The sequence below is a fragment of the Salarias fasciatus genome, chromosome 14 (assembly GCF_902148845.1).
Source record: "Salarias fasciatus chromosome 14, fSalaFa1.1, whole genome shotgun sequence".
Classification (NCBI taxonomy): Eukaryota; Metazoa; Chordata; class Actinopteri; order Blenniiformes; family Blenniidae; genus Salarias; species Salarias fasciatus.
The window spans coordinates 14614765-14754620 of record NC_043758.1 but is presented as its reverse complement, the minus strand read 5'-3'; the positions used below and the strand labels follow the sequence as shown (position 1 = coordinate 14754620).

Below are 139856 nucleotides of genomic sequence, written 5' to 3'. Positions count from 1 at the left end.
CTTCTGCTTTACGGCGTGTTTGAGATGTGCTTTTCAGCTCCGCCAGGTTTTTTTCTGCACTACACCGTAAATCCACACTGAGTCAAACTTGCGTACACGATGTCAGACCTGTCCTGAGATGTTGTAAGAACGAGGTATCCTAATTGTGCATCCGGACGCAATCGGTCGCGGTAGCAACTCTTTTCTTTTGCATTTTCAAGTGTTGTCATAGTTTGTTTTGATTTCTCTACCACTTCAAAATGGCGCCGTCTTCCCATAATGCATTGCGCGGTGACGTCGGTTCCAAAGCTCAATATGCAAAGTTCCTTGATACTTACCAGGATGCGGGTGAAAAACCATCTGCTTACCTGCAGCGACTCCAAGTGGCCTTGCAGCATGCGGTGAGAAGAGGAGGAGTTTCTGAAAGAGATGTTGACAAGCGGTTGCTAACCCAATTTTGCCGAGGATGTTGACAACAACCTTCTTGTTGAATTGCAGCTGAAGCAGAAAAAGAGTAACCCACCTCCATTTGCCGAACTTTTACTACTCCTTCGCACAGAGGAAGATCAAGACGCCACGAAGAACGTGAGAATGAAGCAGCATCTGGGTGCAACAAAGCGAAAAGTCACCAGTCACTCACAAGTTGTACGAGCCGAAGAGGAACCCAACCTGTGTTCTACAATCATGTCCTTTACGAAACAGTTAACTGAACAGATGACTGCCATTCAGAAACAACTCGCAGGCCTTACTGCAAGTCAGGCCAGAACAGCACCGCACACTATGAAGACCTTTGAGAAGCCAAGGGCCAGCAATCCGAAGTCTACTCCATCAAAGCCAAGTTTCTGTTTCAGCTGTGGAGAAGATGGACACATTAAGCCACAATGTGAAAATCCTCCAAATTCATCCCTCGTGAGTGTCAAAAGGAAACAGTTTAGTGATAAACAAAAGTGGCAAAAACCACACACTTTTGGACATTTAAACTAGTTTCAGCTCCTGCTGAGGGACAATCAGGAGCTGTGTTGGACAAAACCTGTCCCACACCATGAAAACCTGTCCAGTGTGCAGAGATGAAGTCCGATCTGAAAGCGAAGAAGAGGTTGCCGAAGGGATTAGTCGGTTCCCGGTGTATGGCGGAAAATGATGTTGCCGGTCATACTTGCCTGTGTCTTCTTGATACCAGATCACAGATAACCAACATCCCTGTGTCATTCTACAATGAACACCTATCAGATCAACCCATTCATTCACTGAGTGAGCTACTCCATATCGAAGGTGCTGCAGGTCAAAGTGTTCCTTACCTTGGATATGTTGAGACTACAGTAACATTCCCAGAAGATTTTCTTGGGTCCACTCTTGTAATTGACACTCTGGCTCTTGTAGTTCCAGATGTCAGACCCAGTTTGCCTACTTCAATGTTAGTTGGCATAAACACTCTTGAGGTTGCCTATGAGCAGTTCTGCAGCGGTGGTTCTCATGCTTTCCAGCCGAGTTCACATAGCTACAGAGTCGTCCTGCAAACTCTCCAGCTGAGACATCAGAGCAAGGCTGAGGATCATATTGGCCTTGTCACGTTGTGCAGTAAGACACCTGTACTTGTTCCAGCCGGTTGCACTATTGTGGTCAAAGGCTCAGCCAAGGTGTCCGCTCCCACAACCAGTCAGTCTGCAATCATTCAGCACCCGGATTCAGGCTTGCCGGGTGGCTTGTGTGTGAGCAGCTGTTTGGTTGCCATGCCATCCCACTCACCCCACATAGTTCCTGTTGTGGTGACAAATGAGTCGGAACAGGACGTCTTCATTTCTCCATTCTTGGTGATCGCAGAACTCAGCACATATGAATGTACAGTCTCAGATCACCATGTTGTGAGTGAATCATCTCAGATTCCATTGGCTTTCAATTTTGGTGACAGTCCAGCTCCATCAGGGTTGCAAGAGCGACTCACTGCCAAATTGAATGCTATACCAGAAGTGTTTGCATGCCATGCTCTTGACTTTGGATGCACCAGTCATGTTAAACATCACATTAATCTTAGTGACAATACTCCTTTCAAGCATCGTGCACGACCCATCCACCCTCATGACATCGAAGCAGTTCGGAAACATCTTCAAGAGCTTCTTGATGCGGGGGTAATACGGGAGTCTGAATCCTCATTTTCGTCTCCTATTGTGGTTGTGAAAAAGAAGAATGGAGATGTCCGGTTGTGCATTGATTACGGAAAACTGAATTTACAGACGATTAAGGATGCTTACCCATTACCCAATCTGGAAGAGTCTTTTTCCGCACTCAATGGTGCCAAGTGGTTCTCAGTTCTTGACCTCAAATCAGGCTATTATCAGATTGAGATGCATGAAGCAGATAAGGCCAAAACAGCCTTTGTTACTCCCTTGGGTTTCTGGGAATTCAATCGGATGCCCCAAGGCGTTACGAATGCCCCCTCAACATTTCAACGCCTGATGGAGAAGTGCATGGGAAGTCTGCATCTGAAAGAGGTCCTTGTGTTCGATGATCTTATCATCTTTGCTGATACCCTTGAGGAGCATGAACGACGCCTACTGCTCAGTCGGTAGAGCAGGGTCGTCTTATAACCGGAAGGTTGACGGTTCGATCCCCGCTCCTGCAGGCGTAAAACTGGCGTTGTGTCCTTGGGCAAGACACTTCACCCACCTTGCCTAGTATGAAAGTTGTGAGAGTGAATGGTTGGTGGTGGTCGGAGGGGCCGATGGCGCAGATTGGCAGCCTCGCTTCCGTCAGTCTGCCCCAGGGCAGCTGTGGCTACAGTAGTAGCTTACCACCACCCAGTATGGTGTGAAAGGGTTGATGTGATATTGCAGTGTGAAGCGCTTTGGGCTCTGTCAAGCAGGGTAAAAAGTGCTATACAAGTGTAGTCCATTTACCATTTACTGCGAGTACTGGATAAACTCAGAGTATGGGCTGAAACTTTCACCGGACAAGTGCATGTTCTTGCAAACGTCTGTCCGGTATTTAGGGCATGTGGTTTCCGAAAAGGGCATTGACACAGATCCTACCAAGGTCGCTGCCTTGAAATCCTGGCCAATTCCGCATAATCTCAAGACCTTGCGTTCATTCCTGGGCTTCGCGGGTTATCGGCGCTTTATAAAAGATTATGCTGCCATTGTGAAGCCACTCAATGACCTGACTCGAGGTTACCCGCCTACTCGGAAAACCTCAAAAGGGTAAAGGTCCCACACCACTCTTTGATCCAAAGCAATCCTTCGGTGCTTGATGAACTCCCCAATATCAGCAGGCATTTTCCACTCTCATCGACAAGCTCGCCACTGCTCCTGTGTTGGGATTCGCTAATCCTTCCCTGCCGTACATCCTCCATACGGATGCCAGCATGACTGGGCTTGGAGCGGCTCTTTACCAGGAACAGGAGGGAGTCCTGAGGGTAATTGCCCTTGCTAGCCGAGGGTTATCACAGAGCGAGAGCCGTTACCCAGCAAATAAACTGGAATTTCTGGCGCTTAAATGGAGCGTGACAGAAAAGTTCCAAGATTACCTGTATGGGGCAAACTTCACAGTAGTTACTGACAGTAATCCTCTCACTTACCTCTTAACATCTGCGAAGTTAGATGCTACCAGCCATCGTTGGCTGGCTGCCCTGTCAACCTTTTCATTCCATATCCAGTACAGAGCGGGGAAGCAGAATTTGGATGCAGATGCGCTTTCCCGACGGCCACACGACGGTCCCAGTTGTGATATGGCACAAAAAGATCATGAGCTCATTCATCAGTTTGCTGAACATCTCCTGGATTGTGATGAGAAGATTCCACCTGAGGAAGTGGAAGCAGTATGCCAAAGTACTCTTTCCCGTTCTCAGGCTGAAACCATGCTGGTCGAATCTCTTTCCATCACGGCTGACTCGGTTCCTGATGCCTTTGCGGAAGGGACGTACGGACTTCCAGTTGTTCCCCCTTTGTCTCATCTCAACCTTCAAGACAAGCAAAGGACTGCTCCGAGTATCCGGGAGGTGATCCATCAGTTGGAGTCTGGGGAGAGTGTTCCTCTGACAGCCAGAGAAGAGTTGCCGGAGCTCCCATTCCTCTTGAGAGAACTGAACAAGTTAGAAATTGTCGATGGCATCTTGTGTCGCAGGCGTCATGACAATGAACGACCATCTTATCAACTTGTTCTGCCTGAAGAACTCTGTCCCACCGTTCTCCAGAGCCTGCATGACCATATGGACCACATGGGAAAAGAGCATACTCTTGATCTAGCTCGAACCTGGTTTTACTGGCCCAGAATGGCTGCTGATGTTGAACAAAAAGTCAAGACCTGTGGACGCTGTGTGAGGCGAAAGGCGCAACCAGAAAAAGCTGCCCCTCGGGTCAGCATTCAAACATCTCGACCATTAGAACTCCTTTGCATGGATTTCCTCAGTATAGAACCAGACACAGGCAATACAAAGGATGTTCTGGTACTTACTGACCACTTTACAAAGTTTGCTGTGGCAATTCCAACTCCCAATCAGAAGGCTAAGACTGTGGCGAAATGCCTTATGGACAACTTATTTGTCTATTATGGTATCCCAGAAAGGTTACACACTGATCAAGGCCCTGACTTTGAGTCTAAGCTGATTCGTGAACTTTGTTCTCTTGTTAGAATTCAGAAGTGTAGAACAACACCTTACCACCCCAGAGGAAACCTTGTTGAAAGGTTTAATCAGACTTTGTTAAGCATGTTGGGGACTCTGGAGACGAAACAAAAATCAAAGTGGCGTGAATTTGTCAAGCCGTTGGTGCATGCCTACAATTGCACAAAAAATTAAGTCACCGGATTCACACCCTACGAGCTAATGTTCGGGAGGTCCCCTCGCCTTCCTGTGGATCTGGCCTTCAAGTTACCAGTACGTGAAGAAAGACACCAATCACATACCCAGTATGTGCGAGACCTGAAATCAAGACTTCAGGAGAGCTATCAAATTGCCTCAAAGAACACCGCAAAGAGCCAACGACCGGAAAAAGTTCGTTTTGATAGATATGTTTGACCATCTCAGCTCAAAGTTGGTGATAGAGTGCTGGTTCGCAATGTGCGAATTAGAGGCAAGCAGAAGTTGACTGACAGGTGCGAAGCAGATGTCTACATCATTGTGAAGAGAGCTGGAGACTTATCTGTTTACACCGTAAGACCAGAAGGGAAAGATGGTCCAACACGGACTTGACACCGTGATTTGCTGTTGCCGTGTGGGTTTCTTCCTGAAGTGGACATGGATGCAACTTCAGAGGTCCTTCCTGTCGAAGAATCCAGACTGACTCGTCAGCAAAAACGAGCTCAGCTTCAGTCTGAAGACTCTACAGAGGAAGATGAACAGTTTGAGGACATGTCCAACTGCTTTGTTCCTGATGCAGTAAGATTTTCGGTAGAGATGTTTCAAGCTCCAGAGAAATTATCTGTTCAGGATCCTGGAACTTTTCCTGAACCGCACTTGCCTGCAGATCACTTACCTTCCTTGGAACCCGGAGTTCAACCATTAGAGATACCTCTGGAAGCTCACTTACCTGAAATTTCAACTTTGGCAGAAGCTGGCGTGGAAACTGAGCCTATTGAGATACATCTACCTGAGCAGTTATCCGGTTCTGAGAGTCCAGTCTCTGCCAATGCACCTGTGGCAGAAGAGCCTGGAGAAGTAAACAATCCTTGATCCAGTCTCATTGACCCAACAAACTCTGATGCCATAAACACCTTCCCTGCTACTGACAATGACAGCGTAGATGATCAAGCTGCTGAAGTCGGTCTCAGACGATCAAATCGTCTCGGACAATTACCTGACAGATTACATTATGTTTCCCTGGGCAATCCACTGATCTCAGTTGTTCAAACTTGGATAAACAGTCTGTCGGATGCCTTGGGTACATTAATTAATTGAATTATGCAACGGGACGTGCATAGACTAAAGGGGGGAGGGTGTAACCCTGGGTGAAAATATAAAAATTCCCACTTTCTGCAAGTCCCTCGAATGCACCACACACACACACCTCACAGGTCACATGTTTCCCCATGACCAATCCAAGGTTTTGGAGGGAAAGTTACCTGCGACCTCACTTCCTCTCAAGTCAGTTTTGTGGGGAGAGGAGCTGAGGGAGCAGCAGTGCACAGGTTAGTTCCCACATCTACACCTTGATGACAATACCTTCAATTATAGCTAATCCAAATGCACACTTTTAGATCTCTGCCTGTCCGGAGCTTTGGGATTGGGGGACTGTCATGGCATGTGCCTGTGTGATGGGAATTGGTGAGTGTGGATTTGATTGAGCCATGTGGTGGCATTAGCTGCTAATATGCTAACATGCTAGCACTTGTGTTCTCTCGGCCTCATGTGAATCCTCATTTTATTGTTTGCTGCATTGCTACGGAATGCTAATTGTTATCTTAGCATTGGCAATTAGTTTTTCATGTTTGGGGTTTATGGACTGCTGAACAATGTTGAAATGATTATAAACCATGGTGATTGTAAATGTGTGCACAAGATTATGATTTGCCTCGGTGTGAGTTGGATGAATGAATTTTTATTTATGTATGGATGAATTTTTGGTTGGCCTTGTTTATTTATCCAGGCCAGGAGTGCTACTCTGAATTGAGTAGTGGATGGCGAGCCAGTGGTTCAACAGCCAGGAGCCTGAAGAAACCCCCTCAGTTTCCAAACAAATTGTTGGGCAGGAGGCTGGTGCAGCTTGCTCTCTCGCCCCCACCTACTCACTCCTCCATTTCACCACTTTCCCCAATATTCACACTCTTTCTGGACATTTGTGCTCTTGCCAAACCCCACCATTACAATAATTCATACATGGACAATTGGCGGTGAACAATGGACCCCGAGTGAGAAGAAACCCGATACCTGCTGGACTCTGAATTTATTTTCTTGATTTTGAGTTACTTAGTTTGCTCGTTCACTGTAAATATTTTGGGTTGTTTGTTTAATAGTTCTGTTTGGTTTGTTACATTTAATATATTATGCTTGCACTTAAACTTACCTGGTGTGGTGTTTTACTGTCCTCCGCCCTCCGGTAGTCGAACCCAGAATCTTTTGACTAGCCCGCTTAACATACTCACCTCAGTGGTGATAAATTATCATAACGTAATCGAAATATCCATTACATTAGACTAATGGCTATCTGTTTTGAGTCTCTCCTGAGGCTTCTGTGTAAATTGATACCTGGATCCTCAGTTTGGATGTAGCGAGGTGAAGAATGCAACTTGGATGACAACGCCACCCAGTTTTATTGGAGACTGGGAACTCACCAAAATACCAAAAAGGCTCTAAAAACAAGGCAAGCAGTGTAAAACCAACAGGCTGAAATGAATGGCCGGTTAAAAGATTTATTACAATAAATCAAATAAAAGGATAAAAATAAACAAAGCAGCACAAGACTTAAGATGATGCCAGCAATAAAATAGAAATAAAATACTAAAAGGTCCGCTAGTAAAAACCGAGGAGAGGTTCGCCGCTAGCCTGCCGTGTCAGCTGGCTCAACTCCACCGCAGCACAGCTCCCCCGCTGTCCGAGGCTCCGCCGCCGTCCGAGTCGCTGTCCGAGGCTCCGCCGCCGTCCGGGTCGCTGTCCGAGGCTCCGCCGCCGTCCGGGTCGCTCTCCGAGGCTCCGCCGCCGTCCGGGTCGCTCTCCGAGGCTCCGCCGCCGTCCGGGTCGTTCTCCGAGGCTCCGCCGCCGTCCGGGCCGCTCTCCGAGGCTCCGCCGCCGTCCGGGTCGCTGTCCGAGGCTCCGCCGCCGTCCGATTCCCCCGTGGGCTAGGCGACCGGTCCGGACCCTCCTTCAGCGCTGCAGCTGCGGGAGACAGGAACCTGGGGGCACTCACTCGTTCGCGGCCGACCGAGCTGGCTCAGCAGCAGTGGTCTACGTCACGTCGCCAGAGTACAACAGGTGCGGTACTTACACGCAGGGGCAGAGAAACTCTGCCCGCCTGCCGTGATGAGCCTCGCACTCTGGTCCCACTACTGCTCCACGGCCGTAGCCCGCCGTCGCACCGCGCCGTCGTCCCAGGTCCCGTCTCTTCAGCTCCAACTGCACCGAGGTGGCTGCCTTCTCCTCCTGCCGTGCTCGACTCTCCTCCTGCTCCCTCTGCCGCTGATATTAACGCCCCCGCACCTGGGCATCCGCCCCCAGTTCATTTAGCCATAACTAGCCTCAGCTGTGGAGCTGTGGGGGTCAGGTCATTCACAACAGGAAGTAAAGCACGCACCGTCCCATTTCAAATTAAAAGCACCACAAACAAAAGCACACGACAATCCAAAAAGGGCAATACAAAATAAAAAACATGCAAGTGCAAATGTGCAATACTCCCGTTCCGTGACATGGACATCCCAGATCACTATCAGCTGTGTTATCCAACAAAAGTCCAAAGGATATCCTCTGTCATGCTTTTGTGCACGTGCTGTAGCCAGTAGTCTGGAGTGTCGATATTAAGACTGCCGTATCTTTGCACTTTCTTCCTTCTCTCCACTCTTTTTTTTTTTTTTTTTTTGGCTTGTTTGTTCACTTGTTTGTTTCCTTCACTCTCTGTCTTTCTACCTGTCTCTCTGTTCCCCTGTCAGGTCCAGCAAATATCATGCATCAGTATTCAAATAAAATGAAGTGGGAAAGCATGGTATCAAGAGGAGCTTTATAGTTATAAGCTCCTCTTGGAAGAGCAAATCTGTCGGGCTCATAAAAGCAGCCACTCTGCTGCTTCCATGCTGCATAGAACAGGTTAAAAGAAAAAAATCTGCAGCAAGAGTTCTGACATAAACCAGCAGAAGACATCACATCACCCCAATATCAGCTTCTCTTCACTGGCCCCATCATATCTTGAAGAGCTCTTAGTCCCATATTGCCCCAGGGAAATGCTTAATTTTCAGATTACTGGCCAATTAAAGGTTCCGAGGTTCTCTAAAAATGGAACTGGAGGCAGAGCTTTCAGCTCTCAGGCTTCTGGACCTTTATCTTAGACTTTTCTCCTTCTTCATCCATTCCATCTAACTCCATTAGCATTTGACCTCACATCTGAATGACTCCATTTGATCGTCATCCCCTGAAGGCCTTTTCGTTGGAGCCATTTGATCATATCAGCCCGCTTTCCTTAATTAGCCCTTCATAAACTTTAATGAAACTTCAAAACAAAAAGTCCCCAAATTCCTGAGAAAAGCACATTCTTCTACTTTATCTTCACACAAACACAACCCTCCCGACCAAAAAAACCCAAGTTTAACCACTGGCTATCATGCAAGCATTTATGCTTGCAAAGTATTCAACAGTTCCACACAATTCAAGCTAACTCTACATGTGTATTTAATATTTTTAATATTAATCTCAGATAATACAAAACACTGCAATGAGAGACATTTTCTCCTCCAGCTTAAACCTTATAGCGTTTTTTTATAAGACACTGTTGTTGTCAAAAGGATTACACAATAGGCACACACACACACACACACACACACACACACACACACACACACACACACACACACAAACTTTTCTGTCAACGTCACCCAACTCAAGGTAGCGGATCACTGTGTGGTTTTCGTTGTTTGCTTCATCTGATCAACTGTCTCTATAAAACAAATGATACCTCACACGCAGAGGGGATGAGACTTGTGTTGGTGGAGATACTTTCACGCTAATCCTCAGATGTTTTGCTTGCAGTGGCGACATTTTTTTGATTATAGAATTTTTTCTTGTAGCATTAACAAGAAAAGACACACAGTGCTTAGTGTTTTTTAGAAGATTTATGTGAACTGTGTGTTATATTGACTGAATTTGCTTCGCAGTTCACGACAGCCGGTGGTTAATTTTCAGAACTGCAGTGCACATGACTTTCTTTCAGCGACACTCCTCAATCTTAGGCCTGATTCATGCATATGTGGTCACTGCGCAGACATGGGGCGGACGCTGGAGTGGCGTGTTCAGGCGTCCCTTTCTCACCAGCGCGGTCTGCGTGAGCAGGTTGTCCGCGGCAATGGGTTACTAGTGTAATATGTTTGAAGTAATTCCAGAGGCAATTCGGTAGCGAAAGGATGTTTATTCCCAAGAGCAGGCATCCAAAAACGTACATCAGCATTGGCCGCATAGATTGTAAATAAAGGATCGGTAGTGAAAAACACACAACACAATGCAGCTTCCGAAGCTCCGGCTTAGACTGCATAGACCCACAGATATAGATCTCTAGATATATGTATCTAGACACGGCAACTAATCTCAACTACGCCAAGTAGTAAATTCAAACGGAACATATATCTGCATATATGACAACTGGGCCCTGTCTTCATTGTTTTCAATTAGACCCCGCTCCAAGCCGCGTGGAAAAATAGATGGAGCAGAACACTGGCAAAAGCCTCTTGTGTCGAGTTTGTCAGAAAAAAATCTGACAACTGTAGCGGCCAAAGGACAGTAAAAACTCCGACCAATCGTAAGGCGAGGACCGATCTTCAGGAACCAATCAAATCCCTTCGCCGTTCTACCAGCCCTCTGCGCGTGCATTTCAATGGCGTGCACTGGCCCTGGTTCAGTGCGCGCGCGCGCGTTGCCAAGGCGCTCTCGGCGCTCGCATGAAAAATAGAATGAAGTGGAGCGGGCGCACTGCTCTCATATGCGCGTTGTGTGTGGGCAGTCAGAAAGGTTAATAACATTGGAGGCGATCACAAACTCCATGCGAGTGGTGCTCCCACGCATGCAGCGCTTCCGCGTCCAGTGCGTTCGCTGCCAACGGGAGCTACTCCAATGGGGTGAGAGCTGGGCGGAGCCTTGGGAGATGCTACATTCGTGCTAAATGCTAGTTTTCCAAGATGGCCGACCCCAGCTTTAAGTTATGTTTTGATAACAACATTTTCAAGAGAAAATGACAATTCCTTCACAATGGATTGGGTTAGTATTTGTGCATAAAAAATTAAAATGGAAAAAGGGCATTTTTTAATAACGTATATTTGTGTCTGCGATGTTTAGGTGTTGCAGCACTTGAGCAAAGTGAAGGTCACCACCCCACAGGGTGACCTCTTCCATTTCCAAGGAGCTGACTCTCCAGCCAAGTACGACCTGATCAACTGGCAGAAAACACCCGAGGGGCCGCTGAAAATGGTTTTAATTGGACATGTTGACGGGTTTGATTTTCAATTTAATGAATCGGCTGTTCAGTGGAGCGCAGGATCCAGTCAGGTAGACGAATAATTTGCACAAATCCTCCGTCTGCAGGTAGTAAATGTTGTAGTATCACCGGACTTGTTGGTTAGGTGCCTGTTTCAGTGTGCAGTGAAAGCTGTCCTCCAGGGACTCGCAGGGCCAACAGGAAGGGAGAACCTGTCTGCTGCTTTGACTGTATCCCATGTGCTGATGGAGAGATTAGCAATACAACTGGTGAGAAAATGAGAACATTAAATTAGGTTCATTAATCTTCCCAATTAGTGATTCTTTTTTTCCTTTTAATGTTGTTACACTCCCTATTTTTTTCCCCTTATAGGTTCCTTCCAGTGTGAGCAGTGTCCACCTGATTTCTGGTCCAACGATGAAAGAACAGTCTGCATCCGTCAAGAGCTGGACTTTCTTTCCTTTAATGAGACATTGGGCGTTACACTCACCACTGCCGCTGTGTCTGGGGCCATTGTGACCGCAGCTGTGTTTGTGGTTTTTCTGAAGTACCGTCAAACACCTATGGTGAAAAAACAGCATCGGGTAAAATGGTGTGGATTGTGCTTTCTTTGCCTCAAATTGTCAAAGTTCCCCTCCTCAAGGTACAAGCCAACAACTCAGAGCTGAGCTTCCTGCTGCTCCTGTCTCTCAAACTCTGCTTCCTCTGTTCGTTGGTGTTCATCGGCCATCCGTCGGTCTCGTCGTGCCGGTTCCAGCAGGCCGCCTTTGGGATCAGCTTTGTTCTCTGTATATCCTGCCTCCTTGTGAAAACCATGGTGGTTCTGGCTGTTTTCCGCTCAGCTCGTCCCGGTTCTGAAGCTTTGATGAAGTGGTTTGGGCTGAGTCAACAGAGGTGGAGCGTATGCTTCTTTACTGGTGTGCTGCTGTGAGGCTTGGAGGCCGCAAGCTGCTTTGTGCTTCAGTGAAGCCATCTGATGCTGCTTGTGAGGCTTGGAGGCTGTGAGCTGCGACTATGCTTCAGACAGACCATCTGTGCGGACACTGTGACGCCTGCAGACTGTTAGCTGCTACTGTGCTTACTCTGTCCACCTGCTGTTGATGCTGTGAGGCCTGGAGGCTTTGGTCCATCTGCTGCTGCTGCAGCTGCTGCTGCAGCTGCTGCCGCGACGCCACGACGCTTCAGTCCATCTGCTGCTGCCGCTGCCGAAAGGCCAGGAGGCTTCGGTCCATCTTCTGCTGCCGCCGCCACCGCCGTCACCACCGCCGAGAAGCTGGGAGGCTTCAGTCCATCTGCAGCCGCCGCCACGAAGCTGTGAGCTGCTACTGTAGGGCTGCTACATTCCCGTGACTCTCACTTCTCAGTGCCGAGCCGCCCTCAAGCTTCTCAGCAAGAGCTGCTCTCATGATTGGAAGGGAAGCCGTGTCAAGGCTTGGTTTGCCTCTCGCTCCGCCCCTTTGCCAGTCTCTACCTCTGTATTGCTATCCAGTGTGTTAATTGTCGGCATTATTAGATGTGATTGGCTGCTCTGCTAATTTCTGGATCTTCCACTACTGCTTTTGGTGTCATGTGTAGTTGTGCTGGGCACGGATGCCCGTTCCTTCTTTGGGGGGGTCCGCTCTGCCTCCCTCCCTTATGCACCTCCAAGTCGCCACTCGGTGGCAGGAAGGTGTGCTCCCCAGCTGCAGGCCATCTTTTCAGTTAGGCTATGTTCTCCAGCTGCTGCTAACTGCTCATCCATGCGTTCGAGCACCTGGTGCGGTTGTTTGGGGGATTCTTGCTGCTGCTCTCCCTTTTTTGCTCCGTCCGAAGAAGGAACCAGGAAGGGGTGCTCCCCTTGCTGCATGCTTGCTTTGTAGGTAGCTGTTTCAATCTGCTGCTATTCTCGTACATTTGTTCGAGTGCCGGTGTGGTCGTTTTGGGGGGATTCTTGCAGCCGCTCTCCCTCCCTCTTGCTCCAAGTCGGCTCTTGGATGGCGGGGAGGTGTGCACTCCCTGATTCTGTATTTTCCCACAGGCGTGGGGAAGGGGAGGGAGGTCCCAGAACAGAGCCACACCGCCAATGTAAAATTGGTCACGTTAAGCTTGTTATTCTGTTGGTCTTCATTCTCAGGCACGTAATCATCATGTTTTACATCCAAGCTGTTGTAATATATGTTGTCATCATTCAATCATTGTATTCCAATTCTCTTGCTCTGATTGTAATAAAATTTTGACAAAGTGATACTGTCCGAACTGCTGCGCTCTGCGCGCCGGAGACATCAACTGAGCCCGTGAAGAGAAGGAGAGTCCTGGCTCTCTACTTGTTGCTGCACAGGCTCCGACATCAAAGAAGGAGATTGTGGGTTCATCCAATCAATAAAAGAAGGAAGCAGCACGGTGTTTTCCATCATCTTGTTGGTGAACTGCGCCTGGACAGTGCCCACCATCACGCGAATCTCTACCCCTCTCTCTCTCTCTCGCCCCCTCTTCCTGTGTGTGTGTTTATCTGAAAAGGAAAACCGAAAAGCAACATCATTTCTTTAATTTTTACTTTATTTTAATTTGAAAATTGACTGAATTCTCTCGTATTTTCCGTTCCCGACTTCCTGTCTGGTGCGATCTGCTTGATCCAGCTTGACAAATGGCGCTCTCGGGGCTCGCGGAGAAAATAGAGAGGAGCGGAGCGGGTGCGCTGCAGAGCGCAAGCCGCTCCTGTATGAACCATCAGATAGGTTAACAGGGGCGCCGATCTGAAACCCGGTGCGCGACGTTGCCGCTTCCAGGCGCGTCCTGTGTGAACCAGGCGTAAGGGGCACTAAATCTTTAAAAGTGCAAACAGCAAATGCACTAACACCCCCATGGAACAGAGGCAGAAATAAAAGAACAAGTGTGTGTGTCTGTGATGTGAGCATCTCATTCAAGCAAGGTTGATCAACTCTGACCCTGACAAAAAAAAAAAAAAAATGGACTGGGGTGCAACGGTTGAGTTAGCCCACGGTTCGGTTTGTACCTCGGATTACGGTTACGGTTCGGTTTCGGTTCTTACTTTGCATTAAAAAAAAAAGAGGTTTGACTTTCCAAAAGATTCATTTTATTTTGCTTTTAAGAAAATTCAATTATGACAATGCCTCTTAGTCTTAACTATTATTTGGCTTATATATGTTATCAGGGTTAGGTTAGAATATCAAAATAAAACACAATATAATTAATATGGAAACAGTAATACTGGGGTGATTAAAATATAACAATGGCAATAATAGTCATAATAGCAAATAAAAAAATTCAGATAGAAAATATTAATTATACTAATTGTGACAACATGTGACAATAGATATAACGGTACAATATCACAATAATGCTGATCAGAATCACACAACCATATCAACAGAAATCAATAAAAATATCTATGTGGAGTTTATGACTTCATTTCATTCTGTTTATGTCTGTGTCCTCCATGTATGATGTTTATAATAAACTCGATCAGAAGTTGAAAACTGATCGATTTATGGTCACTTCTGTGCGGCACAGCAGCGTCTGCGTGTATCACGTCTGCTCACCCTCAAGCAGACTCACGTGACAACAGTGCTGGTTTTCGTTGGTTGTTCACAGCAGTGGCGTACCAGACAAATTTACCGGTAATTTTTTTTTCTCAGTTACTTGGGACCGAATTGATCGGGAGTTGGGGCTTGGGGTCGGCGAGGTCAGAGACGACTAGGATTAGGGCCGTGGCGACAGTAAACCCTCGTCGCTATAATCCACAGGGAAAACGAAATGAAATACCGAAGATTTGAGGGAAGCCGGTGCTTCTTCAAACTCCGGTCTCTTCGCCCCTCCTCTCTCTATAACTTTTCTTTTGTTTTTCTCCTTCCGTGTCTCAGTGTGTGACACACGAGCCAAGCTTCGCTCCTCAGTGAGAGACTCCACCCACTCGGCCATGTGGTCGGCTCCCATTGCACAGTCGCTGCATATTTACTAGCGGGGCGGGGTTTTGTACAGGGTTGGGTGAGGAGAGGAGGAGGGGTTGTCTGTAGAGCCGGAGAGCAGGCGCTGGGCTGGATGAATGCATCCCGCAGCTGTTAGAAATTAATTGTAAAACTGAAAAAGCGCGCTTCATAAAGGCGAATTGAACCATGCAGGGCGAACTGTACGGTTCGGTTTTAAACCGTAAACCGTTGCACCCCTAATGTGTACACACGCGTTTAATACGATTGTTTACAATCGGATTGAAAAAACACCCATGTAAACTGGGCCAATTCTACTGTTGGCATTGATGTGGAAACACTGCTGTGTAGTGGCGGGGAGCTGTTACCTCATGGGTATCACAGTCGACAAGCATTATGAGAAATGTAGTTTTTGGTCAAAGTACGCTTTTGACCTATTTTTGTAAATACTCAAAAGTTTGATGCTCTCGTAGGCCACATAAAATGGCGTGGCCGGCCACATTTGGCCCGTGGGCCTTGAGTTTGACGCATGAGCTCTCACTCTTCGGGGAGGATCATGCAATGATACACGCCAATATATATTCGCATTTTTAAAACTGTCCACAAACATTTGCAGCACTTCTCTTTTTCTAAATTATAGTCAGCTTGGAAAGCTGCTCTGGTAGATTCTCCTCATATCATGCCCTGGACACGCCCACATTCTACCATATATGGTCAATGCTAAGTCACTCTGAATACTCTGCCTGCTGATCAATGGACTCTATAGCAATCAATCGTGGCAGAGAAGAAAAGAAAAAAATAATGGAGAGAGAAACAGAAGTGCATTTGGGGCAGGTGGAGGCAGAAACATTAATATTTGTAGAAATGAGGCTGTGAGGTGGCAGCTTTTCACTATTCTAGTTGGGGTGAGCGGACAGAAGGAGAGAAAAAGGTACATAGATTCAGGTATGGGACAGGGATCCAGCAGACAGAGTTCCACTCATATTTTAATTTAAGGCTGACAAAAAGATCAGTGTTAGCCCTGACAAAGAGTGTTAAAACTTCACAAAGAAGAACAGCCTTGTGGGGCCCTGAGGTTGATCAAAATGGGTAAAACTCTGATGAGACATGGTGAGTACTCTTGGCTCATCATGAAATGACCACATTGATGGTGAAGAAATACATCATCTTTTCCTTCATTGAAATAGAAGACTGACACACAACAAATAAGCATGTTAGAATGGCGGGGTATCTATAAGGGCTCACAGATTGCATTCAGCCCTCCTGCATGTATGACGATGCTTGATCACCTCTTTTTGAGAAGTTTTGTGCATCAGGACTAAATAAGCAGTGGTTCGTGCTCTCATTTTGCAGTGAGAAGGTTGAAATTCCTGCTGGGCCGTTCCTCTTTGTGGAGTTAGCTTGGTCACCATCAATAGGACATATTGCATGACATCAATAAACTCATTTCATCCAACTGACACAACTGATTTATTCACCTTTCTGAAATTGTGAACAAACATAACCTGTTGCCATGAGAAATGTGTAGTGTGCACATGAGATAGTATCTTGTGCACACAGGATACAGTATCTCTTTTTTTTCCTTCATTTTTTTTTAGAAATGTGCTCATTTGGAAAAGTTAAATCAATTTGGCCTTCTACAATCTTTAATACAGGTAACAAACGTTCACTTTATCCTGCTGAAAATGAGTGGTATAAGGAGTGTTTGTTTGAATCATCCATCAGTCAGAAAAACTGTGGGGCGATAGGCAATCTGCATGCTTATTGCTCAAAACAAAACTCAGTCATGATCTTGTAATATTAAAGGGAAGTGCAACACAATAATTAAACATGGTGCTGTTGCAACCAAGGAAGCAGAAAAAAAAGAAGGCAGAGAGGCAGATGGACAGGTCACAACCTCTGCCATTTGCCCATGCATTCAACCATCTTCTATATCATTTTATCCTGTTCAGGGTGGCGGACTGTTGGAGCCAAACAATAACCGAGGGCATGGTACATATCTTGGTCAGGTCAGCATTTCAGAGTCAAATCTTCATCATTGTCAACAACCAAAGTGATTTCCCAACCTTTGATACAGCTTTGTGTTATGTTTTATTGCAAGACCCTTTGTGACATGCCATTGTGTTTGGTTTTTGAAATTTGAAATGTGCTTGTGTGGGTGTTTTTTTTTTTTTGTATTTTTTTTAGTAAAGTCAAGATCACTATATTTTTAGGCTGAGTTTGAAATTATTTTTTTTCTTCTTCTTTTTTTAAAGTGATGATTGATTTAAAGTGAATTGCTGTTTGTATATAATTGCCGCTCTTTATTTCATTTTTTAAATATGTGTTTGTCTTCATTACAATGAGCAGTGACACTTCTTAAACTTGTGTGCATGTGGGACTATTCTCCACTGAGATTTCCTTCCCACACCCACCATCACACCAGAAACTGCTGGAAACCTTGATCATATAAACATAAGTTATCTTTAACAGTCAGAGGTGAATAGGTGAGGAGTGCTCACACTGGGTGAGTGGCAGGGCAAATAACTATTGTTATACTTTGCGAAATCGCTTACAACTACCACAGTTCTGTATCCTTCCTGTTAAAATTACCACCTGAGAGTAAAGGCAGGGTAGCTTTTCATTTAAATCTCTACCAGGATTTAATTTTTTTTATTCAATTTTCTTTGCTATTTTACTGGATATGACATAATGACATCCAACAATATAACAAATATAAAATACTTTGTCATTACTGGATTTCCTGGACTTCAACCTCAGTATTATGGACCTGTATCAGTTCTTCTTCTCCTTGTGTTTCTTGCTATAATGATTGGAAATGGTTTAACTTTAGCTACAATCACATTTGTACAAACTCTTCACAAACCAACATATTTGATCTTTTGCAACCTTGCAATGACAGACCTGGCGTTTGGCACTGTGACTCTTCCCAGAGTCATTGCCAGGTATTGGTGGAATGATGTAATATCATCTTATATTGCTTGCTTTACACAAATGTACTTTGTTCACGCTTTGGGCGCTATTCACTCTTTAATTTTGCTGATGATGGCTCTGGATCGATTTGTTGCTGTTTGGTTTCCTTTCCAATATCTTGTTTTATTCACAAACAAATCAGTTTCAATTTCTTGTGCCTTGTGTTGGATTCTAACTCTAATTCGCATGGCAGGAATTGTGTTTAATGCTTCGACTTTACCATACTGTGATGTCAACGTTATCATGCAGTGCTACTGTAATCACATATCAATAACTCGGCTGGCGTGTGGTAATCGCCTTGCATTTATTAATGAAGTTGCAATTGCTAATGCAATGGTCACCCTTATGTTTCCTTTATCGTTTATCATTTTTTCCTATTTTTCCATCTTCATAGCCGTTCTCAGAATATCTCAAGTTGAGAGACGCCATAAAGTTTTGTCCACTTGTGCTCCCCAGCTCTTTATTACCGGCCTTTATTATGTGCCTAGAAGTTTTGTCTATATTGCCAACAATGTGGGATTTCATTTCAGTATTCTTGCTCGTGTAGTAATTACAATGATGTACAGCCTCATACCTGCTGCTGTTAACCCACTGATATACTGTTTCAAGACTGCAGACATTAAACAGGCTTTGATACAGAGAGTTAAAAATGCCAAAATAGGCATTACAGGTTAAAACTGACTGAATGTAAAAATAATAATAATAATAATAATAATAATAATAATAACTTCACCTCTCCAACAGTAGAAAAAAAAACCCCAAAAAAGGAAACTGAGTAAAAGTAACAATTACACTGCATAATCATGTAAATTATTATGTATGAAAAATTGGCTGTTTTTCCTGAGTGATCCTTCATGCTTATGTTTGTAGTTATCAAGAAACAATGAATTTGGCTGCAAACCATTTGTTGATGCTTGATGGAGTAAAGACATAAATTATCTACTCACATTCATTTCAAATTAGAATATGAAGCTGCAGTCTATTAATATTATTCTGTTAATTTTGAAAGAGTTGTGAACTTTGTTGTAAATTATAAAAAATCCTTTGTTACTGATTACAATAAACCTCACTAACAGAGTAAATGACATGATTCTATTTCTTTCCATAATTGCATTTTTTTTTCATGTTTAAAAACAGTAATGATTCAGCTATCAGCTTGTTCTGTTTAAGATACGTCTATTTAGGGAAGGTTTTAGCTGACGAAATCTGTGACATATATAAGTAATTTTGACTTTTCTAGCTTGTACTGTACAGCTCGTAGTGATTTTATCTGTAAAATGTGCTTTGTAAGAAACTTTACTTACTTGAGATTTTTTTTTGTATTGTTGTAAAGTTGATTTTTTTTTTTTGGAGTATTTTAGGTCTCTGTTCAAAAGAATGTGTAACATGCAACCAACACAAAATAATGATAATAATATCAAGTTCGTGGCAGTAACTTCTTTTGTTCAGAGTCAATAGTACACAAAATCACAGTCCATCTTACTTTGAAGATCTTGTACCGAAAGATTATTGTCATTAAAGTTCGAAATAACAACAACGGACTGAGTATGACTTTGTTTTCTCTCACGTGTACCATTACTTCTTCATGTGTAACATTCAAATTGACCACAAGATGACGCCAAAACCGATGACATGTTAAAGAGGCAAATCTGAAGAGCTTTCTTCTCACATATGTGAAAGTTTTTCACAGTAATTCCGATGTTTGACTTCTGGTGTCACTGCCCAAATGTGTGTCGTGCTGTGAATGATGTTGTAAAGTCAGCAAGGCCAATCAGCCAGATAGCTCCGAGCCTGAAATCAGTCTGCTGTGATATCAGGAGTAGCTCCCATTAGAGTTCTGGTTTAAACTGGTGCAACATGTCAAAGTGTTAATATGGCTATGATTTTGTGATTGGCTTCTTTATAAGATGCTTTTAAACCTTTGTAAATATAAAAATGTTTCTTTTTTTTCCTTTTCTTTTTTTTTTTCTTTGGATAATTAGAAATGTGAGGGAGGTAGTCAGCCTGGTGTCCTGTTGTGAAGACAACAACATCATCCTGAACATGGATCAGATAAAGAAGCCACTGTATCTTTCACTGACAAATAACTACAGACTTAAAACTTTTAAAATGTTGTTCAAGTAGCTCGTTTCATATTTTAGGGATATCAAATGACAATACTCTACCTCTCCGTCTGGTACAAAATGTTCATACTATCAGGCACAAAATAATTGAAATGAGAAAAAAAGATCAAGAGTTGAGCAGAATGTTACACAGTGATGTGGTATTGAGCCCTCTTGCCTCTTCCCAGTGAGAGGTCAAATTTGTTGGCTGTACCTGCCTCCAGTCTGCAGGCTCGGTATAGTGAGCCTTACGTTGCGAAGAGCGAGACGATGTGATTTCCACCTCGGACCTTGTCCGTGGCACGCGCTTATGCCCTATTAATATGATTAAGCCTCATGGCCCATTCACCCATTCATATTCAGAGCTATCCATTTCAGGTCGTGCTGAATCATCTATGTGCTGATCTGAGAAAACAGTAGGCAGCGTCACCAGGGAAAAACCCTGTGTGTTTTCCTTACAACTGTTTTTGTATATAACTGACATTGACATAATTGTGTTAATGTTTAGATTTAGTGGTGTTTACGTGGCAGACTTGTAAAGCTTTCATCTTGATCACTTTGGCTGAATGTCTTGCATATTGTGCCTTATCATGTCACTGAAAGATGGAGCTCCCACATAGCAACAGCAAAAAAAAAAAAAAGAAAAAAAAACCTGCACATCTTCTTTTAATTCACTTTCACCATGTCAAATTACATTCATTATTTTGCTTTAAAAAATCAGTTTCATATTTCTTAAAGTACATTTTCTATTCTAATAAAAAATAATTTTAAATCATTTTGTATTCAGTGTATTTTGTTATATTATTCCCTGATATTGACTGATATTTTTTGTCCTTGAGTGGTTTGTTTCAGAAGTTGACAAGTTTGACCTACATTAAAAGAAATGCGTGCACTTGCAAATTGCAGCATACACTTGAGGTTCACAAGTATTTAATTGTAAGCCACAAACAGAAAAATCATCATCTTTTCCCAGTGGGAAATCATCTTTTCCCACTTTAAACATGATGGGATGTAATTGATCATGAAATTACTGTATAACCTAATGGAGCAGAATGTCACACCTGCTACTCTGGGAATCCAACACCCAAACCTAACTCCAGTCTTCATTGCCACACTTGGTAACAACGTCATTGTAAATCTAATGAAAAACAAAAACAGCTTTACAACTGTGTTCTTCTTTTACAATACATTTTTTTGCTTATCAATATCTGATAAGGCCAATAACCATGTTGATAACGTAACCAGCATATACAAAAAAAAAAGAAAATTCCATTTGTATGTTTTATTTTCTGCAAATGAACTACAAAATGATATGCAGGATTACAGTCACCCGTTCGATTTTAAAGCGTAATTGAATTATTTCCTGAGCCAGTTATTAAACAAGTGAAAATCAGAAAATCAATGTTTTTTAGTTCAGTTTAAAACTCTTCAGTAATAATCTTTAATCAGCCTTCATATTCTTTTTTTTTTTTTTGCCCTTGTCCTGTTCTGCAAGCTGGGGCGCGCAATACTGTATGATTTTACGATCCGAACAGATTTTAATGTTAGCAGCAGGATCAGACTGAATCTCCTCCTGCTGCTGCCTTTATTTAAAGCCGGCATCCGGCATGGCTGCTGGACAGGACTGGGACGGAAACGCTCAGAAAGCAAGAGAGAAAGAAATAAAGATAAACAGAGGGGGGGGTTGTTGGCACAACCCATGTACACCATCACATTGCAACACAGTGTTGTTGACGCACCACACGCAACCAAGAACAATCCCAAACCCCAATCGAGACAATACCAAAACAGAGCCGACAACCAACACAAAAACTGACAGAACCATATGTATATATAAATATATATGTATATGTATATATATTGTATATATATATATATATATATATATATATATATATATATATATATATTTTTTTTTTTTTTTTTTTTTTTTTTTTTTTTTGAGAATATAGCTAGTAGTAACTAGTAGTAAACTGGGGGTGTGCATCAAGAGAGGGCTACTACAGATCACCATTAGCCTCACCACCACAAGAAGACAAGGTAACCGAGTATGTGAAGAGTGATTAAAGATCAGCGTTTAAAGATCAGCATGATCATGCAAATATGATGGTGATAGTGATCATGCATGTATGACCTCTGAGCCCTGAAAAGGCCAGAAGCAGGCCAGAGAGGCCCTCAGAGCCCAGACAGCTGGCGGTCATCCCAGAGCCTGGATCCAAGCCGCTCCCACAGGCAGACGCCCACGCTCCAGTCCAGAAATGGGGCAGAGGAAAGCCCCAGCCGGGGACCCCGGCGGTCCCGGGGCCCGGGCCCCGCGGAGCCACGAACGGCAGAAGCCGGCAGAGCCGAGAGCCCAAGGGCCAAGAGCCCAAGAGCCAACCACCCACACAGGCGGAGGGCCATGACCCACCCGGGAGAACCAGTCCACACGGGCGGCTACCCACCTCAGGCCAGTACACCCCCCAGCGCTCCAGCCACATACCCCAAGATCCAGTCTTCATATTCTGCATGTGGACTTGGTCACCTTGGTGTCTTGTGGTGGGTTAGACTAATGGCTATCTGTTTTGAGTCTCTCCTGATGCTCTTGTGTAAACTGATACCTGGATCCTCAGTTTGGACATCCCAGATCACTACTAGCTGTGTTCTCCAACAAAAGGCCAAAGGATGTCCTCTGTCATACCTTTGTGCAGGTGCTGTAGCCAGTAGTCTGGAGTGTCGATATTAAGACTGTCGTATCTTTGCACTTTATTCCTTCTCTCCACTCTTTTTTCTTTTTGCTTTTTTTTTTTTTTTTTTTTTTGGCTTGTTTGTTCACTTGTTTGTTTCCTTCACTCTCTGTCTTTCTACCTGTCTTTCTGTTCCCCTGTCAGGTCCAGCAAATATCATGCATCAGTATTCAAATAAAATGAAATAAAATAAAGTAGGAAAGCATGGTATCAAGAGGAGCTTTATAGTTATAAGCTCCTCTTGGAAGAGCAAATCTGTCGGGCTCATAAAAGCAGCCACTCTGCTGCTTCCATGCTGGACATCCATCCATCCATCCATCCATTTTCTACCGCTTATCCGGGGCCGGGTCGCGGGGGCAGCAGTCTCAGCAGGGATGCCCAGACTTCCCTGTCACCAGACACTTCCTCCAGCTCCTCTGGGAGGATCCCAAGGCGTTCCCAGGCCAGCCGAGAGACATAGTCTCTCCAGCGTGTCCTGGGTCTTCCCCGGGGTCTCCTCCCAGTGGGACATGCCCGGAACACCTCCCTAGGGAGGCGTCCAGGAGGCATCCTAAACAGATGTCCGAGCCACCTCAGCTGGTTCCTCTCGATGTGGAGGAGTAGCGGCTGTACTCCGAGCTCCTCCCTGGTGACTGAGCTCCTCACCCTATCTCTAAGGGAGCGCCCAGCCACCCTACGGAGGAAGCTCATTTCGGCCGCTTGTATCCGGGATCTTGTCCTTTCGGTCATGACCCAAAGCTCATGACCATAGGTGAGGGTGGGAACGTAGATTGACCGGTAAATCGAGAGCTTCGCCTTTCGGCTCAGCTCCTTCTTCACCACGACGGACCGATACAACGACTGCATCACTGCAGCCGCTGCACCGATCCGCCTGTCAATCTCACGCTCCATCCGTCCCCCACTCGTGAACAAGACCCCAAGATACTTGAACTCCTCCACTTGGGCTAGGGTCTCTCCACCAACCTGGAGGGGGCAAGCCACCTTCCTCCGGTCGAGGACCATGGCCTCGGATTTGGAGGTGCTGATCCTCATCCCTGCCGCTTCACACTCGGCTGCGAACCGCCCCAGTGCATGCTGTAGGTCCGGGTTCGAAGAAGCCAACAGGACAACATCATCTGCAAAAAGCAGAGATGAAATCCTGTGGTTCCCGAACCGGACCCCCTCCGGCCCCTGGCTGCACCTAGAAATTCTGTCCATGAAGATTATGAACAGAACCGGTGACAAAGGGCAGCCCTGCCGGAGTCCAACATGCACCGGGAACAGGTCCGACTTACTGCCAGCAATGCGGACCAGACTCCTACTCCGGTCATACAAAGACCGGACGGCCCTTAACAAGGGGCCCCGGACTCCGTATTCTCGGAGCACCCCCCACAAGACACCACGAGGGACACGGTCGAATGCCTTCTCCAAATCCACAAAACACATGTGGACTGGTTGGGCAAACTCCCACGAACCCTCGAGCACCCTATGGAGGGTATAGAGCTGGTCCACTGTTCCACGACCAGGACGAAAACCGCATTGTTCCTCCTGGATCCGAGGTTCGACTATCGGTCGGATCCTCCTCTCCAGTACCCTGGAATAGACTTTCCCGGGGAGGCTGAGGAGTGTAATCCCCCTATAGTTGGAGCACACCCTCCGGTCCCCCTTTTTAAACAGGGGGACCACCACCCCGGTCTGCCAATCCAGAGGCACCGTCCCCGACCGCCACGCGATGTTGCAGAGACGTGTCAACTAAGACAGTCCCTGCACATCCAGAGACTTAAGGTACTCAGGCCGAATCTCGTCCACCCCCGGTGCCTTGCCACCGAGGAGCTTGCCAACCACCTCAGTGACTTCAGCTTGGGTGATGGACGAGTCCACCTCTGAGACCTCAGCCTCTGCTTCCTCCACGGAAGACGTGGCGACGGGATTGAGGAGGTCCTCAAAGTATTCCTTCCACCGTCCAACAATATCCCCAGTTGAGGTCAGCAGCTCCCTACCTCCACTGTAAACAGTGTTGGCGGAGACCTGCTTTCCCCTCCTGAGGCGCCGGACGGTTTGCCAGAATTTCTTCGAGGCCGACCGATAGTCCTCCTCCATGGCCTCCCCGAACTCCTCCCAGACCCGAGTTTTTGCCTCCACAACTGCTCGGGCTGCAGTTCGCTTGGCCTGCCGGTACCCGTCAGCTGCTTCGGGAGTCCCATGAGCCAGCAAGGCTCGATAGGACTCCTTCTTCAGCTTGACGGCAGCCCTTACTTCCGGTGTCTACCACCGGGTTCGGGGGTTGCCGCCACGACAGGCACCGGAGATCTTACGACCACAGCTCCGAGCAGCTGCTTCGACAATGGAGGTGGAGAACATGGTCTACTCGGACTCAATGTCCCCAGCCTCCCTCGGGACATGAGAGAAGCTCTCCCGGAGGTGGGAGTTGAAAGCCATGCTGACAGAGGGTTCCGCCAGACGTTCCCAGCAGACCCTCACAACACGTTTGGGTCTGCCAAGTCTGTCCGGTTTCCTCCTCCGCCAGCGAATCCAACTCACCACCAGGTGGTGATCGGTCGACAGCTCTGCCCCTCTCTTCACCCGAGTGTCCAAAACACGCGGCCGGAGGTCAGATGACACGACAACAAAGTCGATCATCGACCTCCGACCTAGGGTGTCCTGGTGCCAAGTGCACTTATGGACACCCCTGTGCTCGAACATGGTGTTCGTTATGGACAAACTGTGACTAGCACAGAAGTCCAATAACAGAACACCACTCGGGTTCAGATCGGGGAGGCCGTGCGATCCAATCACCCCCTTCCAGGTCTCACTGTCGCTGCCCACGTGGGCGTTGAAGTCCCCCAGTAGAACAATGGAGTCCCCAGTCGGAGCACTGTCCAGCACCCCTCCCAGGGACTCCAAGAAGGCCGGGTACTCTGCACTGCTGTTCGGCCCGTAAGCCGAGACAACAGTGAGGCACCTATCCCCGACCCGAAGGCGCAGGGATGCAACCCTCTCGTTCACTGGGGTGAACTCCAACACATGGCGGCTGAGCTGTGGGGCTATAAGCAAACCAACACCAGCCCGCCGCCTCTCACCGCGGGCAACGCCAGAGAAGTGGAGAGTCCAGCCCTTCTCGAGAGGTTGGGTTCCAGAGCCCAGGCTATGTGTGGAGGTGAGCCCGACTATATCTAGCCGGTACCTCTCAACCTCCCTCACAAGCTCAGGCTCCTTCCCCGCCAACGAGGTGACATTCCATGTCCCTAGAGCCAGTCTCTGTGTCCGGGGATCAGGTCGCCGGGCACCCTGCCGTCGGCTGCCACCCAAACCACACTGCACCCGGCCCCTCCGGTTCCCTCGGTGGGTGGTGAGCCCACCGGAGGTCAGGCCCACGTCGTCCCTTCGCGCTGAGCCCGGCCGGGCCCCGTGGGCAAAGACCCGGCCACCAGGCACTCGCTTACGAGCCCCAACCCCAGGCCTGGCTCCAGGGTGGGGCCCCGGCTGCGCCATACCGGGCGACGTAACGACCTTTGTTCTTTTTCTAATCATAGGGGGTTTTGAACTGCTCTCAGTCTGGCCCGTCACCCAGGACCTGTTTGCCATGGGAGACCCTACTAGGGGGCATAAAGCCCCCCGGCAACATAGCTCCTGGGATCATGCGGGCTCTCAAACTCCCCCACCTCCATGCTGGACAGAACAGGTTAAAAAAAAAAAATCTGCAGCAAGAGTTCTGACATAAACCAGCAGAAGACATCACATCACCCCAATATCAGCTTCTCTTCACTGGCCCCATCATATCTTAAAGAGCTCTTAGTCCCATATTGCCCCAGGGAAATGCTTCATTTTCAGATTGCTGGCCGATTAGAGGTTCCAAGGCTCTCTAAAAAAGGAATGGGAGGCAGAGCTTTCAGCTCTCAGGCTTCTGGACCTTTATCTTTGATAAATGAGGGCCTTCGACTTTTCTGCTTCTTCATCCATTCCATCTAACTCCATAAGCAGTGGTCATCTCCTGAAGGCCTTTTCGTTGGAGCCATTTGATCATATCAGCCCGCTTTCCTTAATTAGCCCTTCATGAACTTTAATGCAACTTCAAAACAAAAAGCCCTCAAATTCCTGAGAAAAGCACATTCTTTTACTTTATCTTCACACAAACACAACCCTCCCTACCAAAAAAACCCAAGTTTAACCACTGGCTATCATGCAAGCATTTATGCTTGCAAAGTATTCAACAGTTCCACACGATTCAAGCGAACTTCACATGTGCATTTAATATTTTTAATGTTAACCTCAGATAATACAAAACACTGCAATGAGAGACATTTTCTCCACCAGCTTAAACCTTATAGCATTTTTTAGAAGACACTATTGTTGTCAAAAGGATTACACAAAAGGCACACACACACACACACACACACACACACACACACACACACACACTTTCCGTCAACGTCACCCAACTCAAGGTAGGGGATCACTCTGTGGTTTTTGTTGTTTGATTCATCTGATCAACTGTCTCTATAAAACAAACGACACCTCACATGCAGAGAGGATGAGACTTGTGTTGGTGGAGATACTTTCACGCTAATCCTTCTCACAGATGTTTTGCTTGCAGTGGCGACATTTTTTTGATTATAGAATGGTTTTTTTTTTTTTTGCATTAACAAGAAAAGACACACAGTGCTAAGTGTTTTTTAGAAGATTTATGTGAACTGTGTTTTATATTGACTAAATTTGCTTCGCAGTTCACGACAGCCGGTGGTTAATTTTCAGAACTGCTGTGCACATGACTTTCTTTCAGCGACACTCCTCGATCTTATTCCTGCTGCTCGGTTTGTGGGGCAGAGAGCTGGGGCTCGGATATGTTGAGACGAATGCTTGCTACCGCTGGGGCGCAGCAGGCAACAAGGGTCTCTTCCAAGATGGAGAAGTGATTTTTGGGGGACTTTTTAATCTGTATCACACACCGTCATTTCAAGAGTCCAACTTCACTAGGATGCCAGATTATAAACCTTGCTCTAAGTAATCCAAAGCTACATTTCTATTTTAATGTTTATAGACCATGTTATCATTTCATTTATTATGACTTTGAATGACTGAGCAGTTTTTATCTTTTAATTCTTCATGTCATTGTCTTTCTTTGATTTCAGCTTAGATTTGGAATCACTGAAACACATGTATGCTATGCTGTTTGCGGTGGAGGAAATCAATCTCAACAGCACATTATTACCGGCAGTGAAGCTTGGTTATCAAGTGTTTGATACTTGCGGCCGATACCCCTGGGCTATGAAAAGCGCACTGACACTAGTCGGAGGAGACACACACGACTGCAACTTGGCAGCTCCTTTTGCATCGTATGAAAAAACTGGAGCCATGGCAGGTTTGAATGGTTGTATGGTTATAATGTCCTCATACAGAAAAACAGGTACTTACTGTTGTTTGACCTTCAAGGCATTCCTTTGATTATTGGCCCTGCAACATCAACTGTAAGTATTATGCTATCCAGGATCCTGGGACCTCTCTCTGTACCGGTTGTGAGTATCTTTACCTGTAGATTTTTTTTCTGTTGTTGAAAAAAAAAAAAAAAAAAAAAAAACCTCTGAATTGAATGTTTTTCCATAGATCAGTCACTTGGCGACCTGTCCCTGTCTTAGTGACAGATCCAAGTATCCAAATTTCTTCCGAACTATCCCCAGTGATATTTATCAAGCTCGTGCCATCGCACAGCTGGCTATACGTTTCAAATGGACATGGATAGGAGCTGTGCATATAAACAATGCCTATGGTCAACGAGCCATGCAGGTATGTATTTCTGATTTGGTCATGCTCCATTATTGAGAATCTTTTTTGTGATTGTGTTCAAACGATGAAAGAGAAAGTGCGATCCTTTAAGTGCATAAATTATAGAAAAATCTAATATTGCAAATAGTCATTTACTGCTATAATGTACATGTTGTAATCACTCGCATCTGTCAGGTATTTCAGAAGGAAGTTGAGGGTAAAGGAGTCTGTTTGGAGTTCATCGAAAAAGTCCATAGAGAAACCATTGAGACTGATGCTAAACAAGCTGCACTCACTATTCAAGCTGCAACTGCAAGGGTGATTCTCATCTTTTGCTGGTATACAGATGTCAAGAAGGTGTTTAAGGAACTCGCCAAAATAAATGTGAGTAATTTGCATTCTGCTACCTTCCTAGGGTTGGCACTGATCCATTTTCATTTCCAAATGCATGAGATGTTTTGACTTTACCAGGAACTTCCATTTAGTAAAACAACATTTAAATAAATATATATTTTACTGAACAAGAAAATGCTTTGGTGAAAGTTCAGACCTTTGTGTTTTTAGGTCAGTTTCCACCCAGTTATAATAAAAGAATATGAAACAGTAATAATTGCCAAAACTGAAATCATAATAACACTTTCAGCCAACAGCCCACAGTCAGCTCAGCTTCTAAACTCTTGAGTTGGTGACTTGCAGAGCACATGTTTCCAATTTATAGCATGCCACAATAGTCAATCTATCAATAACTTTACTCCAGTAACCCTCACCCTGATATACTATGACAAAAGAAAGGCCCAGGGAGACGTCAAACACCACTGAACCCATTGTTTTCATGAATAGAGGAATTGGATGATAAATAATTGTTTTTAAGATATTTCATAGATGATTTAACACACTGTAAACAGAAAGCTAAAATGGAATTCTAAAATGGAACACAGACATAAAGATATAACATTGAAGCATTTTTTTCTTCTTTTTTTAATGTCAATGTCCTTTCACCACAGGTGACTGACAGGCAGTTTGTAGCCAGTGAGGCTTGGAGCACTAGTGAAGATATTCTCCAAGATATGACTGTCTCCGAGGTTGCTCGTGGTGTTGTAGGAGTGGCCATTCGGAGTTCAACTATACCTGGATTTGGAAAATATCTCAGAGGGCTACACCCCATTCAGAATCCTGAAGATGTATTTTTGAGAGATTTCTGGGAAAAAGAATTTGGCTGCACTCAAGAGCCCAGATCAGATTCTTTTCAGAAAGCAGCTCTGCCTCCGTGCAGTGGAGCGGAGACTTTGGAGGGAGGGAGGCATCCTTTTACCGACACCTCTCAGCTGAGAGTGGCGTATAATGTTTACCTGGCAGTTTACGCAGCAGCACACGCCCTTCACAGCATCCTGTCCTGCTCACACGAAGACAGTCCTAATGAAAACAACACAACACGCTGCTCCTCCCCAGAGCAAATCAAACCCCGACAGGTAAAAACAATCATCACTGTCATCTCTTCAACAAGAAAAATACATAAATAAAAAGCTTCTAACACTTTTGAATTAAGTCTTGAACACAAAATTCCAGCACATTATCATCTGATTAAATTAGGTTTGAATGTATGATCAAAAAGTCTCAACAAGAGTGACATAAAGAAGAATCACTACTTGATGTTACTGAATGTGTTGTTGATACAACAAAAATGCAGCACTAGTTCCAAATTTTATATCTTGTCACATAACTTTAAATGTTATGTTATGTTTTGATAACAACATTTTCAAGAGAAAATGACAATTCCTTCACAATGGATTGGGTTAGTATTTGTGCATAAAAAATTAAAATGGAAAAAGGGCATTTTTTAATAACGTATATTTGTGTCTGCGATGTTTAGGTGTTGCAGCACTTGAGCAAAGTGAAGGTCACCACCCCACAGGGTGACCTCTTCCATTTCCAAGGAGCTGACTCTCCAGCCAAGTACGACCTGATCAACTGGCAGAAAACACCCGAGGGGCCGCTGAAAATGGTTTTAATTGGACATGTTGACGGGTTTGATTTTCAATTTAATGAATCGGCTGTTCAGTGGAGCGCAGGATCCAGTCAGGTAGACGAATAATTTGCACAAATCCTCCGTCTGCAGGTAGTAAATGTTGTAGTATCACCGGACTTGTTGGTTAGGTGCCTGTTTCAGTGTGCAGTGAAAGCTGTCCTCCAGGGACTCGCAGGGCCAACAGGAAGGGAGAACCTGTCTGCTGCTTTGACTGTATCCCATGTGCTGATGGAGAGATTAGCAATACAACTGGTGAGAAAATGAGAACATTAAATTAGGTCCATTAATCTTCCCAATTAGTGATTCTTTTTTTCCTTTTAATGTTGTTACACTCCCTATTTTTTTCCCCTTATAGGTTCCTTCCAGTGTGAGCAGTGTACACCTGATTTCTGGTCCAACGATGAAAGAACAGTCTGCATCCGTCAAGAGCTGGACTTTCTTTCCTTTAATGAGACATTGGGCGTTACACTCACCACTGCCGCTGTGTCTGGGGCCATTGTGACCGCAGCTGTGTTTGTGGTTTTTCTGAAGTACCGTCAAACACCGATGGTGAGAAAACAGCATCGGGTAAAATGGTGTGGATTGTGCTTTCTTTGCCTCAAATTGTCATCGTTCCCCTCCTCAAGGTACGAGCCAACAACTCAGAGCTGAGCTTCCTGCTGCTCCTGTCTCTCAAACTCTGCTTCCTCTGTTCGTTGGTGTTCATCGGCCATCCGTCGGTCTCCTCGTGCCAGTTCCAGCAGGCCGCCTTTGGGATCAGCTTTGTTCTCTGTATATCCTGCCTCCTTGTGAAAACCATGGTGGTTCTGGCTGTTTTCCGCTCAGCTCGTCCCGGTTCTGAAGCTTTGATGAAGTGGTTTGGGCTGAGTCAACAGAGGTGGAGCGTATTCTTCTTTACTGGTGTGCAGGCATGTGTATTTTCTCACTGGGTAGTGTAAATATCCGGTACTTTCCGGTAATAATCTAAATAAAATTTGAGTAAAATTACAAACTAAAATGAAGACATTAAAAAATTATTTTTAACGATAATATTGTGTATCCCACTTCTAATCTGTACTTATCTAAAATAACTTTTTTTAAGATATTATTTCTGCATTATTTAAATATACACTGAATACCGAAAACACTGAATACTGCATGGAAGTGGTACTTCATCATTTTTATTATTGTATGAGAAACCTCAGTTGATAAGAAGCAGCCAAATAATTTGTAAAAACATATTCACTTTCCTTCAGGTTCTCATCTGTGCTCTATGGCTGTCCCTCAGCCCTCCAATGCCTCAGCGTGATCTGGGTTTCCAAGGGTCAAAGGTCACTTTGGAGTGTGCTATGGACTCTATGGTGGGCTTCTCTCTGGTCCTGGGGTACATCGGCCTCTTGGCCTGCACCTGTCTCCTCTTGGCATTTCTTGCGAGAAAGCTTCCCGACAACTTCAACGAGGCCAAGCTGATCACCTTCAGCATGCTGATTTTCTGCGCCGTCTGGGTGGCCTTTGTTCCCGCTTATGTCAGCTCTCCTGGGAAATATGTTGTTGCTGTTGAAGTCTTTGCAATCCTGGCCTCCAGCTATGGGTTACTTCTCTGTATTTTTGCCCCAAAATGTTTCATAATTCTTCTGAGGCCTGAGAAAAACACAAAGAAATACCTGATGGCCAGGTAGTCTTTCTGATGCCCTGCGAAAAGCAGCATGCAAATATTAGTGCCCAAGTTCTGTGTTGTTTTCTTCTCCTAAAAATTGCAATAATATTGTCACACATAATTGTCTTTTTACCTGAAAAGAAAAAGAAAAACAACTCTTTGCTAGATCTTCTTAAATGCTGGTGTCACATAAACTAGTGATTAAAATGCAAGATTTATGGGAAATGTCATCAAAAGTGTTTTTATCAGTGTAATAGTTAGCCAATGAGTAGCTTTGTTGGTATATGCCATCTTATTCAAATCACATCAGTTTACCGTAGTTATATAAAAATATATGGATTGCATTTTTAATCAAATACTTGCTGTCATAAAAACAATAGGGCATTTTTTGTGGCGTTTCACATGATGGTGTTTTTCTTTCACATAATCAATATTAAATACAAGAATGAAAAGTAAAGATTCTTTTTTTTTCGCATTATGGAGCTTAGAAAGGACACATCGACGCAAATATGGATTTAGGTGGATCATACTGAGATTAGGTCTGAGCTGACAATAATTTAAGTAATTGTTGCTCCCGTCGTCCCCAGCAATGAAGATCCACGGGATGGATATTTTATAGAAGATTTTATTTTCAGTTCCCAACAAGCTTCAATAACGTCTCATCAGCTTCAACTGCTCTCCAACACTCTGTGTCTAGTTCAAGGACAGTCGTTTTTCTGAGAGGCATTCAATGATTTCTGGTGCTTCCAGAAACAATGAAATACAATGAAATAAAAACAACAGGATATGAATTAAACAAATATGGGGTGCCTGTGAACAGCAAAAAAACATTTACAATGGTTCACTCACTCTTGAAATGGCACAAACTGTCCATATGGCTCACACTTTCCCCCACTTTAGAGATGTTGTCCCGACATGTAAATGTACTTTCTACCTCCTCTTGAAATGACCCAAACAATATGAAATGGACAGAGTACCTTGGTCACAACCTGTTTGAGCTACGCAGATTACCGTGCACTGTCGCTGCGTATTCTCCTGAAACATTTCAGTTCCACATTCACCAGTCCAAGTCATAAAATAGGCAAAATTAAAACCATTTGATCATTTCTTCACACACAAGGATATTTTTACACATTTCATTCCCAAAACAACTTATCTCTAAACACATAGTCGGCCAACATTTTATGTGCATTCACAAAATATTATCAGTACATTTTCACTGAACTCATGCATGGGGAAGAAACATATCAATCATATTAAACTTTCTATCAAACTTTCCTCTTTTTTTTTTTCTTTTTTTCTTCTTCTTCTTACCAAGTTCGCCAGAAATCATGAACATTTAAACTTTTGGTTGCAACAACTCTCTCAGTGACACTCGGTTGACCCAGACTGTGATCAGTCAAAGTCTTTGGTTTCTGTCTTTGTCTCTTTGGGTATGAGTGGATCTGTTCTATTTCTCCAACAGATTCAGAATCAGACCCGTCATGCACATCACAAGCCTCCTCTGAGTCCATGTCCTGCCCTGCAGGTTGAGGTTGAATGGGATCTCCCTGATCATTCTCCATTGTTTGAAAAACCTCACTTTGTGCTGGGATGAACTCGGCGGCTGTGGGATCCAGCGTGGGTGTCTCATGAGGCTCAGGCCATGTTACAACAACATCTGGCCACTCTTCATCTGACTCAACATCACTTTCCACCTGCTGCAATTGTGTCATGCGCATTTTTTTCTTTCTGTCCTCGTGTCTGTTCTTTGTTCTGGTTTCCATTACATTTTTGTTCACATCTGATGTGAGAGGAAGGACATCACAGGGCAGTAACATATTTCTGTGCATCACCCTTGTCCTGCCTTTGCCGTTCTCTGGCTCTAGCTCAAACACAGGACTGTCTTCACCCTTTTTACTTTTAATAATGTAAATTTTGTCTTCCCAGTAGGAGTGGATTTTGCCCGGACCTCCTTTCTCAGACACGTTTCTCACAAGTACACGACTACCTATTTGCAGCGGTGGGCCATGAATTTTCTTGTCATATTGTGTTTTACCTCGCTGTGCGGATTTTCCTGCATTTCTGGTAGCGATGTGATATGCCTCAGTCATTCTTTGTCTCCATTTATTCACATAGTCCTGGTAGGGGCCAGGGCTGTCCTCTTGCTGAATGCCAAACATGAGATCCACAGGCAGCCGGGGCAGCCTACCAAACAGAAAGTAAAATGGAGAGTAGCCCGTAGACTCATAAACAGTACAGTTATAAGCATGGATGACTTTAGGAAGGTGGTTTTTCCAGTCTGTTTTCTGTTCCTCCGTTAATGTTCTCAACATAGAAAGAAGAGTTCTGTTAAACCTTTCTGTCTGTCTGTTCCCTTGAGGATGATATGGGGTGGTATGAGATCCCTTAACCCCAGACAGTTCTTTCAGGTGGTGCAACAGTTTGTTTTCAAACTCTCTCCCTAAGTCATGGTGCAGTTTCTCAGGGAAACCAAACCTAAGGCAGAAGTCATTAAACAGTCTGTCTGCTACAGTCTTAGCCGCTTTGTTAGTAGTCGCATAAGCCTGAGCGAAACGAGTATAGTGGTCCATGACAACTAGAATATACTCGTAGCCACCTTTACATTGTTCGAGGTGTAAAAAGTCAATTGACACTATCTGAAATGGGTGAGTAGTTTCAATGTTTTGCATGGGAGCACGTGTTTGTCTGTTTGGCTTCCTTTTCTTTAAACACTCACACACATTCATCACAAAATGCTCAACATCCCTCTGCATTTTTGGTCAATTAAAACGGTTTCAAATGAGGTTTATTGTTCTTTCTGAGCCTAAGTGACGCATTTGCTTGTGCAGTTCATTTAGGACAAGCGGATGGTACACTATGGGGAGATCCAGTTGATTTTTATTCTGAGTTTCTCTGAACAAGATTCCATCCTCTCTGATCTTTAGCCTACTCCACTCTCTGTCGAGTGTCCTGAGTTCAGGGCCCTCATTTTTGAGTTCATGTGCAGCAGGTTTCTTATTTTTCTTTACATAACTGTATATTTTGCCAATTACAGGATCTTGTTGCTGAGCTGCACAGATCTCCTCTCTGGGTAAAGGCTCAATCATGTCCAAAAACCTCTCTGCTCCGGCTTGTTGCTGAAGTGTTTCAATTGAAACAGCACTGAATATGGGAGTCTGCTCAGTTTGCTGCACAAGGATACTTTGCTGTGTGGCTGCTATGGCCCAACTGACTGACTCTGTACAGTGGCTCATATAGTCTTCAAAACTGATGGGCATCCTAGATAACACATCTGCGTCTGCATTTGTCTTGCCTGGTCTGTATTTTATGACAAAATTCAAGTCTGCCAGTTCTGCTACCCAACGTTGACCGGATACATTTAATTTTGCTGTTGTTAAGACATATGTGAGCGGGTTGTTGTCTGTATAAACCACAAAGGATGGTGCATGAAACAGATAATCTCTGAAACGCTCGCAGACCGCCCACTTTAGTGCTAAGAACTCTAATTTACCTGCATGCATGTGATAATTTTTCTCAGGTGGAGTTAATGTTATCTAACCATAGGCGATTACTTTCAGCTTTCCATTGCTACGCTGATAAAGCACAGCTCCCAGTCCTGCCTGAGAAGCATCGGTATGTAGCACAAAAGGCTGGTTCAGATCTGGGTGTCCTAGAATAGGAGGATTAGACAGTTTATCAACCAGACATTCCAAAACTTGGTGATGAGTCTCAGTCCATTTGACAGGGGCGGATAAGGGCAGCTGTCCTTGAGCCTGTTTGTTTTTACTTTTCTTATTCTTTTTCTGATATTTTGTCTCTTTTGAGTCTGAAACTGAAGGAGCAGCCAGCAGTTCATATAAGGGTTTGGCTATTCGTGAAAAATCTTGAATGTATGTCCTATAGTAGGACAGGAAGCCCAGTATTTGTCTCACCTCACTCACTGTACAAGGTCGCTTTTCTTTCAGTGCCAGTACTGGAGCAATCTCTGCTGGATCCATACTATGACCCTCTTTTGACACAATCCTGCCCAAGAATCGAACTTTTGGCTTGAACAGTTCACACTTTTTTGCAGTAAGTTTGATGCCATGTTTTTGGTATCGCTGTAACACTGCTCTCACATGTTCAATATGGTCCTGAAATGAATTACTGTGCACCAAGTTGTCATCAAGGTAGGGCAGACAAATATCATCTCTCAAGCCCCACAGACATTCCTCCATACTTCTCTGAAATTCAGCTGGGGCGGAGCTTAGTCCAAACAGGACTCTGACCCACTGATATAAATCCCAGGGTGTAATGAATGCTGTGAGAGGCCGGCTTTCTTCGTCTAAAAACCCCTGATGATACGCCTTCCCCTGGTCCAGTACTGTAAACCAGGAGCTACCAGTCAGGCTACCAAGCATGTTTTGTATCCTAGGAATAGGATGTCTGTCTGGCACGGATTTGCGATTTAATTCACGATAATCCACACAGAGTCTGAGTTCCCCTGACTTCTTTCTGACACAAACTATGGGTGAAGAATAAGGCGATTTAGATTTTGTGACCCATCCCCTGTTGATCAAGTCCTCTAAGTATGCTTTCACCTCCTGGTGCAGAGGCTTCGGCACATTGATGTAAGTCTTTTGAACTGGCGTCTTGTCATTGAAAGTGATATGCATGCGGAGGGAGGGAATACAGCCTACGTCATTTTCATCTCGAGCAAAAGCTCTACATTCCTCTCTGAGCATCTCCCTCACTGTGCTCTGCTCTTCATCACTTAGGTGATTTAAGGATACAGGAGGATCCCATGTGTCATTTAAGGCACTTTTTGGAGATGATGAGACTTTAACATCTGCATCACTCAGCACTTTGTCAGTTTGTGTTTTGATGGGCTGGAGGGCAGCCGAATGAATCGCTTTAACCCCCTCAATGTGTCCCAAAATAACATGTGGTCCAAATGTGATGCTATGGCCTGTTGTGTTCGTGACAGACACTGGGACTACAGTTGAGTTACCCCGTTTTGCTTTAAACAGTACCTCCTGAATACGAAGTCCTTCCGGCAACGTTTGATCTACATTCGGGCAGAACAGCATTGCTGTGTCCTCCTCTGCAGGCATGCGTGTTCGGCAACAAAGGATGGCAACTTCACCTGGACTAAGGTCAACTTTCCCTCGTCCCGTTTTAACACAAGTCTCTACATTGGCGGTTTGACTGGCGTGCATCAGCTGGACAAAAGTTTTAGCAGAGACAATGTCATTATCAAAAGCATGGCTCACGATATTCATAGCACAAGCATTATCTTTTCCATTCTGTTTCTCATTAAGGAGTGCCTCTATCACATTATATCCTATAATAGGATCTTGAGCTACATGAGGGTCACTTGACACCAATACAGGCACTAAAAGACTGGAGCTGGACACATCCGCACCTGCCAATTTAAACTGGACTGAGACCCAACCAATTAAAGGTATCTCTGTGTTGTCAGCAGCTAGCCCATTTAAAGGTTCTGGTCCTAAGAGTTCCTCTATCCCTCTAAGAGTTGTATAGGGTAAGTGCTCAGCTCTCCATTTGTCATTTATTACAGTTGCCTGTGCACCTGTGTCCCACAGTCGTGTCACTGGAATCTGATCAAAAGTACATCTGACCATCTTACGCTAACCAATGAGTCTGATAAGTTTTCTCCCTTGCTTTTTCACCGGCGTATTGACACTCCCAATATGTGATGACCACCTGTTTTGCTCTTTCTCATCCAAATACTGTTCAACTACCTTCACTGCTTTGCATATGTGTTTATGTTCCTGCCAATGATGTGTCTGACATGTTTTGGAACAGTATCTTGCTGTAGAGCACCCTTTACAAGTCCGAAGCGGCGTCTCACGTTGCTCCTCCTGTCGACAGTTGCAGCAATGACGGGACTCCTGATGAGGTGATTGGGTCACTGCTGGTCCCGTGACAGTGGCCCTCTGTCGTTTCCCTGTGGTGGATGTGGAGCTCTGCATCCTCTGGAGATGTGACCAGATTGGCCACACTTGAAGCAGTGGGTGCAGTTGTCCCCTTCCCCGTTGCTCTGGCAGGTCTTGCAGCCTCTCCTCCTCCTGGCACACACATCTTCTGGCAGATTCTTTGTGGACTGGAACTTGCTTGGATTAAGGGAAGCCTGGACCATCTGCTTCACCTCAGCCACCTCTGCTTTGAGTTCAGCAACTAGGGCAGTTACTTCTGTGGAGGCCCGGTCCATCTTTGTGTTCTCCTAGGTTGGGGCTGCACTGTTTTTTTGGTTGCTGCATGGTTCATCGGGCGTCAGCAGTTCTTTGATCTTGGGTGCTTTATTATTGTTCCTTCTTAACTTCATCAGCCTTTCTGTTTTGAGGTTGGCCGCTTCATTCAGTCTCTCAATTAAAGCTTCATCAGTCACATCCAGGTTGTCGAGAAGTGATTTAAGCTGGAACTTGATGTTGTTATTCAAAAGACCAGTTCCCACTGACCTCAAGAACTTCTTTTTGACCAGGTCTGCACCAAAGTGGTCAACTTATTTTCCCTTTGAGGCGTACAGCAGCCTGTCTTTCAGTTCAATGGCCCTGAAGAGTAAGTCCTGAGGGGACTCTTTGGGATCCTGAGAGATGTTCATCAGCTTTTGGAATAAGTCTGAAACATCATCTTCTCTGTAATGTCCTTTCAATATTGTCTTCAGCTGAGTGAGGGTCAAATCCGTTTTAAGTTCAAGCATGTCTCTGATTTTGAGTCCAGGGCTGATGGCTCTGATCACGGCTTCAATTACTTCTGACTCACAGTGGCCCTTGCGAAGTCCGCTTTCCATCTGATGGAGCAGGTTGGTGTATGACAGCTTATCACGCTGTCCGCCTTTACCTATTTGCCCGTTGATGCGGAATTCTCAGCGGATGGTCACTTCTGGGACTCTCCCAGCTGAGGTGCTCTGGCTCTCGAACGGCGTGGCAGGCGCCATTTTATGCTTCTCTCCCGCCTGGCAGTCCCTCAGAGGCTCTCTGGACCTGCTAGCTTGGTAGCCAGGGCAGGAAAAAAAACGCCATTTGCCAGAATCACCTTTTTGCCCAGTTTCAGAAGCACTCATAGCTGATAAAAGTTCATTGACATATTGGACGGCCTCATCTAGTTTGTAGCTGTTCTCAACTTCGTCCAGTTTATGTTCAATCACTTTCATTACATCTCTGCGGTTTGATTTCTTCAGTGACTCCTCTATCTTCTCATCCGTAATACATTTCAACAAGTTACAGACCTCCACAAGCTGATCCTTGGTTCTGTGACACAGTGCGACGGTAACTTGATCCCTCAGAGTTTCCATATCCATTTTGGTACTCACAGTTTATCTTCAGAAAGTCCAAATCTAGGTTCGTTTAAGGAGAAAGGTTTTCCAGCGCGGCAGCGAGTCGACGTTAGCCGCTAATGTTACTAGCTTGCTCTCCTCCACTCACGCTCCAAGTCCGTTTGAAAACCAATCTCCTGGCTGGCTCGCCAAGATGTTGCTCCCGTAGTCCCCGGCAATGAAGATCCACGGGATGGATATTTTGTAGAAGATTTTATTGTCAGTTCCCAACAAGCTTCAATAGTCTCATCAGCTTCAACTGCTCTCCGACACTCTGTGTCTAGTTCAAGGACAGTCGTTTTTCTGAGAGGCATTCAATGACATCCGGTGCTTCCAGAAACAATGAAATAAAATGAAATAAAAACACAGGATATGAATTAAACAAATATGGGGTGCCTGTGAACAGCAAAAAAAACATTTACAATGGTTCACTCACTCTTGAAATGGCACAAACTGTCCATATCTCTCACATAATGCGCTATAATCTCATTTACGCGTATGTAACCTCTCAGTTAAATGGCATTAAGCTATTGTGTACTGCCACTATTTTACCACCACCAGCTCAACTTTCCTCTCAAACTTTTTTGTTTTGAATGATCTGCACTCTGCAAAAACAGCCACCTTCTCCCATCGGGACTAAATTGCTGTAACTGGATGTAATTGCTTGTGAAAATAGCAATAATTTAGGTGAATGATGACACAGCTGTGGTTTCTTCCCTCCCGAGTGCCTCCTCAATTCAATTTTACCTGGTTAAAAGAAAAAAGCATATCTTCAGCTGTTTAAGTTTAGCATGGTCAAGTGTTTTTCAGGTAATCTGTAGAGGCTGGTGAAAGTTAAGTTTAGTAAACAATGTTTATGTTTAACAATAGATCAAAACCATACTACATGATTAGACAATGTTTGACATGTGTGGTCATATTAATTAAAGGTAAGTTCAGATAGCGGGCAACAATCAATGGTCAAATCTGTCGGGCACATAAAAGCAGCCACTCTGCTGCTTCCATGCTGGACAGAACAGGTTAAAAGAAAAAAATCTGCAGCAAGAGTTCTGACATAAACCAGCAGAAGACATCACATCACCCCAATATCAGCTTCTCTTCACTGGCCCCATCATATCTCAAAGAGCTCTTAGTCCCATATTGCCCGAGGGAAATGCTTCATTTTCAGATTGCTGGCCGATTAGAGGTTCCAAGGTTCTCTAAAAATGGAACGGGAGGCAGAGCTTTCAGCTCTCAGACTTCTGGACCTTTATCTTTGATAAATGAGGGCCTTCGACTTTTCTGCTTCTTCATCCATTCCATCCAACTCCATTAGCAGTTGTCATCTCCTGAAGGCCTTTTCGTTGGAACCATTTGATCATATCAGCCCGCTTTCCTTAATTAGCCCTTCATAAACTTTAATGCAACTTCAAAACAAACAGCCCTCAAATTCCTGAGAAAAGCACATTCTTCTACTTGATCTTCACACAAACACGACCCTCCCAATCAAAAAAACCCAAGTTTAACCACTAGCTATCATGCAAGCATTTATGCTTGCAAAGTATTCAACAGTTCCACACGATTCAAGCTAACTCCACATGTGCATTTAATATTTTTAATGTTAACCTCAGATAATACAAAACACTGCAATGAGAGACATTTTCTCCACCAGCTTAAACCTTATAGCGTTTTTTATAAGACACTGTTGTTGTCAAAAGGATTACACAGTAGGCACACACACACACACACACACACACACACACACACACAAACTTTCTGTCAACGTCACCCAACTCAAGGTAGGGGATCACTCTGTGGTTTTCGTTGTTTGATTCATCTGATCAACTGTCTCTATAAAACAAACAACACCTCACATGCAGAGAGGATGAGACTTGTGTTGGTGGAGATACTTTCACGCTAATCCTTCTCACAGATGTTTTGCTTGCAGTGGCAACATTTTTTTGATTATAGAATGTTTTTTTTTTAGCATTAACAAGAAAAGTGTTTTTTAGAAGATTTATGTGAACTGTGTTTTATATTGACTAAATTTGCTTCGCAGTTCACGACAGCCGGTGGTTAATTTTCAGAACTGCTGTGCACATGACTTTCTTTCAGCGACACTCCTCGATCTTATTCCTGCTGCTCGGTTTGTGGGGCAGAGAGCTGGGGCTCGGATATGTTGAGACGAATGCTTGCTACCGCTGGGGCGCAGCAGGCAACAAGGGTCTCTTCCAAGATGGAGAAGTGATTTTTGGGGGACTTTTTAATCTGTATCACACACCGTCATTTCAAGAGTCCAACTTCACTAGGATGCCAGATTACAAACCTTGCTCTAAGTAATCCACAGCTACATTTCTATTTTAATGTTTATAGACCATGTTATCATTTCATTTATTATGACTTTGAATGACTGAGCAGTTTTTATCTTTTAATTCTTCATGTCATTGTCTTTCTTTGATTTCAGCTTAGATTTGGAATCACTGAAACACATTTATGCTATGCTGTTTGCGGTGGAGGAAATCAATCTCAACAGCACATTATTACCGGGAGTGAAGCTTGGTTATCAAGTGTTTGATACTTGCGGCCGATACCCCTGGGCTATGAAAAGCGCACTGACACTAGTCGGAGGAGACACACACGACTGCAACTTGGCAGCTCCTTTTGGATCATATGAAAAAACTGGAGCCATGGCAGGTTTGAATGGTTGTATGGTTATAATGTCCTCATACAGAAAAACAGTTACTTACTGTCGTTTGACCTTCAAGGCATTCCTTTGATTATTGGTCCAACAACATCAACTGTAAGTATTATGCTATCCAGGATCCTTGGACCTCTCTCTGTACCGGTTGTGAGTATCTTTACCTGTAGATTTTTTTTCTGTTGTTGGAAAAAAAAACCAAAATAAAACACTGAAGTGAATGTTTTTCCATAGATCAGTCACTTGGCGACCTGTCCCTGTCTTAGTGACAGATCCAAGTATCCAAATTTCTTCCGAACTATTCCCAGTGATATTTATCAAGCTCGTGCCATCGCACAGCTGGCTATACGTTTCAAATGGACATGGATAGGAGCTGTGCATATGAACAACGCCTATGGTCAACTGGCCATGCAGGTATGTATTTCTGATTTGGTCATGCTGCATTATTGAGAATCTTTATTGTGATTGTGTTCAAACAATGAAAGAGAAAGCGCGATCCTTCAAGTGCTTAAATTATAGAAAAATCTAATATTGCAAATAGTCATTTACTACTATAATATACATGTTGTAATCACTCACATCTGTCAGGTATTTCAGAAGGAAGTTGAGGGTAAAGGAGTCTGTTTGGAGTTCATCGAAAAAGTCCACAGAGAAACCATTGAGACTGATGCTAAACAAGCTGCACTCACTATTCAAGCTGCAACTGCAAGGGTGATTCTCATCTTTTGCTGGTATACAGATGTCAAGAAGGTGTTTAAGGAACTCGCCAAAATAAATGTGAGTAATTTGCATTCTGCTACCTTCCTAGGGTTGGCACTGATCCATTTTCATTTCCAAATGCATGAGATGTTTTGACTTTACCAGGAACTTCCATTTAGTAAAACAACGTTTAAATAAATATATATTTTACTGAACAAGAAAATGCTTTGGTGAAAGTTCAGACCTTTGTGTTTTTAGGTCAGTTTCCACCCAGTTATAATAAAAGAATATGAAACAGTAATAATTGCCAAAACTGAAATCATAATAACACTTTCAGCCAACAGCCCACAGTCAGCTCAGCTTCTAAACTCTTGAGTTGGTGACTTGCAGAGCACACGTTTCCAATTTATAGCATGCCACAACAGTCAATCTATCAATAACTTGACTCCATTAACCCTCACCCTGATATACTATGACAAAAGAAAGGCCCAGGGAGACGTCTAACACCACTGAACCCATTGTTTTCATGAAAAGAGGAACTGGATGATAAATAATTGTTTTTAAGATATTTCATAGATGATTTAACACACTGTTTACACAGAAAGCTAAAATGGAATTCTAAAATGGAACACAGACATAAAGATATAACATTGAAGTATTTTTTTCTTCTTTTTTTAATGTCAATGTCCTTTCACCACAGGTGACTGACAGGCAGTTTGTAGCCAGTGAGGCTTGGAGCACTAGTGAAGATATTCTCCAAGATATGACTGTCTCCGAGGTTGCTCGTGGTGTTGTAGGAGTGGCCATTCGGAGTTCAACTATACCTGGATTTGGAAAATATCTCAGAGGGCTACACCCCATTCAGAATCCTGAAGATGTATTTTTGAGAGATTTCTGGGAAAAAGAATTTGGCTGCACTCAAGAGCCCAGATCAGATTCTTTTCAGAAAGCAGCTCTGCCTCCGTGCAGTGGAGCGGAGACTTTGGAGGGAGGGTGGCATCCTTTTACCGACACCTCTCAGCTGAGAGTGGCGTATAATGTTTACCTGGCAGTTTACGCAGCAGCACACGCCCTTCACAGCATCCTCTCCTGCTCAAACGAAGACAGTCCTAATGAAAACAACACAACACGCTGCTCCTCGCCAGAGCAAATCAAACCCCGACAAGTAAAAACAATCATCACTGTCATCTCTTCAACAAGAAAAATACATAAATAAAAAGCTTCTAACACTTTTGAATTAAGTCTTGAACACAAAATTCCAGCACATTATCATCTGATTAAATTAGGTTTGAATGTATGATCAAAATGTCTCAACAAGAGTGACATAAAGAAGAATCACTACTTGATGTTACTGAATGTGTTGTTGGTACAACAAAAATGCAGCACGAGTTCCAAATTTTATATCTTGTCACATAACTTTAAATGTTATGTTATGTTTTGACAACAACATTTTCAAGAGAAAATGACAATTCCTTCACAATGGATTGGGTTAGTATTTGTGCATAAAAAATTAAAATGGAAAAAGGGCATTTTTTAATAACGTATATTTGTGTCTGCGATGTTTAGGTGTTGCAGCACTTGAGCAAAGTGAAGGTCACCACCCCACAGGGTGACCTCTTCCATTTCCAAGGAGCTGACTCTCCAGCCAAGTACGACCTGATCAACTGGCAGAAAACACCCGAGGGGCCGCTGAAAATGGTTTTAATTGGACATGTTGACGGGTTTGATTTTCAATTTAATGAATCGGCTGTTCAGTGGAGCGCAGGATCCAGTCAGGTAGATGAATAATTTGCACAAATCCTCCGTCTGCAGGTAGTAAATGTTGTAGTATCACCGGACTTGTTGGTTAGGTGCCTGTTTCAGTGTGCAGTGAAAGCTGTCCTCCAGGGACTCGCAGGGCCAACAGGAAGGGAGAACCTGTCTGCTGCTTTGACTGTATCCCATGTGCTGATGGAGAGATTAGCAATACAACTGGTGAGAAAATGAGAACATTAAATTAGGTCCATTAATCTTCCCAATTAGTGATTCTTTTTTTCCTTTTAATGTTGTTACACTCCCTATTTTTTTCCCCTTATAGGTTCCTTCCAGTGTGAGCAGTGTCCACCTGATTTCTGGTCCAACGATGAAAGAACAGTCTGCATCCGTCAAGAGCTGGACTTTCTTTCCTTTAATGAGACATTGGGCGTTACACTCACCACTGCCGCTGTGTCTGGGGCCATTGTGACCGCAGCTGTGTTTGTGGTTTTTCTGAAGTACCGTCAAACACCGATGGTGAGAAAACAGCATCGGGTAAAATGGTGTGGATTGTGCTTTCTTTGCCTCAAATTGTCATCGTTCCCCTCCTCAAGGTACGAGCCAACAACTCAGAGCTGAGCTTCCTGCTGCTCCTGTCTCTCAAACTCTGCTTGCTCTGTTCGTTGGTGTTCATCGGCCATCCGTCGGTCTCGTCGTGCCGGTTCCAGCAGGCCGCCTTTGGGATCAGCTTTGTTCTCTGTATATCCTGCCTCCTTGTGAAAACCATGGTGGTTCTGGCTGTTTTCCGCTCAGCTCGTCCCGGTTCTGAAGCTTTGATGAAGTGGTTTGGGCTGAGTCAACAGAGGTGGAGCGTATGCTTCTTTACTGGTGTGCAGGCATGTGTATTTTCTCATTGGGTAGTGTAAATATCCGGTAATTTCCGGTAATAATCTAAATAAAATTTGAGTAAAATTACAAACTAAAATGAAGACATTAAAAAATTATTTTTAACGATAATATTGTGTATCCCACTTCTAATCTGTACTTATCTAAAATAACTTTTTTTAAGATATTATTTCTGCATTATTTAAATATACACTGAATACCGAAAACACTGAATACTGCATGGAAGTGGTACTTCATCATTTTTATTATTGTATGAGAAACCTCAGTTGATAAGAAGCAGCCAAATAATTTGTAAAAACATATTCACTTTCCTTCAGGTTCTCATCTGTGCTCTATGGCTGTCCCTCAGCCCTCCAATGCCTCAGCGTGATCTGGGTTTCCAAGGGTCAAAGGTCACTCTGGAGTGTGCTATGGACTCTGTGGTGGGCTTCTCTCTGGTCCTGGGGTACATCGGCCTCTTGGCCTGCACCTGTCTCCTCTTGGCATTTCTTGCGAGAAAGCTTCCCGACAACTTCAACGAGGCCAAGCTGATCACCTTCAGCATGCTGATTTTCTGCGCCGTCTGGGTGGCCTTTGTTCCCGCTTATGTCAGCTCTCCTGGGAAATATGTTGTTGCTGTTGAAGTCTTTGCAATCCTGGCCTCCAGCTATGGGTTACTTCTCTGTATTTTTGCCCCAAAATGTTTCATAATTCTTCTGAGGCCTGAGAAAAACACAAAGAAATACCTGATGGCCAGGTAGTCTTTCTGATGCCCTGCGAAAAGCAGCATGCAAATATTAGTGCCCAAGTTCTGTGTTGTTTTCTTCTCCTAAAAATTGCAATAATATTGTCACACATAATTGTCTTTTTACCTGAAAAGAAAAAAAAAACAACAACTCTTTTCTAGATCTTCTTAAATGCTGGTGTCACATAAACTAGTGATTAAAATGCAAGATTTATGGGAAATGTCATCAAAAGTGTTTTTAACAGTGTAATAGTTAGCCAATGAGTAGCTTTGTTGGTATATGCCATCTTATTCAAATCACATCAGTTTACCGTAGTTATATAAAAATATATGGATTGCATTTTTAATCAAATATTTGCTGTCATAAAAACAATAGGGCATTTTTTGTGGCGTTTCACATGATGGTGTTTTTCTTTCACACAATCAATATTAAATACAAGAATGAAAAGTAAAGATTCTTTTTTTTTTTCGCATTATGGAGCTTAGAAAGGACACATCGCAGCAAATATGGATTTAGGTGGATCATACTGAGATTAGGTCTGAGCTGACAATAGTTTAAGTAATGCTCTATAATCTCATATGTAATGCTCTATAATCGCGTATGTAACTTCTCAATTAAATTGTATTAACCTATTGTGTACTGCCACTATTTTACCACCAGCAGTTCAACTTTCAAGCTTTTTTGTTTTGAATGATCTGCACTCTGCAAAAACAGCCACCTTCTCCCATCGGGACTAAATTGCTGTAATTGGATGTAATTGCTTGTGAAATTAACAACAATGTAGGTGAGTGATTACACAGCTGTGGTTTCTTCCCTCCCGAGTGCCTCCTCAATTCAATTTTACCTGATTGAAAGGAAAAAGCATATCTTCAGCTTTTTAAGTTTAGCATGGTCAAGTGTTTTTCAGGTAATCTGTGGAAGCTGGTGAAAGTTAAGTTTAGTAAACAATGTTTATGTTTAACAATAGATCAAAACCAAACTATATAATTAAACAATGTTTTACATGTGTGGTCATATTAATCAAAGGTAAGTTCAGATAGCGGGCAACAATCAATGCCCTCATAGTTTGGGCATACCTCCATCAGAATGAATTTAAAATATGATTGAATATTCTATTCATATGTTCCCCTTCAAATTGAGGGAAAAAAGGTATGCGTGCTCCAAAGCATTGGAGCATGCTCCAGGAGCATACTCAAAGAACACCGAGTATAGCTGATCACACTGATTCTATTAAAAATATGAATAATATGAGCACATAGCAAGGCAGTCGTCTCTATTGGTGTGTGAGAGTGTGTGTGAATGGCTGAAAGTGTATTATAAACACATCAATAGTTGACTGTGAAAAGGTGGGGATAGAAAGCCAAGGCCTAGGCTGTGGAATATAGCATGGTTTCTGCTTCAGACTTTACTGTGAGAGGAATCGTTGACTATAAACCACAGGTGTCAAACTCCTTTCCTGGAGGGCCGCAGCCCTGTATGTTTTTCTCCCTGCTTCAACACAGCTGATTGCAATGAGGCACGTAATCACATTTTCTGCTGGACTTGGCCATGAATCTTAATGAGATTCAGGTGTGTTGAAGCAGGGAGACATGGAAAACATGCAGGGCTGTGGCCCTCCAGGACTGAGTTTGGACACTCCTGCTATAGACACTCACTGCTATCATGATGCATCACAAATAGCCACGTCAACTGCCAGTGTAATGGGAAAATGGTAATAAGACGGTGTGAAGTTGACCCCAGCATGACTAAAGAGAGACAGCTTACTACATCAGGGCAGCTTCCTTCGTCTCACCTCATGAGTAAAACTGATATCTGTCTCTGCCCGGTTCCTTTTGCTGGTGTTTTCTCTTGTCTACCTACTTCAGGGTTGCAGCTGGGCTCAAACCTGACATAGAACTTGGTCCTTCGAGTCGCATATCAACATACCCGTGATTCTGAGGACTGAAACAGGGAGAGCTAAAAACTGTGCACAGCCGGACTGGGTCCGGAATAAAAGACCGTAAGGGATAAGTTTCCCCGTGGCCGGCGAGTCCTGTTTTGGTCCACAGAACCGGATTGACGACATCCAGCATAAAAGAGTAACCAGCAGAGGATCGTATGTCAGAGAATGGAATGTGGGCCTCAAGAGAATTAAATGGTTTCATGGCACTGAAACCTCGAGGAAGTTATTTGTCCTAGAACAGTCAAATAACTAGGTTTCTAAACTAACGGTTAGAGGCCTCGGAAGAACTAAACAACTAAAAGGCGTGCATGAGAACTGTGAGTGAAGTGGGTCAAGATCAAAACAGCAGACAAACTGAAACCTAATGGTACTAAGGTACGGTTGTTGAACAGTTTAAGTAGATTGTGAGATTACTTATTAAGGCTTAGGTGAGTCTGACAGTGCATCTAAAACAGTTTGTGTTAGAACACCGAGTGGGTACTCGGAACTGGACTTTGGCTCAACAAAGCATTTGCATTTGTCATTCCACAACCTTGTATTTATCTACAAAACAATTTCATTAAGCTAATTGCAACAGATAATTGAAAATAAAGTAAAAGATAAAATGGGAAATTGTTGCTGGAAAAAGAAAGCAATTGGAAGGAGATGCAAAATATATGGAATAGCATCCTGAGTCGACCCATAAACTTCAAAAAAAAATCTGCAGGACGATTCCATGTGGAGGAGTGCACTCAACTTACTGCAAAAGTTAAACTCGAGTAAAAACGGAAAAAACGGAAGAAAAAGGAGGAAGAATTGAAAAATACTTCAAACCCTGGTTCTCACAGAGCATCATATATTCAGGCCGGTCAGTCCAACATGAGTAAAACTTTCATCCCATTTATGTATGAGAGAGTAAGGGCACAAATATTTCTCCCCTCATTGCCACTGATTTATCATTCATATGTGTTCAAATAATACTGTGGATATTTTGATTGGAGCTAGAATTATTGCATCATAGTTGTATGTCTATTTACCACTGAAGCTGTTATAGATTGTAATGCAATTTACCAGATGCATTGTATGTCATAGACTTTTAGGGACCTGATAGGATTAGGCATTGGCCCTCCTTGCAAATGCAGGAGTTTGACGCACACAAGGCTTGACTTTAATATTCACCCACTGAGAGTGAAAGCATCTTAAAAGCTGAAAAAAAAAACCAAAAGAAAACAAAACAATTTAATCCTTTCCTAAGGTCCAATACATAAAACCACCTCGAACTTTCAGTCTGGGAGGAAACCAAAGGAGTTGAATAACCTGAAGAAAACTGAACCTGGACTCTCACTGAGCAGCCTGACAAAAAAAAAAAATAAAAAAACAGTCAATCTAAAGAGGAAGTTAATACATAAACATGTAGTTTTAGAATTTGTACAACAAATGTGTTACTCTTGATGTTTTTTTTTTTTTTTTATTAACCTAAATCAAATTTGAATTTTCTTTTCTTTTGTTTTTCGAATGAAAAATGTCTCACTGCTTCTTCAGTGAGGAGGGCTGATGGGGCCATTTAGCTTTGTTTTGGTAATTCAGCCAAATTCTATATTTTTTGGGGGGATCTTTAGAATTTCACTAAATGTTGTAATGAAATTTTGTCTGCTTGTAGAAACCAGCCATCTTTGGTGAGTATTGTGGTTTCTGTGACAAGAACCAATCATCTTCATTGTTTCTGTCTGTGCCCACCTTCCAGGGAGATAATTTGATGCTTTGTCATCTGGTTTACCATGAGCCTATCAGAAGCTTTGGGGCTGTTATAAATACTCAAACCAATGTTGGTGGTGTAGAGTGGGAGGAGGTATGTAGTTTATTTACATACTTTTCTACTTTGACTGAAACTTTTGTCTGTCAGTAATTTATGTTGTTCTGTTTGAGGATATCTTAAATGTTTAATGTTCAATTTATCCAATCTGATCTTTGAATTCAGAAAACTGCTATGTTTACTGATATTTCTTCATTTTGCAATACTGCATGTTGTTTTCAGAAGTTGTTTTGTTTTTGTGCACGTTTTTCAGTGTCTGAGGCGTTCCACCCATGTCTTGGTTCTCCTGTCTCTTCACCCTGTGGCCATACCATGCTCCATCCCTGCTCCTCATGGGGTTTGCGGTCAGACAGCCGGGGCTCTGGGTGGGACTGCAGGGTGGCCAGGCATTGGTTTGTTCTCAGTGGAATAATCCAGGGGACAATGGATTGTTCCAGGATGGAGATGTAATAATCGGTGGACTCTTTAATCTCCGTTTCCGTCCTCCAGCTCTGAATCAAGACTTCACTCTGCGATCAGACTACAAACCGTGCACTGGGTAACACTGAAGTCCTCTGTATATGTTTGATGAAAACAAGACCCACAATTTGCTGTCCTTTGTTTTATTGTTTTTATTTATTTTTGTGTGCGTGTGTGTGTGTGTGTGTGTGTGTGTGTGTGTGTGTGTGTGTGTGTGTGTGTGTGTGTGTGTGTTTTGTTTTGTTTTTTACAGTATTTCAGTAGTTTTGATGTGATTACAAAATTGCCTCTTTATTCAATATTGATAAAGATTTCTCTTGTTCCCTCTCTTTCAAGTTTGGAAAATCTCCCATTGCAATACATTTATGCGATGGTGTTTGCAGTGGAGGAAATCAATCGCAGTAAAACTTTGCTGCCTGGTGTAAAGCTGGGTTACCATATCCGTGACAGCTGTGCTCTCCCTCCGTGGGCTATTCAGGCAGCTCTGTCTCTGGTTGGAGGAGACAGCATCAGCTGTGATGCAGCAGCTCTGCCCAGCAACATTGAGGAGCATTTTGAAAAAAGAGGTGGTAAATGTAGCTGTGCAATGACCTGATTTACGTGCTTCTTGTAAATATGTCGAAAGCTTTGTGTTAATTTGAAGACTTTCCTTTCTGTGTGTCAGCAGGACACCAGTCTGTTCCTCTGATCATTGGAGGCTCCTCATCCAAAAATGCTCAGATACTCTCAAGAATCCTGGCACCGCTCTCTGTACCATTAGTGAGTTTCTTTGAAGTCCAAAGAGAAATCATGAAGCCTTTAACCCTCAATGTAAAATTTATTTTAAATTGTTTAAGCTATACACTTTTTTCTCTCCATTACTGATTGTAGTGGACTTGAAGTGAAATGTGGGGAGAAAAAAGTTGTATTTCATTATTAACTTTATTATTTGGTCACTAAAATTTGATCTGATTTATATGTATGAACATACGCAATGCATATCCATCACAATTAGACACTGTTTATATTTATGACTTAATGCAGAATACTTGATCAGGGGCACTCTCTGACAGTCTATTGGCATTTCTATGCATTGTTCATATGCGTAGTTTTCTTATCTTTTAGATGAGCTACACGGCCAGCTGTCCCTGTCTGAGTGACAGACTCCAGTTTCCTAACTTCTTCAGAACAATGGCCAGTGACATTTATCAGGCACGGGCTATTGCCCAACTTGCTATTCGCTTTAAGTGGACCTGGATTGGAGCTGTGATAGCAAACAATGACTATGGCTACATGGCAGTTAAGGTGGGCCCAATGTATTTGTGTCAATGGAAATTACTCAAGATGATATCTGACTACATGAATATTTCAATTGTATGTATTCCAGGTATTTCAGGAGGAGATTCAGGGAGCAGAGGTGTGTCTTGCATTTGTCGCAACTCTTGAAAGAGAAAACATTGGGAGAAATGCCAGACGAGCCGCACTTGCTATTCAAGCTTCCACTGCCAGAGTGATTTTAGTATTTTCCTGGTATACAGACGTGAGAGAACTGTTTCTGCAGCTGGACAAGCTAAATGTGAGCAGCTAAGATAAAAACTTGTAACTGCACAATGATTGCACTGCAGACCTGTGGCATTTAAACCTTGTTGTGATTGTGAACGTGTCCTCTCATTACCACAAGGTCACTGACAGACTGTTTCTGGCCAGTGAGGCCTGGAGCACCAGTGGAAACCTTCTCCAAAACCCAGTCTCCAGAAAAGTAGCAGGCGGAGTTCTTGGTGTTGCAATTCGGAGCGCACCTGTACCTGGATTTGAACATTTTCTCAGAAGTCTGAACCCATCTCATCGTCCCCACGACGAGTTTTTGCATGAATTCTGGGAGAAGGAGTTTGGTTGCAGTCCATCCATAAATGCTTCTTCAAATGAATTCCCTGCAAACAGTTCACCAGAGAAAACTTCTCTGCCACCATGCAGCGGCACTGAGTCCCTGGAGGAAGTGCAGAATCTCTTCACAGACACCTCTCAGTTGAGGGTGACCTATAATGTGTATCTTGCCGTTTACGCTGCGGCTCATGCACTTCACAGCCTTCTCTCATGCTCCAATGGAGAGAGCTCTTCTGGACAAAACATCTCTGCCTGTTACTCTCCAAAACACATCAAGCCTAGAAAGGTAAACATGCTTTTGTTTAGTCAAAGTAAGCGTACTTTCTATTCCCAGAATTCTAAAAAATAATGATTTACTTTCAGCTCATGGAGCACCTGAACAGAGTAAACTTCACCACACCACAAGGGGAAGTGTTTTACTTCCAAGGGGCGGACGTTCCCGCAAAGTACGACCTTGTCAATTGGCAGAAAACTGCTGATGGGAAATTGAAAATGGTTTTGATTGGACGTGTGGATGGATTTGACCTTCACCTCAATGAGTCAGCGATTCAGTGGAACACAGGATCCAATCAGGTTAATAAAGACAGAAAGAAGCTGCCTCAAACAAACACAAAGTTTTCTGCTAAATTATTTTTTCACAACACAAATTATGCTTTGGTCATTTTTCATTATTTTTTTCACTACAGGTTCCTGTTTCGGTGTGCAGTGAAAGCTGTCCTCCAGGCACTCGGAAGGCAAACAGGAAAGGAGAACCCATCTGCTGCTTTGACTGCATCCCATGTGCTGATGGAGAAATTAGCAATACAACCGGTAAACAAAATACGGTGACCCATATTTGGAAATGTTTCTGACACTTCAATAGTCTGTAGTATTCACTGAGTGCACCTTCACTTCAGATTATACTTTCAGTTTATACACACCTTCCTTTCCAATCTGCTTCCCGCAGGCTCCCTCCACTGTGAGCGGTGTCCACCTGAGTTCTGGTCGAATGCTGAACGAACGACCTGCATCCCACGTCAGCTGGATTTCCTCTCCTTTGAGGAAACCCTGGGCATCACCCTCACTGCTCTGGCTGTTTCTGGTGTCACAGTCACAACTGCTGTGTTTATGGTGTTCATTCATTTCCGTCAAACTCCGATGGTGAGACTTTCAGTCTGCAACATGCGCTTCTGAGGCAACGTGCGGCTTTGCAATCTCTGTGTATTGGATTTAGCTTTCGCAAAATTACTTAATACAAAGTTTCCATTCATCAATCTTTCATAACACTTTTATTCTGTACAGGGAGCCAATCTGAACTAGCAGTGAAGGCAGGGTTCACCCTGCACAAGCCACCAGTCCATCACTACATTTAATTTCTATTTTATTTTATTTACAAAGACAGCATGATCTCGAGCTTTCTAAATATACATATTTGTCATGGCTTGCTCATGTTTGTTTAAGACACCTCGTCTAATTTAGCATAATTCTTTGTTTTTTTATGGCTCTAAATTAATATCTCAAATTTTATGTTTAGGTACGAGCCAACAACTCAGAGCTGAGCTTCCTGCTGCTCGTGTCGCTCAAACTCTGCTTCCTCTGCTCGCTGATGTTCATCGGTCGTCCGTCTGTCTGGTCCTGTCGGTTCCAGCAGGCCGCCTTTGGGATCAGCTTTGTTCTTTGTGTATCTTGCCTCCAAGTGAAGACCATCGTGGTTCTGGCTGCTTTCCGCTCAGCTCGTCCCGGCGCTGAAGCTTTGATGAAGTGGTTTGGGCCAAGTCAGCAGCGGGGGAGTGTATGCTTTTTCAGTTGTATACAGGTCAGACATTTGTGCTTATAACATGATTTATAGATTATGTTGAGTGATTAACAGTAATAAAATGTTTTTTTTTTTCCTTCATCAAGATTATCATCTGTATTATTTGGCTTTCGCTCAGCCCCCCGGTTCCTCAGCCTGACTTGGACATCCCAGGCTTAAAGGTAACCCTGAAGTGTAACATGTCCTCTGTGGTGGGTTTCTCACTGGTCCTGGGCTACATTGGTCTTCTGGGTTGCATCAGTCTCCTTTTGGCTTTTCTTGCCCGGAAACTTCCCGACAACTTCAACGAGGCCAAGCTCATCACCTTCAGCATGCTGATTTTCTGCGCCGTTTGGGTGGCCTTTGTTCCCGCTTACATCAGCTCTCCTGGGAAGTATGCAGTGGCGGTGGAGATTTTTGCCATCTTGGCTTCCAGCTATGGATTACTGCTCTGTATTTTTGCTCCCAAGTGTTTCATCATCCTATTGAGGCCTGAAAAAAACACTAAGAAACATTTGATGGCCAGGTAGCAAACACATATCAGAGCACAATATTCCTTTTGGAAATACTTTACATTACAATGAATTCTTTATGGTTTGTTGGCCTGAAAAATATGGATTTTCTTTTTTTTTTTTAATTTAGCATAACCTAGAATTAGGCATACTTTCATGTTTCATGTCACTTGTGATTTCTGCTCTCCCATGTCAGGCAGTTAGTACATTTGTGTATTATGTGCTCGGAAAAGTGAAAAAAATACAGAAAATAAGTCAGATATCCAGAATGTCCACTCATGTTTTAAAAATAATTAATGGAGTGAAACTTAAACCCAATAAAACAAGATTTTACATGATAAAAGCACTTTTCAATGTTGTCGACTGTTTTTATTTCTTCAGCATGATGTAAAAAAAACTGCATTTGCATTTGCCTTGATGTTGGGAAAACTGTATTTATCTTGGTCGGAATTAAACCAGATGACTTTTGAGCAATTCATCAAATGAGACATTTCTGAAGAACATTGCAGTCACTAAAGTGACACTGTTTGAATTCCTGATTATAAAATATAATTCAAATGGATAAAATTACATAAATGCTTTGTTAGTTATTGTGAGTTACATTTTAATCGTCTAATGACAAGCAAATGCTGAAGTTAAAGATAGCAGAAAACTAAAGGGAACTTTTGAGGAGGTAGTTTATACAGTGATTTTAGGACAGCAAGGTCAGTGTTTGAATCCCACAGAGGGCTTTGTGTGAGGAGGGCTGTAAAATCAGCAGTAAAAGTTGAACTAAATCAACATGTGGTTCACAGCCTACTGCAATTGTAAGGAAGCATACGTAAGAGATAATCATACTTATTAATGTCACGCCCTGTGCCCCTCCGGCCATGTGGTCGCGCTCTGGGCCGGTTTTGGTTTTGTTTTCCCATTTTTTCCCAGAACTTAGAATTAATCCTAATTACAGTAATTGCATCCATTTTTCACACTGCTTTTACACTGGGTTATGATGTGGCTATCCCATCATGTGTGTGTGTGTGTGTGTGTGTGTGTGTGTGTGTGTGTGTGTGTGTGTGTGTGTGTGTGTGTGTGTGTGTGTGTGTGTGTGGAGAGAGAGAGAGAGAGAGAGAGAGAGAGAGAGAGAGAGAGAGAGAGAGAGAGAGAGTTGTTCATCTACTGGCAATTTGGTCTCAAATGGAACTCTAACACGTGTTTTTGCATTTTGGGAGGAAGTACTGAAAAACCCACACCATACCACATACACACACATGGAGTACATGCATCTGGCCCTCCCAGCCCAAGCTGTACTCATACAGGATATTTTCTTTCTCTGAAATGAGAATGTTGATCCTTTCACCATTGCCCAGCTTTATGTTATGCAAAGCTTTCAGTTTAAACTTCAGTGGATTTAAGACAGGGTTGCTCATTAGCGTAATAGTTTACATTGTGGTTCTACTTCATGTGGTGCTCAGCCAACCTACGGGCTTCACTATTGGTACTCTTCCTGGCACCAGCCAGAAACTGAGACTGATCAAAAAAGCTGACACGCCAATCCCGCTCACGCGCTGGCACACTGCCCCGCCCCTCACCAAAGGGATATAAGCAGCTTGAGTGCGCACAACTTCCTTCTTCTTTCTCAGCCTCGAAACTGATCTTAGAAGCTCAAGACTCAAGACTCAAGATTTCAAGAATTAAGGAAAGTTCATGGACAAGCCGGCCCGAGAATCATCGCCATCCGGACCACTCACCCCTCAGACCACTGCCATCCTGATCCACAGCCTCGTCACCTCCCGCCTCGACTACTGCAACTCACTCCTCTTTGGTGTCCCCCACAAATCCCTCCATAAGCTCCAACTGGTCCAGAACTCAGCAGCTCGCATTGTCACCAAAACCCCTTCCTTTGACCACATCACCCCCATCCTCCAGCAGCTCCATTGACTCCCTGTCAAATTCCAGATCATCTTCAAGATGCTTCTGTTTACATTTAAAGCCATCCACAACCTCGCCCCCCCATCTGTCTGAATCTCATTCACGTTGCCACTCCCTCACATTCCCTCAGATCTTCCTCCTCTCTCCATCTCTCTGTACCCTCCGCCCGCCTCAGCACTATGGAGAGCAGAACTTTCAGCCGCTCTGCTCCTTGACTCTGGAACTCTCTCCCACCTGACAACCGCAACATCGACTCTATGCCTCAATTTAAATCCAGACTCAAAACTCATCTGTTTGAATCTGCCTATCATCTGTAACTTCATTCTTTCTTTTTAATTTTTGTGTTTTGTCTGTTGTTTCCTTTTTGTATTTTGTTTCCAAGTCATTGTAAAGCGTCCTTGCGTGTTTAGAAAGGCGCTGTAAAATTAAATGTATTATTATTATTATTATTATTATTATTATTGCATCTCTAAAGAGCAGCAATTCCTCCTTCCTCGCTGCGCTCGCATGGCAGACCCATGTCAAGCCTGGCTGAGCTCTCGTCTTCCCTCACCGGCCTCCCTCCGCTGTCAGATAAAGTGGAGTGTCGAGGCGAGTGATGAGGTTGTGGCGGCACCCGGAGATTCTGGCGTCTCTAAAGAGCAGCAATCCTTTATCACACTCGTGCCGCAGGGCCGTGCAGAGTGTGGCCGCGGCATCTTCTCCACTGATGTGCCCGCTCCGTCGGAGGTTTCCTGCCACTGTTCGGCATTGTAGCTCCCAGGCCGCCGGCGTTGTTGTGACAACAGTCACACATCCCACCATTTCTAAAGAGCACAACCGTTCGCTTCATGCGGCGTCCTCACGCCAGGAGCGTGTCGGACCCAGCGTTAGTTCCCCCACCTCCACGACGGCCTGGGAGGCCCCAGGCCATCATGGACTGAGGGACACCGGGGCCGTGAGGGCCGCAGCAGCGGTCTCATGCCCTGCGTCCTCTCAAGAGCGTAGTTCCTGCCCACACGCCACTCCCTAACGAGAGGGGCGCATTGCGCCCAGCACCGGCACCCCCTCTTCCACGCTGGCCTTCAATCCTGTGGGAGCCCCTCGCCGCCTTGTGTCAGGGGGGTATCAGGGCGGCCAGTGCCGCTGTGTGTGCGGCCAGACGCCCCGACTGCATTGACGAATATCAACAGGCACACTGCATCACGCCCGCCTCGCTGGGGTGAGCGGAGCGTGACGGTGAATCGGGCCCGCCTGCCTCAATGACTGCCGGCCCACCTGCGGCGGACCCCTGCCGCCAGGAGTCTCGTGACGGTTGAGCAGCCCAGGTTGCGTCAACCGCGACCGGGCGCCCCCGGCATTCCACCGAGCCGCATCCTCCGCGTCACGCTGCGCCAACACCGCCAGGCCGGGTGGACGGCAGCAGCAACCCCCTCCCACCGGCATCAGTCGACGAGGGTCTTCTCACACTTGCCCGGGCCGCCGGCGCCCTAATGATGTACAAGAGGGATGCCTCTAGTGATGTGGCATCGGTCCCTAAGCGTCCCAGGCTGTCCTCCTGGGGAGGGTCTGATGCCCCCCCGCTTATGTTGTCTCCCCACTGCTCAGTGGCGAGTGCAGAGCGTGCCCTTCCGGTGCCTTTTTCTTGGTGCCTCTGGCCTTGCTTTCCTGAGGGAGCAAAGCAGGGTTTTATGGTGCCAGGGCCATGTTGGCTGGCGTCCCCGCTGTCAAGCGCTCGGACGCCAGGATCACCAGTGGGGCGGGCGGTCCGAGGTGCCTTGGATCCACACCCCCTTCACTGGCTTCGACGACTGTTGAGCACCGGAGAGCGGCCCCGAGGTCGCCTTCTTCGCTGCCCCTTGAGCCACACCGTCCACAGCCCTTTCGTAAGGGGCCCCCCACCTCCCATTGCTGGGAGCACGGGCGGGCCATCACCTTCAGACGTGAATGTGGTTCAACCACTGACGCTTCATTTCCTGCCATGGTGTGAGATGCTGGGTCCGCTCTCACCCTGGCTCTCCAGGACGCTGAGATGCGGTTAAGCTCTGCAGTTTGCATGTTGCCCGCCTCCCTTCAATGGAATCCTCTGCATGTGGCTCTCATTCCCCTGGGGGGCTGCCGCTTCTCGAGGGGGAGGTGGCCTCACTCCTATGCCGGGGCGCAGTAACGGAGTTGAGCGCGGAGGAGGCACACTTGGGCTTTTACTCCCCTTATTTCCTGTTCCCCAAGAAAAGGAGAAGAGTGAGACCCATTCTGGACCTGAGGGTCCTGAACACCCACATGGCCACCAGGAGGTTCCGCATGCTGACGGTCAGACACCTCCTGGAGTGCATCCGCCCCGGGTATTGCTATGACGTCTGTCAATCTCTCGGACGCCTATTTTCACATCCCCATTCTGAAGAGGCACAGGAAGTTCCTCAAATTCGCCGTGGGGGATCGGTGCTTCCAGTACAACCGTCTCCCCTTCGGCTACTCTCTCGCTCCACGCACCTTCACCAAGTGTGTCAAGGCCACGCTGGAGCCTCTCCGTCATCGGGGTCTGAGGATCCTCACCTACATTGACGACTGGCTGATGCAAGGGCCCTCTCGTCGGGAGGCCGTGGAGCACATGGCCCTGGTCCTGCACCACATCGAGCTTCTGGGGTTCGTGGTGAACAGGGACAAGTGCACTTATTCCAGCTCAGCAGATGGCTTATCTGGGCTTTGAGCTGGATGCTCTCAACATGACGCCTCGCCTTTCCGAAGAGAGGCAGCCTCTCTCCTGTCACTCCTAAGGTTCCTGACAGCGTCACCCGCGGTTCAGGTCCACCTGGTCAGGACCATTCTGGGGATGATGGCTGCAGCCCACCCCATGGTTCGCTTGGGCCTTCTGCACATGTGCAGGCTCCAACGATGTTTCAGTCGCATCCGCCTTTCGGGGATGTGGGACAGACTCAGGAGGGTCTCGGTCCCGCTCAAGGCGCGAGAGGAACTCCTGTTCTGGCTGGATCTGATTCTTCTCCAGCAGGGAGTCCCGATTAGCTGTGTCTCGCATCACATCGAGGTGTTCACAGATGCGTCTCTCGCAGGTTGGGGAGGCACTCTAGGCCACCTCGCAGTGGGCGGTGCCTTGGACTCCACACCCATTCACATCAATGTACTGGAAATGACTACGGTGCAGCGGGTGTTGCTCCATTTCCAGCCCAGACTGCAGGGCAGTCATGCATTGGTCAGGTCAGACAACACCGCGGTGGTAGCTGACCTGAACAGACAGGGAGGGACAAGATCTCCCTCTTTGCATCGCATGGCGGCGGAGATCCTGTTCTGGAGGGACCGGCACCTGTCCTCTCTGAGAGCTCGACACGTGCCCGGGGTTCTCAACGTCAGCACGGACAGAATGTCTCGGGGAGGTCCACTCCCCGACGAGTGGAGCCTGTCGCCCCGAGTAGCAGTCAGACTTTGGCACAGGTTCGGCCACCCGGTGGCAGACCTTTTCGCCAGTACAGACAACGCACAGTACCCACTCTGGTTCTCGCTCAGGTCGTCAGACGAACCCCCTCTTGGGGTAGACGTCTTGGCTCACAGGGTCTGGCCTTCGTGCCTCCTGTACACCTTCCCTCCGACCCGCCTCTTGACCCCTTTGCTGCGCAGGGTGAGGGTGTAGGGCCTCCACGTTCTAGTGTTGACCCCGGACACCCCGAGCGCCAGGTGGTTCCCGGACCTGGTTCAGTTGGCAGTTGAGGATCCTTGGCCGATCCCCGATGAACCCGATGCCCTACTACAGGCAGGGGGCGCCCTTTGGTCCCACCCCATACTGGGCAGGAGCCTCCTGGCCTGGATGATGAGAGGGTGAGACTAGTTGGAATAGATCTCCCCCCGGCTGTGGTGTCCACCATCCAGAGTGCCAGGGCTCCCTCTACTTTCAAGGCTTGCAGGTCTCGGTGGCGCCTTTTCGCGTCGTGGTGTTCGAAGCGGGGTCTGGACCCTGGCTCCTGCACCGTCAGTGGGGTGCTGGAATTTCTGCAGGCTTTGCTGGATAGCAGTCGCGCTGCATCCACCCTCGCGGTGTTTGCATCGGCCATCATGATGGGCCACAAAGGTTTTAGGGGTTTTTCAGAGCACAGTCACCCGCTGGTGAAGTGGTTTCTGCGAGGGGCGTGTTGACTGAGGCCTCCCCCCAGGCATGTAGTTCCCCCGTGGGACCGTGGTACTGGAAGTACAGCCTACCTGCTTCCTTTCTGTGTTAATCTTGTCAGCCTGTCCAGCTGGGGGTACATTTATCCCTACGGCCTCTGCCTTGGTAGTGTACCAATAGCGAAGCCTATAGGTGGGCTAAGCACCACACGAAGTAGAAATTACAGTTACTAAACGTAACTACAGTTCAAAGAGTGTGTGCGTGCCCACCTACCTGCAATCCCAGCTGGCCTGCTTCCGTTTTTCCTGGGCTGTTCAGAAGAAGAAAGTTGTGTGCACTCGAGCTGCTTATATCCCCTTGGTGAGGGGCGGGGCAGTGTGCCAGCGAGTGAGCGGGATTGGCGCATCAGCTATTTTGATCTGTCTCAGTGTCTGACTGGCGCCAGGGAGAGTACCAATAGTGAAGCCCGTAGGTGGGCACGCACACACTCGTAGAACTGTAGTTAAGTTTAGTAACTATAATTTTCACACATCCATGCTGCTCTGATTTCTCCTGGTTCATTTGTACATAAAGGCTTTGGAAGAGATGTAATGACCAATGTGATTGTTACAATAAAGTTAATTAAAAACCAACCTCCTACCACACAACTGCTAATAACAACTCAGTTTCTTTCCAATTTGTGTGCTTTTCAGTGGGAATAACTTCAGGACACACAACTGAATGTATATACAATTCAAAAGCAGAAGACAGACAAAACATGCCCATGTGAGAGCATTTTTTGTAAAATGACTATGTTTTTCTATTCTGGACAACCAGGTGTTACACAAATTTGAGTGGAACTGGGTTGTTTATATTCAGGTTTTGTGTGTGGGTTTTTTAAACTCTCTTCCAGAGTGCTGGTTGTGTTTTAAAAGCTTTTTTTGCACTTTTTTTTTTTTGTTTTGACAAATCTTGAAAGCACTGAGTGTTGAAAAAGTGTAACACATGGTGAACCTTCAATCTTTTAACTGTTGTCATTTACTGAGACTTAATTTGTGCTGTTCAATATTAAAGGGACTTAAGGCAAGATTTGTGAAAAACTACACATGCATTTCCACTTTATTCAATGCTAATGGGTCGTGAAGCATTAAAAACCTAAAATAACAGGCCAATCCGCGTATATGTCCGTTGCCTTATACAGGCTGTGTGCCAAATAATTTGTTGCTGTTCGGGGTCTGAATTTCCCGTGCAATCGTGGGGATGTGACGTAAATTGACGCTGTATGCGCGCTGCCGAACAGGAAGAACATGGCTGCCGTGGACACGGACTCAAACACTGCTGGGATCAGGGGCGGGCAGTGTTGCCAACTTGGTGACTTTCTCGCTAAATATGGCAACTTTCCAAAGCCTCTTTTCGACTTTTGTTGTCAAAAGTAACTAGCGACAAATATAGCGGCTCTTGAGACGTGACAGGATGTCTCTGCTGTCCTCAGCAAGCAGCGGGTGATGCGTGAGCCCCTTCCCCGTCCCAAAGCACTCACAGGCGGCCAGTCTCAGCAGCGCTCCCTGCTGAGTTGGGGCCGATTGGGGAAACGGCCCGGAGCTGCTCCACGGCGGCGACGGGAGAGCTCCAGCAGCCGCGGCCTGCTTCACGCGCCTCCGTGGTTATGCGGCGGGTCCCCGCGCGCTCCGCAGCCGGCACAGAGCGCGTCTCCGCCCGGGAGCGGAGATCCGGAGCTGCCGCGCCGCGGCTTGCTCCACGGAGGCGCGTGAAGCAGGCCGCGGCTTCCACGGGCCGAGTGGAGCTGCCCCACGGAGGCTGACGGGAGAGCTCCGGATCTCTGCTACCGGGCGGAGACGTGCTCTGTGCTGGCCGCGGAGCGTGCAGGGACCCGCCGCATAACCACGGAGGTGGAGAGGAGCTCCGCGACGGATTTAAAAATGAATCATTAGATTAATCAATGCATCGAATAACTATTTCCTAGATTAATCGATTACAAAAGTAATCGTTTAACGCAGCCCTATTGTCAGCGTTATCTCGTGAGTCAAAAAAATAAATGATAAAAATGACCGAAGCCGGGCAGGCACCCGAATAAATATTGGATATGCGTTTGATTCATGGAGGGAACTTCAGCTGCATTTGGGAGTGAAAATGGATGCTTACAAAAATCACATAATATGCGCTGTGGTCCTGCAGTAATCCGCGATGTAGTAAACAGCAGGAGCATCCCTGGTGCAGTGCTGTGAAGCCGGACATTCTGTAAAATGTTTGTGCGCGCTCCCGTGCCGCCTTGGCTGGTGGCTGCAGTTATCCGCAGCACCTATCGCGGCAGCACTGAGGTAAATTTTGAAAAGTTGCCTTAAGTCCCTTTAAATAATATTAAACGTGAGATACTATAAATACTATAAAGACATATTAAACTTGCCGTTTCAGTGTCAAACATTTAGCAAAGGGAAATCCAACAAAATTTAAATGAAGAAATTTGTTTTTTAAAATCAGTTCATGTTTACTTTTATCATTTTAATACTTTGTTATTTAGTTATCTTTAGATGTGTTTATATAATTTAGTTTCGTTGATTTTTCTTTCTCCTTCTTATTGTTATATGTCTCAATCTCCTTCTGAAATTTGAACTTCAAGAAAAGATTAGGGCTGTCAAAAATAACGTGTTAATTGCATTCATTAATTTATGTAAATAATCTGATTAAAATTTTTAACGCAATTTGATGCATGCGCATCATGACAAGCCTTGCCTCTACCAGCGGCTGGCGGGAGTGCACCAGCATGGAATGCAAGCTGCCTGCAAGCTGCCAGCAACAGAAGAAGAAAAAGAAGCCTCACCTCAGCCTCAGCTCGTCCATGCTTCACATGTACGCGTTTCTGCGTCTGCTTTGGAGTGTCCGCGCACCACCGATGCGCATGCGCTTTCTCCCATACTACAATCTGGCTGCTGCGCGGATCGGTCCGCACGGACCCTAGCGGACAGGAATTCATGACGATTTTTACGTCACGCGGACCAACGCGCAATGCACACCCACACGGACATGTGAAGCATGGACGGGCAGCAGACAGGAGGCAAAGGAGGCCTGGTGTCAACTCATTTGTCAAAACATTAGAAGAAAGCAATATGGAGGGAGATAAGCCGGCTGGCCCCATGGATTCTACTTGTTTGATTAAAAAAATGTTGAAGCAGTTTTCTGTTTTCCACACTAAAAGGAACACTGACTAAGAATGCCCTGTTTAATTGTGCAGGAAAAAAGTGTGCTATCTCTTAGTTTTACTTTTCTTGTGATACTACATTTGTTACAGACCTTAAAATGTAGCTCCTGCCAAAAGCCAACTTTAGAGGGACTGCAGAGAGAGCGCTGCACACGCACAGAGACATTATGTTATGTTGTGCATGTTTTAGTTTTTTGAATATTTATTTTATTTGGAGCCTTAAATATAAAACACATCTCGTGTTAAATATATATGATCATGTCCTGTCATTTTTCTGTTAATGCAATACAGGAGAAAAGGGTGTATTTCAGACATAGTTGGAAATTGTGATTATTTAAATTGTGATTGATCGTGATTAATTAATTTGTAAGCTGTGATTAATCTGATTAAAAATTTGAATCATTTGACAGCCCAAATATACACATATATATATATATATATATATATATATATATATATATATATATATATATATATATATATATATATATATATATATATATATATATATATATATATATATATATATATGTACATATATGTACATTTATCCATCCTACAGACTTCTGTCATATTTGGATTACTTTGGCTTATGAAACAATGTCATCCCAGGTAATTACGCTGTTGTTGTGCTATTGCTCCCTGAACTCTGGATGTGTGCATGTGGCATACTGAGAAAAGAGATGAACTTCTGTTATAAATATTCACAAGTGCAGCTGATCTGCAGCAGGAGGAGGAGGGGGGCTTGACAGCTTGGACGAAGGTTGGTGGTGTGTGAGATAATTCAAGATGAACTGAGCTCAGTTTGAAAGTGCCATCTTGTTTGACATGTTGATTTTCATTACAGGGAGAGGAACATATCCGTCATTCTGAGTTTGTTTTAACCGTCTGTACATCTGAACAGCATGTCATTGATCTTGTGGCTCGTTGCTCTGTGGTGTTGCTGTGCTCCATCCCTGCTCCTGCTGGAGCGTGCTGTCGAACAGCCGGCACACGGAGTAGAACAGCAGTGTGTTAAGAATATGTCTTGCATGCGGTGGGGAGCAGCAGGCGGATCACACCTGTTCCAGGATGGAGATATTGTCATCGGCGGGCTCTTCAATCTTCATCATCAACCTGCAGCAAGAGACGATGACTTCACTCTGCAGCCTCACAACAAACCTTGTACTGGGTATGACTGATTGGTTTTTCAATTACAATGACAGGAAAAAAAAAGATGAATTCACAATGTGTTCTTTTCATATCTTTTCAGTTTTCAAGTTCTTCCATTGCAGTACATATATGCTATGCTGTTTGCAGTGGAAGAAATCAATCATAGTAGAACTCTACTGCCAGGTGTCAAGCTGGGCTACCACATCTTTGACGATTGTGCGATCCCTTCATTGTCTCTGAAGTCGACATTCTCACTGATCGGAGGAGACAGCTTCAACTGTAGACCTGCTCAACCTCTATATTGTTCTTCTGGAAAAGGAGAGGAAGTCCAAAGCAAAAAAGGTGAACTAATGAATATCTTTTCACTCTCTCCGTCTCTCTCTTTTACAATGTTTATTGTATTCATGTATTTTTAAAGGACCTTGCAAAAATTCATTTAATGCATTACATTGTCAGAAGGAAGTTCACTGGTTCCGTTGATTATTGGTTCTGCCACAACTCAATCAAGCAAGATAGTTTCCAGACTGCTGGCCTCCCTCTTTGTACCGATGGTGAGTTTGGTTTTTATTCTGGGGTTGTTGAATTGTGTGTGCGTGTGTTGTTTTGTTGTTTTTCCCATTTGAAATAAAACTGTTATCTGACATCCTGGAAACACATTATGCCATCATATGTGTCTTTCAGATCAGCTATCTGGCCAGCTGTCCCTGTCTGAGTGACAGGCTTCAGTATCCGAACTTCTTCAGGACCATCCCCAGTGATGTTTACCAAGCTCGAGCTTTTGCACATCTTGCCATTCACTTCAACTGGAGTTGGGTTGGGGCAGTAATAGAAAACAATGCGTATGGCCAGATGGCATTAAAGGTGATACATCACTCAAAGTAATTTACTGTATTCATAAAATATTTATTTAGAACCTTTTTTCTCATTGTGCTCTTTTTTTCCAACTGACATTCCAGGTATTTCAGGAGGAGATTCAGGGAGCAGAGGTGTGTCTTGCATTTGTCGCAACTCTTGAAAGAGAAAACATTGGGAGAGATGCCAGACGAGCTGCACTTGCCATTCAAGCTTCCACTGCCAGAGTGATTTTAGTATTTTCCTGGTATACACTTGTGAGAGAACTGTTTCTGCAGCTGGACAAGCTAAATGTGAGGAGCTGAGATAAAAACTTGTAATTGCACAATGATTGCACTGCAGACCTGTGACATTTAAACCTTGTTGTGATTGTGAATGTGTCTTCTCATTACCACAAGGTCACTGACAGACTGTTTCTGGCCAGTGAGGCCTGGAGCACCAGTGGAAACCTTCTCCAGAGTCTGGTCACCAGAAAAGTAGCAGGTGGAGTTCTTGGTGTTGCAATTCGAAGCGCACCTGTACCTGGATTTGAACATTTTCTCAGAAGTCTGAACCCATCTCATCGTCCCCACGACGGGTTTTTGCATGAATTCTGGGAGAAGGAGTTTGGTTGCAGTCCATCCACAAATGCTTCTTCAAATGAATATCCTGCAGACAAGAAAGCTTCTCTGCCACCATGCAGCGGCACTGAGTCCCTGGAGGAAGTGCAGAATCTCTTCACAGACACCTCTCAGTTGAGGGTGACCTATAATGTATATGTTGCAGTTTACGCTGTGGCTCATGCACTTCACAGCCTTCTCTCATGCTCCACTGGAGAGAGCTCTTCTGGACAAAACATCTCAGTATGTTTCTCTCCAAAACACATCAAACCCATAGAGGTAAACATGCTTATTAACAACTGAAAAGAATATATTTTTGGCACGAGAATTCTCTAAGCACGGTTTTACAAGTATTTATTGATCACAAGCATTTTATTAGTTGACAGACTGCAGCTTTATTTCACAGTTTCTGTATTTTTTGGCGGGAATTTCACAGGTGTTGCAACACTTGAAGAGCGTGAACTTCACCACCCCACAAGGTGAACTCTTCTATTTCCAAGGGGCGGATGTTCCCGCAAAGTATGACCTTGTTAACTGGCAGAAAACTCCTGATGGGTCATTTAAACTGGTCCAGATTGGACGTGTGGATGGATTTGACCTTCACCTCAATGAGTCAGCGATTCAGTGGAACACAGGATCCAATCAGGTTAATAAAGAAATGGCAGTGTTTTCAGGTCTGTCACTGTGCTCTAACTACGCTTTGGTTCTTATTGAGGTGCCGATATCGGAGTGCTCTGCGAACTGCCCACCAGGCACTCGAAAGACCATCAGAAAAGGAAAACCTACTTGTTGCTTTGACTGTGTTCCTTGTGCTGAAGGGGAGATCAGCAACAAATCTGGTGAGGATGTTACACAGCACAAAACCTTTGCCTTCAGGCTCCTAACTAAGGCTACGTTCACACTGCAGGCTGAAGTGACCCAAATCCGATTTTTTTGCCCCTATGCGACCTGTATCGGATCTTTTCATGACAGTCTGAACGACACAGATCCGATTTTTTCAAATGCGACCCAGGCCACTTGGACATGTGGTCCTAAACCCGATACGTATCTGATCTTTTGCCATGCGACTTCAGTCTGAACGGCCAGGTCGCATTTATCCGACCTGCACGTCACGATATGGGGCGCCGAAGACGTGTGTCTTACCGTGAGTGTTAAAAAAAGGCGCTCGCAGACGCACATTAAGGGAGTTCTTGTCATCTGAAAATTATTTTTGAACTCCGTATCATTAAAGCCTCTCATCACTGTCCCACCACTCCTGGCTGCGTTTCTCTGTTGCTGCCGCTGCCCCACAAAATGCCATGGCCAAAAACTTGGCTCTCTTCCTTCTCATTCGCTAAATTCTGCAGCGCCAGGACAACGGGGAGGAAAAATACTAATAATATCCACACACGCGCTCTCCCTCTCACCCTATCTCTCTCCCTCTCTCTCACTCCCTGTCTCTCTCTCTCTCTCTCTCTCTCTCTCACACACACACACACAGAAGGAGCTCGGCGCGGCTGATTAGAAGTGCAGCACTGAAATAATTGCTCACTATTCAATTGTAGGAATACGTGTTTGATCAGTTCTTAAATAAATCATCGACACTTGAAAAGCTACGGATTCTGTATGTTGTTTGTGAGTTCCGCAAACACTGAAGCGCGCTGCTGCGTGACGTCGTTATGTCCTCTTCTGCACATGCGGGACACTTTTGGGTGGTATTCCATTCAGACGGGAGATCACATACAAGTCGCATTTTATTGTAAATGTGAACGAACTCGCAAAAAAATCGGATTTCACAAAAAAATCCAAATTGAGCATTAAGCCCTGCAGTGTGAACGTAGCCTAACTGTCACAGAACTTCATGAATCAGTCATACTCTCTTCTCAACTCTTTCCTTCTTAGGCTCCCTCCACTGTGATCAGTGTCCGTTAGAGTTCTGGTCCAATGTGGAACGAACCACCTGTGTCCCTCGTCAGCTGGATTTCCTGTCCTTTAATGAAACCTTGGGTTTCACTCTTACAGCAGCGGCTGTGGTTGGGACTACTGTGACAGCAGCTGTGTTTGTAGTGTTTCTGTGGCATCGTCACACACCTGTGGTGGGAAACTTTTATACTCAACGCAAAACTATGCTTTGCTTTTTGTTCAAATTCTAGACCCATGTATTTGAAATATATTGTCATTGGTAGGTACGAGCCAACAACTCAGAGCTGAGCTTCCTGCTGCTCGTGTCGCTCAAACTCTGCTTCCTCTGCTCGCTGGTGTTCATCGGTCGTCCGTCTGTCTGGTCCTGTCGGTTCCAGCAGGCCGCCTTTGGGATCAGCTTTGTTCTTTGTGTTTCTTGCCTCCAAATGAAGACCATTGTGGTTCTGGCTGCTTTCCGCTCAGCTCGTCCCGGCGCTGAAGCTTTGATGAAGTGGTTTGGGCCAAGTCAGCAGCGGGGGAGTGTATGCTTTTTCAGTTGTATACAGGTCAGACATTTGTGCTTATAACATGATTTATAGATTATAATGTTGAGTGATTAACAGTAATAAAATGTCTTTTTTTTCCTTCATCAAGATTATCATATGTATTATTTGGCTGTCGCTCAGCCCCCCGGTTCCTCAGCCTGACTTGGATATCCCAGGCTTAAAGGTAACCCTGAAATGTAACATGTCCTCTGTGGTGGGTTTCTCACTGGTCCTGGGCTACATTGGTCTTCTGGGTTGCATCAGTCTCCTTTTGGCTTTTCTTGCCCGGAAACTTCCCGACAACTTCAACGAGGCCAAGCTCATCACCTTCAGCATGCTGATTTTCTGCGCCGTTTGGGTGGCCTTTGTTCCCGCTTACATCAGCTCTCCTGGGAAGTATGCAGTGGCGGTGGAGATTTTTGCCATCTTGGCTTCCAGCTATGGATTACTGCTCTGTATTTTTGCTCCCAAGTGTTTCATCATCCTATTGAGGCCTGAAAAAAACACTAAGAAACATTTGATGGCCAGGTAGCAAACACAGATCACAGCACAATATTCCTTTTGGAAATACTTTACATTACAATGAATTCTTTATGGTTTTTTGGTCTGAAAAATATGGATTTTCTTTTTTTTTTTTAAATTTAGCATAACCTAGAATTAGGCATACTTTCATGTTTCATGTCACTTGTGATTTCTGCTCTCCCATGTCAGGCAGTTAGTACATTTGTGTATTATGTGCTTGGAAAAGTGAAAAAAATACAGAAAATAAGTCAGATATCCAGAATGTCCACTCATGTTTTAAAAATAATTAATGGAGTGAAACTTAAACCCAATAAAACAAGATTTTACATGATAAAAGCACTTTTCAATGTTGTTGACTGTTTTTATTCCTTCAGCATGATGTAAAAAAAACTGCATTTGCATTTGCCTTGATGTTAGGAAAACTATACTTATCTTGGTCGGATTTAAACCAGATGACTTTTGAGCAATTCATCAAATGAGACATTTTTGAAGAACATTGCAGTCACTAAAGTGACATGATTCCTGACTATAAAATATAATTCGAATGGATAAAATTACATCAATGCTTTGTTAGTTATTGTGAGTTACATTTTACTAGTCTAGTAACAAGCAATGCTGAAGTTCCAGATTGAAGAAAACTAAAACCTTTGAGGAGGTAGTTTACACAGTGAGTTTATGAATGTAAGGTCAGGGTTTGAATCCCACAGAGGGTTTTGTGTGAGGAGGGCTCTCAAATCAGCAGTAAAAGTTGAACTAAATCAACATGTGGTTCACAGCCTACTGTAATTGGAAGGAAGCATACATAAGAGATAATCATACTTATTAATGTCATGCCCTGTGCCCCTCCGGCCATGTGGTCGCGCTCTGGGCCGGTTTTGGTTTTGTTTTCCCATTTTTGCATGCCCTGTCTCACCTGCTTGTCTGTTCCTCATGTTCTCCTGCCTGGTCTCCGCCTCGTTAGTGCCCTAATGTGCCTCACCTGTGTCTACCCTATTTAAGGGTGTTTTCACACCTACCCACTTTAGCGCGACCTGAAAGAGTTTTTTGACCGAGCATGGCCCGAATGGGTTGGTGTGAAAGCGCCCGTCGCTCTAGTTGTCGCTCTAACTCACCCGCTCCGAGAGAGACTGAAAGGGGTGGTCTCGGAGCAGCTTGGGTCGACCTGGGATGCGGCGCGGCAGATGTGTGAAAGCGCACTGGCTTTAGTTTGACCCAAAGTCTAGATATTGTGTCTTTAAGAACTACACAGGCACCCGTAATCAGCTCAAAAAAGTGATCACGTCAAAATGGCAGAAAGAAGGAAGTCTCTGCCGCTCATTCTCTAGCAGATTGATGACAATGCTTTTTTTTCCACTGGTTGTTGCACGATTTTAGCGTTGTAATGTTTGAACTTTGGGGCACAGGTGGTGGGAGAGCTTGTTTCGTTTGCCTACACCGTCAGCGGTGGGCGGTGCTGCGTTAATTCATTTCCACATTGGCGAAAGCACTCATTTCCATACCCGCACATTCCAGGCGGGCAGTGTTGAAGAAACCAGTTTATTAACAATAATCGTTGCCTACCTGTTGTGTTGTTTGGAATGCGCCTTGAATGCGCGGGTGTGGAAACGAGCACTCCCGTCAATGCGGAAGTGAATTAACATCGCACCGTCCGCGGCTGGCGGTGTGGGCAGACAAAACAAGCTCTCCCACCACCTGCGCCACGGGCCGCTACTGCTAGGGTCCATGTTGAGCGCTATTAGCCATAGCTTCAATAAATCCCGGTCACGAAGTGGGAGCCTGTGAGCTCAATGACGTCCAGCTGGTCATTTTACTTTCACAACCAGGATACTCGAACCATTGTACCAAAGTTAGAACCAGCTGAAAATAAACTCTGACTGCCTAAAAACGCTGATCGAGATGCCGTGGTCTGACTGCAGAGCAGAGACGCTACCTATGATCTGTATCCTCAATAACACAGTGCGCCACGGCGCAGCGTGATGACATCATCACTTCAGAGTTCCCGGAGAGTTGCTCAATCTAGCCGGTTTACAGACATTTAAGTGATGCTGACTTACTAAATTTACATATATCTACCACACCACAACAAACACAAGAGAAATGAGCGTCTGTAATGGCTGCATGTCGGTGCCCCGCCCACTGCCGTTATATGGATATGGGAGTATCTAATTATCTCTGAACCAACTGCAAATCACACGAAAGTCAAACGGGTGAGTAAATGTTGTTGTTACGAATGTGAAATAAGGTCCAGATTGTAAAAACGACCGTTCTGTTTTAAGCCTGCTTCCATCACTTGTCTTTGTTGGTGCGTTGTGGGTTGTCCGCATGCTTCTGTGTCCCTGCCTGCACCTCAGCTCAGCTTGCCCTGTATTCCTGCTTCCCTGCGTTCCTGCAATAAGTAAGCTCAGCTCTGCCTGGCTGACTGCGCGTGGGTCTTTCCATCCTGTACCCGTGACAATTAAAGAAAATACACTTTCATAAAGACCCCTGACAAATGTTTTTGAGGCAGAACGTGCGGGCTCTGTATCATGTTGAGATCATGGTCCATGTGGCCTGCAGCATCTGAAATTAAAATGATCTTTTCAGCATTGTGAATTTAAATAATCCTAATTACAGTAATTGCATCCATTTTTTACACTGCTTTTACACTGGGTTATGATGTGTCTATCTCCTCATGATCCTGGCATGGTGTGTGTGTGTGTGTGTGTGTGTGTGTGTGTATGTGTGTGTGTGTGTGTGTGTGTGTGTGTATGTGTGTGTGTTGGGTGGGACAATCTTGGTAAAGACTTGGTATTTTAAGCTATTATAAATCATATTTGATGAATTGTAAAATAATTACACACAATTTTGAATGGCCTCGGCAGACTTCAGATGAGCCATTTTAATCGCGATTAATTGCGATTAACTCCAGGATTGGGATGCGATTAATCACGATTAAGAAATTTAATCCTTGCCCAGCTCTAATAATAAATAATGATAAACAAGAGATACTATTAATTCCAATAATACAAAATAGAAATATTACATTTGCCATTTCCGTGTCAAACATTTAGCAAAAGAAATGCAGTGAAATTTAAATGTAGAAATGTGTCTTTTAAAATGAGTTCATGTTTCCTTTTATCATTTTAATACTTTGATGTTTAGTTATCTTTTTAGATCTGTTTATATAATACAGTTTCCTTGGAAACAGTTTTTACCCAATCACCTTTGATATGATTTTTACATTTTTTCAAAAATGTATTTCATTGATTTTTCTTCCCCTTCTTATTGTTTTATGTCTCCCTCTGAAATTTCAACTTGCAGAAAAGATAGATTTATAAATGTGCATATATCCACCCTACAGACTTCTGTCATATTTGGATTACTTTGGCTTATGAAACAATGTCATCACGGGTAATTATGCTGTTGTTGTGCTATTGCTCCCTTATCGGGCAGAACACTGGGTGTGTGCCTGTCGCATACTTAGAAAAGAGATGAACTTCTGTTATAAATATTCACAAGTGCAGCTGATCTGCAGGAAGAGGAGGGGGCCTTGACAGCTTGGATGAAGGTTGGTGGTGTGTGAGATTATTCAAGATGAACTGAGCTCAGTTTGAAAGTGCCATCTTGTTTGACATGTTGATCTTTCATTACAGGGAGAGGAACGTATCCGTCATTCTGAGTTTGTTTTAACCGTCTGTACATCTGAACAGCATGTCATTGATCTTGTGGCTCGTTGCTCTGTGGTGTTGCTGTGCTCCATCCCTGCTCCTGCTGGAGCGTGCTGTCGAACAGCCGGCACACGGAGTAGAACAGCAGTGTGTTAAGAATATGTCTTGCATGCGGTGGGGAGCAGCAGGCGGATCACACCTGTTCCAGGATGGAGATATTGTCATCGGCGGGCTCTTCAATCTTCATCATCAACCTGCAGCAAGAGACGATGACTTCACTCTGCAGCCTCACAACAAACCTTGTACTGGGTATGACTGATTGATTTTTCAATTACAATGACAGGAAAAAAAAGATGAATTCACAATGTGTTCTTTTCATATCTTTTCAGTTTGCAAGTTCTTCCATTGCAGTACATATATGCTATGCTGTTTGCAGTGGAAGAAATCAATCATAGTAGAACTCTACTGCCAGGTGTCAAGCTGGGCTACCACATCTTTGACGATTGTGCGATCCCTTCATTGTCTCTGAAGTCGACATTCTCACTGATCGGAGGAGACAGCTTCAACTGTAGACCTGCTCAACCTCTATATTGTTCTTCTGGAAAAGGAGAGGAAGTCCAAAGCAAAAAAGGTGAACTAATGACTGTGTTCTCTCTCTCTGTCTCTCTCTCTGTCTCTCTCTGTCTCTCTCTCTCTCTCCGTCTCTCTCTTTTACAAAGTTTAATATAATGTATTTTTTTAAAGGACCTTGCAAAAATTCTATTAATGCATTACGTTGTCAGCAGGAAGTTCACTGGTTCCGTTGATTATTGGTTCTGCCACAACTCAATCAAGCAAGATAGTTTCCAGACTGCTGGCCTCCCTCTTTGTACCGATGGTGAGTTTGGTTTTTAATCTGGGGTTGTTGATTTGTGTTGTTTTGTTGTTTTTCCCATTTGAAATAAAACTATTATCTGACATCCTTCAAACAAATTATGCCATCATATGTGTCTTTCAGATCAGCTATCTGGCCAGCTGTCCCTGTCTGAGTGACAGGCTTCAGTATCCAACCTTCTTCAGGACCATCCCCAGTGATGTTTACCAAGCTCGAGCTTTTGCACATCTTGCCATTCGCTTCAACTGGAGTTGGATCGGCATAGTAATAGCAAACACTGCATATGGCCAGATGGCATTAAAGGTGTTACATCACGCAAAGTAATTTACTGTAATTATACAATATTTATTAAAAACCTTTTTTCTCATTATGCTCTTTCACTCAACTGGCATTCCAGGTATTTCAGGAGGAGATTCAGGGAGCAGAGGTGTGTGTTGCATTTGTCGCAACTCTTGAAAGAGAAAACATTGGGAGAGATGCCAGACGAGCCGCACTTGCCATTCAAGCTTCCACTGCTAGAGTGATTTTAGTATTTTCCTGGTATACAGATGTGGGAAAACTGTTTCTGCAGCTGGACAATCTAAATGTGAGGAGCTGAGATAAAAAAAAAAAAAAAAAAAAAAAAAAAATTCTAATTGCACAATGATTGCACTGCAGACCTGTGACATTTGAACCTTGCTGTGATTGTGAATGTGTCCTCTCATTTTCACAAGGTGACTGACAGACTGTTTCTGGCCAGTGAGGCCTGGAGCACCAGTGGAAACCTTCTCCAGAGTCCGGTCACCAGAAAAGTAGCAGGCGGAGTTCTTGGTGTTGCAATTCGGAGCGCACCTGTACCTGGATTTGAACATTATCTCAGAAGTCTGAACCCATCTCATCGCCCCCACGATGAGTTTTTGTATGAATTCTGGGAGAAGGAGTTTGGTTGCAGTCCATCCTCAAATGCTTCTTCAAATGAATATCCCGCTGACAATTCACCAGAGAAAGCTTCTCTGCCACCATGCAGTGGCACTGAGTCCCTGGAGGAAGTGCAGAATCTCTTCACAGACACCTCTCAGTTGAGGGTGACCTATAATGTGTATGTTGCAGTTTACGCTGCGGCTCATGCACTTCACAGCCTTCTCTCACGCTCCACTGGAGAGAGCTCTTCTGGACAAAACATCCCTGCCTGTTACTCTCCAAAACACATCAAACCCACAGAGGTAAACATGCTTATTAACAACTGAAAAGAATATATTTTTGGCACGAGAATTCTCTAAGCACGGTCTTGCAAGTATTTATTGATCACACGCATTTTATTAGTTGACAGACTGCAGCTTTATTTCACAGTTTCTGTATTTTTTGGCGGGAATTTCACAGGTGTTGCAACACTTGAAGAGCGTGAACTTCACCACCCCACAAGGTGAACTCTTCTATTTCCAAGGGGCGGATGTTCCCGCAAAATACGACCTTGTTAACTGGCAGAAAACTCCTGATGGGTCATTTAAACTGGTCCAGATTGGACGTGTGGATGGATTTGACCTTCACCTCAATGAGTCAGCGATTCAGTGGAACACAGGATCCAATCAGGTTAATAAAGAAATGGCAGTGTTTTCAGGTCTGTCACTGTGCTCTAACTACGCTTTGGTTCTTATTGAGGTGCCGATATCGGAGTGCTCTGCGAACTGCCCACCAGGCACTCGAAAGACCATCAGAAAAGGAAAACCTCCTTGTTGCTTTGACTGTGTTCCTTGTGCTGAAGGGGAGATCAGCAACAAATCTGGTGAGGATGTTACACAGCATAAAACCTTTGCCTTCAGGCTCCTAAGTAACTGTCACAGAACTTCATGAATCAGTCATACTCTCTTCTCAACTTTTTCCTTCTCAGGCTCCCTCCACTGTGATCAGTGTCCGTTAGAGTTCTGGTCCAATGTGGAACGAACCACCTGTGTCCCTCGTCAGCTGGATTTCCTGTCCTTTAATGAAACCTTGGGTATCACTCTTACAGCAGCGGCTGTGGCTGGGACTACTGTGACAGCAGCTGTGTTTGTACTGTTTCTGTGGCATCGTCACACACCTGTGGTGGGAAACTTTTATCCTATAAATAAAACTATAATTTGCTTTTTGTTCAAATTCTAAATCCATGTAATTGAAATATATTGTCATTGGTAGGTACGAGCCAACAACTCAGAGCTGAGCTTCCTGCTGCTCGTGTCGCTCAAACTCTGCTTCCTCTGCTCGCTGGTGTTCATCGGTCGTCCGTCTGTCTGGTCCTGTCGGTTCCAGCAAGCCACCTTTGGGATCAGCTTTGTTCTTTGTGTTTCTTGCCTCCAAGTGAAGACCATGGTGGTTCTGGCTGCTTTCCGCTCAGCTCGTCCTGGTGCTGAAGCATTGATCAGGTGGTTTGGCCCAAGCCAACAAAGAGGAAGTGTTTGCCTTCTCACTTGTGTACAGGTAATCTCTGCTATTGTCTGTTACTTGTTGGCACTTATTTAGTTTGTTTATCTCGACTCATAAATGCTTAACCACAAGTATTTGTTTTCTGTCACTTCCATGAGTCGAGGTAAGTTTATGCTTTCCAAAGAGATAGAATCTATTCAATCCATTTTTTGCATGATTAAAAAGAGTTTTAAATTGATATTTTTCATATAGGTAAGTTGAATCAATTTCCTGCCATTAATAATGCAGTTAAATGTGGTTTAATAGTTACTTGTAAGAGAAATTCTTTGCAGTATTTTTTGTAATCAGATACAATTGAAACTCGAATTTGGCACTCAGAGAGCGCAGACCTCCGCCACAGTTCAAATCAGTCACCAACAACAATAAGAACACCATATATACGAGGGGGTACCCAGAAGTTTCCGGAATTTGGTCATAAAATACTAATAATAATGAGTATCGACTTCTGGCCGTCAGATGTGCTACAGATAAGCCTCGTGCATATCTGTGAAAAAGCTGAGCTCCCAGAGTGACACTGACGCCTGTCAGGCACTATTTATAGTAACAGAGTGCAGCCGCGTTCTGCGCTTTTTCCAAAATGGCGACATTAACCGGAAAGCCAGAGCAGCGCGCAAACATTAAATTCTGCTTTTTCCTGGGAAAAACAGCAGCAGAAACACTCACCTTGTTGCAGCAAGTCTACAAAGATGATGCTCTGGGGAAGACTCAGGTCCATGAGTGGTTCAGGCGGGTTAAAAAGGGTCAAATGTCTGCGCTTCAGGTCCGCTCAGCCGTGAAAACAATGCTGAGCTGCTTTTTCGCTGTCCAGGGTATCGTCCACAGCGAGTTTGTCCCTCCAGGTCAGACTGTAAATCAGGACTACTACATCAAAGTCCTCAGATGGCTCCGTGAGGATGTGAGGAGGATGCGGCCTGCGTAGTGGCGGAGTGGAGCCCGGTTGATCCACCACCACAGTGCGCCAGCGGACACGGCGCTGCGCGTCACGCAGTTTCTGGCGAAGAATGAGATGAATCTCCTCTCCCATCCGCCTTATTCGCCAGATGTAGTCCTGAGTGACTTTTTCTTGTTCCCCAAGTTGAAGAAAGAGCTGAAGGGACAGCGGTTTGCAGATGTGGAGGAGGTGACAGAAAAAGCGCAGCCGGCCCAGAATGACACTTTTACGCACGGGAGTCACGACACATTCATGAAGTGGGAGACACGGCTGGAGCACTGCAATAATGCGGATGGAGATTATTTTGAAGGCGACGGTGTTTTATTTTGAAATGTCAGAAATAAAAAGTTATAATCAAATTCCAGGAATTTTTGGGTACCCCCTCGTACTAAAAAACATTTTATTTCTCCCCAACACAAACAATGTATGGGAGAAAGCTGTTTGTTGCATGTTCATATCTCAATGTGTTGCCTCACAGTGACTGACACGCTTGAATCCCCCTATTTTTGTCTGTTCTGGATCCTGGTATCCAGAATATTTAAGTGATGTGGATCAGCAGCTGATATCTCTTAGAGTCATTGAAGAACTTACACTGTAATTTTTTGCTAAGCCCCCTTGTCATTTATTGTTGAGTTATGCCTAACTATGTGAAAAACTGCCCGATGGGAAGCCATCTTCCCAACATAGCTCAATGATAAAGCTCAATGATAAAGAATCCTTCAAAAAATTCCTGGATCCAGACAGTTATCCGGATCATCACCAAAATTCAATGGATTCTAAGTTAGCCCAAGACCTACCTTTCCACAAAGTTTCATTGCAATCCGTTTATAACTTTGTCCGTAATGTTGCTAACAAACCAACCAACCAACAAGCCAACAAACCACAGTGATTACTTAACCTCCTTGGCGGAGGTAACAGTGTAAATGTAGTTAAGCTTGATCAGACTTTGAACACTTTGCACCTATGCTCTTTTGAGAGATTTCATTTCTCATCTCTGCATGGATTCTTATCAACAGAGCTTACCACTGAATTATCTTTTGTCCTTTTAATAATAACTAGAATTTGGCACTCGGAGAGCGCAGACCTCCACCACAGTTCAAATCAGTCACCAACAACATGAGAGGTGATCAGAAACTCCGTGCGCGGCGCTTCCGGGTCCGCGCTTCCACATCAGTGCGTTCTCCCCTGGGCCCGGGACAACAGAGCCGTTTGTCTCCCCCTGTCGGCAGGCCTGCCCAACTATGTGAAAGACTGCCCTATCTCTCAATGATAAAGAATCCTTTAAAAAATTCCTGGATCCAGACAGTGGTCCGGATCATCACCAAAATTCAATAGATTCTAAGTTAGCCCAAGGCCCACCTTTCCACAAAGTTTCATTGCAATCCGTCCATTACTTTTTCCGTAATATTTCTAACAAACCAACCAACCAACCAACCAACAAACCGACATGATTACATAACCTCCTTGGTGGAGGTAATAATACATAGAGCAATTGGCCTTTTATCAAGCCATCTTCCCAACATAGCTGAAATTGTTTTTTTAAACAACGCATATTTTTGTATTTGTGTGAAATCCTAACAATGTAACTTTCATATTATAATGTATTGATGTGTTTCTATGTCACGTCAGTCTGCTTTCTTTCTGTTCTCTTTCAGATTGTCATTTGTGCGACATGGCTGTCCCTGAGTCCCCCTGTGCCTCATCGTGACCTGGGTTTCCGAGGCTCAAAGGTCACCTTTGAGTGTGCCATGGAGTCTGTGGTGGGCTTCTCTTTGGTTCTGGGATACATTGGCCTGCTGGCCTGCACCTGTCTTATTCTCGCCTTTTTTGCACGGAAACTACCCGACAACTTCAACGAGGCCAAGCTGATCACCTTCAGCATGCTGATTTTCTGTGCTGTTTGGGTGGCCTTTGTTCCCGCTTATGTCAGCTCTCCTGGGAAATACACTGTTGCTGTGGAGGTTTTTGCCATCCTGTCCTCAAGCTATGGTTTACTGCTCTGCATTTTTGCTCCCAAATGTTTCATCATTCTTTTAAGACCTGAGAAAAACACCAAGAAACACCTGATGACCAGATAACCGGACAGCCTGATATGCTACATGATATCACAGCATGATGTGAGATCAAGCTTACCTTCCATGACTTACATAAATATATCTTTGCTGTCAGTGACATTATTAATAGTGAATATTGTTATGAATACTTGAATTTCCAGAAAATAAAAATGTTATATTGTGATGTATAATGCAGAGCTGCATGCATGTGTTGTACTTCACCTAAAGGCCTTGCTTCTCTATACAGAAAATGTTGGTGGTGTAGTGGGTAGGCATAATTCACCCACGGAACGTTGTTCATAGGTTGGACTGTTATTGTTGTTGCACTCCCGTTTCACTTGTGCTGTAAGGTTTTGGCTTTTCATTCATTCATGTCAGTAAAGAGGCTTGCTCCAGTTTTCGACACTTCGCCTCAGTCTCTCTCTCTTCAGCGCTACACTGGTAACCCCGACATCAGTCCCGCTGAAGTTTCAGTGACTGATCAGAACTTTGAACAGAGCAGCATGGCACACGCCACCGTTCTGAAGCTACCAGAGTTTTGGGAGACATCCACGGCTACGTGGTTCGCGCAGGCGGAGGCTCAGTTCGCCCTCCGGGACATTACGGACGACACCACGCGCTATTACCACGTTGTGTCAGCGCTCGGGAGCTCCACCGTAGCCAGAGCAGTGGGCTTCATCACGGCTCCCCCCGCCGGGGATAAATACGCAGGTCTCAAAGCTTATCTCCTGAAGACTTTTGAACTGTCACGCTCGGAATGAGCCCACCGCCTCCTCGCTATCCAGGGCTTGGGGGACAGTTCGCCGTCCGAGCTCATGGAGACCATGCTTAACCTGCTGGGTGCAGAGGAGCCGAACTTCCTCTTTATGGAACTGTTTCTGCGACACATGCCGCCGCACGTCCAGACGGCGCTCGGCCCTGACGCGCAGCTACACACCCCCCGGCGCCAGCAGGTCCCCCGGTCAGAAACACACAGCCGCCGACAGCCACGCCGGCGCTGGTTGGTGCTACTTCCACGCATGTTTCGGCGCCAAAGCCAAGAGGTGCTGCTCTCCTTGCAGCTTCAGTGCGGGGGGAAACGACAAGGACTGCGCTCAGTAGTGGCCGTGAGCGCAGGCCTGACGAACCGGCTGATTTTCATCAGGGACACTCTCTCTGGGCTTAGATTCCTCTGTGACACCGGCGCCCAGAGGAGCGTGCTGCCTGCTTCAGCAGACGACACTGCAGGTGGGGCACACGGCCCTCCCTTAACTTCTGCCAACGGCGCCCCCATCCGGACCTACGGCGTGAGGTCAGTGAACTTATGCTTCAGCGGCCAGCGTTTTTCATGGGACTTTGTTACGACTGACGTCTTGTTTCCCCTCCTCGTCGCGGATTTCCTATGCGCCCACGGGCTGCTCGTGGACATAAAGAACGGGCGGCTGGTGGACGTGCTGACCTTCTCCTCCCTGGCGTGTGTCCGCGACGAGGGGACGTACGACGGTCTCTCCGGCTCACTCTCCGATGGTCCACTCGACTCGGCCCACCTTTTCCGCTGCAGCGACCAAACACGGTGTGGAACATCACATCGTGACGCAGGGCCCCCCCATCCATGCTAGGGCCCGACGGCTCAATCTGAAGAGATTGGTGGCGGCTAAACTGGAGTTTGCCAACATGGAGCGGCTTGGGATCATTCGTTGTTCAGACAGCCCCTGGGCCTCGCCTCTCCACATGGTCCCAAAGTCAGATGGGGGCTGGTGGCTGTGTGGGGATTACCGCCGCCTTAACGACGCCACCACGCCTGACCGCTACCCCGTCCCCCACATTCAGGACTTCTCCGGTCACCTGGCGGGGAAGTTGCTGTTCTCCAAGGTGGACCTCGTGCGGGGGTACCACCAGGTTCCCGTTTGCCCGCGGACATTCCAAAGACGGCTGTGGTGATGCCTTTCAGACTGTTCGAGTTCTTGAGGATGCCGTTTGGGCTTAAGAACACTGCCCAGTCATTCCAGCGGCTGATGGACTCAGTATTGAGGGACATGCCTTTCGTCTTCGTATACCTGGACAATATCCTGGTCGCCAGCTCCTCGGAGGAGGAGCACAGGACGCACCTCTGGGCCCTTTTCACGAGGCCCGATCAACATGGCCTCATCATTAACCCAGCTAAATGTGTTTTCGGGGCGCCGTCCATCCAGTTCCTAGGACATTTCATCATGAAGGACGGAGCCGCCCCCCTCCCGTCGAAGGTGGAGGCAGTATCAGACTTTCCCCGCCCACGTTCGGCCCGAGGACTCCGAGAGTTTCTCGGGATGGTCACGTTTTACCACCAATTCATCCGCCGAGCGGCGCACGTCATGCGCCCACTTTACGAGGCCCTGAAGAACAAAAGCCCCAACCAGGACATTGACTGGACTGCTGAGAGGGACAGGGTGTTTGAAGACACTAAGACAGCACTGTGCCAGGCCGCCATGTTGGTCCACCCGTCTCCCGGCGCCCCGATCACCCTCACGACTGGCGCGTCTGACTTCGCTGTTGGCGCTGTGTTGGAGCAGTGGGTCGATGGTGCCTGGGAGCCGCTCGCCTTTTTCAGTCGTCAGCAGGTTCAGCGGGAATGTAAGTACAGCACGTTCGACATGGAGCTGCTCGGCGTCTGGCTGGCGGTCCGCCACTTTCGTTTCTTCCTAGAGGGCCACGAGTTTACAGTTTTCGTTGACCACAAGCCCCTCACGTTCTCCATGTTGAAGCTAGCCGAGCCGTGGTCCGCCCGCCAACAGCGCCAGCTGTCGTTCATCTTGGAGTACACCATGGACATCCGTCACATCTCTGGCAAGTCCAATGTGGTCGCGGACTGCCTCTCCAGGGCAGCCGTCGGGGCTGTCCATTTGGGGCTGGACTATGCGCGGATGGGGGCGGAGCAGGCTTCGGACTGGGAGGTTCAGAGTCTCATGGTTTCAGACACCGGACTGCGCCTGGAGGAGGTTGCGGTCGGTGACTTGGGCGTTAAGTTGTGGTGCGACCTCTCTACTGGCCAGTCGCGACCGCTGATTCCCATTGGCTGGCGGAGGACTGTTTCCGAGGCGGTGCACGGCCTCTCCCACCCTGGCAGGAAGGCGTCGGTGAAGCTGGTGGCTCTGAAGTTCGTCTGGAGAGGGCTGAAGAAAGACGTAAGGTCTTGGGTCGACTCGTGCGTGGCCTGTCAACGCGCTAAGGTGCACCGCCACACTAAAGCCCCATTGGAGCCGTTCACTGTCCCCGAGAGGAGGTTCGACCACGTTAACATCGACCTGGTGGGACCCCTGCCCCCGTCCCACGGCTTCACCTACCTCCTCACCATGGTGGACAGAACAACCCGCTGGCCGGAAGCCGTGCCCCTCGCCTCGACATCGTCTGCTGATGTGGCCCGGGCTTTCGTCGGGGCGTGGGTCGCCCGCTTCGGAACCCCTTCCGACCTCTCATCTGACCGCGGCATGCAGTTTACATCGGGGATCTGGAACGCGGTCGCTGATGGTCTGGGGGTCAAGTTGCACCGCAGGACCGCCTATCATCCCCAAGCTAACGGGTTGTGCGAGCGGTTCCATCGCTCGATGAAGGCCGCCCTGCGTGCCAGTTTGACTGACGGAAACTGGGTGGACAAGCTGCCCTGGATCATGCTCGGCCTCAGGACCACCCCCAAAGAAGGCCTCGTCTGCGGAGTTGGTCTGCGGCCAGGTGCTGCGCGTTCCGGGGGACTTCATTCCGGAGGCCACAGCTCTGTGGTCTGCTGCCAAGCAGCGTTCCTCCCTGCTGGAGGCCGAGGAGGCTTTCGTTCCTGTTCCCACGTCGCGGCACGGCCCCCCCGTTTCCCACGTGCCTTCCAGCCTACGCTCGGCAGGTTTTGTGTTTATTCGCCATGATTCCCACTGCGGACCTCTGCGCCCTCCCTACGACGGGCCGTTTCGGGTCCTGCAGCGCGGGGACAAGAGCCTGATCGTGGACCTTGGTGGTCGGCAGGAGACTGTGTCCATCGACAGGGTTAAACCGGCCCACGTCGATGTTTCTGGGCCGTTGGAGTTGGCCCGCGGGGTCCAACGGGGTCGGGCTGTTGTCCCTCCCCGGAGCCTGGACTTTGACTACGGGTGAATTCTGGGGGGGCTTGTGTCGTGTGTTGGCATAATTCACCCACGGCACGTTGTTCGTAGGTTGGTTCCGCACGGACTGTTATTGTTAAAGTTACTCCAGCCTGATAAGAAATTTTGAACAACTTTGATGCACACATTTTAATGCATTATTATTTTAGAAGTGCATGTTACTCAGGTTATGTGAAGTATAATTAAGTTCAAAGAAAATTTCACTCTGTGTCTGTGTTCTCTATTTAATCAGTTGTTCTCATGCTGTGTTCTGTTTCATCCCTCTTCTGTCATGAAGAACAAACCTGTCCGGCCAGAAAAGAACCTGCAATTATCAAATGAAGTGATAAATATGTTGTCTTCTGAGAATGAATTTCTGTATGATTTTAGCCGTTAAAAAAATTGAGTCAGAATGATACACCATACATGGAGAACATGTATCTGCTGTGCTCGGGGGCGAGGGGCCATTTCAGGTGGACCGGCCTTCATGGGGGGGGAGACTAATGCGAGGCTCGACACGCCCTTTCCGGGCGAGTGCAGCACATGATGTGAGGAAGCCTGCTCTCTAGAAAATGCGGGATGTGTGACCGCAGTCACAGCAGTCCCGGCTGCTGATGTTTTCCGCGTCTGACGTCGGCAGGTGTACCGCAGGTGGAGCGGCCGCGTTGGAGGAGAGGAGGCCACAGCCGCGCTCGGCACGCCCCAGCAGTGCGAGCGTGTTGTGATCCGAGGGATTGTGCTCTTTAGAAGCCCAAAATGTCCAGGTGCAGTCACAGCATCTCCACCCGTCCTGACACTCCGCATCTCATAACGGCAGGGAATCTTCCCAGCTCCGCTGTGAGCCCAGCGGAGAAGAGAGGGTGAAAGATGACAGGTCGCCTCCGCTGACGTCACTACATCGCCGTGTAGTAACGTGCAGCGCCGTCGGGGAGAGACGCTCAGCTTTCCTGGCGGGAAAAATCTCAGCTCACGTGAGCGGGGACGCGTCACCTCGGTGACAGCGGGTGTCTCGCCGCAGCCTTAACGTGCCCGGCCACCTCTCTCCGCTGCTTCTCCCGAGCAGCGGCCGACAAATGGAGGAGTCGTGGGAAGACGTGCAAACCGCAGAGTGTAACCGTTTCTCAGCGTCCTGGACAGCCAGGGTGAGAGTTTGCCCAGCACGTCTCTCTACGTGTGGAAGTGAAGCGTCAGCGGCTGCACCGCATTCACATCCAGAAACTATGGCAGGCCATTAGATGCAATAATCGTCACTCACTTACGTGTCAGTAAAGAGAAAAACGCTGCAAAAAACAGCGTTTATTAAATTAAAACGCCGTAATGAACGGTGTTTCCGGCCAGAAAAGGCACCGCTCTTGAACGGCGCTCAGTAACGGCGTTTTTCCGGTCTGGAAAAAACGCCGTTCTTGGATGGCGTTCAGTTGATAAAAAGCGGTGTCTGAAGTGTATGTTGATTAGTGAAGCCCTAAAAGGACATGACTGAACACTATTTTTATTTCCTCCGTTTTCCCGTGATCACGACTTAATTTCAGTGGTTTTCTCGACACTCCGCTACCACGGACCACAGACAGAGGTGAGTTCAGTCTGTTAATGAGTGATTTTGTGCTGTTACCCATTTCTGAATTGCTTATATGATGCACGCAAATCAAAAACTATCTGTCAGAATCTGCACAGTAGAGGAGCCATATTTAGCCTCCTAATGCAGGGACCTGTGTGTTTTCTTGCTGCTGTCTGTGTTTTAGAGCAGGACGAGCTGCAGCCTAAAGAACTGCAACAACCACACCAAATTCACCAGGAAAGCTTTATGTATTTATGTGATAATGAAATACTGCTGTTTCCCTGCTTGCTATCTTGACAACCTCGCACTCTGGTGTTTTTGCAGTTACATACATATAGCTGTATAGCCATAGGCTTATGCTCATTACAGAAAAAGATATGGAAGTCACTGTTTCAAATGATTCGATGTTGACAGAATCATAAGTCACAGGCACTGTGTTAACTTGCAAGACCAAGGTGAGTGAAACCTGCTTGAGAAACTTTAGATGCATTTGGAAGTCTGAAACATCCAAATTAAATAAAATACAATCACTATTTTTTTGTCTGAATTCATAGTGAAACAAAAAGGCTGACTGCTTTTTCTTTCTTTACAAAATTAAGTTAAAATGAATCAATTATGAAACAGTAAATGAGAAATGGGGGTTTGAAATGAACCACAGTGAAATATATGGTCTTCCTGAATTGAAAAAATGTACTACTTGATGCTGACTGCAAGATGATCTTACTTTGTTACAGCTTTAACAGGCATTATCCTATTGATGACAAGTAAAACATCCAAGACTGCTTCCTGATTATACTAGTATAGTATGTTAGGGTTTGTTCAGTGGTGTTTTCTTTTATAATTTCAGTTTTTGTTTTTACTGTGGCAGGTGGACAAAGCTGCTGGTGGGATGAGGATGAAGAAACCCTGTCAGTCTATTCCTCATTCTGGAGACCGTGTGGAGGCCAGCTTTGCACTTTGTGTTGTGTTTTCTCTTGTTTGGTTTCATGCAGTTTTATTTTCATTACAAAATCTTGTCAGTTCCTGAATAATTTTATTGCAGAATATCATTGTCAACAAAGATTCTATTTTTGTATTAAACTGTTTCAAACTCAGGTCAAGTCTTTTTTGATATTTCCCAGTCTAATTATATTGATTCATATCTATGTTTTCATGAATACTGGTTTCTGCTTCTCTTAAAGCATTGAAGAGACCAGAGAGACTGTTGTACCTTACCTGCACAGAGCCCAGCCTTACCTCACAGTGAAGCTGTGTGTTTTACAACCAGGAGCCCAGCTCCAAGTCTGCAACAAAGACCGGCGAAGAGGCCTGGATGCAGGGCTAAGCACTTTTTATTTACAAAATGTCAAAGAATTCACAGATTGTCAATTATCAGTGTGTGCATGGATGTGGTTGTGTGTTAAACTATAACAAAAAACTGTGCTACTGAGCCCACATGGGTGGCGTGCACGGGGGCATCAGCCAGCTGTCGATGTGTGCCTGAGATGAGGAGGAATTTAAGTACAGGTGTACCCTATCAGGTGTATCCTACAGAGAGTGAACCAGTATGCAGCCACTGACATATAGAGGTTGTCACAAATATTTGAGTCCATTCAGCCTCCATTTGAGGGTATAAATATCAGAAACAATTCAATAATCCTTTCTGGACAGTTTTATCTTTATAAAGACATGCTCTTATATCCCTGGTAAAAACCGACTGTCTCAACAAATCAGTCAAAACAAGAGCGTCAAAAAACACACACTCGCTTTTTGCAGTGAAACACGCTCCATTCCTCATTATTTGCCATATTGAACTCGGCCGAATTATCAGAAAAATCACGAGGAAAAGGCTGGTATATGGCACAAACTGAAATAAGAAGCATAAATATGACAAAAAAAATTAAAATTAAAAAACTTAAATCACGTGTTTTGCTGGTGCAACGTTTCGGCCCACTGGGTCTTTTTCAGGCGCTCAAACCACGCAAAAGAAAGTACATTTTCCTTCAACACACAATCAGGCTTAATAAAGGTAAATATTGAGGAACAATTCGGCGTGACTGAATTTAGACTGCCTTCTGTGTCTGAGGGTCAGGGATAGAATAAAGTTTGAGAAAGTGGCCTCATAAGAATCTTACATTTATCATCAGCTCTGCTCGTGGTTGTGTGTGTGTGTGTGTGTGTGTGTGTGTGTGCGTGTGTGTGCGTGTGTCTGTGTGTTGGGCGGGACAATCTTGGTAAAGACTTGGTATTTTAAGCTATTATAAATCATATTTGATGAATTGTAAAATAATTACACACAATTTTGAATGGCCTCGGCAGACTTCAAATGGGCCTGCTCTAATAATAAATAATATTAAACAAGAGATACAATCATACAAAACAGAAATATAAAATTAGCCGTTTCAGTGTCAAAAAAAAAGAAATGCAGCAAAATTGAAATGTAGAAATTTGTCTTTTAAAATGAGTTCATGTTTCCTTTTATCATTTTAATACTTTGTTGTTTAGTTATCTTTTTAGATCTGTTTATAATCCAGTTTCCTTGGAAACAGTTTTTACCCAATCACCTTTGATATGATTTTTTTATTTTTTCAAAAATGTATTTCATTGATTTTTCTTCCCCTTCTTATTGTTTCATGTCTCTGAAATTCCAACTTGCAGAAAAGATAGATTTATAAATGTACATATATCCACCCTGCAGACTTCTGTCATATTTGGATTACTTTGGCTTATGAAACAATGTCATCACAGGTAATTATGCTGTTGTTGTGCTATTGCTCCCTTATAGGGCGGAACTCTGGGTGTGTGCATGTCGCATACTTAGAAAAGAGATGAACTTCTGTTATAAATATTCACAAGTGCAGCTGATCTGCAGGAAGAGGAGGGGGGCTTGACAGCTTGGATGAAGGTTGGTGCTGTGTGAGATAATTCAAGATGAACTGAGCTCAGTTTGAAAGTGCCATCTTGTTTGACATGTTGATCTTTCATTACAGGGAGAGGAACGTATCCGTCATTCTGAGTTTGTTTTCACCATCTGTACATCTGAACAGCATGTTACTGATCTTGTGGCTCGTTGCTCTGTGGTGTTGCTGTGCTCCATCCCTGCTCCTGGTGGAGCGTGCTGTCGAACAGCCGGCACACGGAGTAGAACAGCAGTGTGTTAAGAATATGTCTTGCATGCGGTGGGGAGCAGCAGGCAGATCACACCTGTTCCAGGATGGAGATATTGTCATCGGCGGGCTCTTCAATCTTCATCATCAACCTGCAGCAAGAGACGATGACTTCACTCTGCAGCCTCACAACAAACCTTGTACTGGGTATGACTGATTGATTTTTCAATTACAATGACAGGAAAAAAAAGATGAATTCACAATGTGTTCTTTTCATATCTTTTCAGTTTGCAAGTTCTTCCATTGCAGTACATATATGCTATGCTGTTTGCAGTGGAAGAAATCAATCATAGTAGAACTCTACTGCCAGGTGTCAAGCTGGGCTACCACATCTTTGACGATTGTGCGATCCCTTCATTGTCTCTGAAGTCGACATTCTCACTGATCGGAGGAGACAGCTTCAACTGTAGACCTGCTCAACCTCTATATTGTTCTTCTGGAAAAGGAGAGGAAGTCCAAAGCAAAAAAGGTGAACTAATGACTGTGTTCTCTCTCTCTCTCTCTGTCTCTCTCTCTCTCTGTGTCTCTCTCTCTCTCTCTCTGTCTCTGTCTCTCTCTCTCTCTCTCTCTCTCTCTCTCTCTCTCTCTCTCTCTCTCTTTCTCCGTCTCTCTCTTTAACAAAGTTTAATATGATGTATTTTTTTAAAGGACCTTGCAAAAATTCTATTAATGCATTCCGTTGTCAGCAGGAAGTTCACTGGTTCCGTTGATTATTGGTTGTGCCACAACTCAATCAAGCAAGATAGTTTCCAGACTCCTGGCCTCCCTCTTTGTACCGATGGTGAGTTTGGTTTTTATTCTGGGGTTGTTGATTTGTGTTGTTTTGTTGTTTTTCCCATTTGAAATAAAACTATTATCTGACATCCTTCAAACAAATTATGCCATCATATGTGTCTTTCAGATCAGCTATCTGGCCAGCTGTCCCTGTCTGAGTGACAGGCTTCAGTATCCAACCTTCTTCAGGACCATCCCCAGTGATGTTTACCAAGCTCGAGCTTTTGCACATCTTGCCATTCGCTTCAACTGGAGTTGGATCGGCGTAGTAATAACAAACACTGCATATGGCCAGATGGCATTAAAGGTGTTACATCACGCAAAGTAATTTACTGTAATTATACAATATTTATTCAAATCCTTTTTCTCATTATGCTCTCTTTTTTCAACTGGTATTCCAGGTATTTCAGGAGGAGATTCAGGGAGCAGAGGTGTGTGTTGCATTTGTGGCAACTCTTGGAAGAGAAAACATTGGGAGAGATGCCAGACGAGCCGCACTTGCTATTCAAGCTTCCACTGCTAGAGTGATTTTAGTATTTTCCTGGTATACAGATGTGGGAAAACTGTTTCTGCAGCTGGACAAGCTAAATGTGAGGAGCTGAGATAAAAAAAAAAAAAAAATTCTCATTGCACAATGATTGCACTGCAGACCTGTGACATTTAAACCTTGTTGTGATTGTGAATGTGTCCTCTCATTACCACAAGGTGACTGACAGACTGTTTCTGGCCAGTGAGGCCTGGAGCACCAGTGGAAACCTTCTCCAGAGTCCGGTCACCAGAAAAGTAGCAGGCGGAGTTCTTGGTGTTGCAATTCGAAGCGCACCTGTACCTGGATTTGAACATTATCTCAGAAGTCTGAACCCATCTCATCGTCCTCACGACAGGTTTTTGTATGAATTCTGGGAGAAGGAGTTTGGTTGCAATCCATCCTCAAATGCTTCTTCAAATAAATATCCTGCAGACAAGAAAGCTTCTCTGCCACCATGCAGCGGCACTGAGTCCCTGGAGGAAGTGCAGAATCTCTTCACAGACACCTCTCAGTTGAGGGTGACCTATAATGTGTACCTTGCCGTTTACGCTGCGGCTCATGCACTTCACAGCCTTCTCTCATGCTCCAATGGAGAGAGCTCTTCTGGACAAAACATCTCTGCCTGTTACTCTCCAAAACACATCAAACCCATAGAGGTAAACATGCTTATTAACAACTGAAAAGAATATATTTTTGGCACAAGAATTCTCTAAGCACGGTCTTGCAAGTATTTATTGATCACACGCATTTTATTAGTTGACAGACTGCAGCTTTATTTCACAGTTTCTGTATTTTTTGGCGGGAATTTCACAGGTGTTGCAACACTTGAAGAGCGTGAACTTCACCACCCCACAAGGTGAACTCTTCTATTTCCAAGGGGCGGACATTCCCGCAAAATACGACCTTGTTAACTGGCAGAAAACTCCTGATGGGTCATTTAAACTGGTCCAGATTGGACGTGTGGATGGATTTGACCTTCACCTCAATGAGTCAGCGATTCAGTGGAACACAGGATCCAATCAGGTTAATAAAGAAATGGCAGTGTTTTCAGGTCTGTCACTGTGCTCTAACTACGCTTTGGTTCTTATTGAGGTGCCGATATCGGAGTGCTCTGCGAACTGCCCACCAGGCACTCGAAAGACCATCAGAAAAGGAAAACCTCCTTGTTGCTTTGACTGTGTTCCTTGTGCTGAAGGGGAGATCAGCAACAAATCTGGTGAGGATGTTACACAGCACAAAACCTTTGCCTTCAGGCTCCTAAGTAACTGTCACAGAGCTTTATGAATCAGTCATACTCTCCTCTGAACTCTTTCCTTCTCAGGCTCCCTCCACTGTGATCAGTGTCCGTTAGAGTTCTGGTCCAATGGAGAACAAACCACCTGTGTCCCTCGTCAGCTGGATTTCCTGTCCTTTAATGAAACCTTGGGCATCACTCTTACAGCAGCGGCTGTGGCTGGGACTACTGTGACAGCAGCTGTGTTTGTAGTGTTTCTGTGGCATCGTCACACACCTGTGGTGGGAAACTTTCTTCCTATAAATAAAACTCTACTTTGCTTTTTATACAAATTCTAAATCCATGTAATTGAAATATATTGTCATTGGTAGGTACGAGCCAACAACTCAGAGCTGAGCTTCCTGCTGCTCGTGTCGCTCAAACTCTGCTTCCTCTGCTCGCTGGTGTTCATCGGTCGTCCGTCTGTCTGGTCCTGTCGGTTCCAGCAAGCCACCTTTGGGATCAGCTTTGTTCTTTGTGTTTCTTGCCTCCAAGTGAAGACCATGGTGGTTCTGGCTGCTTTCCGCTCAGCTCGTCCTGGTGCTGAAGCATTGATCAGGTGGTTTGGCCCAAGCCAACAAAGAGGAAGTGTTTGCCTTCTCACTTGTGTACAGGTAATCTCTGCTATTGTCTGTTACTGGTTGGCACTTATTTAGTTTGTTTACCTCGACTCATAAATGCTTAACCACAAGTATTTGTTGTCTGTCACTTCCATGAGTCGAGGTAAGTTTATGCTTTCCAAAGAGATAAAATCTATTCAATCCATTTTTTGCATGATTAAAAAGAGTTTTAAATTGATATTTTTCATATAGGTAAGTTGAATCAATTTCCTGCAATTAATAATGCAGTTAAATGTGGTTTAAAAGTTACTTATAAGAAAAAATTATTTGCAGTATTTTTTTGTAATCAGACTTTGAACACTTTGCACCTATGCTCTTTTGAGAGACTTCCTTTTTAATCTCTGCATGGATTCTTATCAACAGAGCTTACCACTGAATTATCTTTTGTCCTTTTAATAATAACTAGAATTTGGCACTCGGAGAGCGCAGACCTCCGCCACAGCTCAAATCAATCACCAACAACATGGGAGGTGATCAGAAACTCCGTGCGCGGTGCTTCCGGGTCGGTGCTTCCGCGTCCAGTGCGTTCTCCCCTGGGCCCAGGACAACAGAGCCGTTTGTCTCCCCCTGTCGGCAGGCCTGCCCAACTATGTGAAAGACTGCCCTATCTCTCAATGATAAAGAATCCTTTAAAAATTCCTGGATCCAGACAGTGGTCCGGATCATCACCAAAATTTAACGAATTCTAAGTTAGCCCAAGGCCCACCTTTCCACAAAGTTTCATTGCAATCCGTCCATTACTTTTTCCGTAATGTTGCTAACAAACCAGCCAACCAGCCAACCAACCAACAAACTGACATGATTACATAACCTCCTTGGCAGAGGTAATAATACATAGAGCAATTGGCCTTTCATTATTATTGTGGAGTTTTTATCAAGCCATCTTCCCAACATAGCTGAAATTGTTTTTTTAAACAACACATATTCTTGTATTTGTGTGAAATCCTAACAATGTAACTTTCATATTATAATGTATTGATGTGTTTCTATGTCACGTCAGTCTGCTTTCTTTCTGTTCTCTTTCAGATTGTCATTTGTGCGACATGGCTGTCCCTGAGTCCCCCTGTGCCTCATCGTGACCTGGGTTTCCGAGGCTCAAAGGTCACCTTTGAGTGTGCCATGGAGTCTGTGGTGGGCTTCTCTTTGGTTCTGGGATACATTGGCCTGCTGGCCTGCACCTGTCTTATTCTCGCCTTTTTTGCACGGAAACTACCCGACAACTTCAACGAGGCCAAGCTGATCACCTTCAGCATGCTGATTTTCTGTGCTGTTTGGGTGGCCTTTGTTCCCGCTTATGTCAGCTCTCCTGGGAAATACACTGTTGCTGTGGAGGTTTTTGCCATCCTGTCCTCAAGCTATGGTTTACTGCTCTGCATTTTTGCTCCCAAATGTTTCATCATTCTTTTAAGACCTGAGAAAAACACCAAGAAACACCTGATGACCAGATAACCGGACAGCCTGATATGCTACATGATATCACAGCATGATGTGAGATCAAGCTTACCTTCCATGACTTACATAAATATATCTTTGCTGTCAGTGACATTATTAATAGTGAATATTGTTATGAATACGGAGCCCTGGACATGACATGCGCCCTTTGTGTGTTACTGATGTTTTGTTAAAGAGTTATTGAGACCGAAAGTCCGTATCTGTCAATATGCTTCCAACTTTACTGAACTGTTCAGTATATGAATGATATAACTAATTTGTGGGAACGAATTAGTAATTCGTGCGCACGATTTAATTATTTCGAGGGAACGAATTAGTAATTCGTGGTCACAATTTTTTTTTTTTTTTTTACCATGTCATGTCCGGGGCTCCGTATATGAATACTTGAATTTCCAGAAAATAAAAATTTTATATTGTGATGTATTAAAATAATGCAGAGCTGCATGCATGTGTTGTACTTCACCTAAAGGCCTTGCTTCTCTATGCAGAAAATGTTGGTATCCATTTTTAGATGTAAATTTGATGTATATTATGTTATTCCTATTTTATAAAAATTTTGAAATTTCACTAAAGAGTTTCATTATTAAAATGATCTTTGCTGATAAAATTGCATTGCATAAACTTAAACCATGTAATATTAAGATGACACGAAACTGTTACGCCTCATTCCCACATATGCAGTCACTGCGCGGGCATGTGCCGGACACGTAGACGGTGCGGGTGCTGGAGCGGCATGTTCAGGAGTCCCTTTCTCACCAGCGCGGTCTGCGTGAGCGGGTTGTCCGCGGCAATGGGCTACTCGGCCCTGTCTTCATTGTTTTCAATGGGACCCCGCTCCAAGCCGCGTGGAAAAATAGACAGACCAGAACACAGAAAAATCCCGTTCAGTCTTTTGAAAAAAGAGTGCAACAGTTTTGAAAGCTGAGTGCAAACCATGAGAAGTGTTATACATTTTGATACCACAGTCCTGTTTAAAAGAAATGTGTACAGTGAGTTTCCAAGTTGAACTTATTTGGATCGTAAGAGGCCTTGAGTGTCAACATTGCAGCTGTTTGTATATGTCTGTCTACAATAACATAGCAGTCATTTGAATCTACTATCTACTAATGTCACCTGAGTAAAATGCATTTCTAAGATGAGATGACGATGGTCTTTTGCAGGCGGGTGTGTATCCCACCCAGGCATAGCCGTTCCTTTGTTGGATCACACATCTGTCAGCCTTCCTTTTGCCAACAATGATTCTTGGCTGTAGCCTACATTACTTTTAAGAGAGTGAGTACGCCCATTGTTTAATGATTAGGGATTGGAAAACTCCACCTGTTGCTTCTTATACTGCCAACACTAACAGATGAGATCATAAACAGATAACTGGTCTTACTGCCTGTCTCTGGTCCTAATGGTATCACCAACAGATGTAACTGTGCATGCAATAATGTGGTGCAGTCCTGGAGTTTATTACCTCCACCAAGGAGGTTATGTAATCACTGCGGTTTGTTGGCTTGTTGGTTGGTTTGTTGGTTGGTTGGTTGGTTTGTTAGCAACATTACAGATAAAGTTATGGACGGATTGCAATGAAACTTTGTGGAAAGGTGGTTCTTGGGCTAACTTAGAATCCATTAAATTTTGGTGATGGTCCGGATCACTGTCTGGATCCAGGATTTTTTTTAAAGGATTCTTTATCATTGCGAGATAGGGCAGTCTTTGACATAGTTGGGCATGACTCAACAATAAATGACAAGGGGCTTAGCAAAAAATTACAGTGTAAGTTCTTCAATGATTCTAAGAGATATCGGCTGCTGATCCACATCACGGAAGTATTCCGGATACCAGGATCCAGAACAGACAAAAACAGGGGGATTCCGGAGTGTCAGTCACTGTGAGGCAACACATTGAGATATGAACATGCAGCTTTTTTTTTTTAATGATTCACACAATTTGCAATGAAAAGAAAATGATCTACATATCAAAAAAACATTGGAAAATATTTAATGACTAAAAAAAGCCAAACATTACATCTGTTTACTTCTATGTCTTTGAGATTAGTTTGACTTGGTGATGCCATTATCATTCTGATGTTGCTCTGTTTGTCATATTGCATTGAATATATACAAAAAATTCAGTCTGTCTTGTATGAATAAAAGCACATTTATGACTCAATACCTCGACCCATGATGGCCTTCCTTGTGTTCCTCTCTGGTCTCAGCAGGATTATGTAACATTTGGGTCCAAACAGCGCCACCAAGAGGCCAAAGCTTGAAGCCAGGATGGCAAATACTTCCACAGCATCTGCATATTTACCTGGAGAGCTGATATAAGCAGGAACAAAGGCCACCCACACAGCACAGAAGATCAGCATGCTGAAAGTGATGAGTTTGGCCTCATTGAAGTTATCTGGGAGATTTCTTGCCAGAAATGCCAAAAGACAACTAAGAATAGCGAGTAAGCCGATATAACCCAGCAACACCGCAAAACCTATAGTGGATCCGACTACACATTCGAAAACGATCTTGTCATTGTAGTATTGTGTGTTTTTATGAGGGGACGGTGAGGCGGAGACAAGCCAAGCTGTGCAGATTGCTGCTTGAATGGAAGTGAGAACCAGAACTGTTCCTCTCTGCTGCATCACACCAAACCACTTCAGACTGGCCTCTCCTCCTGGCTTTGAGGCCTTAAACACAGCCAGAACCACCATGGTTTTAACCAGGATACACGAGACACAAAGCACAAAGCTGATCCCGAAGGCTGCGTGTCTCAGTTGGCATGTCCACAGTCTGGGTCGTCCGATGAACAAAAGTGAACACAGGAAGCAAAGTTTAAGTGACAATAAAAGCTGGAAACTCAGCTCAGAATTGTTGGCTCGTACTATAGGCGTCCTTCGATAATGGAAAAAGATCCCCAGAACGACAACACAGATAAATGTGCCCAGCAGTGAAGCAGTGGTCAGACAGATACCCAGAGGTTCATAATAGGAGAGGAACTCAGTTTTCTTGGGAACACAGTGGTCACGCTGAGGACTGGACCAGAAATCCTCTGGACAGCTGATGCACTCCATTGAGTCTGAAGCACAGATGAAGAACATGAACACAAACAATCTGAATGAAAAACATGCTGTTCTGATAAATGAAATACTGCTTGAGAAACACCTACTGGTCTTATTGCTGATTTTTCCCTCGGAACATGGGACACAGTTGAAACAACACACAGGTTTTCCCTTTTTTCTCACCAGGCGTGTCCCTGGAGGACAGTCCTCACTGCACACTGAGCGAGGTGACTGGAGGAAACAAGGAATTGAGATTCAATAATGACTGGACTATTTAAAATTGCTATAAGGAAAAAAACAATTAAACTGAGGTCACCTTTTTAAATTCTGAATTCCAGAAGATTTTGTTTTCATCGAGTATGAGCTCATCTCCTTTGGAGGCCGACCTCCGAACCTCACCCACAGTCTGAACTTCAGTTCTCCCATCAGGGAGCCACAGCCAGTTCATGACGTCATATGTTGGTAATACATCTCCATTCTCATCAAATGACACTTGATCACCAAACGATGTAGTGAAGTTGACCTTTTCCAAGTAATAAACAAGCTATCAATTTCAGAAGAAGAAACAAGAGAAGACCATTAAAATACAGTTTACTTTAGTGACTGAAGTGAATTAAACATAATACAATCAACATAAAATGTCTTTAATGGTTGGCCCTGAACTCTCTTTGAGTATAACCAGGGGACCAAAACAGCTGATCAAACCTTTTTTTTTCCTCAAAGATTCAATAACAACATTGTCTGTAATGTAAAATGATTTATTGTTGGGTTAAAATATCAAACTTTGAGTTTGTCTTTGTGTTTTGTCTGTTTATAAGCAAGACGAGACTTGTACAGGCAAAACTACGACACAATACTTTCATCATTATTGCAAGTCTATTGCTTCATCAGGCCTAATCACTTATGAAGTGAATTGTCTCAGCTATTTTTCATCTTTTAAGTGGGATAATAATAGTTGAAATTATGAAGATCTGAAATATTTCAATATTTTCAGAAACTTGACTTTAAGGTAAGAATCTCCATGATGATGATGATACTCATGATTAATTGACAGAAAATATTCATTTGAACTCTGTTTGAATCAAATTATGGGAAATGTCACCTTCTCCCTTGTATTCCACTACTTTGAGACACACAATACACTACACTTTACCTCACTGAATGAATATCTAGAATGCTTTCTCCACTTTAACTTTTGCCACCATTGAGTATTACATTTCCATGCTTTGTATTTTGGCTTGGCCCACTTCTTTTGATAGCTTTTAACTTTCTCCTTCAGTTCAGGGTCAGGATTTAGACATGCAAATGTGCAGAATGTAAACAGATTTGAGACCTGCCAGGGCTCCAGTCTTTGTAAACTGCTGCAGCTGTGCCCTTTGAAAGGCCCTCTTCCAGGCTCACACCGCAGCATATCATCAAGAGCGTATGCAAGAGCATACACAGCTTTGTACACGTTGTACTCCGGTCTGAGGTTTGAAACGTCCAGGAATTCAGTCACCACATTTTCTAAATCTTCCTCTCCTGTGCACAGTGCTCCTCCAGCTTCCACCCAACCTGCTGGAGGAGGTGCAAACCTACACCGAAATATGAGTTCCCAGAACTGATTTACCTGAAAGAAATGAAAAATGACATGAGCAGCTTTAAAGATTTTGCAATGGATGTTGCAATATGATTCAGCACAGCTAATGGAAATTTTTAATATGCAATATCAGATATTTTTGTTGAATGTGAATCAATAACCCTGAAAATCAAGGCAATAAAGCAAAATAAAAGTCCTGATGTCATCTGGAAGGTGACTGTTGTGATGTATTGTTGGTATACCAACCACATTCAGCAAGTCATCCACCCTGCACCTGCTTTTTTTAAAACTGCAATTCAACTTTGTGCCACAGGATGGTGCACTGACTCAACCAAAGAAACAGAGGAACAGTTTACAGAAGATTGCCTAAATGCACTGAGATATTTCATACCTGCAACTACCAGTCACAAGTGAGAGCCAATGAGCCCAAAACTCTGACAGACGGGCACAAGAATGACTTGAAATGAATACAAGGAGCTGTTAAACACCCACCATGCTATTCTGAAAACTATCATCAAAATGTAGATCAGGACGCATTTGCAGTAAGAAGTCCTTGAGTCCTGGTATTTCTCCCCTGCGGATAGCAATGCCCAGTGTGCCGCCTAAGTAAGGCATGAGACGAGGGGTCTGCAGAGCAGCTGTTGATGTTGTCCAGGCTTCACTGGCCATCCACTGCAGGCCTGTGACGTTCTGCCTCACCACCTGAAAGTCACAGAAAAGTCAAAATCAGATAAGCTTTCACAATGCTCTACCAGCCTCTCATCAACACTTTATTCTAAATTCAACAAAAGAGCATCAGTAAAAATAAATAATGCATGTTCTTGGGGGTAAAATGTTTGTTATTTGCATGAGGGATCTTACTCTGCCAGCAGCAGCACTAACAAGTATGACATGTGACAATTCAGTTTATGTGGTGTTTTTGGAATGAATGAAAGCAGTTCATATTCATACATCTGAGAATAAATTGAGTGAGGTGCATTTGAGTTCCTACCTCCTCCATGATTTGAATCATGTAGTGCTCATGACCAAACACTATGACCACACGAGCTGTGGACTTCTTTATGACACCCACAATTCGACGGATTTCAGCTGGGTTTCTTCCAGATGGCAAAACCTCTAAGTAGGCCAGACAGCCTCCGGCACTCGGACCCAGGTCAGACTGGAAGGATCGGGCAACGTGAAGGCCGTAGTCATCGTCACTGACCAGCAGACCTGCCCAGGTCCATCCAAAGTGCTTCAGTATCTGAATCATAGCACCTACCTTAAAGAAATATTGAAAAGTTAAGGAAGTTGGGTGCAATCTTCCACAGCGAGCAACATCTTACAGAAACACTTTAACCTTTTTAAATCAAATACAGTATCAGTCTTGACAAATAGAATGTGACAAGTGCAGCACAACTATTTCCCTCGTTTTTCCACAATAATTTTCACCTGGAAAGCATCACTCGGGATCGTCCTGAAGAAAGATGGAAACTTTTGTCGGTCGCTCAGGCAGGAACAGGTGGCAAAATAACTCACCTGTGAAGGTTAGACACTGTAATATCTTAGTAACCAGAGACCACTGGCTGCTTTATGGTTACAAATGGCTCAAAAATTAAGTCAAATTGGTTATCACAAATCTTCAAGGAAAACTTACCATAGGTACTCCATACAACCCTAAAACAGCAGAAATGGCAATAGCATTTGTTGAAGTGGAATCACCCACAATTCCTACAACTGGAGGCCTTCCGAAACAAGTTTCATTTAAAGTGATTTGCTCTTCCTGACCGTTGGCCAACGTCAGCGCTGCACGAAATCCAACGGCAAGTTTGACACAGTTATCGTACAGACTGTATCCCAGAGTCACGTTTGCTAACAGGTTGGAGTTTCTGTTGATCTCATCAATAGCAAAGGCCATGGTCTGGGCCTGTATGAATCCTGAAACATAAAAACTAACACAAAAACAACTGGTTGTTTTTTGTTTTTTTTTTTAATGACACAACAATTTGCAAAAGTGCACATATGACAGACACAAATATAAGCAAACAGTACGCCAACTGAATTCAGAAACTGAGTAATATTAAGAGTCATTGAAGTGATGTTGAGAATAACATGAACATGTAGACTGTTTATGTGATATTTAAATACAGCACAAACACATCTGAGCTTGTTTTCCCCACATTTCAGTTTGTTTCTTCCCCCTTACACTCACCCGTGACAGGTCGGTTGAGGTGGCTTTGAAGTGAAAGACAGATCAGGAAAGACAGCATATTGGTGGACTTCAAACAGCCCACCGAAAACCACATCTCCAGGCTTATGCATCCCACTTTGATGCAATTTCTCCTGTAATTGACAGGTGCGGGGATACAAAGTAGATACAGCAGAAAAAAAGTTATGTAACAGGAATATCAGAAAAAATAAGTGGGCGTTTAAAAATGTCACCATGACTTCTGGTTGTCTGAGCTCACGTATTAAGTTTTGTTGCTCTGTCATCTCCTTTTATTAACTTGCAGTATTGCTTCATCTTACATGTCACCCATCAGGAGAAGCAGGGGCAGGGCCTTGAATTGTTTCATTACAGTTTGATTTTGCATAAAGGTAAATGTACCCCCACAAAAAATATGAACAAGGCTGAAATGGTAATTTCTTTTTTATTGAAGTGTACATCCTATTTACCATATATTCCAGGGCTTTAAACAATTTAAAATAAGTATTTTTTTTCAGTTTCATTTTCCATTGACTTCACATGAAACAACATCAATCAATCTTAATGTTTATATTCTCTAATATTTCTGAAATTATCAGAAATTTTGAAATTATGTGTTGTTAAGTGCAAAATAAAACTCAACAAATACATGAACCAGGGTGTTAAGATACAAAATTTTCACTCATGAAGAGTTCAGCTAAATGAACACTAGACGGCAGAAACAGCACATATCTTCTGAGTTCAGAGCTCTTTGGTTCAAAGATTGATGAATCTGAACTGCTTCCACAGTTATTTTCAAGATCAGCATTTTCCATTGTCTATTATTAGTTTTTTTGAGTGTTTGTCAGCTTCATAATGTAGACACATTGCATGGAGCTTTATGAACTGAATTACGTACCACAACAAGTAAAAATGTGCACATGCATCACATAAAGGCAAAATAAAATGTTTTTTCTACACTTAGATCATATAAACTGAAATAAAAAAAGCATTGTCAAAAATCTTTAACTGTGTGGTTTATGGAGACTGAAATATGAATAACTGTTTCATTTCATGCTAAATAAATCTATATTGACAAAAGTTTCACTTTTTTAAACAAATTATGGAAAATAAAATTTTAAATAATTACATTTGTCTCGAATGTATGCAGTCGGATTCAGTTTCAAGGGCATTGTAACCTGAACCGATCGTTATTGCAGCGGTTAACTCTTCCAACTGGCTATATATTTCAGATGCACTGAAAGAAAATCTGTATCGCCACCAAAGAAACAGAAAAGGCTTAAACATAGTGAAAATTAATCTTTTTTATTTATACACAAGAAAATTGTTTTTCAAATTAATTTACATGAAGGATTTCACAGTTCATGGAAAAAAGACTGAGCTTTAATGAATCATTTCCTAGAAAGTCCATTTATCCAGACCAACAATGTGTTTTTGAATTTTCATTAAATGATTCATGTCTACATGAATACAAAATGGACTTTTACTTCACTTCGGAGAATCACAATGCTAAATTGAATTACGCTTAAGCATTTGTCATCATATGAGTATCTGCTTTCAATTCAATTTGATTCAATTCAATTCAGCTTTATTCATATAGCGCCAAACAGTCATTTTAGGCACTTTTTTCAGAGTAAACCCAACAGTTCCACACGAGAAGCACATCTGTTTTAACCTCATTCTCTTAAAAAGACAAAATTGTTATTTACAAGATACTACGGCCATTACTACTGCAACAACTACTACTACTACTATTAATAGTAGTTGTTGTTGATCTAGACTGAACTTTCATTGCTGCTTATTATGTTTATGGAAATATTTTCTTGGATGTGCTTCTGTACTTCATAGTAAACATACGTATACAGTATATCTGAAAATGAGTCGCTTTCTTCTGACAAATTAAGATGGACATTGTTTCTATGATCCAATACCTCGACCCATGATGGCCTTCCTTGTGTTCCTCTCTGGCCTCAGCAGGATTATGTAACATTTGGGTCCAAACAGCGCCACCAAGAGGCCAAAACTGGAAGCCAGGATGGCAAATACTTCCACAGCATCTGCATATTTACCTGGAGAGCTGATATAAGCAGGAACAAAGGCCACCCACACAGCACAGAAGATCAGCATGCTGAAAGTGATGAGTTTGGCCTCATTGAAGTTATCTGGGAGATTTCTTGCCAGAAATGCGATCAGAAAACTGAGGATGGCCAGTAAGCCGATGTAACCCAGCAAAACCGCAAAACCTATTGTGGACCCGACTACACACTCATAAATAATCTTGTCAATGTGATATTGTGTGTTTTTATGAGGGGACGGTGAGGCGGAGACAAGCCAAGCTGTGCAGATTGCTGCTTGAATGGAAGTGAGAACCAGAACTGTTCCTCTCTGCTGCATCACACCAAACCACTTCAGACTGGCCTCTCCTCCTGGCTTTGAGGCCTTAAACACAGCCAGAACCACCATGGTTTTAACCAGGATACATGAGACACAAAGCACAAAGCTGATCCCGAAGGCTGCGTGTCTCAGTTGGCACGTCCACAGTCTGGGCCGTCCGATGAATAACAGTGAACACAGGAAGCAAAGTTTAAGTGACAATAAAAGCTGGAAACTCAGCTCAGAATTGTTGGCTCGTACTATAGGCGTCCTTCGATAATGGAAAAAGATCCCCAGAACGACAACACAGATAAATGTGCCCAGCAGTGAAGCAGTGGTCAGACAGATACCCAGAGGTTCATGATAGGAGAGGAACTCAGTTTTCTTGGGAACACAGTGGTCACGCTGAGGACTGGACCAGAAATCCTCTGGACAGCTGATGCACTCCATTGAGTCTGAAGCACAGAGAAGAGAGTGACAAACATGCTGCATAAAGTAAAGATCTGGTAAAAGAAATACTGTTGGAGAAACACCTACTGGTCTTATTGGTGATTTTTCCCTTGGGACATGGGACACAGTCGAAACAACACACAGGTTTTCCCTTTTTTCTCACCAGGCGTGTCCCTGGAGGACAGTCCTCACTGCACACTGAGCGAGGTGACTGGGAGGAGAAAGAAATTAGCACTAGAGGAATGGATTAATTCCTGCTGCTATAACAAAAAATTGATGTGATGGATGGTGGTTATTCAAAAAGTAATTCATGTAGAAAATAACCTGATTTGATTCAAAATTCCAGAAGATTTTGTCTTCATCGAGAATGAGTTCATCTCCTTTGGAGGCCGATCCCTTCACCTCTCCGACGGTCAGAACTTCAGCTCCTCCATCAGGGAGACTTATCCAGTTCATCACATCATATACTGGTAGAGCATCACCATTCTCATCAAATGACACTTGATCACCGAATGGTGTCGTGAAGTTGACCTTTTCCAAGGAATACACCAGCTATGAAAATCAAGAGAAGACACAATTGAAAGCCGAAATCAGAAAGCAAAAAGACAAAAGTCAATCTTTAGGTTTGCATTGTCCAAGTACCTACAAATCATTTCTGCCTATTCCTCTTAAAATAATAATAATAAGGTTATTGGGATGTCAAACAGGCTTCCAAATACTGTTTCAACATTGAAAATAACTTATCTAATTACTTGAAATATTCCAAACAGTATGATGTTTTGAATTTTCTTTTTCTGACTTCAATTTGAAGGATTTTACCGTGAAAAAAAATTAAATAAAAGGTCATTTTGTATGAATAAATACATACCATCAAATTCTATAGGTTAATCTGTGAACTCTTCTAAAAATAGAATAGTTTCTCACAATGCTTGAAAATGAGCCTGCTCTACACGTGGTTCACATGCATGAACAGGCTGAGTGTGATTTTATTTCAGACCTGCCAGGGCTCCAGTCTTTGTACACTGCTGCAGCTGTGCCCTTTGAAAGGCCCTCTTCCAGGCTCACAATGCAGCAAATCATCAAGAGCGTATGCAAGAGCATACACAGCTTTGTACACATTGTACTCCGGTCTGAGGTTTGAAACGTCCAGGAATTCAGTCTCCACATTTTCTAAATCTTCCTCTCCTGTGCACAGTGCTCCTCCAGCTTCCACCCAACCTGCTGGAGGAGGTGCAAACCTACACCGAAACATAAATTCCCAAAACTGGTTTACCTGAAATATATGGGATCATATGAATGGCTGTAATGTTCAGAAAAAAACCTGTTGCTTAATTATTCCATAGTAGATTATTAAGACCCACCATGCTATTTCCATAGGAGGTGTTGTGATGCAAGTCGGGCCGTATCTGTAACAGGAAGTTCTTGAGTCCAGGTATTTCCCCTCGACGTATAGCGATGCCCAGAGTGCCGCCCAGGTACGGCATGAACTGAGGAGTGTGGAGCACAGTGGCTGCTGTCCAGGCTTCACTGGCCATCCACTGCAGGCCTGTCACATGCTGCCTCACCACCTGTGTGACATGTATGAAAAAAAAAGCTTTTGAAATGCATACTTCACTTCTCTTTTTCTCAAACAAAACTAATCCACCTTTTGTGCATGAATGTGACTTTCTATGCAATTTATGAATCTCAAACAAAGGCCTCACATGTGTCTCTTTTCTACATCTGAGACCATGATACTTTTACACGAGAAACAATATGAAAAAGTATTGGAACTAAAACAATACTTCTTTCCAAGTCAAACCTCTTCCATAAGGTTGATCATGTTGGTTTCATGAGCAAACACGATGACGACACGAGCTGTGGATTTTTTCATCACACCCACAATCCTCTGTATTTCAGTTGGATCATTGCTCCATGGCAAAACCTCTAAGTAGGCCAGACAACCTCCACCGCTCGGTCCCAGGTCAGACTGGAAGGATCGAGCAGCGTGGAGTCCATAGTCATCGTCACTGACCAGCAGACCCATCCAGGTCCATCCAAAGTGCTTCAAAATCTGAATCATAGCATGTACCTGAAAGGAAATATTGAAGAGTTAAGAACACAGGGTAAGTGCAAATAGTGCACATATTGCACCCTGTGTTGTAACAAACAGTAACAAACAGAAACAATGCGAGCTGTGCTGTGTGCAACGAATAGTGGGGAAAAACAACACAAAATTATGTTTTTTTTCTACTGTTTTTTTTTTTTAATGCAAGAGAGAGATTACTGAAGTACACAGGCTAAATGTCTATATTTGATCATTGTGTCATAGCTTTTTCTACGATAATTATGGTAGTATGGTAATATATAGAGCAGTATTTTTTTTTTTTTTTTTTACTGGTGAGTCATTTGGATTGCAATTGCAGAAAAAAACATAACTTTATTTGTTTTGTTTTGTTTTGTTTTCACTTTTTCTTTTCACCTGAAACGCATCACTAGGAATTGTCCTAAAGAAAGATGGAAACTTTTGCCGGTCACTCAGGCAGGAACAGGTGGCAAAATAACTCACCTGTGGAAGATACACAGTTTTATATCAGGAAACTACTAAACACTACAACTTTGCATCATAAAGCACTTAAGTATCTGATGTAATAATGAAATGATAAAAATGCAATTATTAGATGCCTGAACAGTAAACTTACCATAGGTACTCTGTACAAACCTAGGACAGCAGAGATGGCAATAGAACGAGTTGAGGATGAATCACCAACAATTCCTACAACTGGAGGGCTCCCTACACAGGTCTCATTTAAAGTGATTTGCTCATCCTGACCGTTGGCCAAAGTCAGCGCTGCACGAAATCCAATGCTGAGTTTGACACAGTTATCGTACAGACTGTATCCCAGAGTCACGTTTGGTAACAGGTTGGAGTTTCTGTTGATCTCATCAATAGCAAAGGCCATGGTCTGGGCCTGTCTGAATCCTAAAACATCAAAACTAACACAAAAACAACAGTTTTTTTTTTTTTTTTTACATGATGCAACACATATGCAAAAGTGCACATATGACAAATGCAAATTTAGCAAATGGTAGACTAGCTGAAAAAAAAAGTAACACATTTTTTAAATTATGTAAGGAGATAGGGTAACATGATTATCAAATGCAAAGAGCGTAATACCATATCACCACTTTCAGGCAGGTTTTTTTCCCTGGTACTCACCCGTGGCAGGTCGGTTGTGGTGGCTTTGAGGTGAAAGACAGGTCGGGAAAGACTGAAAAGAAGTGACCTTCAAACAGCCCACCAAAAACCACATCTCCAGCTTTGTGCATCCCACTTAAATGGAATTGTCCCTGTAACTGACAGGTAGGGGAAAATAAAGTGGAAAGCACAGCAGAAAGAAAGTGAGAACACAACAATGTGAGCAAACGTAAGTTGCTGTGTGAAAACGTCCACATGACTTCTGGTTGTCTGAGCTCTGTTGTAAAGTTTCATCACTCTGTCACCTCCTTTTATGAAGTTGTATTCCTTGATATGACATGACACCCACAAGGGCAGAATGAATAAAAAGTAGGGGCAGGGCTCAAACTCATTTCATCAGGAAATGATTTTTAATATAAGTGAAATTAACCAGAACAATTTATCACCAAAAAGTACTACTACTACTACTACTTTGATTCTGTAATTATTGCCTCTAACTGTTCCAGCTGTTGCCTACATGGTTAGTTATCATGGCATGTTTTATTGCTTTTAATTTGTTCTTATTGAATTGTATTCTGTTGCCTTTATCTGAAAACACTTCACTGCAGTTCTATTAAATATGTATGAGTTCAGCACTGCATTGCAAACACTTACTTATCATGATCTCTCTTCTAAAAATAGATATGACTGAGATTGTAATAGTTTTTTATGATTGCATAAACACCAGGGATGTGTGATACCACTTTTTTTCAGACCGATACCGAGTACGAGTACTTCATCTTCAGTACTCACCGATACTCGCATACCGATCCTTTATATACATAAAATTTAAAATAATGCAATGACAGATTATTTTTGAAAATGAATTTTATTTCTAATAAAAAGGCAGCCCAGCCACTATGTTTAAGTCCAAAATAATAGTCTGAAAAATAAAACAACTCTGAGTTTACACTTATTTAAATGAAATTAAGTGCAAGATAAAACAATTTCTCTGAATTTTAAGTTTTTTTTTTTAAATGAACTGACTTACAAGACGTAAACAAACAACTCTAAGTTATACACTTTTTAAAATGAATTTATTTTAACGGTTTTTAAATTAAATTAAGTGCAAGATAAAACAGTTTTCCACTTTACATAAACTAAGGTTTTTAAATGTACTAATTTTAATGATTTTTTTTATGAACTAAAGTCAAAGATAGAAGTTTAAAGAGTTGCTGGTGTTCTCTGTGCTGCTCTCGGATCTCTGCTCTTCATTTTCTCGGTCTTCTGCAGAGTTTGCCGTCGAGTTGCTGCCGGAGTTTTCTGTTTTTCCAGCACAACAGCGTCAGACTCTCGTCCACAAGCTTCGCCCTGAGGTGTTTTAACAAATTACTAGTGGTAAATGAACAACAGCGCGCACCTCCTTCAGCAATTTTAGCATTGCAGAGTTTGCATTCTGCAAAGCTCGGCTCGTTTTCACTGATATAAAAGAATTTCCACACCGGCGGAGTTCTGGTGAGACGAGCAGCCGTTCTGGATTCATCCTGTTGTCTCTGCTCTGGATGAGACTCATGGAGAAGTCAGCCCGCTGCAGTGTAGCCCTGCGCTTGTCAGCGCTCCAGAGAGGAGCTTCTTCCTCTTTCATGTTTGTCGGCAGCTTGCATCCCATTCGGCTGCACTACCGCCAACTGCTGGTGAGGAGGGCTCACTACGCGTGGGGGTTTCTTGCCGTGAGTATCGGCGGCTGGCATCCGTCGCCTTCACGAGTACCCGATACTTTGAAATAAGGCCAGTATCGGCCCGATACCGATACCTGGTATCGGTACTCGCACATCCCTAATAAACACTAAAAACAAAAGAATCACATACCTATCAATACCTTATACTCAAGAAGCAAAACACTGGACCAGTTTTTCACCACTATAAAAACAAAGTCAGCCTCACACTTTTGGCAGAACAATACACACAGTCACTTGTAAAACACTAAACACACTTGTATACATTAGACACAAACTTATATAAAGATGTCACTTCATTGCAATTCCACAACACTGATGGACAAATCATCACACCCATGAGCCATTTGGTTAAACACCCACATCAGGTGTGCAAACACAGGATTGCTTTATTGTAGACACACCGATCAGGTTTGAGCACTATGAAAATGCAACAGGTGAGAAACATCACTGGCCACGGGGCTAGAATTACAGTAATGTCCCAGGGCAACATGGGGGTAACATCACCCTTTGCGCAGCCATTTCCCTGAATGGGGTCCTCCACCATCATGCCAATATGGGCTCTTACAACACAGATCAAATGATCAGATTTTTGGACAGATTGCACAGCCTCCTCGCAGGAAATAACCAAATGCACCAAATGCGCTACATAGTCATCTGGGACGATGTGTCATTCCACCACTCTGCTCTGGTCCAGAACTGGTTTCAGCACCATCCACTGTTTACAGTCCTGTACCTTCCACCATACTCTCCATTTCTAAACCCCATCAAAGAATCTTTCTCAGCATGGCGGTGGAAAGTTTATGATCTCCGTTCCCAGACTCAGGCGCCCCTCATTCAGGCCATGGAAGAGGCTTATGACTAAATGGAAGCTGCAGCCGTGCAAGGATGGATCTGTCATTCAAGACGGTTCTTCCAATGTTGTCTTGCCAACGAAGGTATTGCCTGTGATGTAGATGAAATTCTCTGGCCGGATCCAGCTAGGCGAAGAGATGTTTAGTATTTATTAATTTATTTTACTCCGATTTCTTTTTGTTTTCTTCATTTTCTTTACATGTTTTTAACCTGTACTGGTAGTACCGTATATTTATTTGTCTATTTTGTGGGTTTACAGTGGTGGGATATGTTTTCTTGTGATTGTCTATGTTGACTGAATGTGGCTATGTGAAAAATATTTAAATCATATTTTTAAAAGTCTGCAGCATTGATCGTGTGATGTGTTTGAATTTACTATGTCGTATATTTGCACTTTCTCTGTGTACTTCACTTACAGTAATCTATTCACTGAGAGGTCCAGAGGTAGAACTGCCAAAAGTGTTTTAAGTTTAGCACAGCAGTGTGTAACTGGTTCAAACAGAACTAAGCCTTATGAAATGTGTGTTTCATATGGTAACATAGTATGGTTTTAATAAATGTGTATATAGTTTTTATAATAGTGTTTCATTTTGCACAGGATCTGAAGTGTTTTCCATATTGTGTGTGTGGTTGTGCTAATTGTGTGTAGTGTTTTGAAATTCCAAGCCCTGTTTTCAAAATCGTGTTTAAGCAATTGTAAAAAACTGGAAAACACCAAAACCAAAAAAAAAATAACCAAAAAAAACCAAATCTACGGTAGCCCAAATCTCACACTAATTAAACTCAAACATCGAACACATGGCAGCAACACAATACAAAATACAAAAAACATCTCAAAAAGAGGGGCTGATGTTTAGCCAGCGAGCAGCAAATATCTCTAAGTGTGATGGTTGAGGAGAGACACTGAATCAGTGAATCACTGTCATTGATGGCAGTAATTGGTGCATCTATTCCACTCCCTCAAAACTTATATTTGTAATCCTGTCATTCACAATTCATCAGGATTTGCTTACAATTTTGCAAATACTTTGGTCTTTTAAAGATGAGTCTGTTCTGCCCAAAAGTAGCCAATATTTTTTCTATCCCTCTATGCAGGCTGCCACATTTCATGTGTGGCAGGAGCAAGGGCTGGAAATTTGACTTATTTATTGAAAACAAATGTGCTTCTTTTCAACAGCTGCCTGATAAGTATAACTTGCAAGCTTGTCATTTTATTTAATTATTTTTTGGCATTTGCAGGTGTGTCACTTCATCTCAGGGTCCCCCAATTAATGCAAGGGATGATGTGATCTCCTTTAACTCTGTTAAGAAGAAAGTTATACTCCAGAAGAGCATCAATGAATCAGACTGGGATGACGTTTTGAAGAATATTCATTCATGTCCTATGTGTGCAAAACATCATGTTATCCAATTTAAAGGTGCTGTAGGCAGGATTTTGCTAGTCAATGCTAATTTTTCTGTGTTTTCTTTGGATTAAATGTTAGAGTATCCATTGATAATCCTTTAGGAGTGTAGCATAATTGCACTACCGCGAGGGCGCAGCGTTTCCATCTGTCTCTGTTCTGAGCTGAAAAGGAATCTCGACAGCTCCAGGTATCTTTGACCAATCAGAAGAGCCCCTAAAGCTCTAACCGTAATTGGTCGAAGGGCGTTCGTCGCACGTTCTTGTGGGAGGGGCTTAACTTGCATAAAGGCGTGATGTCAGAGAAAACAGGACAGGATTGGCTGTGCTGGGTTTCAAATCGCCATCTTAGATGGGTCAAATTGCCTTCTTGCTTAGGTAAACCTAAGTCGCACATGGAGTGAATCTGCATAAATCAACATTGGCCAAGATTTACCCTGAAATGACCCCACTTGTGATATGTGTCGATCAGCAGAGGCTACTTTAAGCTATATGTTCTGGCTTTGTCTGAAGATGCAACAGTTTTGGGGTGATATCTGTGAAAGCATTTACTGGTATATTCAAAATCAGAATAGCACTGAACCCACTATTGTTTCTTTTTGGCATCAATGCTGGGGGTTTGGTGTTACCTGCTGCTGGTCAGAGGTAGACTGCTCAATCAATTTTAGTGACACGATGGCTGATCCTTTTAAAGTGGTAGGATGCTGCCCAGACAAACAGTTTCAAATTGGATCAGAGATATTTAATTTCATCTCAAAATGGAAAAAAAAAAAGATATTCTTATTGAGAGGTTCAGAAAATAAATCTTATTAGGTATGGAGGCCTTTCATGAACTGTTAGATCAACCATCCACTAAAGTGCAAGAATGAATCTTTGTGTATGAGTGTTTTTGTTTGTGTTTATGTGATTAGGGGAAAGTCAATTTCATGTCAAAATAGTTGGGTATGAGAAATAACAAATGAGCAATTGGAGACAGACAAAAAATACAGTTAGTAAAATAATTTTAATGCAGTGCTTTTGTTCAGGTAATATCCAATGTGTTCAAGAGAATCTCAATTCTTTCAGGACTTGACAGTAACTCGAGCCATGATTGCCTTCTTTGTGTTCCTCTCTGGTCTCAGCAACATTAGGTAACATTTGGGTCCAAACAGCGCCACCAACAGGCCAAAACTGGAAGCCAGGATGGCAAATACCTCCACTGCATCTGCATATTTACTTGGTGAGTTAATATATGCAGGAATAAAGGCCACCCACACAGCACAGAAGATCAGCATGCTGAAAGTGATGAGTTTGGCCTCATTGAAGTTATCTGGGAGATTTCTTGCCAGAAATGCGATCAGAAAACTGAGGATGGCCAGTAAGCCGATGTAACCCAGCAAAACCGCAAAACCTATTGTGGACCCGACTACACACTCATAAATAATCTTGTCAATGTGATATTGTGTGTTTTTATGAGGGGACGGTGAGGCGGAGACAAGCCAAGCTGTGCAGATTGCTGCTTGAATGGAAGTGAGAACCAGAACTGTTCCTCTCTGCTGCATCACACCAAACCACTTCAGACTGGCCTCTCCTCCTGGCTTTGAGGCCTTAAACACAGCCAGAACCACCATGGTTTTAACCAGGATACATGAGACACAAAGCACAAAGCTGATCCCGAAGGCTGCGTGTCTCAGTTGGCACGTCCACAGTCTGGGTCGTCCGATGAACAACAGTGAACACAGGAAGCAAAGTTTGAGTGACACCAGCAGCAGGAAACTCAGTTCTGAGTTATTGGCGCGCACCATGGGTGTGCTGCGGTGATAGGTGAAGATCCCCAGAACGACAACACAGATAAATGTGCCCAGCAGTGAAGCAGTGGTCAGACAGATACCCAGAGGTTCATGATAGGAGAGGAACTCGGTTTTCTTGGGAACACAGTGATCACGCTGAGGACTGGACCAGAAATCCTCTGGACAGCTGATGCACTCCAATGAATCTGAAGAACAGATGAAGAACATGAACACAAACAGTCTAAAAATATCAATAGGAAAAAAAAGAAAGAAAGATCACTCACTGGTTTTGTTGCTGATTTTTCCCTCCGAACAAAATGCGCAGGTAAAACAACACACAGGCTGTCCTTTGTTTCTGGCCATGCGTGTTCCTGGAGGACAGCTCTCACTGCACACCGAGCGAGGAGGCTGCCGTGACCAAAATACACTCACCATTTAGGTTCATTGTACACAGCTGAGTTTTATTTAAAAAATAAGAATAAGAAGAAGCTGCATCAAAGTAAAACTACCTTCTCTGATTTGAAGTTCCAGAAGATTTTTTCTTCCTTGAGTGTGAGTACTTCTTTATTGGAGGCTGACCTCTTCACGTCACCCACATTTTGAACTTTAGTTCTTCCATCAGGGAGCCATAACCAATTCATAACATCATATATTGGTAAGACATCCCCATTACTGTCAAATGAAACTTCATCACCGAATGATGTGGTAAAATTGACGTTTTCCAAATAATGTACAAGCTGTGAATGAGTGATCAAAAACAAAACAAACGATGAAAACGATTAAAATGACTATATTGCAGTAAAATTATACATGTTGCTTGATTCTCATCAGAATAATGGACCGGTGTTTCTCAGAATAAGGATTAAGTCAGTGTTTGGTATACGTCCTTAGATTTCATCTCTCAATCAGGACTTTTGAAAGGCAAACATAAATGTGTTTCATTTCACTGCAATTCAAAAAGACCCTGAAAGTATGTATTTCTGTGGAACATGAATCTCAGCATGTTTACAGAGAGATAGGACAGAAATTGATATCACACCTGCCATGGCTCCAGTGTTTGCAGAGTGGCACAGCTGTTCCTACTAAAAGGCCCTCTCCCTGGCTCACACCGCAGCATGCTGTCTAGGGCATATGCAAGAGCATACACAGCTTTGTAAACATTGTACTCAGGTCTGAGGCTTGAAAGGTCCAAAAACTCAGTGTCCATGTTTCCCATGTCTTCTTCTCCAGTGCAAAGAGCTCCACCAGTGTCCGTCCAGCCAGCCGGAGCGGGTTCAAATCTACACTGAAACGTGTACTCCCAAAACTGTCTCACCTAAAACACCAACAACAATTCATATGATATCAATCAAACAAATATGTGGTTGTGTGCATCAGTTCGTTTTGCAAGTTTTGAGTCACCATGTTGTTTTCGTTATTGTGTCCTTGGTCCGGATGTATTTTTAGCAAGAACTCTCTGAGCCCTGGTATTTCTCCCCGGCGGATGGCAATGCCCAGAGTGCCGCTCAAATACGCCATCAGGCGTGGCGTCTGCAGCACAGTCGCTGATGCCAAGGCCTCACTGGCAATCCACTGCAGACCGGTTACATTCTGTGTAACCACCTGTGTAAACAAAGACAGTATTTTTTTTTTTTTAAATTCCAGTTGGGAAATCACATTGTAGGTTTAATTGGAGAAAACACAGTTCAACTTTATATTTACTGAAAAACAATGTTTTCAAGGGTAAGTTGGACTTAAAAACGGGGAGTTAACTTCTTAAAGAGTCAGTCTTTCTGAGACTATACCACAACAGACAGACACAACAATACTACAAGAATAAATAAAGTATTAATCACACACATTCAAATGTAGGAACATTTCATCCTAAGACCTAATCGTCAAGTAGATTTTTTCAAAGTGGACTGAAAACTGTGCTGCATGATTAGATTGACTTATTTGATTGACATATTGAAAAAAAAAAGGGAGGGGATTCAGATGGCACCAACTACTGATCTTGTTGCTGATCAGAATCATGTATTTCTAAAATGCTTTTGTATTGTATATCTCACCTCTTCCATGAGCTGAATCATGTGAATCTCATGTGCGAACACAATGACCACTCGAGCTGTTGATGCTTTCATCAAATTCACAATCCTCCTGAGTTCACCCGGGTCACTGTCCCAAGGCAGCACTTCTAGATAGGCCAGACATCCTCCGCCAGCCTGCAGCAGGTCCGACTGGAAGGACTGGGCAACGTGGAGTCCGTAATCATCGTCACTGACCAGCAGGCCGACCCATGTCCAGCCAAAATGCTTCAAAATCTGAATCATAGCACGCACCTGAGACATTTACGATATTGGATTACTATGCAGAAAGGTGCTGAACTCGGCTTCTGTTAAAACTATCATGTGCATATTCCAGTCAAATCACAAATAGCTCCAACGACACATCTGTCTTGACAAGCTTGTTGTGAGACCTGCAGCACATACTTTTTTTTTTGCAGTTTTCTCATATAGTGTGTTTCACCTGGAAAGCATCACTTGGAATTGTTCTAAAGAAGGTTGGAAACCGCTGTCGATCACTCAGACAGGAACACGTGGCAAAATAGCTCACCTACAAGAAAAATCACAACTAATTAAATACAACATTCTCACCAATACAGATCAGAGTATTTACATAACGTAATGTTAATTAAAAGAAATCAAGTATTGTACTGCAAAAACAAGAAATTATACAAATTTGAACTCACAATGGGCATCTTGTATAAACCCAGCACATTGGAAATGGCAATAGAAAATGTTGAATAGTGATCACCCACAATCCCAATGATTGGAGGGATCCCTGAACAGTCCTCCACAAGCTCAAACTGCTCCTCCTGACCACTGGAGAGCGAGATTGCTCCACTGAGTCCCATGAGAAGTGTACCACAATTGTCAAAGATACTGTATCCCAGAGTCACATTTGGCAGCAGGTTAGAGTTCCTGTTGATCTCATCAATAGCAAAGGCCATTGTCATAGCATGTCTAAATCCTAAAATATCAAAACTGAGACATAAACATTACTATTAGTCACTGGATTGCAAGATGTCACTTGTGTCAGATTACTTTGAAAAAAAAGACATAATGTGCTGTAAGTAATATACTGTCTTTTATGGATTAAAAACATTCTCAAAATGATCAAGAAGTGCAATTTTCCATCATACTTCAGAAAGATTTGAACACAATGACTTGGTTTCTCATCATGTATGCCCTGAACATCGTAATATTCACATCTGTCTGATGATGCTCCATGTGTAAAACTTACCCACTGCAGCGGGGCTGTTGTGGTTTAGAGGTGAATGTCCTTTCAGGGAGGACCGATGTGTAGTGGACTTCAAACAGTCCACCTAGCACCACATCTCCAGGTCCGTGCATTTCATTCAGATGAAAATCTTTCTGTAATTTACAAGATGAGGGAGAAGAGGAAGACAAACACAAAGAGAAGGGAAAAAAATAAGCAGAGACAATGCAAACACTCAAGCCAAAGTATGTGTTGGGTAAATGCCCCATAATTTACGCTCCTTCACCCTCGTCTCTTTTTTTGTGTAGCAGCACTTACTTTATATGGAGGTCTGTGACATCAGATTTGCATGTTTTCCGCTTGTTAAACCTTCCACAGCACTGATGAATCTTTGGGCTTTTGGGGGCAGGACAAAACTCACATATCCCCCTGATAACGTTAATGTCACATTCAAATGAAATTCAAATCAGATGTTATATAACTGAGTATTTTGGATAAATAAAACTTTAAAAATGACTTCAGTGCTTCTCTTCTTTTGTTGTTGTGTTTGATGCTTGGATTAAAAAAACAAAACAAAACAAAAAAAAAAAACAAAAACAGAGATGATGGAAATGTGTGAGAAATACTAAAGGGAATTCTGTGTCAGACGGAGTGGAGCCACGTGTGCCAAAACCACGACGAAGACTCAAAAGATGAAGAATCCTTCAAGCCTAAGACAAAAAAAAAACCAAAAAAAAACAATAACTTGATGGACATTTTTGGCTGATGTATGTACATTTCACAGTTTTTGTGGGCTGGATTAATTTGACTCTTTATGACATATTTTGTTGCTTCAATTATGAGCCCAGTCAAACAGCCTTCAAAACAAAATTATTTAAATTAGAATAAAATTGCTTAAAATTTGTAGAATACGATGTAATTATAATGAACAAGACAGAATATTCACAAACACATTTTCTTGGGAAATTACACTGTGAATACTTTTATTAATTGGTTGATAAACCCATCTTCTCCTGAGATATAGAAGACTGAAATTTAGCGACTGATGTATTGGTCATCCACACATTACTGACTGTAAAAAATATCTATAGACAAATATAAATCAGAGGGACTGGCGTAGGCTGATATGATGTGAGAGTCCGGTGGAAAGCAAATGTATCTCAAGGAGACCAACAGTGTTATAAAGCATGTGGGTTGCACAGTGTTACAGTTGTCAGGACTCCAAACTCACATTTTCAATCTCAAATTTAAGTCTGACTTTCTGTGTAGAGTTTGCATGGTTTTCCTGGGCAGATGTGGGTTTTCTCCATGTTGTTGTTTGTGCTTGTTATCTTATATTTTCGATCGAGGTATGATTCTTATAATCATATTTGATGGTACAGTATATGAAGATTGTAAAAAGTTATGATATATTTTCACTATACGGCGATGATATTGGACTCTATTTACAAAATTTATTGGTGGGATGAAAATAGATATTGGAAGCGAATTTAAAATGTCAGGAACTGTAAACTTTGTAAAATACACCCACAACTGAAAGGCCACGAGTGTCAGTTCCTCAACAAGGCCACTTCAATCTTTAAATACAAAGAATTAAGTATCCAAAGTGGATCAATAAAAAGAGTTTTAATGACACTTTTGATTAAGAAATACAGCCAAAATCAAAAAGCATATTTAAAGATCATATCAGCCTGCCACATGAAATACAGTCTGATTTCATCTTTTCATCTGAATTATCTTAAACAAAGGATGTCCCATTGCCTGAACTTATTGAGAATATAATCATAAAATATAGTAAAATAAATTATGAACTAAAATAAATAGATTCTATCCTAAAAAGTCTTCTTTGATTTGAAAAAGATCTTTTTTAAAAGTCTTTCTTCCATGGTAAAATACTAACAGTGTTTTGAAAAATAGCTTGCAACTAGAATAAAGTGAAATACATTCTGGTTAAAGTGACTTGTACATTTTATTATAGATTTGACATTCATGATATTCACAGCAACAGATGATTTTACTAAAACAACTGCTTTCATGACTTGGTGGCTCCTCGACCCATGATGGCCTTCTTTGTGTTCCTCTCTGGTCTCAGCAGGATTATGTAACATTTTGGTCCAAACAGCGCCACCAAGAGGCCAAAGCTTGAAGCCAGTATAGCGAATACCTCCACTGCGTCTGCATATTTACCTGGAGAGTTGATATAAGCAGGAACAAAGGCCACCCACACAGCACAGAAGATCAGCATGCTGAAAGTGATGAGTTTGGCCTCGTTGAAGTTATCTGGGAGATTTCTTGCTAGAAATGCTATCAGAAAACTGAGGATGGCCAGTAAGCCAATGTAACCCAGTAACACTGCAAAACCTATTGTGGATCCAACAGCACACTCATAAACGATCTTGTCATTGTGGTATTCAGTGTTTTTATGTGGGGATGGTGAGGCGGAGACAAGCCAAGCTGTGCAGATTGCTGCTTGAATGGAAGTGAGAACCAGAACTGTTCCTCTCTGCTGCATCACACCAAACCACTTCAATATGGCTTCACCACCTGGTTTTGATGCTCGAAAAACTGCCAGAACCACCATGGTTTTTACCAGGATACAAGAGACACAAAGTACAAAGCTGATCCCGAAGGCTGCGTGTCTCAGTTGGCACGTCCACAGTCCAGGTTTTCCAATAAATAGGAGTGAGCAAAGAAAACACAACTTGAGTGAAACCAAGAGCAGGAAACTCAGTTCTGAATTATTGGCACGGACCATGGGTGTCCTGTGGTGATACGTGAAGATCCCCAGAACGACAACACTGATGAATGTACCCAGCAGAGAGATTGTTGCAAGACAGATACCCAGAGGTTCATGATAGGAGAGGAACTCAGTTTTCTTGGGAACACAGTGGTCACGCTGAGGACTGGACCAGAAATCCTCTGGACAGCTGATGCACTCCACAGAGTCTGAACAACAGGGAGGAGACTGAACTATATTTTTACTGTACAACATAAGTCTGCCGAGAATGAGACAGGAGGAAAAAACAGTGACAAAAGTACTCACTGGTCTTATTGCTAATCTTTCCCCCAGAACAAGGAATGCAGTCAAAACAGCATCCAGGCTGGCCCTTCTTCCTTGATATGCGAGTACCTGGAGGACAGCTCTCACTGCACACTGAGCGAGGAGGCTGCAGGAAAAAAAAGGTCTTATTTTTCTGTATGATTGTACAGCAATGAGACATCTTTTCTGATATCAGCAATCAGAAAAGATGTCTGAAAAGAAGAAATTACCTTCTTCGATTCAAAGTTCCAAAAGATTTTTTCTTCCTTGAGTATGAGTACTTCTTCATTGGAGGGTGACCTCTTAACCTCACCCACATTTTGAACTTTAGTTCTTCCATCAGGGAGCCACAGCCAGTTCATAACATCATATATTGGCAGCGCATCTCCATTTTCATCAAATGACACCTGATCACCAAATGATGTGGTGAAATTGACCTTCTCTAAATAATACAACAGCTATGAATTGGAGAGATGAAGTGACACTTTATACCAAAATAACAGCATTGTCTTTGTTCGTTGAATATATTTGCATGAAGAAGAAAAGTTTAAATGTTTGAAATGTGCAAGGACAAGTCTAACTAGCTACCTTTTTTTCCTTTTATACTGTGTATTTTGACTTCTCCTATAATATATAGGACAATCATGCCATTTCGAATTAAAGCGGGGAATTATAATAACAATACATAGTGAGGAAAATCAATGTAAAAGGAAAAAGTCACCCCATATGAACTCAGACTACCGTTTATTATTATTATTATTATTATTATTATTATTATTATTATTATTATTATTATTATTCCCAGCTCAAACCGTTTGGTGTCACTGCTGTTTTTCAGAACATAAAAGAGAGGGAGTGTAAATTGATATCACACCTGCCATGGCTCCAGTGTTTGCAGAGTGGCACAGCTGTTCCCACTGAAAGGCCCTCCCCCAGGCTCACACTGCAGCATGTCATCAAGGGCATATGCCAGAGCGTACACAGCTTTGTAGATATTGTACTCAGGCCTGAGGTTGGAAAGGTCCAAAAACTCAGAATCCACATTTTTAATGTTTTCCTGTCCAGTGCAAAGAGCTCTTCCATCTTCTGTCCAACCTACAGGATCAAATGTGCACTGAAACATGTATTCCCAGAACTGTCTCACCTGAAACAATTACATAAAAAATACGAATAAGCAGATATACCAATGCAATGTTTGATATTTACTGTATGTGGTTCGATTGAAATCAAGATAAAATTCTGACCATGTTGTTTTTGTTGTTGCCTTCTTTGTCAGGGTGTATTTGTAACAGAAAATCCATGAGCCCTGAGATCTCTCCTCGACGAATTGCAATACCCAGAGTGCCGCTCAGGTACAGCATCAGTCGGGGAGTCTGGAGGACAGCAGCTGCTGTCCAGGCTTCACTTGCAATCCACTGCAGACCCGTCACATTCTGTTTCACCACCTGTGCAATTAAAAGAAGTTTTTCAATCCAAAATAGAAAAACAAAAACTTCATGTTTTGTCACAGGCAAGTTCACATCGATAGAGAATAATCAGCTGACTGCAGAAATTGTTATTCATGGGCATCACTTTCTGGTGCATCATGCATTTGAACAGAACACAGAATCAAAAACTTAATTTGACTAGACATTACATTTTACAATTTGTTATTGTGGTAGGTGTGGTAATCATAGGGTTTTGTCTAATCCCATGAAATATCATCACATTTTATTACTTCATTGAGGATTCAATGGGATATAAATTGAAATTACAAAAAATATGTCAGCTCTTGTGTTCTGGACGATCAAAATTCACAGTTTCAGTTGAATTGTGCGACAAATGTGATGTCCCATTGTATTATACATTTCTTTACTTGTATACAAGTACTTGTATACAACAATGATAATAGTAGAAATTAGAAATATGCTCTCATTACCTACATACATGAACAAGCTTTTGATTTTCGATACATTTCACCAAAACATACACATGCCCATGCACACACTTGATATAGGACACAAAATTGAAACTGTAACCTCTTCCATGAGCTGAATCATGTGAATCTCATGTGCGAACACAATGACCACTCGAGCTGTTGATGCTTTCATCAAATTCACAATCCTCCTGAGTTCACCCGGGTCACTGTCCCAAGGCAAAACTTCTAGATAGGCCAGACATCCTCCGCCAGCCTGCAGCAGGTCCGACTGGAAGGACTGGGCAACGTGGAGTCCGTAATCATCGTCACTGACCAGCAGGCCGACCCATGTCCAGCCAAAATGCTTCAAAATCTGAATCATAGCACGCACCTGAGACATTGGTGAGATATGTAGGATCATTGTGCAGGTTCAGTTACAATATCATATACACTTTACATCCATATCACACCTAACTTGAAATACATTTCTGTGTTTTGTACCATGTCTACCAGCTTGCTGCATTGCGTGAAGCTTGCTCACAGTTTGTTATTAGTGTTTCACCTGGAAAGCATCACTTGGGATTGTTCGAAAGAAGGTTGGAAACCGCTGCCGATCACTCAGACAGGAACACGTGGCAAAGTAACTCACCTATACACCACCAAACAAATCAAGTCACAAAGTCAGGGCATTATTCAAATGAGGATCAAGTGACAAAAAAAAAAATAAAATGGGAAACTTACAATGGGAATATTGAATAAACCAAGCATGTGAGAAATTGCAATAGAAAATGTTGAGTAGGTTTCCCCGACAATCCCGATGACAGGAGGAATGCCTGAACAGTCGTCCTGGAGCACAACCTGCTCCTCCTGACCATTGGAGAGTGAGATTGCTCCACTGAGTCCCATAAGAAGAGCACCACAGTTATCATAAAGACTGTATCCCACAGTCACGTTCGGTAGCAGGTTCGAGTTCTTATTTATCTCTTCAACAGCAAAGGCCATCGTCATAGCATGTCTGAAGCCTAAAATATCAAAACTGAGACATAAAATGTCAAAATTAAAAATAAAAATAAAAGCAGTTACTGTAACATCAAACAAAAACTATAAAACAAAAAGTACATCTTCATTAGCAATACATCATACAGTTCTTCCTCAATATTTTCTCTAGTTGTATTTCGCTGATTCTGATGTTTTATATGTTATATATTAAGAGTATTTAATGACATTAACATGTTTGAAAGTTCTCAACAGAAAGCGAAGTATTCACAAGGAAAAAACCCCTGAGTGCATGTGTTTGGCACTCACCCACTGCAGCGAGGCTGCTGCGGCTCTAAGGTAAACGTCCCCTCAGGCAGATCGGCAGTGTAGTGGACCTCAAACAGACCACCCAGCACCACATCTCCAGGTCTGTGCAGTTCATTCAGAAGAAATTTTCTCTGCAATTTACACAAAGGAAGAAGAGAAGACAAGCAAAGGCAAGGGAATAATACATAAAGTACAATCAAACAGGCGCCCCAGTGTGTGTGGAGAACTCCCCTCATAATTAGTTCTCCTCTCTGAACATCTGTTGATTTTCCACATCGGCATCCCTTTATTTTATATTAAAGGTTGTTTCAAGGGTTCGTCGTCATCTCAGCGTCACTCACCGCCACTCAACGCCCGTCGCAGCATAGCAACATAAAACGCAAACGGAAAGTCACATCATATTGCTGACTTTTCACAGGCAGTGTGTATTAGTTTTACACCTGTGCAAAGGTTTTAGGCATTTCTGGATGAAATGTCACTAATGCAACACCAATATGAAAGCCTGTGGTTAACTCCAGATTCACTACAGCGGAGTACAATAACTCCATCCATAAAGCAAATATCATCAATATTATCTTTGTGCATGAAGATAAATTAGGAGGCCTGAGAGTGAATGGTATGACTCCATCTGAGTTCTCAACATTTAGCAGAACAAAATTGAAAGTTCACAGAGATCTATATTGTAGGGAGGAAAATCATAGTCCTCAATGGCTCTATTTTGAGAGCATTTATTTTTCACAAAAATTTGCCATTCATGCCTAAAATCTTTTTTGTTGTTGTTGTTGTTGTTTTTAGGATATTTTAATGTCTTTTATGTTATATGTATATATATATATATATATATATATATATATATATATATATATATATATATATATATAAACTGTTCTTTTCCTGGGTGCTATCTCCTTCATGCTCGGGTCCTCTACCAGAGGGCTGGGAGCTTGAGGATTTGGCGCAGGATCTTAGCTGTTCCTAGCACTGCTCTCTTCTGGCCAGAGATCTCAGATGTTGTTCTCAGTATTTCTTGGAGCCATGCATCCAGCTTTGGGGTTAGTGCCCCGATCACGACTGGCACCACTGTTACTTTCACAACCCACATCTTCTCCAGCTGCTCTTTCCGCCCTTGGTATTTCTACAGCTTTTCCTATTCCTTCTTTCTGGTGTTGCTGTCACTCGGGATTGCTACATCAGTCACTACTGCTCTCTTCTCATGTTTATCCACCACCACTACGTATGTCAGGCTGGTTGGCCATCACCAGTTTGTCAGTTTGATTTTTTAAGTCCCACAGGATCTTGGCTTGGTTGTTCTCCACCACTTTTGAGGGTGTGCTCCATCTTGAGTCTGGGGTCTCCAGTCTCCAGAAACATAAGCTTATTTACACCTACCCCCTCTCCACTAACAATTAGTGTCCTGAACGTCTATTTACATAATCAACATTAACTTAAAAGAAAATTAACAAGGTAAATAAACATAGTCACAGATAAAATAGACATTAAGTGAATAAAACAAAGACCCCCGAAAGAAAATAGATTAAAAAAAAAAGAAGCCAAGCAAAAAAATAAAGAAAAAAAGACAGACAAAAATAATTTGTGAAAACACACAGCTGTTATAAGCCTTCTTCCTCCCTGTACCTCGTGAAAACCATGTTTTTCTTCCCATCATTATGAAGCACAATTCACCAAGCGTTGGATCATTCACTGACTGACAGGGAGGGAGCGTGAGTGCATGAGAGCACTAAATGGACACACTGCAAAAAATCCAAATCTGAGCAAGTTTTTTAGACTTGTTTTGAGTGAAAATGTCTCATTTTACTTGATTTAAGATAAATTCACTGAGATATTATATTTGATCAAGATAGAAAGACTTGATTGAAGAGAAGTTCTCTGAAATCAAGAACATTTCCACTTGTTCTATTGGCAGATTTTTTTTTTTTTACTAATTGCAAAGTAAAAGTATCTTAATTTAAGAAAAAGAAATCTGCCAATAGAACAAGTGAAAATTTTCTTGATTTCAGAGAAATCAGAGAAATGATGATTTGGATTTTTTCCAGAAATGGTTTTTGACGATAGTGTTTTGTACAATGATGATTCATTTTTGTCAAACAGGAATGCTGGGTAGTATTTTATAAGAAAAGAAAATCTTACCATTTGTTTCTTTCAAAGTCCCCTATTGCATTGCCTGAAACCAACTATAAAATTGAACCATAACTTTATGAACATTAAATTTCATGACTTACAAAAAGCAAAAATCTCAAAGCACTAGGCTGTTTTTCATATACACTTGCACCATCCATAACAGGAAACAAAATAATACAAACCTCTGTGATTCAGCCAAATATTCTGCTAAAATGATAACAAGTCTTGATTTTACTCGAGTTCATTGGTGAAATTTTATTAAGGAGGGTGACTTGTACTATATTGCCCCTGCCCCGGCTATATAAAGCCATGTGATTAGCATTAGGGCTTTTCTTTCAACTTGGCCTTCCTATTTGGAAACTCGTTTCTTCCACAGAAGAAAAAATTGATTGAAGTGAAATTCTTGAGCGAACAATCTGGGAAATTAATACCATGCCTCTGTTTGACATGGGGTGGCAGTGGCCCATATTGAGTTGAGTGGGTAACAAGAGTAAACTTATTTATCATGTAGAGTAGTCTACAGCACAGTCACAGTTGTGTCTGTCCACAGAACCAGAGGCTGCTCCAAGAAGGCTGCACTGAAAGGGCCATGATGAAATGGCTGTACTTCTTTAGAGGCTGCAAATTTAGAGAACTGTTTATAACAACAACTTGAAGTTAAGTAACTTAAATTGTGCATGGTGTTTAGGTGGCGCAGTCTGCAAAAAGTGCTTTAAACATGTAACCTAGTGTGCAGCCTTTCCAGTGTAGCCCTCTTGGTGCAGCCCCTGGCTCTGCGGACATAACCTTTCTCAGCAGTCAAGATGTTCGACCAAAGTTCTTTTTTCAGAGACTCAGTATTTCATCTTGTGGTGCAAATGTGTACTGCAAGCCTGAACAGGCACATTCAAGCTGGAAAACTTGAAGATTTTGCAGTTATTCCAGCAAATTACAAATGTTTGCCTGAAGTGACATAAAGCCTGTTATTTTCTGTCATTCTGCTGCTGCATATATGAAGTTACTGTATGTTGACTGTATGTTAAGAAAAATTACACATATGACACATTTAAATAACTTTAATAAGTACTCAAGTTTGACTAGCATTAGCTTTTTTCCAACACTTGTAATCAATCTCAAGCAAAAGGTAAGTTCACTAAAAATTAAGGCTTTTTCTCTAAAGTTAAATTATCACAAAACCATCCCATATGGTTGTTCTTGAAACAACCACTTCACTACAGAAGTCTGACTGATTTTGAAGAAAAAAAAAAAAAGTGTTGCTTTCTATTGTAAAATGGCCATAAGGAAAGTTTGAACACAATACACAGAGTCTTAAAATTATTATTGCTACTGCTGCTTTATGACTTGTTTTTTTGTCATAATTGCTTTCTTTGTGTTCCTCTCTGGTCTCAGCAGGATTATGTAACATTTTGGTCCAAACAGCGCCACCAAGAGGCCAAAACTGGAAGCCAGGATGGCAAAAACCTCCACTGCGTCTGCATATTTTCCTGGAGAATTGATATAAGCAGGAACAAAGGCCACCCACACAGCACAGAAGATCAGCATGCTGAAAGTGATGAGTTTGGCTTCATTGAAGTTATCTGGGAGATTTCTTGCCAGAAATGCCAAAAGAAAACTGAGGATGGCCAGCAAGCCGATGTAACCCAGCAACACTGCAAAACCTATTGTGGATCCAACAGCACACTCATAAACGATCTTGTCATTGTGGTATTCAGTGTTTTTATGTGGGGTTGGTGAAGCGGAGAAAAGCCAAGCTGTGCAGATTGCTGCTTGAATGGAAGTGAGAACCAGAACTGTTCCTCTCTGCTGCATCACACCAAACCACTTCAGATTCCCTCCACCTCCTGGTTTTGAGGCCTTAAACACAGCCACCACCACCATGGTTTTGACCAGGATACAAGACACACAAAGCACAAAGCTGATCCCGAAGGCTGCGTGTCTCAGTTGGCACGTCCACAGTCTGGGTCGTCCGATGAACAACAGTGAACACAGGAAGCAAAGTTTGAGTGACACCAGCAGCAGGAAACTCAGTTCTGAGTTATTGGCGCGCACCATGGGTGTGCTGCGGTGATAGGTGAAGATCCCCAGAACGACAACACAGATAAATGTGCCCAGCAGTGAAGCAGTGGTCAGACAGATACCCAGAGGTTCATGATAGGAGAGGAACTCAGTTTTCTTGGGAACACAGTGGTCACGCTGAGGACTGGACCAGAAATCCTCTGGACAGCTGATGCACTCCACAGAGTCTGAAAATACACACAGATTAAATTTTCTTTCAGCCACTAAATGTCATGTTTCTTCTGTGTATATACACTTTACATATACATATACATTTTTAATTTGGTACCAACTGCTTTCATTGTTGACATTTCCCTCCGAACATACGATGCAGTCAAAGCAGCACAGAGGTTTCCCCTTCTTTCGCACCATGCGTGTTCCTGGTGGGCAGCTTTCGCTGCAAACCGACCAAGGTGGCTGTTGAGAAAGAAAGGTTAAATCATTCAGCACCTTTCAGATGTTACTGTGCAAGGGTTAATACTCAACAGACAGAAAGAACAACCTGCTTTGATTCAAAGTTCCAGAAGATTCTGTCTTCATCAAGTGTGAGTTCTTCACCTCTTGAGACCGACCCCTTCACCTCACCCACAGTTTGAACTTGAGCTCCTCCATCAGGGAGCCACAACCAGTTCATGATGTCGTAGACAGGTAAAGCATCTCCATTCTCATCAAATGAGACTTGATCACCAAATGATGTGGTAAAGTTTACCTTTTCTATGTAATACATGAGCTACAAATGAAAATAAAATGTCAGTAACAGTTTTAAAAATATTGGTAAAGCTACTGTTGGCCATTGTGGTCTTGCATTTTTCACCATCTTATATAAAGTGTAGCAATTTTCTGTACATGTACAGTATGAAGTGAAAAAAGGACATGTATACTGCCATCATACCTGCCACAGCTCCAGTGTTTGCAGAGTGGCACAGCTGTGACCACTGAAGGGCCCCTTTCCTGGCACACAGCCCAACATGTCATGGAGTGCATGTGCCAGAGCATATGTAGCTTTGTAAATATTGTTCTCGGGCCTCAGTTCTGACACGTCAAGAAAGTCAGTTTCCATATTCTGCAGATCTTCTTGTCCAGTGCACAGTGCATCTCCGTCTTCTGGTGAAAATTTGCACTGAAATGTGTATTCCCAAAACTCCTTCACCTGAAATGCATAGAGAAAATATTTGACAGAAACAATCTAAAAGTGAGTTGTAGCCTGAGTTTGATAAAACATTGAAATCATTACCATGCTGTTTTCAAAGTCACTGTTCTGTTTGGGTTTAACACTCATCAAGAAGTCCTTGAGCCCCGGTATTTCTCCCCGACGGACTGCGATGCCCAGTGTACCACCCAAGACTGGCAGAAACTCGGGGGTATGGAGTCCTTCGACTGATACCCACGCTTCACTGGCAATCCACTGCATGCCCGTTACATTCTGCTTCAGCACCTGCACATGACACTGATCTGTCAAACACGTTTGATTCATTCACTGAACAATTTCTGGTTGATCTGAAATACTTCAATGACAGATGAGAAACAAAATTCCCGCAGAGTTGGAAATGTCAAACAAAATTACAGCAAAAACCGAGTAAAAATATTGTGTGTATGTGTAATGAAAGTGAAAAATGGAAAGCTGTCATAACTGTACCTTCGGTCATGTCTTTATTTAAAATTTCTAGTTTGAGAGCCTTTTAATGATGCAATAAATAATAATTCACACAAAATCAAGTGTGAACTTTTGAAATATAATTTTTTTTTTTATATATAGAACAACTTGGTCTGATCCTGTGCATTAATAAATACAGAAATTTCCAAACCTGCTGCACAAGTTGAATAAGGTGCATCTGATGTCCAAACACAATAACCACACGGGCTGTGGACCCTTTCATTACTTTCACAATTCTCTCGTATTCCTCTGGATGATTGCCCCAGGGTAAAATCTCTGAGTAGGCAAGGCAAGCTAGACCTGATTCAGCCAACTCAGACTGCAACGCTCGGGAAGCGTGAAGCCCGTAATCATCATCGCTGACAAGAAGACCAGCCCATGTCCAGCCGAAGTGTTTCAGAATCTGAATCATGGCCCGAACCTGAGTGATCACAGAGTGGACAGGGTGAAAATATTTGCCTTGTGTATAATTACAAAATCATTTTTAATAATTAAGTTATTGGTAAACATTCTATAAAAGCTAAATTACACCAGATGTTAATAATCAAATCAATGATTATTTGTTTTAATAACATAAACTTAAATATTTCCGTCTGTACTTTATCAGATATAGATAATAAATGTGCCCCTTTGCAGTGTTTCACCTGAAAAGCATCACTTGGGATTGTTCTGAAGAAGGAAGGAAACCTTCGCCGATTACTCAAGCAAGTGCACGTGGCAAAATAACTCACCTGCAGAGAAATTATTCGAGATGATCAGATCAACTTCAGGACTTGAAACAACTTCAGAAATCTAAGTCTCAGAACTTACCAGAGGAAGTTTAAATAAACCTAAAACTTCAGAGGTTGCAATAGAAAATGTGGAAAAGGGATCACCCACAATCCCCACAACTGGAGGGATCCCCATACAGTTCTCATCAAGCAGAAACTGTCTCTCTTGGCCACTGGCCAGTGACAAAGCAGCACTGAATGCAACATTAAGTGTAGCACAGTTGTCATACAAACTGTATCCCAAAGTCACATTAGGCAGCAGATTGGAATTTTTGTTGATCTCTTCGATAGCGAAGGCCATCGTCATGGCATGTCTGAATCCTGGAGGGTCAAAGCTGACATATGAAAAAACAATTATTCCATAATAACTCATGAGTTATTGTGCTGTATCAACAGTGCATCACACTTACCCTTGGCAGATTGGTGGATGAGGCTCAGAGGTGAACGTGAGTTCGGGGAAGACAGAACCATAGTGCACTTCAAACAGTCCTCCCAGAATTACATCACCCAGTTTGTGCATCCCAATAACATTAAATTTTCTTTTTAATTTACACGAAGAAGGAGGAGAAAACTCAAAAAAGAACAGAGGTAAATTAATTATGACCAGACAAGCACAAAGGAGCAAACAGTTCGCATGGAGGTTCCCCATAACAGCCACTCTGATCTGCACACAGAGGTTCGTGATTTTATAGGCAGAGCTTTGTCGTCCTCATATTTCTTTCTTAATTAAACATTGACACCACCCATAAGGAGGTTAGGTTTCACAGACCAAGCCACCACTTATTTTCTCTTCATTTCGCAATAATATTTCCATCTTTCTTTATAACGGGTCATTCTCTAAGAATTCAAAATGACAAGATCGAATAAATGTTGCTGGTTGCTGAATATATATATATATATATATATATATATATATATATATATATATATATATATATATATATATATGTGTGTGTGTGTGTGTGTGTGTGTGTGTGTGTGTGTGTGTATACGTATGTATAAATTTTTTTTGTGTATTTCATTTCAAATTCTTAATAACATTTAAGATCCAAAGGTTATTTGTATGTGAAAACTTCAATGACTGAAAGCAAAGCAGTCACACAGTGAACACTTCATAGCACACTTGTTGCTTTTTCAATTCAAGAAAATGATATTTGAACACCTTGAGATCTCACAGTGTTTCTTAATCTGCAAATCAGCAACAAGGTTCTTCATTCAATTCTCATGAAGCCGTTTAAAATTTCTAAGCCAATTAATGCAAGTTTCAAAATATATACTGAGGAGAATTCAGTGTTGCTCAAGTTATAAAAAGTAGAATTTGGTTGCAGGAACTAGTTTCTTCTATACAAAACAAGTGGTGGAGTTACTTCACTGGATACTAGAATAGTTGCTGTGCTTAAATTACCCTTTAGGTAGATTATTTTTCTTATTATTTACTTTTTCTTATTTAGGATATCTTCATATTCATCCATCCATCCATCTTCAACCGCTTGTCTGGGGCCAGGTCACGAGGGCAGCAGTCTCAGCAGAGATGCCCAGACTTCCCTGTCCCCAGACACTTCCTCCAGCTCTTCCGGAAGGATCCCAAGGCGTTCCCAGGCCAGCCGAGAGACATAGTCTCTCCAGCGTGTCCTGGGTCTTCCCCGGGGTCTCCTCCCGGTGGGACACGCCCGGAAAACCTCCCCAGGGAGGCATCCAGGAGGCATCCTAAACAGATGCCCAAGCCACCTCAGCTGGTCCCTCTCGATGTGGAGACTGAGACTGAGCTCCTTACCCTATCCCTAAGGGAGCGCCCAGCCACCCTACGAAGGAAGCTCATTTCGGCCGCTTGTATCCGGGATCTTGTCCCGGGACTGCCGGCAATGCGAACCAGATTCCAACTCCGGTCATACAAAGACCGGACGGCCCTTAACAAGGGGCCCCGGAGTCCGTATTCCCAGAGCACCCCCTACAAGACACCATGAGGGACGCGGTCGAACGCCTTCTCCAAGTCCACAAAACACATGTGGACTGGTTGGGCAAACTCCCACGAGCCCTTGAGCACCCTATGGAGGGTGTAGAGCTGGTCCACTGTTCCACGACCAGGATGAAAACCGCATTGTTCCTCCTGAATCCGAGGTTCGACTATCGATCGGATCCTCCTCTCCAGTACCCTGGAATAGACTTTCCCAGGGAGGCTGAGGATTGTGATCCCCCTATAGTTGGAGCACATCCTCTGGTCCCCCTTTTTAAACAGGGGGACCACCACCCCAGTCTGCCAATCTAGAGGCACCGTCCCCGTCCGCCACGCGATGTTGCAGAGACGTGTCAACCAAGACAGTCCCTGCACATCCAGAGACTTGAGGTACTCAGGGCGAATCTCGTCCACCCCCGGTGCCTTGCCACCGAGGAGCTTACCAACCACCTCGGTGACTTCGGTTTGGGTGATGGACGAGCTCACCTCTGAGACCTCAGCCTCTGCTTCCTCCACGGAAGACGTGGCGACGGGATTGAGGAGGTCCTCGAAGTATTCCTTCCACCGTCCTATGATATCCCCAGTTGAGGTCAGCAGCTCCCCACCTCCACTGTAAACAGTGTTGGTGGAGACCTGCTTTCCCCTCCTGAGGCGCCGGACGGTTTGCCAGAATTTCTTCGAGGCCGACCGATAGTCTTCCTCCATGGCCTCCCTGAACTCCTCCCAGACCCGAGTTTTTGCCTCCACATCCACTCGGGCTGCAGTTCGCTTGGCCTGCCGGTACCTGTCAGCTGCTTCTGGAGTCCCATGAGCCAACAAGGCTCAATAGGACTCCTTCTTCAGCTTGACGGCTGCCCTTACTTCCGGTGTTCGGGGGTTGCCGCCACGACAGGCACCGGAGACCTTATGACCACAGCTCCGGGCAGCTGCTTCGACAATGGAGGTGGAGAACATGGTCCACTCGGACTCAATGTCCCTAACCTCCCTCGGGACATGAGAGAAGCTCTCCTGGAGGTGGGAGTTGAAAACCATGCTGACAGAGGGTTCCACCAGACGTTCCCAACAGACCCTCACAATACGTTTGGTTCTGCCAAGTCTGTCCGGTTTCCTCCTCTGCCAGCGAATCCAACTCACCACCAGGTGGTGATCGGTCGACAGCTCTGCTCCTCTCTTCACCCGAGTGTCCAAAACACGCGGCCGGAGGTCAGATGACACGACAACAAAGTCAATCATCAACCTCCGACCTAGGGTGTCCTGGTGCCAAGTGCACTTATGGACACCCCTGTGCTCGAACATGGTGTTTGTTATGGACAAACTGTGACTAGCACAGAAGTCCAATAACAGAACACCACTCGGGTTCAGATCAGAGAGGCCATGCGATCTAATCACCCCCTTCCAGGTCTCACTGTCGCTACCCACGTGGGCGTTGAAGTTCCCCCGTAAAACAATGGACTCCCCAGTCGGAGCACTGTCCAGCACCCCTCCCAGGGACTCCAAGAAGGGTGGGAACTCTGCACTGCTGTTCGGCCCATAAGCCGAAACAACAGTGAGGCACCTATCCCCGACCTGAAGGCGCAGAGATGCGACCCTCTCGTTCACTGGGGTGAACTCCAACACATGGCGACTGAGCTGTGGGGCTATAAGCAAACCCACACCAGCCTGCCGCCTCTCACTTTGGGCAACGCCAGAGAAGTGGAGAGTTCACCCCTTCTCGAGAGTTTGGGTTCCAGAGCCCAGGCTATGTGTGGAGGTGAGCCCGACTATATCAAGCCGGTATCTCTCAACCTCCCTTACAAGCTCGGGCTCCTTCCCCCCCAACGAGGTGACATTCCATGTCCCTAGAGCTAGTCTCTGTGCCTGAGGATTGGATCGCCGGGCACCCTGCCATCGGCTGCCACTCAATCCACATTGCACCCAGCCCCTACAATTCCCTCGGCAGGTGGTGGGTCCACCGTTGGTCTTCATATTCAGCATTATAAGATTATTAATTAGCTGAATCTTCATATTCAGCGCAGTAATAATCTCATAACCTAGCTGAGCTGACAGCAATCTGTGAGTCAGCCTGATGACTAATATTTTGTTGCATCATTTGTTCAAGTTGGCATGAGGGCAAAAATCTGCAAAAGATGCATCATCAAAGTCAAAGTAGCATGTTAATCCCAAAATTAGTTATATCACGATAACTTCAAAAATCTTTCAGACCCCCTGTCACCCAGTGTTTTCCATTTTGGTACTGATTTACTGAAATTCAAATTACAATGAATGCCTGAGAGCACTGACGTCAAAACTGCAGTTTTTGGAGATGCAAGTATATTTTAAACAGCACAAAATGTATAAGCGGATAAAACAAGACTGAAATCATGTACACGAACAAGAAATCATATTTGGATTTCACTTCTTCTGTGAATAATCCTACTGTAACAAGCACAGAAAACAGATTCCATAAAGTTGATTGAGTACAAGTTTTTTTGTTTGTTTTTTTTTTATGATTTAAGGGTGCCGCGACCCATGATCGCTTTCTTTGTGTTCCTCTCTGGTCTCAGCAGGATTATGTAACATTTTGGTCCAAACAACGCAACCAGGAGACCAAAACTGGAAGCCAGGATGGCAAATACCTCCACTGCATCTGCATATTTCCCTGGAGAGTTGATATATGCAGGAACAAAGGCCACCCATACAGCACAGAAGATCAGCATGCTGAAAGTGATGAGTTTGGCTTCATTGAAGTTATCTGGGAGATTTCTTGCCAAAAATGCCAAAAGAAAACTGAGGATGGCCAGCAAGCCGATGTAACCCAGCAACACTGCAAAACCTATTGTGGATCCAACAGCACACTCATAAACGATCTTATCATTGTGATATTCAGTGTTTTTATGTGGGGATGGTGAAGCGGAGACGAGCCAAGCTGTGCAGATTGCTGCTTGAATAGACGTGAGAACCAGAACTGTTCCTCTCTGCTGCATCACACCAAACCACTTTAGACTGGCCCCCCCACCTGGTTTTGAGGCCTTAAACACAGCCAGAACCACCATGGTTTTAACCAAAATACACGAGACACAAAGCACAAAGCTGATCCCGAAGGCTGCGTGTCTCAGTTGGCACGTCCACAGTCTGGGTCGTCCGATGAACAACAGCGAACACAGGAAGCAAAGTTTGAGTGACACCAGTAGCAGGAAACTCAGTTCTGAGTTATTGGCGCGCACCATGGGTGTGCTGCGGTGATAGGTGAAGATCCCCAGAACGACAACACAGATAAATGTGCCCAGCAGTGAAGCAGTGGTCAGACAGATGCCCAGAGGTTCATGATAGGAGAGGAACTCAGTTTTCTTGGGAACACAGTGGTCACGCTGAGGACTGGACCAGAAATCCTCTGGACAACTGATGCACTCCACAGAGTCTGAGAGAAAAATGACATAGTTGAAATGTTATATATATTTTTCAGAACAATGTGATATAACAGTTTACACATATTCCAAAGCTACACATGCAATGAATATTCAAGGCATTCGCTTGTACAGCATTCAGTCTGCTCATGACTTTTTGCAGAGTGACTTTGCCGTGGTTTAAATGTGTAACGTAAAGCTTTTTTATATACAACAATGACACATTTCCCACCTGTTTCATTGCTAAACTTTCCTTCAGAACAAGGAACGCAGTCAAAACAACACACTGGCTGCCCCTTTCTTCTGGCCGTGCGGGTTCCTGGAGGACAGCTCTCACTGCAGACTGACTGAGGAGGCTGCAAAGAATTTTTAAGGGTGGAATTGTTTTAATTCTTCTACTTGAGATATTATCAACATTATAGGTTTATTTTCAGAATTGATGTCAAAGCAAATAGAGATTAATCTAACCTGTCCAAAGTCAGAATTCCAGAAAATTTTCTCTTCATCAAGTGTGAGCTCTTCATCATTGAGGCCTGTTTTCTTCACAACCCCCACATTTTGAACCTTTGTTCTTCCATCGGGGAGCCACCGCCAATTCATGATATCATAGATTGGTAAAGCCTCGCCATTCTCATCAAATGACACCTGATCACCAAATGAAGTGGTGAAATTGACCTTCTCCAAGTAATACATCAGCTACAAACAGGAGAGATGAAGCAACAGTTTCCATTAAGATTATAACAATCACAAATTGTTCTTTTCTTTATTTGTTTTGGAAATATTTCACAAGAATTTGTTTTCACATGTGTTTTTTACTTTGACAGTCTAAATTAATGTTTGTATGATACATTTTTGGGAATCTTGATGAAAACATCTGAATACAGATTTTCAGTGACTTTTATTTTCCAAGCCATATACACACACACTAACATGTATTAATGGAAGAGGTTTGTTCTGGAAAAATTGGATCAAGGTATAATCGAAACAGTGATATCAGACCTGCCAAGGCTCCAGTGTTTGCAGAGTGGCACAGCTGCTTCCCCTGAAAGGCCCTCTCCCGGGCTCACACTGCAGCATGTCATGGAGGGCATATGCCAGAGCGTACACAGCTTTGTAAATGTTGTATTCAGGCCTGAGATTCGAAACATCCAAAAATTCACTCTCAACATTTTGGAGGGTTTCCCTTCCAGTGCACAGCGCTCCCCCAGCTTCCATCCATCCAGTCGGAGAGGGAGCAAATCGACACTGAAAGGTGTATTCCCAGAACTGCCTCATCTGAAATGTGTGTTTTAAACAAAGTCGTCACAGAGATACAATAGTCATTGACGCTTTGCAGTGAGGAGCAATTTTAAGTGAATGATCTCACCATGCTATTTTCATTGCTAGCATCATCCAGGTCAGGCTGTGTTCCTAAAAGAAAATCCCTCAGTCCTGGTATTTCTCCCCTGCGGATGGCAATGCCCAGTGAGCCGCCCAGATACGGCATCAGACGTGGAGTTTGAAGCACAGCTGCTGCTGTCCAAGCTTCACTGGCCATCCACTGCAGGCCCGTCACATTCTGCCTCACCACCTGCTCATTCAGGTTTCATTTAATAAAATATGTATTAACCACTGCTTCCAACTCAGTTAAAAATGACAAAAAAAATAAAAATAAATAAAAAATATTTGGCACAGTTCAGTTGTAGAGAAAGCAGATAATGCAGTATAGCATCAAACACATACCTCTTCCATTAGTTGAATCATGTGAATTTGATGTGCAAACACAATGACCACACGAGCAGTGGATTTCTTCATCACTCCCACTATTCTCCTCAGCTCAGCCGGGTTTTCACCCCACGGCAAAATCTCTGTGTAGGCGAGACAGCCTGCGCCCAGGCGAGTCAACTCAGGCTGAAAAGACCGGGCCACATGGAGCCCGTAGTCGTCATCACTGACCAGCAGACCTGCCCAGGTCCAACCGAAGCGTTTCAGAATCTGAATCATTGCATTTACCTGAGGGAAAAGCAGAAGGGTCAGTCTACAGAAAAGACTTTCAGTGAACAGAATGCATAATCCCACAAAACAAATCATACTGAAAGTATTCGTGTGCTTCTGAGTCAAAAGTTTTTTATATATAAAATATCATCACCAAACTACAGTTTCCCACAAATGCAAAAAATGAAATACATTGTGATCAATAGTATGCTTTAAAAAAAAAAACTTATTTACATTGTGTTTGCAATTAAATCACTGCATTTGTAAATTTCAGTATGTGGTTCCCAAATCAAAAACAGCACTTTGTCTTATGTTACATTTTCCATTTCAATCAAGTCCCTCAGACTCTGAAACTGACTGCTCAAAGAAAAATGAGATGAACCAAGTTAGTGTATTTCTTTATGTCTCCTTCTGAAATATTCTATCATTGTCTGGCTCATTTGGACTGTTTTTTATACATCTACCTCTTCTTTAGTTGTGTCTTTATTAGGAAAGGAACAATTTAACACGCCACAGAAGCAGCATATGGACAGAATGAAAACAAATCTCCTTCTAGTTTTGTTATGAGTTCAGACAACCAACTATATTAAACAGTTTACATAAACAATGTGCAGAAATCCACCTCAGTGCTCTGCTGCTGATATGGAAATAATCACAACAACCTGTCAGAGAATAAATTAATCAATTTTTAAATGATTTGTAAAGTCTGCTGTCAAGAGAGTGATAAATAGAATCCAGTATTTTTAAAATTGGTCAGTTTTTTTTTTCTGTTAGGTCCTCTGTTGAGTTGTTCTTCCATTCTAAATATTTCTTGAATGATTCGAATCCAGTCAGAGTAGGTGGAATCGGATTATCGTTGCAGAAACTTTTTCTCTCTACTACATCCCACAAGACGAAACATGACCTAGATACAGGGCATCAAAATTCCTGAATTGTTTTGGCATTTGAGCAGCTGTCTTTGTTTCTTGTCAAATGCTTTTAGTTTCATATATTGTACTTCACCAATGTATTTTATCAGTTCTGACTTTATTATTTTCCTGAGGCATTTGCTGTCAAATCTTTTCTGAAACAGAGCTTCACCTGAAAAGCATCACTTGGGATCGTTCTGAAGAAAGATGGAAACCTTTGGCGATCAGTCAGGCAGGAACATGTGGCAAAATAACTTACCTATAGAGAAATATAGCATAGTCTGTAATGAAGACAAGCTGTATATTATGTACACTTTTAAACCAAATATCATTTTAAAACCTTCATCCTGTGATGAACCTCTCAGGTTTTTTTTAATGATGTAGCCAAAACTGTAAAACTTACGATAGGCAATTTGTATAAACCTATAACATCAGAGGTGGCGATGGAAAATGTGGAGAAGGAATCACCGACAATCCCCAAGACTGGAGGGTTCCCCAAGCATGTGTCCTTCAGCAGAAACTGCTCCTCTTGGCCACTGGCCAGCAATAATGCAGCACTGAATCCAATCACTAGTGTGGCACAGTTATCGTACAGACTGTATCCCAGCGTCACATTTGGAAGCAGGATGGAGTTTCTGTTGATTTCATCAATCGCGAAGGCCATGGTCATAGCATGTCTGAACCCTGGAGGGTCAAAGCTGGCACAGGAAATGTCTCAGTGAGTCACTCAAAACAGCTCGACCGCACAGATTCAAACCTGCGTGACACTTACCCTTGACAGCTGAGCTTATGCGGCTCTGATGTGAACGTCAGCTCAGGGAAGACGGAGGTGTAGTGCACTTCAAACAGCCCACCCAGAATCACATCGCCACGTCGGTGCATGCCGTTTAGATCAAACTGCCTCCTTAATTTACAGGATGAAAAATGAGAGGAAGACTCCAACGGGTAAAAGAAGGAAGATGAAAAAATAAGGATCAAGCAGAGTGTGCACTGAACTATGTTGAGACATGCCCCCATAACTGTTCATCTTCCACACACAAATGATTCTTATCATCAAAAATGGCTCTCATTATATATATATGCAGGGTCATGACATCTCATGCCGCCCACAAGCACATGCTGGGCCTTCACTACGCAAATCCCCGGGAGGATGTTATCGTAGCATAATCTATGTATTCATAGCTGTTTTCAGTTATTCCAGTAATTTCAGAATAATCACTGCCTAAATTGAATCATGAAATAAAGTATGTCTGTGTTCTTTATTTTGGTGCATAATGGAAATATGTCTAAATACAAATAAATCACTGTTCAAAAATCATTGAATGGATTTCTACAGTGAATTCCTATGTTGCATTTCAGCTAAGAGTCCAACATAATTAAAAAAAAAAAAAAGATCCAGACTGCGAAAAAGTATCCCCACTTTATGTCTGGATTTGAGAGACTTTCCTTGAAAAGTTTGCATGTTCTCCCAGTATATGGGCTTTTGGGCTATTTCACGGTCTCCTTCCACAGTTGAAAAAAAAAAAAAATCATTTGAGGTTAAATGGGGTAGAGATGTCAAGGTCCATGTTCTGTCTTCATTTGTATTTTGTGAATATCTTTTACTCTGTCTCTTGTTTCAGGCTCCTTGGCTTCTGTTCCACATGCTTGATTGACGTTCATCACTCTGATGTCTTTCACCTGTGTTGGAGTGTGTGACGATCATCACCTGGTAGCTGGGCTATAAATTGGGCTTATCTTGTGTGTTCAGGTTGAAGACAGATTGTGTTTCTGTGTGACAGTCCAAGTTTGTACCCTATCTGAGGACTTTGTAGTTTTTGACTTTTATTTTCTTTTTGTTAATACAATTTTGTTTCATTCACCAACCACAGATGTGTCAGATGGATGGATGAAATGTTGATTCAAATATGTTGACCCATAAAGCCACAATTTAAAATGTGTATGACTAATTACTATAACTGCGAAGCATCATATCTGACCTGCAGCTGAGTTTGGTTAAATCTACATAGAAAAATCCCTTTTTTTTCTTTACTCTGTAACATGGAAACTCAGATTTTTTGTCAATTTCCGTGAGACATGTGTTACAGGTGGCATTTTCTGAGTGATAATGGTGCTCAGCTCCTCAGTGAGGTTTTCAAATTGTGAGAGGATGATGAGCACCCCTCACAACAGTACTTCAGTCATATTGTGCCACAATACATACATACAGACGCAATGGTTGGTGCAGTTGGAGATGAATATTCAGTGAAGTTTTGCTCTCACCACAGATTAATGTTTTCATCTCCATCATCAGACATTTCACTGAGCTTGGCCATGATGTCCACTAGATGGTAGCAGCTGAGTGAGACTATATATAACATTGTACTATACCGTACATCTTTTTAACTTTAACACAAATGTAATTTGGAGATTTTCACCATTTCTATTTGGACCTTAAATCAAAAATAATATATCTGGGAAGATGTTTGCGACTGTCCGCTGGCATAAAAATGCAAAATCATAAACTGGGAATAGACACTTTATTGCAAAAACATTTATCAAATTTAAAACGGAAACAAATTATTTTTATTTCATGAAAAGAATAACAGATTTGAGGTCTATGTGCAATTTTAGCATACATTTCAATTCATTGTTCTGTGAAGAGCTGAGGTTGTCTTATCTCAAGTCCACATTAATTTTATATTGCACAACCACAGCTGAAACAAAATTCTGTACATTAGATGGCTTTAAAATCCAACCATCATCACTGGAATTAAAAATCACTGACATTGGGGGAAAAAAAAATCAAAAAATGAAAATGATGATAACAACTTCGGAAATGAATCAACAATCTAAAATACTTAAAGTGTAAGTCTAATTACATGAGGTTATAAGTATGTACCTAAGTAGTTTTTTCAAAACAGAACTCTGAGGAAATCCCTGTATTGCAAAAGAATAGAATAGTTCAAAAGACAGGGGAAAAAAATGTGTTAAACCTCCTTTGAGATGTAAGGAGATGACGTACAATGAAAGTACTGTGAAGTTATATAAAGCTCAAAATCTTCAATTGTAGACACTGGAGGCATGGAGATTTCAGTTGTCTGCATTGGCCTGAGATTGGCTCTGGGTTTCTTGGTACTGAGCATAGTCTTAGGAGGGTCTTTGTATGGGCTTACAGAGACTAAGGGAGACACTGGGGTCAGTGGAGAGGCTTCATCTGTGACATGCAAGATGCAGGGCACCGCTCGCTTGCCTGCATTCTCTGTGGATGGTGACTATATAATTGGAGGCGTTTTCTCCATACATTACTACATGCATACAGTGAAGCATAACTACACCACCATGCCTGAGCCTTTAAGATGCACGGGGAGGTTGGTAAAGGAGTATTAATGGTTTGAGTTGCATTAATGCTGTAATGTTTTTGTGTAGTGACGGTTATGGAAAAAAAGTGTGTTTGCATGATGTTTGAATTTTCAGTGTGTGCATCTGACGAATCAGTAGTTTTGTTGATGTCATTGAAACTGTACTGAGTTTATTGTCAGACTGACAATGAGATTGTAGAACTAACTGATCTTTTGTAGTTATTTATTTGATGATAAATGTCAATCATGTCTTTTAAATAGAATGGATCATGACGCTTCTTTGAAAATACTTTTTTCCACAGGTGAATGCACAACAGCAACAGTTTTCTGTTCAAATGTGAATCAGATAAGAAATATTTACTTTTAGATGTTGACATGTACCTATCTGTGCAGCATGGACTCGCGTGAACTGCGCTTTTCACGTGCCATGGTGTTTGCAGTTGAGGAGATCAACAACAGCTCCGAGCTGCTGCCAGGCATCCAACTCGGGTATCAGATCTATGACTCGTGCGCCTCAGTGCCCGTGGCTGTGCACGTGGCATTTCAGCTGTCAAACGGCCTGGACCCCATGTTTCACACCGGTGATGACTGCACCCACTCTGGTAGGGTTGTGGCCATCGTGGGTGAGTCAGGGTCCACACCGTCCATCAGCATGTCGCGCATCATCGGGTCCTTCAACATTCCTCAAGTGAGAATCTTTAACTTCTTAAGCACTGAATATGATGTATGTGCAGATGAGCTGATGGTGCAGTGTCTTTGTTTTACTTCAGGTGAGCCACTTTGCCACTTGTGCTTGCCTGTCCGATAAGCAGCAGTACCCCACTTTCTTCAGGACGATCCCCAGTGATCAGTTTCAAGCAGATGCACTCGCTAAGCTGGTGAAACACTACGGCTGGACGTGGATAGGCGCAGTCCACTCCGACTCAGA

At 43.5% G+C, this 139856-nt stretch overlaps 14 protein-coding genes across 14 annotated transcripts in view; 8 read left to right on the top strand and 6 right to left on the bottom strand.

The window, feature by feature from the left end:
* Positions 1-17686: 17686 nt before the first annotated feature.
* On the top strand, positions 17687-18643 carry LOC115400761 (olfactory receptor 1500-like). Its single transcript, XM_030108782.1, has one exon. It carries the CDS (start codon positions 17687-17689, stop codon positions 18641-18643), a length of 957 nt encoding a protein of 318 aa, XP_029964642.1.
* A 9286-nt stretch (positions 18644-27929) lies between these two features.
* Positions 27930-32219, top strand: LOC115400760 (extracellular calcium-sensing receptor-like). Its single transcript, XM_030108780.1, has 10 exons — positions 27930-28083; positions 28206-28288; positions 28377-28556; positions 28731-28919; positions 29540-30004; positions 30406-30615; positions 30690-30813; positions 30917-31110; positions 31188-31469; positions 31797-32219. Exons 1-10 carry the CDS (start codon positions 27930-27932, stop codon positions 32217-32219), a joined length of 2304 nt encoding a protein of 767 aa, XP_029964640.1.
* Positions 32220-42163: 9944 nt separating this feature from the next.
* Positions 42164-46253, top strand: LOC115400759 (extracellular calcium-sensing receptor-like). Its single transcript, XM_030108779.1, has 7 exons — positions 42164-42170; positions 42242-42324; positions 44440-44649; positions 44724-44847; positions 44951-45144; positions 45222-45503; positions 45831-46253. Exons 1-7 carry the CDS (start codon positions 42164-42166, stop codon positions 46251-46253), a joined length of 1323 nt encoding a protein of 440 aa, XP_029964639.1.
* Positions 46254-50343: 4090 nt separating this feature from the next.
* On the top strand, positions 50344-54598 carry LOC115400317 (extracellular calcium-sensing receptor-like). The gene is made up of 11 exons (XM_030108116.1): positions 50344-50510; positions 50768-51000; positions 51096-51190; positions 51536-51715; positions 51798-51986; positions 52092-52580; positions 52658-52867; positions 52981-53104; positions 53241-53434; positions 53808-54089; positions 54176-54598. Exons 2-11 carry the CDS (start codon positions 50802-50804, stop codon positions 54596-54598), a joined length of 2385 nt encoding a protein of 794 aa, XP_029963976.1. The 5' UTR covers positions 50344-50510; positions 50768-50801.
* A 10201-nt stretch (positions 54599-64799) lies between these two features.
* LOC115400758 (extracellular calcium-sensing receptor-like) lies at positions 64800-69338 on the top strand. Its single transcript, XM_030108778.1, has 11 exons — positions 64800-64948; positions 65030-65271; positions 65389-65480; positions 65611-65790; positions 65886-66074; positions 66180-66659; positions 66817-67026; positions 67096-67219; positions 68262-68455; positions 68546-68827; positions 68916-69338. Exons 1-11 carry the CDS (start codon positions 64800-64802, stop codon positions 69336-69338), a joined length of 2565 nt encoding a protein of 854 aa, XP_029964638.1.
* A 3797-nt stretch (positions 69339-73135) lies between these two features.
* LOC115400757 (extracellular calcium-sensing receptor-like) lies at positions 73136-79297 on the top strand. The gene is made up of 11 exons (XM_030108777.1): positions 73136-73284; positions 73365-73606; positions 73761-73852; positions 73973-74152; positions 74247-74435; positions 74563-75051; positions 75209-75418; positions 75488-75611; positions 75717-75910; positions 76001-76282; positions 78875-79297. Exons 1-11 carry the CDS (start codon positions 73136-73138, stop codon positions 79295-79297), a joined length of 2574 nt encoding a protein of 857 aa, XP_029964637.1.
* Positions 79298-88054: 8757 nt separating this feature from the next.
* On the top strand, positions 88055-92701 carry LOC115400755 (extracellular calcium-sensing receptor-like). Its single transcript, XM_030108775.1, has 11 exons — positions 88055-88203; positions 88284-88525; positions 88746-88837; positions 88958-89137; positions 89232-89420; positions 89536-90015; positions 90173-90382; positions 90452-90575; positions 90681-90874; positions 90965-91246; positions 92279-92701. The coding sequence occupies exons 1-11, from the start codon at positions 88055-88057 to the stop codon at positions 92699-92701; spliced, it is 2565 nt and encodes an 854-aa protein (XP_029964635.1).
* Positions 92702-94850: 2149 nt separating this feature from the next.
* On the bottom strand, positions 94851-99223 carry LOC115401039 (extracellular calcium-sensing receptor-like). Its single transcript, XM_030109175.1, has 9 exons — positions 98960-99223; positions 98755-98841; positions 98315-98584; positions 97816-98025; positions 97078-97353; positions 97012-97014; positions 96061-96267; positions 95852-95975; positions 94851-95761 (listed from the first exon to the last, which is right to left on the bottom strand). Exons 1-9 carry the CDS (start codon positions 99218-99220, stop codon positions 94851-94853), a joined length of 2349 nt encoding a protein of 782 aa, XP_029965035.1. The 5' UTR covers positions 99221-99223.
* Positions 99224-101425: 2202 nt separating this feature from the next.
* On the bottom strand, positions 101426-105727 carry LOC115401034 (extracellular calcium-sensing receptor-like). Its single transcript, XM_030109170.1, has 9 exons — positions 105531-105727; positions 105013-105307; positions 104793-104879; positions 104133-104402; positions 103693-103899; positions 103329-103604; positions 102656-102883; positions 102419-102542; positions 101426-102336 (listed from the first exon to the last, which is right to left on the bottom strand). Exons 1-9 carry the CDS (start codon positions 105638-105640, stop codon positions 101426-101428), a joined length of 2508 nt encoding a protein of 835 aa, XP_029965030.1. The 5' UTR covers positions 105641-105727.
* A 4815-nt stretch (positions 105728-110542) lies between these two features.
* Positions 110543-114702, bottom strand: LOC115401037 (extracellular calcium-sensing receptor-like). The gene is made up of 9 exons (XM_030109172.1): positions 114533-114702; positions 113979-114273; positions 113756-113842; positions 113299-113568; positions 112652-112852; positions 112290-112565; positions 111760-111987; positions 111535-111658; positions 110543-111456 (listed from the first exon to the last, which is right to left on the bottom strand). Exons 1-9 carry the CDS (start codon positions 114640-114642, stop codon positions 110543-110545), a joined length of 2505 nt encoding a protein of 834 aa, XP_029965032.1. The 5' UTR covers positions 114643-114702.
* A 1838-nt stretch (positions 114703-116540) lies between these two features.
* On the bottom strand, positions 116541-120462 carry LOC115401036 (extracellular calcium-sensing receptor-like). Its single transcript, XM_030109171.1, has 8 exons — positions 120187-120462; positions 120008-120094; positions 119567-119836; positions 118793-118993; positions 118423-118692; positions 117779-118006; positions 117552-117675; positions 116541-117454 (listed from the first exon to the last, which is right to left on the bottom strand). Exons 1-8 carry the CDS (start codon positions 120451-120453, stop codon positions 116541-116543), a joined length of 2361 nt encoding a protein of 786 aa, XP_029965031.1. The 5' UTR covers positions 120454-120462.
* A 3750-nt stretch (positions 120463-124212) lies between these two features.
* Positions 124213-127933, bottom strand: LOC115400754 (extracellular calcium-sensing receptor-like). The gene is made up of 9 exons (XM_030108773.1): positions 127779-127933; positions 127409-127703; positions 127243-127329; positions 126750-127019; positions 126179-126379; positions 125837-126094; positions 125447-125674; positions 125238-125361; positions 124213-125132 (listed from the first exon to the last, which is right to left on the bottom strand). Exons 1-9 carry the CDS (start codon positions 127886-127888, stop codon positions 124213-124215), a joined length of 2493 nt encoding a protein of 830 aa, XP_029964633.1. The 5' UTR covers positions 127889-127933.
* A 3872-nt stretch (positions 127934-131805) lies between these two features.
* LOC115401038 (extracellular calcium-sensing receptor-like) lies at positions 131806-136499 on the bottom strand. The gene is made up of 9 exons (XM_030109173.1): positions 136360-136499; positions 135991-136285; positions 135760-135846; positions 134428-134697; positions 134072-134275; positions 133705-133971; positions 133174-133401; positions 132938-133061; positions 131806-132719 (listed from the first exon to the last, which is right to left on the bottom strand). The coding sequence occupies exons 1-9, from the start codon at positions 136467-136469 to the stop codon at positions 131806-131808; spliced, it is 2499 nt and encodes an 832-aa protein (XP_029965033.1). The 5' UTR covers positions 136470-136499.
* Positions 136500-138794: 2295 nt separating this feature from the next.
* Positions 138795-139856, top strand: part of LOC115400753 (extracellular calcium-sensing receptor-like) — a 3916-nt gene continuing 2854 nt past the window's right edge. The window contains exons 1-3 of the mRNA XM_030108772.1: positions 138795-138937; positions 139322-139616; positions 139699-139856. The exon at positions 139699-139856 is cut by the window's right edge and continues 132 nt beyond it. Of these exons, the coding sequence (XP_029964632.1) occupies positions 138798-138937; positions 139322-139616; positions 139699-139856 (593 nt within the window). The 5' untranslated portion in view covers positions 138795-138797. The remainder of the gene's footprint in view (positions 138938-139321; positions 139617-139698) is intronic.

Bases quoted from the DNA above. Each gene is read 5' to 3' on its own strand.
- LOC115400761 (XM_030108782.1), top strand. From the start codon at position 17,687: ATGACATCCAACAATATAACAAATATAAAATACTTTGTCATTACTGGA.
- LOC115400760 (XM_030108780.1), top strand. From the start codon at position 27,930: ATGTATGCTATGCTGTTTGCGGTGGAGGAAATCAATCTCAACAGCACA. The intron at 28,084-28,205 runs GCAACTTGGCAG...TTGACCTTCAAG, and splicing joins CGGAGGAGACACACACGACT to GCATTCCTTTGATTATTGGC. The intron at 30,814-30,916 runs GTGAGAAAATGA...TTCCCCTTATAG, and splicing joins AGAGATTAGCAATACAACTG to GTTCCTTCCAGTGTGAGCAG.
- LOC115400759 (XM_030108779.1), top strand. The intron at 44,650-44,723 runs GTAGATGAATAA...CTTGTTGGTTAG, and splicing joins GGAGCGCAGGATCCAGTCAG to GTGCCTGTTTCAGTGTGCAG. The intron at 45,504-45,830 runs GCATGTGTATTT...ACTTTCCTTCAG, and splicing joins GCTTCTTTACTGGTGTGCAG to GTTCTCATCTGTGCTCTATG.
- LOC115400317 (XM_030108116.1), top strand. From the start codon at position 50,802: ATGGTGTTTGCAGTGGAGGAAATCAATCGCAGTAAAACTTTGCTGCCT. The intron at 52,581-52,657 runs GTAAACATGCTT...ATTTACTTTCAG, and splicing joins AACACATCAAGCCTAGAAAG to CTCATGGAGCACCTGAACAG. The intron at 53,435-53,807 runs GTGAGACTTTCA...TTTTATGTTTAG, and splicing joins ATTTCCGTCAAACTCCGATG to GTACGAGCCAACAACTCAGA.
- LOC115400758 (XM_030108778.1), top strand. From the start codon at position 64,800: ATGTCTTGCATGCGGTGGGGAGCAGCAGGCGGATCACACCTGTTCCAG. The intron at 67,220-68,261 runs GTGAGGATGTTA...TTTCCTTCTTAG, and splicing joins GGAGATCAGCAACAAATCTG to GCTCCCTCCACTGTGATCAG. The intron at 68,456-68,545 runs GTGGGAAACTTT...TGTCATTGGTAG, and splicing joins GGCATCGTCACACACCTGTG to GTACGAGCCAACAACTCAGA.
- LOC115400757 (XM_030108777.1), top strand. From the start codon at position 73,136: ATGTCTTGCATGCGGTGGGGAGCAGCAGGCGGATCACACCTGTTCCAG. The intron at 73,607-73,760 runs GTGAACTAATGA...CGTTGTCAGCAG, and splicing joins GGAAGTCCAAAGCAAAAAAG to GAAGTTCACTGGTTCCGTTG. The intron at 74,436-74,562 runs GTGAGGAGCTGA...CATTTTCACAAG, and splicing joins TGCAGCTGGACAATCTAAAT to GTGACTGACAGACTGTTTCT.
- LOC115400755 (XM_030108775.1), top strand. From the start codon at position 88,055: ATGTCTTGCATGCGGTGGGGAGCAGCAGGCAGATCACACCTGTTCCAG. The intron at 88,204-88,283 runs GTATGACTGATT...ATATCTTTTCAG, and splicing joins CACAACAAACCTTGTACTGG to TTTGCAAGTTCTTCCATTGC. The intron at 88,526-88,745 runs GTGAACTAATGA...CGTTGTCAGCAG, and splicing joins GGAAGTCCAAAGCAAAAAAG to GAAGTTCACTGGTTCCGTTG.
- LOC115401039 (XM_030109175.1), bottom strand. From the start codon at position 99,220: ATGGCCTTTGCTATTGATGAGATCAACAGAAACTCCAACCTGTTAGCA. The intron at 98,026-98,314 runs GTAGGAACTCAA...TGTGACTTTCAG, and splicing joins TGATTCAAATCATGGAGGAG to GTGGTGAGGCAGAACGTCAC. The intron at 95,976-96,060 runs GTGACCTCAGTT...TGTTTCCTCCAG, and splicing joins GGAATTCAGAATTTAAAAAG to TCACCTCGCTCAGTGTGCAG.
- LOC115401034 (XM_030109170.1), bottom strand. From the start codon at position 105,640: ATGCACAAAGCTGGAGATGTGGTTTTTGGTGGGCTGTTTGAAGGTCAC. The intron at 104,880-105,012 runs GTAAGTTTACTG...TATCTTCCACAG, and splicing joins GTTTGTACAGAGTACCTATG to GTGAGTTATTTTGCCACCTG. The intron at 104,403-104,792 runs GTGAAAAGAAAA...ATTTCCTTTCAG, and splicing joins TTCCTAGTGATGCGTTTCAG to GTACATGCTATGATTCAGAT.
- LOC115401037 (XM_030109172.1), bottom strand. From the start codon at position 114,642: ATGCACGGACCTGGAGATGTGGTGCTAGGTGGACTGTTTGAAGTCCAC. The intron at 112,566-112,651 runs GTGACTCAAAAC...TTGGTGTTTTAG, and splicing joins ACAATAACGAAAACAACATG to GTGAGACAGTTTTGGGAGTA. The intron at 111,659-111,759 runs GTAGTTTTACTT...TGGTCACGGCAG, and splicing joins GGAACTTCAAATCAGAGAAG to CCTCCTCGCTCGGTGTGCAG.
- LOC115401036 (XM_030109171.1), bottom strand. From the start codon at position 120,453: ATGACGATGGCCTTTGCTGTTGAAGAGATAAATAAGAACTCGAACCTG. The intron at 118,994-119,566 runs GTTACAGTTTCA...TTAATTGCACAG, and splicing joins TGATTCAGCTCATGGAAGAG to GTGGTGAAACAGAATGTGAC. The intron at 118,007-118,422 runs GTGTGATATCAA...TCCAATTCATAG, and splicing joins AAACACTGGAGCCATGGCAG to CTGTTGTATTATTTAGAGAA.
- LOC115400754 (XM_030108773.1), bottom strand. From the start codon at position 127,888: ATGCACAAACTGGGTGATGTAATTCTGGGAGGACTGTTTGAAGTGCAC. The intron at 126,380-126,749 runs GTTTGGAAATTT...TGTCATGTGCAG, and splicing joins TTATTCAACTTGTGCAGCAG to GTGCTGAAGCAGAATGTAAC. The intron at 126,095-126,178 runs GTAATGATTTCA...TATGCATTTCAG, and splicing joins GTGACTTTGAAAACAGCATG to GTGAAGGAGTTTTGGGAATA.
- LOC115401038 (XM_030109173.1), bottom strand. From the start codon at position 136,469: ATGCACCGACGTGGCGATGTGATTCTGGGTGGGCTGTTTGAAGTGCAC. The intron at 134,276-134,427 runs GTATGTGTTTGA...CTGAATGAGCAG, and splicing joins TGATTCAACTAATGGAAGAG to GTGGTGAGGCAGAATGTGAC. The intron at 133,402-133,704 runs GTCTGATATCAC...TCCTGTTTGTAG, and splicing joins AAACACTGGAGCCTTGGCAG to CTGATGTATTACTTGGAGAA.